Source organism: Amblyomma maculatum, chromosome 3 (genome assembly GCF_055883805.1).
Source record: "Amblyomma maculatum isolate TAMU_Amacu chromosome 3, ASM5588380v1, whole genome shotgun sequence".
In the NCBI taxonomy this organism is placed as follows: domain Eukaryota; kingdom Metazoa; phylum Arthropoda; class Arachnida; order Ixodida; family Ixodidae; genus Amblyomma; species Amblyomma maculatum.
This window is the reverse complement of record NC_139346.1, coordinates 26,753,620-26,897,798: the sequence shown is the minus strand read 5'-3', so window position 1 is coordinate 26,897,798 and position 144,179 is coordinate 26,753,620. Positions and strand designations below refer to the sequence as shown.

The window sequence follows — 144,179 nt, the reverse complement described above, 5'->3', positions numbered from 1 at the left end:
GCGCAAAGCTCCAGCGCAGAAGACGGGGGACGAGGAGGCGGTTGGACTAGGAGTGGTAGCATCGGTCATGACTGTTGTCGGGAGTGTGCGGCTTCGAAGCTCCAGGACGGCAGGAAATCCTGACCTCCACCAAGTGAAAGGGGGTGTTTACTGTCCTTTAAAACGGATAATAGCCCTCTACAAATTGCGCAGAGAACCACAAAAGAGCACAGCCAGTCTAGGCTTCCACAAGCGAGCTCAAGCAGCGCAGCGGCACTTCGCCGTTCTTCTCCTCGTCTTTGTGATATCCTCGTCTTCATAATATCTTTGCAGAGTTCACTACACTAGGTTTTCTTTTCGCTCGCTCCCTGAACATCCCATTATGTGCCTTTTACCTTACTTATCTGCCTCATGGAACACATGTGTCTTGTTGCAGCACTCAAAAGTAAAAAAGCGCCGCAAATTCCTGCACTCAACGCAATTGCGTACACCTATCGAGACGCCTTGTCTCCCTCTTGAGTTGTTGACCACCCACCCTGGTTGTTCTTTGCTCATTTGCCATTTGTTTTGCGCGCCAGTCCGCTCCCTCGTGGTGTTTGCTCTCTGTGTTTTAACGTGGCGCCAAATTTTTCCTCCCTTCTTGTTTCTTTTTCTACCCTTCTCACCAATTTTTCCCTTTTTCCAGCTCCTGTCGCTGTCATTGTCAAACCTTTAAGACGGCGCCTGAGCGCACTGTAAAGACGTTCTTTTAAAAGCCGAAACGTCGAAATAAATATTTTAAGGTTTTCCATGCGAGTCCCTGAACATACTACCTTTAATTATGGGGATTATGTTTTATGTCTTGTTTTTTTTTTCTAATTTTTACTTGGATAGTCACAGAATTGAGTAATGTAATCTGCTTAGGGGGAAGATATTTAAACACAAAGTAGAAGAAAAAACAACGTGCCGATGGTGGGGACTGAACCCACGACCTCCGAATATCGCGTCCGGTGCCCTTCCAACTGAGCTACATCGGCCGGTGTCCCCCCCTGCTACTTTCTCGGGTATTAATGTTGTCCGTATACTAACCTTGAGAGTGTTCACCAGCGCCACCCTCAACCATAGCGGCGGACGTGGAACGTCCTGTGTTACCCCCAGCGTCACGTAGAACGTGATCAAGAGCGAGGGCGAAAGCTGTGCTAGAACCCTCTTACGCTACCTATGGCTTCAAGACTGCCAGAACCGAGACCCCCGTAAGCTACAAGCAGATAAATGAAGGGGAAAATGAGGGTACTCGTTATAATACATGAAGGAAAGAAGCCGACAGTCGGCGAGGCCAAGGAAAGCATTGGGGAATATGTTTTATGTCTTTTTTTTTAATTTTTACTTGGATAGTCACAGAAATGAGTAATGTAATCTTCTTAGGAGAAAGATAATTAAGCACAAAGTAGAAGAAAAAACGACGTGCCGATGGTGGGAAGCAAACCCACGACCTCCGAATAACGCGTCCGGTGCTCTCCCAACTGAGCTACATCGGCCGCTGTCCCCCCTGCTACCTTCTTGGGTATTAATGTTGTCTGTATACGAACCTTGAGAGTGTTCACAAGCGCCACCCTCAACTATAGCGGTGGACGTGGAACGTCCTGTGTATACCGCCAGCGTCACGTAGAACGTGATCACGAGTGAGGGCGAAAGCTGTGCTAGAACCCTCTTACGCTACATATGGCTTCAAGACTGCCAGAACCGAGACCCCCGTAAGCTACAAGCAGATAAATGAAGGGGAAATGAGGGTACTCGTTATAATACATGAAGGAAAGAAGCCGACAGTCGCCAAGGCCAAGAAAAGCATTGGGGACTGTACTTTGTCTTTATTTTTTTTTAATTTTTACTTCATAATCGCGTAAATTAGTAATATAATGTGTTTAGGGGAAAGATAAACACAAAGTAAAAAGAAAAACAAAGTGCTGATGGTGGGAACCGAACCCACGACCTCCGAATAACGCGTCCGGTGCTCTTCCAACTCAGCTACATCGGCCGCTGTCCCCCCTGCTACTTTCTTGGGTATTAATGTTGTCTGTATACGAACCTTGAGAGTGTTCACCAGCGCCACCCTCAACTATAGCGGTGGACGTGGAACGTCCTGCGTTACCGCCAGCGTCACGTAGAACGTGATCCCGAGTGAGGGCGAAAGATGGGCTAGAACCCTCTTACGCTACCTATGGCTTCAAGACTGCCAGAACCGAGACCCCCGTAAGCTACAAGCATATAAATGAAGGAGAAATGAGGGTACTCGTTATAACACATGAAAGAAAGACGCCGACAGTCGGCGAGGCCAAGGAAAGCATTGGGGATTGTACTTTGTCTTTTTTTTAATTTTTACTTCATAATCACGTAAATTAGTAATGTAATTTGTTTACGGGAAAGATAAATAAACACAAAGTAGAAAGAAAAACAACGTGCCGATGGTGGGAACCGAACCCACCACCTCCGAATAACGCGTCCGGTGCTCTTCTAAATGAGCTACATCGGCCGCTGTCCCCCCTGCTACTTTCTTGGGTAAAAATGTTGTCTGTACACGAACATTGAGAGTGTTCACCAGCGCCACCCTCAACTATAGCGGTGGACGTGGAAAGTCCTGTGTTACCGTCAGCGTCACGTAGAACGTGATCACGAGTGAGGGCGAAAGCTGTGCTAGAACCCTCTTACGCTACCTATGGCTTCAAGACTGCCAGAACCGAGACCCCCGTAAGCTACAAGCAGATAAATGAAGGAGAAATGAGGGTACTCGTTATAATACATGAAAGAAAGACGCCGACAGTCGGAGAGGACAAGGAAAGCATTGGGGATTGTACTTCTTTTTTTTTTATTTTTACTTCATAATCACGTAAATTAGTAATGTAATGTGTTTAGGGGAAAGATAAATAAACACAAAGTAGAAAGAAAAACAACGTGCCGATGGTGGGAACCGAACCCACGACCTCCGAATAACGCGTCCGGTGCTCTTCCAACTGAGCTACATCGGCCGCTGTCCCCCCTGCTACTTTCTTGGGTATTAATGTTGTCTGTATACGAACCTTGAAAGTGTTCACCAGCGCCACCCTCAACTATAGCGGTATACGTGGAACGTCCTGTGTTACCGCCAGCGTCACGTAGAACGTGATCACGAGTGAGGGCGAAAGCTGTACTAGAACCCTCTTACGCCACCTATGGCTTCAAGACTGCCAGAACCGAGACCCCCGTAAGCTACAAGCAGATAAATGAAGTTTTTCCGAGGTGGGACTTTGTTTCCGATTTTTTCGGACTTTGTTCGGTGGACTACGTGCTGAAGCTAGGCTTAACGTGGCCTAGCGTCTCGCGGCGCCCTGGGATCGCGGCGGCCCCGTCGGGGACCCACCCCTAGCCTCGTGAAGCTGACTAAAGCTTAAAAAAAATGGAAATTGTCGAAGGAACACCGGTAGATCCGGAGGAAATTCAAGTGCCTGGCCAATGGTATACCACCAAGAAGAAATATGTGCCGCTCGAGAAGACCGTGCAACAAGTTGAGAAGCAGCGAGCTGCTGAGTAGCAGGCTGGAAGAAAAATGGCTGCGAAATCGGTGGAAAAGCAGCATGCTCGCCTACCCGATGGCGCTGAGAAGGCCACGTGGCGGCCTCGTGCGTCTGCTCAAGTTTGGCAACCCACCTCGTGTTCGAGGGGGAGAAGATGGAATTGACTGCCTACGTGGCGACGCCGGAAGATTGCGGCAAGAGCGTGGTACATGACGTGCCACTTACTTATACCGACGAGATCATCATGGAGAGGCTGAGAATCCACGGCAACCCGCCAGTTTTGGGTGTGCGGAGACTCGGCAAAAATTCCAGAACTGTACTAATTCTCTTTGAAGAGAGAGAAGTACCACGATGGGTTTGCCTGACTTCGATGGCGCAGCGGTGTCAACTTGACCGCAAAAAATATGAGGTATGCAATGCCTGCGGAAGACTCGGACCCGAGCAACCTCAAGTGCAGAGCTGCGGAATGGAGAGGCCACCGCAAGGTCACCAGTGCGAGGCAAAATGCCAGCTATGCGGCAAGGGCCACCTGCTTGGTGACCGAAAATGTAAGGAAATATTCAGGACTCCGTACGAGGTGAAGAAGAAGCAATGGGAGCGAAAAGTCAAGGATAAGCCAGCGCACGACGACAACAGAGGGCGACCGAAAGTCAAGCAAGAAGGAGGAGGAGACTTCCGCGTTAGAGAAGACTCCTTCCCAAGGTTGGAATCTACCGCCAACGAGACGCCACCGCAGCAGCGAGGGCGTTCCAGTTCTCGCTCCATGGGACGCTCCAGGTCTGGGTCCAGGAGACGCTCGAGTTCGAGGGACGCGGCCAACTCATGGACCAAGCGGAACGCCAGCGGAGACCGGAAAAATGTAAGCTTCAACAGCGGGGCCTCCCAGGCTAAACCTAGGAAAGATAAGAAAGACGAGGAAGTCGAAATCCTTAAAAAAGAAATTGAGGAGCTTAAGGGGGTGATTAAAAAGCTAACGCAAAATCAAAATTCGAAACAGCATACGGAAAAGCAAGGGTCTCCCACTCCCGCGAAGCAGCTGCCACCTGCTCAGCCAGTCGCCCCGCCACAAGCGGCGCCACCGGCGAAAGGGGATGAGCAAATGGCGACTGAGGCGTCTCGCCTGCCCCCGGTGAAGCGCGAAATTAATGAAACCGACCCGTTCCAAGCACTCGAAAATAGGCTTGACGAAAAATTGAATTCATTCATGAGCCAACTGACCCAATTCTTGAACCAAATTCAGAGCCAGGTACAGGCACTTGCAGGGGAAGTGCAAAGAGTTCGAACTGAACTCATAGCCGTCAACACGTGGCAGCAGAATGTCGAGCAAACCCTAACCCAGCTGCAAAATGGTCAGGCGCGTAAATGAAAACTAAATTTGGCAGTGGAACTGCCGCGGCTTCCAGCGCAAGAGAGCGCTACTGCAGCAATACCTTCCACTCATAACTGAGAACCCCCTCGCAATCGCCCTTCAGGAAACAGGGAAGGGAGCCAAACTAATGGGATACCAGGTGTTCAACAGCGATAGAGGCGTGAAATCGACGGTGGCGACCTTTGTCAAGCGCAATGTAGCGGTGATAGAACACGATTTGAATTCTAGAGATATCGAGAACGTATTCCTCGAGATAAGGGACAAGGCGATAAGGGACAAGGCGGGCAACGTCATCACTAATATGGACAAGATAGTCAAAGTAGCCGAGGAGTTCTATACAGATCTCTACAGTAGCCAAAGTAGTCAGGACCGTAATGAGATTGGCGGTAGGGAAAAACAGTCAGACGTTCCACCAGTGACGAAGGACGAGGTCAAGAAAGCACTAGAAACTATGAAAAGGGGGAAATCAGCTGGAGAGGATCAGATAACTACAGATTTGCTGAAGGACGGGGGGGATATCGTGCTAGAAAAACTGGCCACCCTGTATACGCAGTGCCTGGTGTCATCGACGGTACCGGAAGCATGGAAGAATGCAAACATTATCCTCAATCACAAGAAAGGGGACTCTAAGGACCTTAAAAATTACAGACCAATCAGCTTACTGTCTGTTACGTATAAGGTATTTACTAAGGTAATCGCTAATAGAATCAGGACAACCTTAGACTGCAATCAAGCAAAGGATCAAGCAGGGTTTCGGAAACGGTACTCTACTATCGATCATATCCATACCATCAATCAGGTGATAGAAAAATGCTCGGAATATAACCAGCCCTTATACATAGCATTCATTGATTACGAAAAAGCATTTGACTCAGTTGAAACCTCGGCGGTGATGCAGGCATTGCGAAATCAGGGGGTAGACGAGCCGTACGTGAAAGTGCTGGAAGATATATATAGTGGCTGCACAGCAACCATAGTTCTACATAAAGAAAGCAACAAAATTCCCATAAAGAAAGGTGTTAGGCAAGGAGACACAATCTCCCCAGTACTATTCACAGCTTGTTTAGAGGAAGTCTTCAGAGACTTGGAATGGGAGCAGTTAGGGATAAGGGTAGATGGAGAATACCTCAGTAATCTGCGATTTGCTGATGACATTGCCTTGCTAAGCAACTCGGGGGATGAACTGCAAGTAATGATTGATGACCTAGACAGGAAAAGTAGAAAGGTAGGCTTGAAAATCAATATGCAGAAGACTAAGGTAATGTTCAACAGCCTCGGGAAGGAACAGGAGTTTACATTAGGTAGCGAAATACTGGAAGTAGTAGGCGAATATATCTACTTAGGACAGGTAGTAACCGCAGATCCGGATCATGAAAAGGAAATAACAAGAAGAATAAGATTGGGATGGAGCGCATTTGGCAAGCACTCGCAGATTATGACTAGCAGCTTACCGGTATCGCTCAAGAGGAAAGTATACAACAGTTGCATCTTGCCTGTACTCACCTATGGGGCTGAAACGTGGAGGCTAACCAAGAGAGTTCTACTTAAGTTGAGGACAACCCAGAGGGCTATGGAACGAAAAATGGTAGGGGTAACATTAAGAGATAGAAAGCGTGCAGAGTGGGTCAGAGAAATAACTCAAGTTAACGACATTCTAGTGGAAATTAAGAAGAAGAAATGGACATGGGCAGGACATGTAGTGCGAAGAGAGGATAACCGATGGTCGCTGAGGGTAACAAACTGGATTCCAAGGGAAGGAAAGCGTAGCAGGGGGCGGCAGAAAGTTAGGTGGGCGGATGAGATTAAGAAGTTCGCAGGGGTCAAGTGGATGCAGCTAGCACAGAACCGGGTTAAGTGAAGAGATATGGGAGAGGCCTTCGCCCTGCAGTGGGTATAATCAGGCTGATGATGATGATGATGATGATTCCTCGAGATATTAACGGGACGAAAGAAGGATCCCAGTCTATTCCTTCTTAACATTTATAGCTCGCCCAAGCAAAAGAAAATTAGATTTAGGGCCCTTATGCGCAAAGCCATCAAGGCGGCCGGGAATAATCCCTTGCTGATCGTTGGTGACTTTAACGCCGGACATCAAGGATGGGGCTATGCTATACAGGACACCAAAGGTAGGCAGCTGTGGGAGGACACGCACGAGCTAGGCCTCACCCTCCATACGGATCCCGATCATCCAACGAGGACGGGTAACAGCGTATGCGCGGACACATCCCCAGACCTGACATTTTCAAAAAACTTACAGGGTTTAGACTGGCAAAATTCTGAGCAAAATTTTGGCAGTGACCATTTCATTATCGTTTCGGTTCTCAAAGAGGGCGTCAAGACGCACAGGGCGTGCCAACCGGCCGTTACAGAATGGGATCAATTTAGAGAAATCAGGGCAACCGCGCAATTAGAATCGAATTGAGAACATTGAGGAATGGACGGAGGCACTCAAACGCCACGTTGGTGAGGCGACAAAGACGCTGGTAGGAGACGACGCTCCTGGTATAGCAGATAGCCGACTGCTCCATATGTGGGACGCTAAACAAAGCATGGAACGCAGGCTGAAGAAACAAAAGTGGAACAAGAATCTTAGAAGACGAATCGCGAGGCATAACAAGGAAATTGAAAGCTACGCGATCAAATTGTGCGAACAAAACTGGCTCAGCAGATGCGACGAAATGGAGGGAGGCATGAATCTCTCCAAAACGTGGGGCATGCCCCGGCATCTGCTGGACCCAAAAAATTCAAAAACTCAATCGGGAACAAGATTGGCAAAAGTCAGGCACGCCTTTGAAGGAGACGATGCGGCGTTTATGAATAAGTTAGTAAAAACGTATGTTGCAGACAACCAGCGTTCCCCACTCCCGAGCTACTGTGGCACGCCGAATGAGGCGCTTGACGCCCCCATCACGGAGGCAGAGGTAAGGGCGGAAATTGTAAGACTAAAAACTAAATCAGCCCCGGGCCCCGATGGGATCACCAATAAAATGCTAAGGAATCTAGACGATGACTCTATTAGTCTACTAACGGAATTCATTGGAAAAGTTTGGGAAACGAGCCAGTTGCCAGATCAGTGGAAAACGGCAAACATAATACTAATACCCAAACCGGGAAAACCCCCGCAATTGGAAAATTTGAGACCGATTTCCCTAACCTCATGCGTAGGGAAGTTGCTGGAGCACATAATACAGACGAGATTAACGTGCTTCATGGAGCAAAACAACCTGTGGCCGCACGAAATGGTCGGTTTCCGACCACACTTGTGCACGCAGGACGTAATGCTCCGACTAAAGCATGATATCATAGACTCGCGATCGAGAGACGGCAAAGTGATCCTGGGCCTAGACCTCACCAAGGCCTTCGAAAATGTCAGGCACGAGGCTATTCTCGAAAGGCTCGAAGTGCTCGGAGTAGGGGAGAGAACGTACAGCTACATAAAAGACTTCTCATCGGGCAGAAAAGCCTGCATGATATTTCAAAATTTAGAATCTCCTACGATAGAGTTAGGAAGCAAAGGCACACCGCAGGGCTCAGTGCTATCGCCTTTTCTATTCAACGTGGCAATGAGAGGCCTCCCGGGTAAACTTAACCAAATCAAGGGGCTAAATTTTAGCATGTATGCGGACGATATTAACCTCTGGATTAACCATGGGAGCGATGCGAGTACGGAGGAACACCTGCAAGCAGCGACCGACATCATTGTCGATTACGCGGCTAAAGGGGGACTTTTGTGCTCTCCGCATAAATCTGAGTTGTTCGCTTACAACCCAAAGTACCTCCGCTGCAAGAATAGCGGGGAGTTTCATATTCAGGTGGAGAGCAAACCGGTGCCAAAAGTAGATCCCACGGCCATAACGGAGAGGTCCTGAAAAATTAGAAAGTTACGCGATGCAAACCCTCGGGCTCTTGAGGAGGGTCGCCACTTAAGGAAGAGGCCTCAAGGAGAGACATTTACTAAAACTAATCCAGGCATACGTAATAAGCAGAATCAGTTACGCCACGCCCTACCTGGACATCAAGGCCGGCGAAAAAGAGAAGTTAGGCTGCCTGATTCGAAGATGCGTTAAGAAGGCGCTAGGACTGCCCATGGTACCTCGAGCGAACAACTGCTCGAACTCGGGGTGCATAACACGTGGGCAGAATTGGCGGAGGCAGTGCGAGTCTCCCAATTAGAGAGTCTAAGCACGACCGAGACGGGCAGAGTAATCCTTGCAAAAGTAGGCCTCAACCCAGAGAGGGGAGTTCAAAAAAAAGTCACAATTAATAGTGAAATCAGGAATGCCTTGGTAGTCCCCCCCTTCCCTAGGAATATGCATCCAGAATTTAATGTCGAAAGAAGGGCCAAACGAGCCGAAGCTCTAGAGCGACGATTCAAGAACATGGGAGCAAAGGAAGTAGTCTATGTTGATGCGGCAAGTGGCAGAACAGGTGCCGCGGTAGCTTCGGTAGTCGATGGCCGAGGGGCACCGGTATCCGCGGCAGCCATCAGAGGCCGCAACATAGAGACTGCGGAGGAAGTTGCGATAGCGCTAGCTTGCGTAGGAACAGAAGCCAAGTTCATAATTAGCGACAACAAAACTGCCATTCAAAATTTTGAGAAGGGGAGGATATCGCTGGAGGCGGCCAAAATCCTCACCCAAAGAACGATAAATAGGAATATTCAGTTAATTTGGACACCGGCTCACGCTGCCGTCCCTGGTAACGAGGCGGCTCACGAACTAGCCCGAGCTCTCTGCTTCCGGGTAGCCGTCGAGCCCCCCGAACACTGGGCATACGACGAGCGTCTGCAAAATTACGGGGAAATCATAGACCATTATAAATTGGGACGTAGACTGGTACCCCCGCCAGATGTAGAACTAAATAATAGAGAAGCTGTCGCGTGGAAGCGGCTACAAACTAATACGTTCATGAACCCGGTCTGGGCGTTTCACGCGCTACCAGACTTTAGGGGCAATGATCTCTGCAAACACTGTGGGGCGAGAGGGACCCTCGACCACATAATTTGGGAGTGCCCACAATCTCCAGGGATAGGGCAAAATATTACAAGTAGAGAAGCCTGGGATACCCTGCTGCGAAGCGCGGACCCTGCGATCCAGCACCGCACCGTCCATCTGGCGGAAGAGGCCGCAACAAGCCAAGGGCTACCTGCCAGCCTCTAATCCGCAGGCGCACGACTCCCCGTTCCCGATGGAATTAAAAGTTGTACAACCAACCAACCATAAATGAAGGGGAAATGAGGGTACTCGTTATAATACATGAAGGAAAGAAGCCGACAGTCGGCGAGGCCAAGGAAAGCATTGGGGGTTGTACTTTGTCTTTTTTTTTTAATTTTTACTTCATAATCACGTAAATTAGTAATGTAATGTGTTTAGAGGAAAGATAAATAAACACAAAGTAGAAAGAAAAACAACGTGCCGGTGGTGGGAACCGAACCCACGACCTCCGAATAACGCGTCCGGTGCTCTTCCAACTGAGCTACATCGGCCGCTGTTCCCCCTGCTACTTTCTTGGGTATTAATGTTGTCTGTATACGAACCTTGAGAGTGTTCACCAGCGCCACCCTCAACTATAGCGGTGGACGTGGAACGTCCTGCGTTACCGCCAGCGTCACGTGGAACGTGATCAAGAGCGAGGGCGAAAGCTGTGCTAGAACCCTCTTACGCTACATATGGCTTCAAGACTGCCAGAACCGAGACCCCCGTAAGCTACAAGCAGATAAATGAAGGAGAAATGAGGGTACTCGTTATAACACATGAAAGAAAGACGCCGACAGTCGGCGAGGCCAAGGAAAGCATTGGGGATTGTACTTTGTCTTTTTTTTAGTTTTTACTTCATAATCACGTAAATTAGTAATGTAATGTGTTCAGGGGAAAGAAAAACAACGTGCCGATGGTGGGAACCGAACCCACCATATATATATATATATATATATATATATATATATATATTGTACGGGTGTGCTTATGTGCTTATTCGGTAAATCCAGATGGATCCAGCTGCTCAGGAGGAACTCGCAGCGGAGCGTCAGGCGTGGTGAATGAACAAGGCAGCGACCAACTTCTTCGTCCTTGAGAGCGGCAGCACGCGACGCATGTCAGTGGCTATAACGATGAAGATTACCACACTACAGTTTCCCCCCGGGCAGAGAAGGAGCCATCCTGGCGACTCGTGCAGCCGAAAGGACAGACGGATCGTAGTAGGGCTCGATTCGGACGGCATGAACTATTTCGCGTCCACGGCGACGCAAGTCCGCAGAGAGCGTAACGGGCTCAGCTACGTAGTTGGCAGGAGATGTTCTTTGAAGGACTCGGTATGAACCGTGATACCGAGCAAGAAGCTTCTTTGAAAGGCCGGCGGTCGTGGCAGGAACCCAGATCCACACCAGGGAGTTGGGTACATACGAAGGCGGCTCGCCAGTGTCACGATGGTGTTTTTGTTGCCACTGGTTTTCCTTTGTAAGCGAACGAGCGAGCTGACGGCATTCTTCTGAGTACTGGCGGCGTCCGAGAGTGGCGTCGATTCAGAAACATCAGGGCGGTAGGGAAAAAGCGCGTCCATTGTGCAGGTTGGCTCGCCCCCGTAAAGAAGAAAGAAGGGAGAGAATCCAGTGGTGGTCTGTATCGCAGTGTTGTGCGCGTAGGTTACGAAGGGAAGAACGTGGTCCCAGTTGGAATGAGCATCGTTGACTTACATGGCCAGCATGTCATTCAGAGTACGGTTGAGGCGTTCTGTCAGGACATTCGTCTGAGGGTGGTAAGAAGTAGCGGTGCGATTAATGATGCGACATTCTTTCAGTAGGGCCTCGAGAGCGCCGGACAAGAAAACGCGCCCGCGGTCACTGAGCAGTTCCTTCGGAGTGCCGTGGCGAAGAATCAAGTTGTTGAGAATGAACAAAACAACGTCTCTTGTGGAGGCAGAGGGTAACGGTGATGTTGCAGTGTAGCGAGTAAGATGATCTACTGCCACAATAATCCACCGGTTTCCAGCAGGAGTAGTAGGAAGAGGGCCATAGATATCTATGCCAACGCGGTCAAACGGACGAGCAGGGCAGGGTAACGGCTGCAACGAAACAGAGGACTTCTGAGGAGTTTTTCGGAGTTGACAAGATTCGCAAGCGCGCACGCAATGTCGTACGAAGCGGTACATTCCACGCCAGTTAAATCGCAGACGTAGGCGCGTGTAGGTTTTCAATACGCCACTGTGAGCACATTGTGGGTCACCATGGTACGCAGCACAAATGTCGGCACGGAGATGACGCGGGATGACTAAAAACCACTTCCGTCCATCAAGCAAATAATTGTGGCGATAGAGAAGACCGTCACGAATGGTGAAGTGGTGGGCTTGGCGGACGAGCGCTTTGGATGAATGACCGGGAGTAGGACTTGAGAGAAAATCCAAAAGTGCATTGATCCAGGGGTCATTCCGCTGCTCGGTAGCCATGTCGATAGTGGTAAGAGTCGACAAATCGTAGGCACAGACGTGGTCAGACGAAGTATCTTTAGGCAATGGCGAGCGGGAAAGAGCATCCGCGTCCGTATGCTTCAGGCCTGATCGATAAATTGCATGAATGTCAAACTCCTGGAGACGAAGAGCCCAGCGAGCAAGGCGACCGGATGGGTCTTTCAGAGAGGCAAGCCAGCACAAAGCGTGGTGATCGGTCACAACGTAAAACGGTCGACCATACACATAGGGACGAAATTTTCCGATGGCCCAAATAATGGCCAAACATTCCCTTTCTGTGACTGAATAATTAGATTCTGCCTTCGTCAATGTTCGGCTGGCGTATGCCACAACATACTCGCTGTAACCAGTCTTACGTTGGGTAAGGACGGCACCAAGCCCAATACCGCTGGCATCAGTGTGGATCTCCGTAGGCGCAGTCGGATCAAAGTGGCGTAGAATGGGAGGCGAAACCAAAAGGCGGCGTAAAGTGTCGAAGGCTTTATCGCAGGCTGGAGTCCAGGCGGAAAGGTCGGAGCTGCCGGCAAGGAGCTGGGTCAGAGGAGCGATGATAGAGGCGATGTTCAAGACGAAACGTGGAACGTAGGAGCAGAGGCCGATAAAGCTCCGGAGCTGCTTTAGGGAGGTTGGCTTCGGAAACTCTGCAACTGCGCGAAGTTTGGTATGGTCGGGAAGAATACCGTCCTTAGAGACTACGTGTCCTAAAATTGTGAGTTTTCGAGCGGCAAAGTGGCACTTCTTCAAATTCAACTGAAGCCCAGTATCGGCGAGACATGTGAGGACATGCTTTAGGCGGTGAAGGTGAGAAGAAAAGTCGGTAGAAAAAAACAACGATGTCATCCAGGTAACAAAGACAGGTCTGCCACTTGAGTCCACGAAGAACAGTGTTCATCAGGCACTCGAAAGTAGCTGGGGCATTGTAGAGGCCAAAGGGCATAACGTTGAACTCGTATAAGCCGTCCGGTGTTATAAAGGCAGTTTTCGAGCGGTCATCATCAGCCATCGGTACCTGCCAGTAGCCAGAGCGCAAATCCAAAGAGGAGAAATACTCGGCTCCCTGTAAACATTCCAAGGCGTCGTCGATTCGCGGCAGAGGATAGACATCTTTGCGCGCGATTTTGTTAAGCCTACGGTAATCGACGCAAAACCGGATGGAACCATCTTTCTTGGTGACCAAAACAACCGGAGAAGCCCATGGACTGTTAGATGGCTGTATGACGCCCCGGCGAAGCATGTCGTCCACGTTGTCAGCAATGACTTGGCGCTCAGAGGCCGACACGCGATAAGGACGCTGTCGTAAAGGTGCGTTTGTACCAGTGTCGATTGTGTGCGTAACGACAGACGTGCGACTCAGAGCAGTGTGAGGAAGGTCAAAGGCAGAAGTGAAGTTCTGTAGAAGAGGAGCGAAATGATCGCGTTGTGCGGGTGGAAGATCTGCGTCAATAGCTGGTTGAAGAACATCGGGTGGTGTCGAAGCGGTCGCTATATCGCTAGAGCTGAGCACATTAACGTCTAATGAAGTAGGCGGGGCATCAAGAGTATTTACAAGCGCGGGATCAAGTTCTTCAATACAACCGAGACACTCTCCGCGTAGCAGGACGGACGGGCACGAAAATGGATTTGAGACGTACTATACATTGCACTGAGGTCATCTTCGATTTTCAGGACAGCAAATGGGAGCGGCGTCGGAAGGTGTGAAGAAGACAGTCGAAGTAGTAACGCTTTCACGGGAGAGTGGAACGAGGGCAGCAGAAAATGGAGGAATGTCTGTGTCATTGGCGACAAGGAGTTTTGCAGACTGGGTAGGGACATCGCACAAGACGGTATCACAAACAGGTAAAAAGGAAACTTCAGCGCGGGCGCAGTCAATAACGGCACGATGAGTGGAAAGGAAATCGTAGCCCAGGATGATGTCGTGTGAGCAGCGAGACAGTACAATAAACTCGATGGTGTACAAGACGTCTTCGATGAGAACACGGGCTGTGCACGCCGCTGAGGGATGAATGCGCTGTGATGAGGCGGTGCGAAGCGAAAAGTCAGAAAGCGCGGTGGTCACCTTGCGAAGACGACGGCGAAGAGCTTCACTGATGACGGATACGGCAGCGCCTGTGTCGACAAGAGCGAGTATTGTGACGCCGTCGACAAATACTCGTATTACGTTAGCGGGAGAACACGGAGGACTTGAAGGGTTCGAACCAAGCGCAGTTCTTGCCCCGGGAACTGAGACTATTAGTTTCCCTCAACAGCGCCGGTAGAACGTCGGGGAAGCGGGGACGGGGAACGGCGACGAGGGGACGATGATCGGCGAGTTGTATACGTTTGAATGTGACGAGATACAAAGTCGGAACCGGGCGGAGTTCTCGGCGAGGGCTGGTCTGTATTGTAGGATTAGTTCCAGAGACCAGGTCGAGAAGGTGGAAGGCGTTGGCGGCAAAGGCGTGCGACATGGCCCGGCAGCCCGCAAGAGTAGCAGATTGGCCGGTTGTCCGCGGTACGCCAAGGGTTCGTAGGGCGTTGGCTTACCCTTGGAATAGGGACATGGAATGCAGACCCAGGCAAAGGCGAAGGAAGGTTGGAAGGAGCGGCCATGGTAGGAAAGAGATGCTGATGGCATTAGCGGCCTGGCCGCAACTTGGGCGTAAGTCAGTGGTGCCGTTACTTGCGCCGGCACGGGGCTGGGCGGCAGCACAGGGCTGGGCGGGAGCATGGAGCTGGGCGGAAGGATATCAGCGATGTGATCTTGCACGGCACGACGTATGGCAAGGGCCAAATACGGAGCCATGTCAGGAGCAAGGCGGCCAGTATCCTGTAACTGAGGGACCAGTGATAGCTGGCGGGCGAGCTCTTCTCGAACGTAGGCTTTGATTTGTTGAAGTAAAGGGCTGTCCTCTGATGGGGTAGAGCCGCCCAGCGCTAGTGTAGAGATGGCATCGTCTCTAACACCGGACCGCCGGGTAGAAGCGCGCTTCTTACGAAGCACGTCGTAGCTCTGGCAAATCTTGATCACGTCGCTCGCTCGCTTCCGAGCACGTGCAGGCGTCTCGCGCTGCTTTATCGCGCGGGCACACACTGGACGCCCGGCTCAGCTCGCTGCCTTCACGGCGTGCGCCGTGCGTGCGGTTTCTCTCGCATGAGCACGTGCCTTGACGCGCCCCCGCAGGCGCACCGCTACATGCCACCTATATTCCGTCTTGATTGGGCAACCTAACGCGTATTTCCATGCAGGATACTTAATTATAGACGGGAAACTTTTTATTCACATCTGCACTGTAGAGCGAACAACAGACGGGGATGAGTAAATGTTGATTGTAAATGCGTCCCACATTAGCAAAAAGGTAGGAACTGCATCTCGAGGTAAGTCCGCTATGTAAATATATTGTCGTATATAATGTTTAAAAACTGCTAAAGTATCATTAATACTGTGAAATAAAGTGGCCCGCTCGTTGACCATCACTTTGGCCTGTAGCATGCGATCTATATATAAAGATTTGTTTTTTATTATTGCGGCGTTACTAAAGGAAATCTTGCAGTAGAAGAATAAGTATATAGTCCGAAGGAGGTGGTTCTTCAAAGACAAGAACGCTAGCAATCTCATAAGCACATGCGTGCTCCGTGCGCTGCACGCGACATAACCGGCTCGCTGGCTCGGAAGGCAGGTGAAATCCAAGCTTGTATTACATAGTGTTTTATTTTGGTTCTTATTAAATGGTGATGCTTCATTTATGATATTTGGTTTGCACTCGCGAACCCTGTGACGCGAATGGGGTGCTCCGTGCGAGTAGTGTCAGTCGAGATAGCTAGGATAACTTTTCTACTGCACTTCCGACATATCTTCGTTAATAATAATAATAACAATAATTGGTTCACTTATTGGCGAATTTGCGAAAATCGGTAAAAGTGTCTCAGCAAGGCATGTTTTGCAACGCCACCCCCACCCCCGAAAAAAAAAAAAAGGCCTCGTTCCTGGATATTTTCTTGGTAAATCTAAAAATAAAAAGGCAGCTGTGGACACTTAGGGCACAATCACACATCAGTCTCGATCGCGGACGTCGCATCTGTTGATTTGGTTGCTTTCAGAGCACTCACAAAGCAGGGAGAGAGCACAGAAAATCAGCAAAACTAGACACGCAGGGAGCGAAGAGCAGGATAATCTTCCATCCTCTTCCCTTTTTATGCAAGGTGTTAAACCACTGTACTTTTTGATGCCTCTCCAAGCCTTCTTTGTCAACTGTCAACATTTCTGAATTTACGAAGAAAGGGGAAATTGGCTCTTTTCGTTTCAACAAAGAACGCGAGACTTCTCAAAACGCTGTCATGCGGTTAGAAAACGGGTCTTGCGGACACGTTTCCAAAGGAATCTGCTAAGTTTTACACGTGAGCCTCGTCTTTTGGTGCTTCGCCTACTATTGTGGCTTCCCATTACACAATGATACTTATAGTACATCCGTTTCGCATCAGCGGAAGCGTTTTTGTATCGCCAAATAACCGCCAGGCGCGCATGCACAGGAAGCTGGCGGAGCGTCTGCTCCGGCGAAGCCCCATCGTTTCACATTTCGCCACCACGCCAGGAATGCGGCGCTGCCGTCGCGCGGCGAAACTTGAGCTTTTGAAAGGAGCGCCGGCGTGTGATGGCTTGGAGCTGCCCTCGGCTATAGTGCTCTAGAATATTGGGCAGTGTGACGACCGGCGCCGGAGAGCGGGCCGCTTTTGCGATGACAAGAACCGACTCCCGCGAGAGGGCGCGACGTGCAACAGGGGTGCCACGTTCGCCGCTCGGCGCGTAGCGGCCGCGGGATAGCGGGGGTACAGAGGAGGGTTGCGGTTCTCTTTGAAGCGATTTTCAGACGCTACGCAATTAGTGTGATAATTAATAAAGAGGCGACTTATTCCAGGTGCTTAAACTGATCCCTGCCGTTCTTTTACGTCTATCTGGAGACATTGTGCACGCTTGGGTAGTCCTTCGGAGCAGCGCGCTATGTTTGAATCGCTATCTGAAACTCTCAACATTTCTTCCTGCGGACAGTTACAAATCGTCCAGATGAGCAATTTTTACTTAATGTTTGCAACGAAGCGTGGTGTTTTGCATTCGTTTTTCCCGTAAGGGAATAAAGGCTACTGCCCAGGAGCGCTATTAACACGCGGAGAAAAACAGTGTACATGCGAATCAAAGCTTGTGCTTCGTAAGGCCTCCTTAGGAACACTTATTTTTTACAAACCTTATTTACGAACACCTGCTTACATTTTGCAGCTTGCGCTTATTTATACATAACAACGTTTATCTTAAATCGTCAGTAATCTGTAATATATCTCTTTAATCGGTGTTCTTTATGTGCCCTAATCACCGCTTATATAAATTACAAATACAGTGTGCGAGCAAAACACATTTATTCACTACCGTACTAATTTAAAGCACTGTGGTATTTACCGGCAAAAAAAAAAAAATAAACTATAGGTATACGCGACTCAAGCATTTATTCTTTGTTCGTGATTAACATATACGTATATCACGGACATTTGTTTGCGTGCCACTAACCAAAGGGTGAACCAGCTGTTTAGATGAAAAAAAAAACAACAAACAAACAAAAAGTCAAGTACAGCTACGGCATTACTTCAAATAAAATGTCAAAAATTAAACCTGTCACATACGTAATACGTTCATAGTGGGCACTTGAGTGCGGACGCTTTACTGGCATCAAATGGTACAGAGCCAACAAACAAAAATAAAAGCACTGATAATTACGCGTCGATTTGGCAGGTATGATGCAGTTCTTGGCGCGCACCGAGAGAAAGCGGAAAAATGTGAAAAAGATGTCGAACACCTAATACGCAAGCAATTAAAATAATGCCGAAATAAAATGCGGACATAATACGTGTTTATTCTTTGAGTGTGTGGTATGAAATATATGAGTAATCGACTGGATATACTTGCAACTACTGCTTACCGGACTATATATGCTACTTGCCGCGGGTGCTCTTTGCAGTACTAACCAGACTATAATTGTTAACAAGGTTGATATTACACGTGAAATACTTCCAAGGGAATTTAATCATTTTCTCTTTGGGAGCTCTTGTAGTGATTCGCTTACTTCGCAAAGAGCGAAGCCGCAAAACACTATAAATTTCATTGCTTCAAGCGGGAGCTTTTCTGGTGCTCCAAGTAGGTAAACTTTTTGAACCTTCACATTTTACAGGAAGATTGCAAAATCTGAAGTGCAAAGCAGTCGAAAAGGACCGTGCATCGAGCCAAATTTTTGAGTAAATTGCGACCTAGCTTCGAACCTATAGCGCTATTTTTGTTCGTGGTGAGAAACCGTGCCGGCCTCTCTTTCGCAGAAGGATGATCTAGCGGAAGCGAATAAGCGTATACCCTATAGCCTCTGCGTCCTCTATTTTTCGTCGTTATATCTTTTTCAAAGCTATTCATTTTTTTTTTGTATGTACATAAAACAGGACTAGAGCGATCTTCTGGAGGCAATGACTTGCATATTACCGGTGGCTTGCGTACCCTATAATCGAAACATTTTCTTGAATAATTAGGTCATCTTTACCTCCATGCGGGGTAGTCCACATTTAATTCATTCCAACTGAATGCCGACTTCTCTTGGGGCTTCAGTGACGTACTGTAGTCGGCATAGTTGGCGTAGGAAACAACGGAATATACCATTTTGGACTGTTTTGATAATGGGATTACTGTGACCAGTTTTAGTCAGCGCTCGAACGCACGTGTTGGATGTTTCACTTCTTCATACATCCTGCCTCCAAACTGCCCTCTTTTCAAAATGACTACATTTCTGGACGTGAATTAGGTGCTTCAGGAATGCTAAAGCAAGCTGTACAGCGAGAGAAGCGTGCTGTGCGAGTCGTACGCCGGCCCTCTCCAAGCTGTTTTCTTCGGAGCCAACTCCTGTCATGTTACTTCCCCGAGGTGTTGCCGACGGCCAAAATGGAAAATAAATTAGGTGATTGCTAACAGTACTGTGCACCGTTAACCCGCATATTTGTAAAATCTTGTCGCGAACAGCTCGAGACGACGCACAAGCAAACAAGAACGTACAGTCCGTGCGGTATCCGCCCCGCCGCACAGCGCGCACACGCGGGCGCTCGGACGGCTGACACACCAGTTGCTGGTGGCGCCCTCTGCGCTGCGGCGCCTCCGTCATCGCAAAAGCGGCCCCTCGCTCCCATGCATTTCGCGGCGCGGTCGACACACTGCCCAATCTTCTAGAGCACTATACCTCGGCAAAGCAGTGTGCACGCTTGCTTCCTTTCTTCTTTTCCTAGCTCTGAGGTAGGGGTGGTTTGACCTGAGCGGCACCGGAGGGAGTGCTGAAGATTTGCTGTGCGCGTGTACTTGGCTTAATCGGCCGTTTTGCACCTTAAAATCAATTATATATATATATATATATATATATATATATATATATATATATATATATATATATATATATATATATATATATATATATATATATATAAGCAGATCAATTAAGGGGAAATGAGGGTGCTCGTTATAATACATGAAGGAAAGAAGCCAACAGTCGGCGAGGCCAAGGAAAGCGTAGGGGATGTCCTTTATGTCCTTCATGTATTATAATGAGCACCCTCATTTCCCCTTAATTGATCTGCTTGTAGCTTACGGGGGTCTCGGTTCTGGCAGTCTTGAGGCCATAGGTAGCGTAAGAGGGTTCTAGCACAGCTTTCGCCCTCGCTCTTGATCACGTTCTACGTGACGCTGGCGGTAACAAAGGACGTTCTACGTCCGCCGCTATGGTTGAGGGTGGCGCTGGTGAACACTCTCAAGGTGAACACTCTGAACTAGAAAAAGGCAGAAAAAAATATCCCTAAAAACACATCTACAGGAATAGATGGAATTCCGATCAAGCTGATTAATGAACTCGGCCCAAAAAGTAAGGAAACGTTGTTAAAAGCTCTGGAAACAGTCATAACGAATAAGCAAATTCCAGACAGCTGGCGGCAGAGTAAAATGAATTTGATTTATAAAGGGAAAGGAGACAGGATGCACGTAAAATCCTACAGGCCGATTACCATAACATCTGTTATGTACAGGTTAGCCATGCAGGAGGTGAAATTAAAGGTGCAAGCATGGGTTGAAAGTAACAAGATACTCGGAGAACTTCAGAACGGCTTTAGAAATGGTAGGCGCTTAGATGATAGCCTATTCGTGCTTACGCAATGCATCGAAATATCTAGAGTTGGAAAATAGACCTTTGTATTTGGCCTTCCTGGACATAAACGGGGCGTACGACAACGTAAGCAGGGAACTCCTGTGGAACATATTAAAAGAAGAAGGTATCGGTTATGAGTTAATAGAGTTCCTACAGGAAATATACCGGAATAACAAAGTAGAAATTACGTGGGAAGGGATAAGAAGTACGGAGGATGTCAAAGTATGCAAAGGATTAAGACAAGGCTGTCCACTATCGCCGGTGCTGTTCATGCTTTATATGGTAAACCTGGAACGGAGGATACAAGACAGTAACCTAGGTTTTAACCTGTCATATAGATTAGGTGGAAAGGCGGTAGTGCACGCCTCCCCGGTTTGATGCATGCAGACGATATTGTGCTGCTAGCTGAGAGTCTGGAAGAATTGCAAACTCTAGTTAAGTATTGCGGAGACGAAGGGGACGTTCTAGGCTTTAGTTTCAGCGCCGTTAAGTCGGATCTGATGATTTTCAACGGCTCAACTGATCAGGGTCTTAAAATGCAAGGCCTTGAAATACCTAGAGTAGCAGAATATAAATATCTGGGGGTATGGGTAAACGAAGGATTGGCATACATTGGAAAGCATGAGCAATCACTTAAGGCCAAAGGGCGAAGGAATGCCGGGATAATGAAGCATAAGGCATTGTGAGGATACAATAGGTATGAGGTTTTGAGGGGTATTTGGAAAGGAATTATGGTGCCCGGACTTACTTTCGGAAATGCGGTTTTGTGCCTAAAATCAGAGGTACAGTCGACATTAGAAACAAATCAGAAATCCGTTGGACGATTAGCACTAGGTGCCCACGGCAAAACTACAAATGAGGCGGTACAGGGAGATATGGGCTGGGCATCTTTCGAAGTACGGAAAGCTCAGAGTAAAATATTATATCAGGAACGCCTGAGGAAATTGGACAGTAACAGATGGGCAGCTAAAGTATTTAAATACCTGTACCTAAAAAGCGTTGACTCACAATGGAGGAAAAGAACTAGGAAACTAACTAGTAAGTATGCTAGTAACAAGGACGGAGAAATAAAGAGCATTAAGCAACAGGTGAAAAACACAGAAGGTAAAAATTGGATAAATTCGATGGAAAAGAAACAGAGTGTGGAATTATACCGAAAGTGGAAAATGCAGATCAGGAAGGAAGATTTCTTTGATAACCCAAGAGGCAGTGCCCTACTTTTTGAAGCTAGATCAGGGTGCCTTAGAACACGCAGCTACAAAAAGAAATTTAACAATGCAGATGACGCATGTGCTGTATGTGGAAACTCCAGTGAAACAATTTACCATATCATACTCGAATGTAATGGTATCCATCCGGAAGTTGGTGCAGGCGCAATCACTGTTCCTGAAGCTCTGGGCTTTAGAGCTAACAGTGGCCGGGTGAATAAACCGGCGGTGGAAACTAGCAAAAAACGACTGGAAGATTGGTGGCTTAAAAGCAGAGAAGTGACATAATGTTAGTAATGTAGGAACAAAATTTAATAAATAGAATGGTGGTTTTGTTAACCATTCTAAATCAATAATTAAGATATAGGGAGAAAAATGAGCATGATAGCTACTGCTACCACCCCGTTTCAAAGGGTACGCTCTTATATTCCATCCATTCATCCTTCCAAGGTTCGTCAACATAAATACCCATGCAAGTAGCAGGGGGGACAGCGGCCGATGTAGCTCAGTTGGAAGAGCACCGGACGCGATATTCGGAGGTCGTGGGTTCGGTTCCCACCATCGGCACGTTGTTTTTTCTGCTACTTTATGTTTAATTATCTTCCCCTAAACAAGATTACATTACTAATTTCTTTGATTCTACAAGTAAACATTAAAGAAAAGGACATAAAGTAACATCCCCTACGCTTTCCTTGGCCTCGCCGACTGTTGGCTTCTTTCCTTCATATATATATATATATATATATATATATATATATATATATATATATATATATATATATATATATATATATATATATATATATATATATATATATATATATATATATATATATATATAGCATAAGTAAATAGACGTACTTGGTTGCTAGAGGCTATACAAAAATGAAAAATTGCTTCATACTGTTCCCAAGCTTATTTGGAGCCGACGTTTCGGCAGGAGCCCTGCCTTTCTCAAGACTCGACTGTGTCACGGCCCCGCGTTGACGTCAATCACAGTTGTACAGATCACAGGCTAGCAGCGCGTTATCTTGGGCCGAGCAGAGAGAGCCACTTTTTATTCGAACCAAAGATGGCGCGCTTGCCATGTGTACAACTGTAAGTGACGTCAACACGGGGGTGTGACTTTGCGGCGCTCAGTTGCCGCGCGGAGCCCGTTGCGCGCGTCTGGCGAGCTGAGTTTCTGAGCGCTGCAGTTCTGCGCACAATAAAGTTTTCATAAAACTAAGCATGAATATCGGGTTGACTCTTGATTCTCTACAATTTTTAAATTACAATCATGCACCCAATTGCAATACTTAAAAAGTTAAGTAATGAATTTTAGTTAATTATTCCACTGAAGAGCACATCTAACCCTTTTTATAGAACCTGCTCATACCCTTGATAACTTCGTGCAACAAAAATAATTTTACCTCTGAAAGTCTACTTTTTTTAAATTACTTAGTCTTTCTTGTAACACCCTGTATATATAAATGTAGAAACGTAAAATTGTTTGTCATTAAGATAAGTACCATCTTTTAAATTTCGCAGCTTAATTTCAAACATCAACGTTTACACGCAACTTAAGATGTTCTCACGCAGTTAAAGTTATTTGCTTTTTGCCACTACAGAACTGCAAGTTTGTGGGCGCTCATGCGCAAGTACGCAATATATTTGCGGCATAAGGTCACTACTCTTGCATGTTTTCATTGTAGTGAGGAAGCAAACACAATCCTTGCAGCGCGAAACCTTTTCACCACCACCTGCGAAGAAGCAGACTCGCGACTCGAAGTCCCTACGTCGCTTCGAATACACCCCGCCAGACCACCGGAAGAAAGAGGACGAAAGCAAAAGACTGCGAACGCACAGAATCTGTGCTCACTCATTCCCCCGGGGGAGGAAAATTCTGTTTTCTGCTGCCCATATTCATGTTACACTGCTTGGAGCCATGGGGGAGGGGACAAGATGATGATGATAATAACAACTTTATTTTACCACCAGATAAGGAGGCCCCCAATTCCCGCCCCCGGCACGCAGGCGTAAGGGACGGGAGCAGAGACCTCCACGATCAGAAGCAGGCAAAGAGGTCTTGGCTCTTCGCGGCTTCTTCCGCCAGGCGGATGGTTTGTAGCTGTGGAGCAGGGACCTCGCTCCGCAGCAGAGCTTCCCAGGCTTCTCTACAATTTATATTTGTTTTAGCCCCTGGGGATCGAGCTAGTACATTCCCAGATTATATGGTCAAGGATCCCTCTCTCCCCACAGTGCTTGCATTTATCGTTTCTCCTATCGTCCATTTGGACATGTATGCCCAGACCGGGTTTACAAAGTTCCCAGCTTGCAGGTGCCGCCATGCGACTGCCTCCCTATTGTTTAGACTTTTATTCAGTGGCACCAGCATGGGCACCAGTCTCCTGCTTAACCTGTAATTTTGAAGAATCTCCGTATAATTTTGCAGACGCTAGTCCATGTTCCGGCAATCGGGTGGCTGCACAGTTACCCGGAAGTAGAGAGCTCAGGCTAACTCGTGGGCCGCTTCGTTGCCAGGAACGGAAGTGTGTGCAGGGGTCCAAATTAGGCGAATATTCCTGTTTAGTATGATGATGATGATTAAAACTTTAATTTCCACCGATTCAGGAGGCCCCCTACTCCCCGCTCCTGGCACGCAGGCCTGAGGAACGGGGGCTGGAACCTCCGCGACTAAGGTCTGGCGAATATACATTGGCTATTCGCGGCCTCAGCCGCCAGGCGGACGGCTTTCTGCTGGTCAGCGGGGACGTCGCTTCGCAGCAGGGTTTCCCAGGCTTCTCTACTTTTAATGTTGTCCCTAGCGCCCGGAGACTTAGGGCATTCCCAAAGTATATGGTCGAGGGTCCCCCTCGCTTCGCAGGCTTTACATTTATCGTTTTTTTTTTCTCTCATCTATCTGGGTGTGAAACAATCAGACAGGGTTCGAGAAATTTCCGGCTTGTAATCGCCGCCAGGCTATGGCCTCTTTATTATTTAAGCTAGGATCCGGTGGCGGCATCAGACGTCTTCCTAATCTATAATTTTCGATTATTTCTTTATAGGTTTGCAAACGTTCGTCCATCGCCTGGTAGTCGGGCGGCTCCGCGTTTGCCCGAAAGTAGAGATCTCGGGCTAAATCATGGGCCACCTCGTTGCCAGGGACGAACGTGTGTGCTGGGACCCAAATTAGGGTGATTTTGCGATCGATTTTAGTTGCAGCTTTTAGAATTCGGGCGGCTTCTTGCGAGACCCTGCCTTTTCCGATATTCCAGAGAGCAGTTTTACTGTCGCTAAAGATCAATCTAGCCTTCGTTCCGACGCAAGCGAGCGCTATTGCGACCTCTTCAGCTTCGGATGGTGGCGGAGACGACTGGTGCGCCGCTACCATCGACTACCGCGGCGACTGCCGCCCCTGACCGGCCGCTTGCAGCGTCTACGTAGGCAACTTCTTTTACTCTGAATTCTTTCGCACTTTTAACCAGTGCTTCTGCTCTCTTCTCCCGTCTCTCCTTGTGGTATTCTGAGTGCATGTTGCGGGGGAGAGGACGGACAATGATGTTCTCGCGACATTGTGGTGGTAGGGCAACCTTGTCGGCTGTGCCCCTATCTATTTTTCGACCCACCCATTCTAAGATGGTTCGACCCATGCTCGACCTACTTAATCTTTCATGTTGGGCGATTCTCACCGCTTCAGCAAGTTCCGTCCAGCTATTATGCACTCCCATTTCCATCAGGCGTTCCGTAGAAGAGGAGATGGGTAGACCTAGCGCCCTCGCTGACGCAACGCCTGATGAGTGCGTCTATCTTATCTTTTTCATTGGTCCTGATGTTGAGGAAAGGTGTGGCATAGCATATTCGACTTATTATGTACGCCTGCATCAGTCTCAAGAGGCTTCTCTCTTTGAGACCTCTGCCTTTGAATGCAATCCTCCTAAATATTCCTGTTACTTGCGTCGCGTAGGTAGTGAGTTTTTTTATCGTTCCGTCGTTATACCTGTCCTCTTGAATAAAAAGTCCGAGGATTCTGATTTGCTGGACTCTTGGTACGGTTTTGCCGTCGACCTTAATTTCTACGTTAAAGTCGCCCTTGCACCTCACTGATTTTGGATTATATATGAAAAGTTCGGATTTTTGCGGAGAGCATGAAAGACCCCTTTCGGCCGCGTAGGACACAATGGTGTCCGCCGCCGCCTGTAGGCGTTCCTCAATGCTGCCATCGCTGCAATTTTTCATCCAGAGATTAACGCCGCCCGCGTAAATGCTGAACTTCAGGTCTTTTATGGCTTTAAGAGCGGCAGGAAGGCCTCTCATCACCCCGTTAAAAAGGAAGGGGGAGAGCACGGAGCCTTGCGGAGTTCCTTTACTTCCCAGGTGGACAGTGGGGGATTCTAGGTCTTGAAACTTTAGTTTCAACGTCCTGTTTGTCAGGAAATCCATTACGTAATTATATGTCCTCTCGCCGACTCCTAATTCCTGTAGTCCCGCGAGAATTGCCTGGTGTTTTACGTTGTCAAATGCTTTTGTTAGATCCAGTGCTAGAATTACCTTCGCGTCTCTGGATTTCGAGTCAATTATGTCATGTTGTAATCGAAGCATTACATCCTATGTGCACAGGCCCGGTCGGAACCCGACAATCTCGTGCGGCCACAGGTCGTTTTTCTCCATGAAATTAGTTAGCCTTGTTTGGATTACGCGTTCCATAAGCTTTCCAATACATGAGGTTAGAGAAATAGGTCTGAGGTTTTCCAATTTCGGGGGCTTGCCAGGTTTTGGAATTAGCACAACGTTTGCAGTTTTCCCCTGCTGGGGAAGACGACCGCTACTCCATACTTCTTGCATGTAGTTGGTGAGTGCCGTTATGGAAGCGTCGTCTAGGTTTCGTAGCATTTTATCTGTTATTCCATCGGGGCCGGGAGCTGATCGCGTCTTTAAGCTCAGGATTTGGGCTCTAACTTCCGCTTCTGAGATGGGCGCGTCGAGGGCCTCGTTCGGTGGGCCCGCGTATTGCCTAAGAGGGAGGGATGTTGTATCGCCGACATATGTGTCTACGAGTTTAGTTACGAGTTCCGCGTCAGTCCCCTCGAACGCGTGTCCTGCCTTTGCTATTGTTGTGTTTGACTGTGTTTTCGAACTGTCGGGATTAAGAAGATATCGTAGCAGGCTCCACGTCTTTGAAAGCCTCATGTTGCCCTCCATTTCATCGCACCTGTTACACCAGTTTTGCTCGCAGAGTTTAATTGCATAATCCTCAATTTCCTTATTGTGCCTGGCTATTTTTCGCCTTAGGTTTCGGTTCCATCTCTGACACCGGAGGCCTCTTTCCATACTTTATTTTGCTTCCCACATGTGTAGGAGTTTCCTGTCGACTGTTTTCGGTGCATCGTCCCCCTCTAGGGTAATGGTAGCGGATTTAACGTGGTGCATGAGGGTTTCTGCCCAATCGTCGATATTTTCAATATTTTCGTCCATGTTTGCAGATTCCCTAATTTGTCTGAATTTCTCCCATTCGATTGCGCTGATGATCTTTTCTCGTCTTACTTTGACTCCCCGTTTAAGCGTTATTTCGAGGACGTAATGATCGCTTCCAAAGTTGAGCTCTGTGTTCTTCCACCTAAGCTCCTCTATGTTTTTGGTAAATGTTAAGTCTGGGGTTGTGTCTTTGCTCTGTTTCCCACCCTCTTCGGACAGCCAGAGTCTGTCTGCAGGGTGAGGTTTAATTCGTGAAAATCTTATAACTGCCTGCCCTTCGGATCTTGCCTATTATATCCCCACTCTTGGTGGCAGGCGTTGAAGTCTCCTACAATTAGCAGGGGGTTAGCTCCGGCTGCCTTCGATCAGTGCTTTGCGAAATAATGTCTTGAGCCTAACTTTGCGCTCCTGAGGAGAGCTATATATGTTTAGGACGAAAATACTGGGTTCCTTCTTCCTGCCCGTGATGATTTCAACGAAAACCGCCTCAATGTCGCGAGAACTAATTTCATGTTCGATCACCGCTACGTTCCTTTTGACGAATGTAGTGACCAGGGATTTTTCTCCCCGGCCACTAACAAACGCTTGATATCCTAATTTAATTACTCCTTTGTCAGTTTCCTGTAGGGCTACGGCTAGAGGTTTTTCAACTATTTGCTCGAGATGTTGTTGCACTAACGCTGCTTTCGCGGGAATCCTCGGCAGTTCCACTGCCATACCGTCGAATTAATCTTTGGTTGCGTTTTGCCCATGTTGGAATTGGTCAAGTATCCCTTCTCTCACTGTTTGCCTTTCTGCCATAGCAGCAAGAGCCGCGTTTGTTTGTTTAGATTGTTCCTGAATTCGGTTTAGGGCGCCTATGATGTTGGTCATGCCTGTCTCGAGCCGCTCGAGTCTCGCCCCGTATTTGGCGTCTACGCTCTATTGCCGCCAGCGATCCGTTTCCCCGCCTCTTCGTTTCTGCGGGGGAGGTGGCCTGCACTGTTCAGTGATCATTGCGTCCTCCTCCGTGTCTGACGCCGCGGGTGGTGTTAGCACCTTTGGCGTCGCAGGTGGAGGTGTCGGTTTGGCTACATATGTTTTGCGGTGGGAGCCTGTGGAGGCGGTGGAGCCCCGGAATTTGGCTGTGATTTGGATTGGTATTGGTCCTGGGTGAGTTTCTTAATTATCTCCCTCAGTTCCTCAACTTCCTTAACTTTTCTATTTCTTGATCTTTTTCTTTGTTTTCCTCATCTTTAGCCTGGGGAACCCCACTGCTGAAATTCACGGTTTTACTGTCCCCGCTCGGGCTTCGCTTTTGGGTGGCCGACGGGTTCCTTGGGTCCCTGGAGTTAGCCGTGACTCTGGATTTGGACCCCCTTGGATCTGGACCGCTCCCTGCTGCTGCGGGAGCTTGAACGGTGACGTCGGTTGGCGTCCTCCAACTGCGGGAAGTCCCCGCTCCCCCGCTCTGCGCCCGGAAGCCTCCGTCCCTGTCTTGAGAATATCCGCGTTGGTCACGGTGGTCTCTTCTGAATTCGAGCGTCCTCTGCGGCCGCTCTCAGGTGTGGTGCTGGGATATTGGTGCTGCTCGTTGTGCTGCTGCTGCTGTTGCTGCTGCTATTCGGCAATTTTCTGCACCCATTGACGTTTTTTGGTCTGGTAGGGAGTCCTGTAGAGTTCTCTGCACTTCTTGTCGCCAAGCGGATGGTCTTTACCGCACAGCTGACATTTTATTTCGCAGGTGTGTCCCTGATATCTGGGCGCTCTTCTCCGCATCCTCTGTGTTATTCCGAGACGCCGAGAAGACAAGACTTTATTCGGACAGCAACACGAACATATACAAGCAACAAGGATTCAGTGACTTCGATTTATAAAGGAAGCCTGGGTGCAACCGAGGCATGCTATTGGCTAGCGCTACGGTGGCACACGCGAACCATGACTGCGTACATCAGATAGCGGCACACAGTAACCAAGCGGCACACAGTAGCAAGACAGCAGCAAGCTTGATAAGCGTTGCGCCGATATAACACTTCCCCTCCAACAAAATCAGAATCTATCATACGTCAGACGATCCGGCTTCCGCTTGTCACGAGCGCTGCGCCTTGGTAGCACACGTAACCCAGCATCAGTTTGTTCCGACGTTGAGGCACTTTGGGCGTGACTTGCGAGTGGAACACAATCACTCTGATCCAACACTGGCTGGCTCGAGGCAGCTGTAGGAGACCGTTCACTTTCGAGCAAGTCACTTGCAAGGGGCAAATCTGTATCACTTTCGTTCACAACAGCTGGCTTCACAAAAGAACGTCGCAAATGATCAGCATGCACAAATCGCGTCTGTCCGTCTACAACCACAAGGTATGTCATTGCCGATTTCACATCCACGACCCTGCCTGGACGCCACTTCACCTGTTCCCCACGCACTGAACGCACAAACACACTATCACCAACAACAAATGATCGAGGTGAACTCCTTCGCTTATTTGCACTGCGAACATTCCTCTCAGATCTGGCATTTATTGCATCTTGCAGATTCGGTTTCAACAAAGATAACCTTGTGCGCAACTTCCTCCTCAAGAACAGTTCATCTGGCGATTGGCCGGTGAATGTGTGCGGCGTTGTTCTGTAAGCGAACAGAAAGTTATCTATCCTGTGCTGCAGTGATCTGGAACTTTTGTTCTTCTGGTCTTCCAGCAATTGCTTCAACAGCGACTGTTTTACTGTTTGGACAGCACGTTCTGCCGAGCCGTTCGACTGAGGATGATATGGCGGAGTAAGCGTGTGCTTGACCCCGTTTGTCAAAAGAAACTCCTCGAATTCTTTTGCACGAAACTGCGGCCCGTTATCTGTGACTACCTCTATCGGCAGGCCATGACTTGCGAACAACGAGCGCACCGTTTCGATCGTGCTTTGCGCCGTCGTTGACGTCATGATTTTTATTTCCAACCATTTGGAATAGGAATCTACAGCTAGAAGAAACATCTTTCTTTCCTTTTCAGCAAAGTCTAGATGTACCCTCTCCCAACTGCTTGTGCACCACTTCCAAGATGAAAGCGGCGCTAGTGGCCCCACGGATTTGGTGCTTTGACAAATTTCACACTGCTTCACTGCTCGTTCGAGGCAGTTGTCTATCTGTGGCCACCAAACCATTGACCTCGCAAGTGCTTTCATCTTTGTGATACCGATGTGTTGTTCATGTAACAAGCACATAACTTCACTTTGAAGCGACTGTGGTACAACGACTCTGTTGTTCCACACCAAACAGCCGCAATCGACTGAAAGCTCAAACCGCCTAACGAAGAAAGGCTGATAAAGTGTGTCCACAGCACGCGGCCATCCGTGCCATACCATTTCACGAACAGTACTAAGAACTGGATCTTTCACAGTTTCCCGCTCGATATCTTTCGCCGTTAAGGGGAGTTTACTAACGGGCGAAAAATAAAATATTTCTTCTGCCTCGTCACCGGCTTCAGGCAGTGGAAGGCGTGATAAGCCATCTGCATTGGCTATTTTTGTTCCTGCTCTGTGCAAAATGCGAAAGTTGTAGTTTGCAAGGAAAATTCCCCAGCGATGAACGCGAGCTGCAGCGACTGCATTTGTGTGGTGCTTTGCCTCAAAAATAGCGGTGAGCGACTGGTGATCTGTGATCACGTTGAACTTACGCCCATACAGGTATTTATGAAATTTCTTTACTGCAAAAACAACAGCAAGAGCTTCTTTTTCCACCTGCGCGTAATTACGCTCGGCAGGAGTCATTGATCGAGATGCGAACGCAATCGGTCGCTCTACGCCCTCAATCACGTGCGACAGCACCGCGCCTAAGCCGTAAGCAGACGCATCACATGTCAGCTGTATTTCTTTCTTTACATCACACAGTTCCAAAACCATGTCTTCACTGATCAAATTTTTACACCGTCTGAAACATGCGTCACACTGGCTCGACCACTTCCATGTGCTGCCTTTGCGCAACAGTTGATGAAGAGGTTCTAGCAAGTTTGCTAGGTCAGGCAAAAATTTGGCGTAGTAGTTTACTAGACCCAAAAATGCCTTCAGTTGAGTCATGTTAGTTGGTTGAGGCGCTTCTCGAATCGCCTTTACTTTTTCTGGTGTTGGGTGTACGCCATGCTTGTCTAGCTCATGTCCCAAGTAACAAACATTTCCTTGGAAAAATCTGCATTTCCCTGGGTTTACCCGGATGCCGTGTTTACTCAGCGTTTGTAGCACTTGCTCGGAACGGTGATAGCACTCCGTCAGGTCTTTACCTGCTATTAACATATCGTCCAGGTAACAGGCAGTTCCAGGTATGTTTCGTAACACCTGGTCCATCACGGCCTGAAACATTGCAGGGGCGCTTGCCACTCCGTATGGCAGTCGCCGGAACCTGAACAGTCCCATGTGCGTGTTCACCGTCAGCAATTCTTGTGCCTGCTCATCCAGCTCAAGCTGCAGGTAAGCCTTAGACAAATCCAGTAAAGTGAACACGGTCCCTCCAACCAATGACGCGAATATGTCCTATGGCAGAGGCAGTGGATAGTGGTCGAGTTTAATACCCCGATTTACAGTCACTCTGTAATCCCCACATATCCTAATCTGCTTTTTCTGCTTTCTTTGGGACGATCACTAGCGGTGTAGCCCACGCACTGTGCCTCACTCTCCTTGTGCCTCACTCACACACCAGCCTTCTCAAGTTCAAGCAATTCATTCTCCACCTGTTCGCGCAATGCATATGGTACTGGTCTCGCCTTACAAAAAACTGGCTGCGCATCGTTTTTCATTTTGATGCTACCAGTGAATCCCTGAATAGAACCATAACCTGGCTCAAACACATCACTGTACAGCCGTTTTAACCTGTTCTCGGCTTCCGCTGCTACCATCTGCCTGCCATCCTGCACGTTATCAACGTCACGTTGCAACTGCTGAACAGCATTGTGCAAGTCAACTTTTAGTGCCGTTATCCAATCGCGACCTAAAAGCGTCGGCATGCGAGCTCCATTTTCTTGCTTTGCTATTATCAGAGGCAGATCGTAGCTTCGGTTTTGATAAGACACCTTGACGTTTGCTACGCCTTTCACTTTGAGTGAAGTACCGTTATATACGCCTAGACGTATGTCGTCTTTCGAACATGGACAATTTGGAAAATTTTCATCAAAGTCTCTTTCAGACATTATTGTCACAGCGGCTCCCGTGTCTAATTCCATCGGTATCTTCTTGCCATTTACTTTTACTTTAAAGTTCACGGCGGTGAGCCGTGAACTTCGTTCGTCGTACACACTGTAAGCAAGTCAGCTTCCGCCAAGGGCTCCTCAACTTTGTGCACCACCTTTGTTTTGCACATTTTTGCTACATGACCCGGCTTCGAGCATTTGAAACACATACTTTTGAGGAAAGGACAACTCACAGGCGTATGCAGTCCGCCGCATCTATGACAGACGCGAACAGTGCCTTTCCCACGTTGCTTCCTTGGGCCGTTTTGCGGGGCACGCTGCTCGTTGCTAGGGGCCTCCTCCTTTGTCGCGTGTCGCTGGCCTTGCGGGGTGGAATCCCGATGCCAGCAGATGTCCGCCGGACTGGTGGTTGACCCCTCCGGTAGCATTTCTCTGGTGTCTTTCTGAGCAGTCTCCAAGGCGGTAGCAATTTTGCAAACTCGCTCCCAGGTGACTTCATCATCAGACAGGGCAAGAAGACGGCATCGGATAGAATCCGCTCGCATTCCAGAAATCAGTCGATCCCGGAGCGCTTCTTCCAAAAAACTTCCAAACGAGCACGTGGCAGCCAGTCTCTTCAGCTCGACAATGAACTGTGCCAGGCTTTCGTGCGACTCTTGCTTTCGCTGGTAGAAGTGATACCGTTCGGTAACCACTGACCGCTTTGGTGCATAGTGCTGTCGGAGAACATCTGTAGCTTCTTCGTACTTGACTTCCGTGGGCTTCTTCGGCAGCAGAAGGCTACGCAGAGTCACATAAGCTTTTTCACCAAGGACAGTTAAGAAGACTTGCAGCTTCTTACTTGTGTCTATTCCGTTGGCTGTTGCGTACAGGTCAAACCTTTCCACGTAGATGTCGAAATTGCCAGAGTCCGGGCAAAACTCGCCCAACGATCCCAGAGTGGTGTTCATCACTGATGTCCCCGCTTGCCGTGGCGTCGTCGTCGTTTCTTCAGGAGGCTTGGTCACTGCCTATTCCTGAACGATCCCATCCTCGTCGCCATGTTATTCCGAGACGCCGAGAAGGCAAGACTTTATTCGGACAGCAACACGAACATATACAAGCAACAAGGATTCAGTGACTTCGGTTTATAAAGGAAGCCTGGGTGCAACCGAGGCATGCTATTGGCTAGCGCTACGGTCGCACACGCGAACCATGACTGCGTACATCAGATAGCGGCACACAGTAACCAAGCGGCACACAGTAGCAAGACAGCAGCAAGCTTGATAAGCGTTGCGCCGATATAACACTCTGCACTCGTTATTCGAATCTGGGCAGACATCTTTGCCCTAGGCACCCGCATGCGTTGCAAACCTCGTATTTCTTTCTATATCATACACATATTTGCCATGTAAGTGAGAGTTTCACCCACCTCGAGGCACCTCTGGTTTTTCAAACAGTATGAGCACGGTGGTTGAGCTCCTGCCCAGGCGCCTGGCTCCTAGCCCGGGGGGGTTGCCTTTGATCGTGCGTAGCCGTTGCACTATTTCTTCCTCGGTGATGCGAAGGGGAATGTCGTGTACCACCCCCTTACCGCAGTCTTCGGGCATAGCGACGTACGCCATGATTTCAATTTTCTGGCCCTCGAATTCGAGGACGCGTAGTGCGACGTATTTTCTTTTCCGTTCTTCGCTGTCTGTTGCGATGAGGATAGACTGCTGTTTTGTGTTGACCGAGAATGTGTCTTCCGCGGCCTCTCTGATGTTTATATTCGCGGTGCGAGCGATCAACTCCGCAAATTCAATGTTGCCATACTTAAGTAGGCGGCTGACTCCTCCCCGTGGGCGGAGAATTATTTTGTCAGTTCCGTTCTCCCGTTGCACGGGAACGCTTGCTTGGGAGTAGGAGTGAGGGAGAAGGAAACCTACCTCTCCGCTGCGAAGCCCCGCTGGCCCCGCCGCCCCGCCGGCATCGCGCTCGGCAGCTCGAGCAATAGGAGGTATGCACGTGACGTCATCCGCTAGGGGCGCTAGCAGCCAGCGCAGAGTAAAGCCCCTCAATAAACTAAAAGTAGCGCCAACATGTGAAGTTTGCCGCCCGCCTCCTCTCCTGCGCTCTCCTTCGTCGTTCGACCCTCTCATTGGCCGAGCGCCGTCACGTGCGCGCGCGCGTTTTTTTTTTTTGCTGGGCGTGCAGCTTCCTCCTTTCCAGCGGGGCGGGCGGCGCGCGCGCGGCACATATCGCCGTGTGTTTTGCTGCCACGCGGACTGCTACTAAATCGTTCCCGCTGGCTATTTAATTTTTTTTTCAAGCATGTTGCGCTGTTTGGCCGGCGGCTGATAGAAGCACGGTGGTGAAGGCGAGTTCAACCAACGCAGACATCGCGTACAAATGATGTCACGCACTGACAGTTGAAAACGGAACCGTTTCAGCGCAAAATATAAAAAAGAAAACTGCTACCACGCTTCTCAAGTTTCACGGTAGCTTACAATTCAGTCCAACCTGCAAAGAAACCACACAGACTGTAGCTTCCGCAGCCTAGTTAACTTTTTTATTCAAGCACGTTGCGCTTTTTTGTCAACGGCTGACGGACTCAAGGAGGTGAAGGCGAGTTGAATCGACGCCAAAATCGTGTACGTATGGTGACACACAATGGCAGCTGAACACGGCACCGTCTCAACGCCAAATATAAAAAAAATAACTGCTACCTCCCTCCCCAAGTTTACCGGTAGCTCACAAGTCAATCAAAGCTGCAAAGACTCCACACAGACTGCAGCTTCCGCCGCCTATAGTTAATTTGATCTGCAGCTGAAGTTGAAAAAATACGTGGAAGACAGCTGCTGCCACACTTCTCAAGTTTACCGGCAGCTCGCAATCCAGTCAACGCTGCGAAGAAACCATACACAGACTGCTCCAAAATTGTTCCTGTCCGCCGCCTAGTTACAAATTTTATAAAGCATGCCGCTGAGTGGCCAAATGTGACGAACTACGGACACACGGAGATGACAGCGAGTTGAACCAACGCCGAAATCGCGTACATCTGGTGTAACACGCTCACAGCTGAAACTATTCTGGCGGGAAATCCCTGTCAACATTCGGTAATTATGTTTCAGCAGTGAGTAATATTTTAACCTGAACACATTGCGACAAAATGCAAGGCTCTGGTGAGACCCGGCGCACGGCCGCCTCGATCGGCGCGCGCGCGGCGCTGATCGAGACGGCTGTGAAGGGCGCCTGCTCCGGAGAGCGCGCGCTAGTCGCGCACCCCGTAGGTGGAGCCACGGTCGAAATGCGAGAGGAGGAGCGGCCCCGCCGGAGGAGGAGAGAGGAGATGGCGCTACTTTTAGTTTATTGAGGGGCTTTAGCGCAGAGTTCGCCATACGCGTGGTCGTGTGTGTAGGCGCCGCACCCAGCCGCAGTATTCAACTCGTTCTGATCCGTGGGGTAAGCCTTTCGCGCCTTTACAGAATTTCTCCGTGTGCCAGCGAAAACCATGCGAGCGAGTGGATACACCCGTGGACTTCGTGGAACAAGAAAAACGACTGTCTGGACAAAATGTTTGACTGTAAAAACACCGGCCCGTACGACCGCGGTAACTTCGTCGAGGAGTGTCGTGTACTACAAGACCACTGCTTCGCGTTGAATTCCCTGACATCGGTGCCTGTGAAGTGCGGTCTTAAGTTTTGCGACAGGTGAAGAAATTAAAACGTACTAGTAATTAAAACGTACTAAGCCATGAATCTGTTTTAAGTTTTGGCAAAAAGCGGCCAAGAGCCACACGTGCGTGAGAGTGTCAATGACCGGCGTGCCGTTTTTAGAGGTGAGCACTTTGCGACGTGTCTGTTCGCTTAGCTAACGCTGTCACCTCCTCCGACTTGCAAGTGACATGTTACAACTTTATCAAGTGTTATCGCTGCACATTGTGTTGTTCTGAACCTAGGTTCCATGGGTTATGTGCATCTCAAGCAGAGCTACGTAGCCGATACTAAATTTGTAAAACATGCTCTCTGGGTGTGTGCCGTTTATCCTGCGAGTGTGTGACAGTGCTTTTTTTCTCGACCTTCTGTCACTCAAATTAAGCAACTGCATTGATTCGCTTTACTGCTGGAACAGCGCCTGTGGAAGTTTCGGCAGTTTGCCAACTAGCGCCACTAGAAGTGTACGTTTCGCCGCCATGCCAGCTTTGGAATTGGGGAATTTAATGCGCTCGCTGTCTTTTCAAGATGTGTTCTTCCTCAGTGGCAGCTAACAACGAGTTTAACGAGCTGCAAGTCGTTTTTCGCGAAATGGGTAACCGGCCACTTTTGCTGTCGAGCTGTTGCACGGGTGATGCCTAGGTGCAACACTGAACAGCGTGTTATGCCCCGGAGCATCAAAATATCGCTGCAGACTCCATGCGCATAAAGGGCTCAACAAAGAAAAGTGGATGTGGACGTATTTACCAGCTTGATAAGACTTTACGGATCACTTCCAATATACGGCGGGCACCTGACAGCGAACCTGAAACTGCGCGAGCCGACGTGCGCCGATGCCACCGGCGACCTCCGACATGGCGGACGAGGCGGGACGATGCTCGCGCCATCTAGTAGTACGACCTCAGTGACGTCGACTCTTCTCGCTTCGGCAACATGGTGCAGTTGCATGGACTCGCACCACTCAATCCATTTCAATGCCCTCTGCACATGTAGGTGATTGTGACTTAGCTGGGCCCCGACAGAACCGTGCTATAACAGTGCTTTCCCCACTTCATTCAGTGATTCAGTCGCAACAGCAGCAGCGTCGCGCGTCTTGCGGCACCAACCGTACGTAGTTTGTTGAGACCACGCGCAGAATTAAGAATATTTTCCGTGTCGCGGCGTTAATTCTCAATTGTTATTCCGGTTAACATTGCACGTTACGGCAACGTTTAAAAAACGGGATTTTTGCGTGTTTTGAAGATGTGTCTGAGATGGAAAAGTAAGCAATGAAAAAGACCTAAAATCTCCAACTGACTGATCCTGTATGTGAGACCCATAAACAAAGACATACTGATGTATCAGGCACATGATACTGGTCTACAAGACAAGCATGTATCAGCCTATGAGATGTACGTATGGACTTCTGTACTCGTCTGATACTTTTCTTATACAACCAACAGATAAACCTATGAAACCAATGCTATTGCCTATAGGAAAAATATGTATCAGCCTATAAGATTTATGAGTTTCATAAGTCCCATAGAAATGCAGATACAACACATAGAATACCTACAGAACCAATACAGATTTTTATACAACCAATAACGCTCCCTATTGGTCTTTTTTTGCTAGTGATATCCTGCTCGGCCACCAAGTCTGAATATTATTGTCCCAACCCAGGGTAGACCTCCGGCATCCTTCAATCCCCCATACCCCGTACCGACCGAATCCGTATCCTGGGCCTTCATCTACAAGATAATGGAGGAAACGCCACTACTCTTCAGCGAAGAGATAAATCTGTAATCCAGATCAGCCGCCTGCTCAAAAGAGTCGCCAGTAAGCATAAGGGCATGCGCGAATCCAATCTTTTGCGCCTCGTACAAGCCTTCATTTGTACGCGCATTACCTACGCTGCCACTTACCTTCGCCTAACGCAAACAGATCGGGAGCTGTAGTGTTTGTAATCGGCATCTAGCCGAATGTTACCACTCTGCTGGCCACGATACCCTCCCTAACAAACAGGCTCGCTAAAGTGGGCTCGCTTCATGTGTCTCGCCCAATCTAATCAATCGGATCCCATCACAGTCTCCGGGAACACTAAGATGGTGTCAAAAGTGCTCTTTTATCTCATGTGAGTACCACTACATCAAGAGTCAGTCCGTCCAATCACCCATCAGCAACAAGCGGCTACCGGCAATCATAGCCACGGTACATGTGCTCCCTGCCTCAACATCTGCCTTGCCTGCCTTCCCAAGTTTTGACCTGCGCGCTACCGACGACAACAATATTGGTCACGAATGGACGAAGTGAATAGAAAGGTTCGAAAACTTTCTTTTAGCTAGCGATATTTTGGCAGATGCACGCAAAAAAGCGCTCCTTCTGCACTATGTCGGTGAAGAAGTCTACGACATATATCGCTCGCTCCCCGAGAGTGCTGCGCAAGGTGCGACGGCTACAAGCACGACCCAAGCCACGCAGAGTACATCGACGCCAGAATAAGATGCCGCTCGAGCGAAACTGAATGCATATTTTGCGCCGCGAATGAACTCAACACTTGCTATCTATAAATTTCGTCAAGCTCAGCAAAACATTGGTGAGTCACTGGACGCCTTCTACGCGCACCTCCGGCAGCTTTCTCGCCACTGTAACTTCGAAAACGTCGACTCTGAAGTCAAGAACCAAATTCTCGCCACAACGTCATCTCACCTCCGAAAGTATGCCATGCTTCATTCCCTCACGTTACCGGACTTAAGCAAGAAAGAATGCTCGAGGATGTCGAACGGGATGTGTCCGAAATTGAACAGCACGTCGATAACAATGCGGCGGTGTTCGCAGTATGCAAGGAAGGACAACACCATGGCCAACGCCCAAGAAATGAACGACAGATGCCACGGCAGGCCTACACACCGCAGATTGTCGCAACTGTGGCGGCAAGTGGCCTCACCAAGGCGGTCGATCCAGTTGCTCTGCATGGGGAAAGACTTGCAAGGCATGTAACAAGGTTGGTCATTTTGCACAATTCTGTCGCTCAACCAGAAAAACAGTACACGCAGCGGACTGTGACAATGACTCAGACACGCAATTAGCCTGCAGTGACCAAGCAGCGACGAGTACGTTTTTGTTGCCATGACTTCCCCTCAAGCAAGTTCATCTCCAAAGGCTATTGTCACTGTCAAAAATGTGCCAGTCACTTTCGTAATCGATACGGGTGCTACAGTGTCAATTGTTGGCGAAAATGACTTCATGAGCTGTCGCCTAAATGTGAATCTTCAAGAAACATCCATCAGAGTGTTCCCATACAAATCAACGTCTCCACTTGAACTTTTGGGCAAAGTCTCTGTTACAATGAGGTACAAAGATAAGTGCATTGAAGAAGACATTTTTGTCATTCCAGGAAACTGTGCACCACTCTTAATCTTCACAGCAGCAACCAACCTGGGGCTTGTCCAGATTACGTACCAAGTTTCTGACAACCCAGGTGACAAGTCAGTCGTCGAAGCATTCCCCAAATTGTTTAGTGGAGTTGGAAAACTCAAAAACCAGCACATCCACCTTTTTGTGAACGACTCAGTCCCACCTGTTGCACAACCACACAGACGTATTCCATTTGCCTTACGTGATGCCACAAAAAAAGTACTGAGCGCCTCCTGTCAGAAGACATCATAGAGCCAGCCATCGGACCTACACCGTGGGTGTCCCCTGTGGTTATTGTGCCCAAACCACATCAGCCCGATGAAATTCGAATCTGCATTGACATGTGTGTTGTGAACAGTGCCATTCAACGTGAACGACATTTGTGTCCGACAGTGGATGACATCATTGTTGCCTTAAATGGAGCAACAGTATTCTCCAACCTTGACCTGAAGAATGGATGTCACCAGTTGGAACTTGACACTTCTTCAAGGCAGCTCACAACTTTCTCGACACATGTTGGCTTGTTTCGCTACAAACGTCTCAACTTTGGCATCAGCAGTGCGGCTGAAATCTTTTTCAAAACACCATCCGCCAGGTGCTCAATGGCATCCCCAATGTCCTGAATGTTAGTGACGACATCCTTGTTATTGGACAAACAAAACCGGAGCATGACACCTCATTGAAAGCAGTTCTGCAGCGACTCCAAGAAGCTGGACTGACACTTAACGGAAAAAGTGTCACTTTCATCAACGAGAACTGAACTTTTTTGGACTTATTTTCTCAGCTGACGGCGTTCATCCCGATTCCAAGATAGCAGCCTTCCTACAAATCAAAACACTAGAGTCACCGCAAGAAGTAAAGAGCCTGCTAGGCATGATCAACTATTCAGGCAGATTCCTGAGAAATCTAGCCAACCTCACACAGCCATTACGTGAACTGACATTGAAGAATTTTGCGTGGGAGTGGACAGAACGACAGCAGAATGCTATTGAGAGCTTAAAGCAAGTCATATCTGATGCATTCAACCTTGCTTGCTTTGATCCATCCAAGCTGACAGAACTGGTAGTAGATGCAAGTTCACATGGACTGGGTGCTATCCTCACACAACGTGTCAGTGAACACATTGCAGTGATAATCTATGCAAGTACAGCGCCCACACCTATTGAAAGCCGCTATTCCCAAATAGAATGTGAAATGCTTGCAGCTGTATGGGCAGTGAAATACTTTTGCCTTTATCTTTGTGGAATTCACTTTCTTTTGCTGACTGATCACAAGCCTTTAAGTGAGCATACTGGAAAACCCAAGATCATCACCATCTGCCCGAATTGAGTGCCTCGCTCTACGCATTCAACAGTACAAGTTTGATGTACAGCACACCACAGGAAGTAGCAGCCCTTCCGATTACCTTTCCAGCCATCCGGTTCACGAGATGAAAATACATGCCCGCATCGACAAAGTACCCAACGAGTATGTTAACTTCATCCAGTACCACAGCAGCCCAAATGCCTTCGCAGTTCAAGAAGTTGCTGAAGAAACTAAAGCAGACCAGCATCTACAATTACTTGTCAGTGCTATCCAGCACCCCACACCTAGCAGCTGGGCCTCAGTTGAACTGAAGCCATTTGCCTCCATAAAGACTGAACTAACAACATCAACTGAGGGCATCGTCCTTCGAGGAATGCGCCTAGTTCTTTCCATTAGCCTGTAGAAGCAAGCAGTGCTGGTCGCCCACAAGGGTCATCAAGAGACTGTCAAACAAAACAGATGCTGAGAGAAAAAGTTTGGTTTCCAAGCATGGACAAACTAGTACATACTTTGATTAAAAGCTGCCTACCATGTCAAGCAGTCGTTCCCCAAGCAAAGCAAGAACCACTTGCCATCACCCTGGGAGGAAGTTTCGGTTGACTTTTGTGGTCCGTTCCCAGATGGAAGTACGTTATGGTGGTAATAGATGACTTCTCGCAATACCCAGTAGTACAAGTCACACATTCCACAAGTGCGAACAATGTGCTCCCCTTGCTGCGATGAGTGTTTTGCCCGTTCGGAATCCCTGCACAGGTAAAAACTGACAATGGACCACCATTTCAAGACAGAGAGATTGCTGCACTCTCGAAAGAGTTAGGATTTCGACACCATCGGATCACATCTTTGTGGCCTCAAGCTAATGGTGAAGCTGAATGGTTCATGAGAACATTGAAAAAGCATGTTCGCACAAGTCAGCTTGAGAACACAGATTGGAAAGTAGAGCTTGACACTTTGCTGATGTCATACAGATCTTCCAAGCACCTTACAACAGGAAGATCACCATATGAACTGCTATTTGGCAGAGCAATGAGGAATCTTCTGCCGTGCTACCCTGAAGCTCCTTCGCACAATGAAGACTTAACAAGGTTGAAAACAACCGCGCTCGAGAAAAAGGCATACAACAAACATCATGCTGACGCACGAAGGCGTACTCAACCACATCGCTTCTCTATCGGTCAACGAGTCCTGTGCAAGCAAGAGAGACGCGACAACTTCACTCCATACTATGACCCAGACCCTTATATCATTGCAAGCATTCATGGATCACAAATCAAGGCATCGAGAGATAAAAGAGTAATAAAGCACAACTCAAGTTTTTTCAAGGATGCCTGCCTCTGGCCTCAAACAAGCATCAGCCCCAACACCACTCGACCGCGATGACATCATATATCCACCACCTGTAGTGAACCAGCCTGCACCTCCTGCATTGCACCCGCCTACACCACCTGCATTGCACTAGAGTTCTTCAATACAGCGCTATCCACAGAGAAACAGAAAACCTCCACGTCATCTGTCTGACTTTGAGACCTGACTTTGTGACTGTTTGCCAGTGAGAGACCTTTCTACTGTGGTCTGTGTGACAGTGTGTGCACGTCTATTTAACTTTCCCCAAGGAGGGTAGTGTAGTGTTTGTAATCAGCATCTAGCCGAATGTTACCACTCTGTTGGCCACGATGGAATAAAACATGGCGGATTAACTAACAGGCTCGCTTCATCACTGTCTTACCCAATCTAATCAATCGGACCCCATCACAGTCTCCGGGAACACTAAGGGAGCGACTGGATGCATCACTACGCAAGGCATACAAGACAGCATTGGGTTTACCCATGGCCACTTCCACCAAAAAACTGATGATCCTCGGGATCTCCAACAAAATCGACGAGCTGATTGAAGTGACTCTAACTTCCCAATATGAGCGCCTCTCGCTGATACATGCGGGACGTGCAGTACTGAGCCAGGTAGGAATCACCCCTCTGAGGGCGACTTCTACGTATATGGACCTCACGCCTGAGCAGAGACACAGTCTTCGTATACCTCCGCTTCCCAAATGTATGCATCCAGAGTATCATACAGAGCGCAGAGCCGACCGAGCCCGGCAACTCCACGAACGTTTTACAGGTCACCCCGACATTACATACACAGATGCCTCCCACCACCCCCTTCGCCCCGCTATGGCTGCGGTTGCATTGGACCGCACCGAAACTGGCACAACGCTGCAGCGTCTTCAACGCCGCAACTGTTACCACCGCGGAAGAGGTTGCCATCGCGTTAGCTCTGACCAACCCCTCCACCAAAGTAGTCGTTAGCGATTCCCAACAGGCAATTCGTAACTTCAATGCAGGTCATATATCCCGACAGACGCACACTATCCTCCGATCTCTCCCCTTACCGTCTACACCTCGTCTTCTCATATGGGCCCCAGCCCATGAGGCGCTCAGTGGGAACACACAGGCGCATGCTCTAGCCCGAGAACTCTGCTACCGGGCAGAGCACCCTCCTCAGCCTGCCGCTTCCTCTGAAACTCCCCAAGGCACTCATTTACACCTTGTTACATATACGGACATCCTCCAGCATTATCGTCTCGAACGGTGTCTATACCCCCCTGCACACCGGGAACTATCCCAGTGCGAGGCCGTCCACTGGTGCAAAATACAAACAGGAACCTTTCCAAACCCCATCGCTATATAGCAAAATTTTCCCATATCTTACTGCACCTAGTTGCAAACACTGCTCACAACCGGCTACATTCATTCTCATGATATGGACATGTACACTACACAACGCAGACAATACAGCTACAGTGGATGCGTGGGAGTCCCTCCTGTGTACCACCAAGCTCGCCCAACAGCGCCAGCTCATTTTGCGCGCATTGGAGGCCACAGAGTCCCAAGGGATCCCTGCTGACCTTTTCTAAGCAGTGCAACCAGTCTTTCGGCTGGTTCCCCTTCTTTGGGAGTAAATAAAGAGCTTATCATCACATAAAGCCCGATCGACCAACCATTTCTGGCCGGCGGGCTGAGCGGTCCGCAAAGCAGCCTCCCAGGAAGAATATAAGCGGTATGGGGGATGACACAAGACAAGGTTGCACGTTGCGACTTGTGGGATGTTATTGTTGAGAGGTGTTATCACCAGAAGTTTGTACCTGCTTTGCAGTGGTATATGATACCACTCCCTTACAGTGTGGCATACATGTGGATCAGACCAGCAAGTGCATGTACGAGAAGTTGTAATAGCATATTAACTTGCAAAACACAACTGCAACATTGCTCTAGAAAATAAGTCTTAACAGAACATTTATGCTGGTTTAATCAAGAAACCAGGTCATACGAGAGTTATGGGATGTCCTTTCAGTGGCTTTGATCACAGATAAAGGTGGTTATACAAGTGTTCCTTCAGTTCCATTGACTGGGAAAGAAATGGGGGTTTTGTCAAAACAAAGGCAGGGTAGCGCGACTCCTGTCATATGCTCAAGATGTTTCTTGCTTTTGTTTCCTCGTTTTTTCATCCTCATTGCTGTTGGTGAAGAAAATACGTTCAATTTAAGTTTGCACTTGTGTCCTCCCTTCTGCATTTTGTTAGTGCACCTCTGAGTTATGAAGAAACATCAAGGTGCATGTAAATAATCTTGCAATGAATACAAGAAAAACTAGCACAGAACACCAAGTGAAATACATCTACAACTCTCACCATGTCAAGAGGACGCATGCCTGTTCGACATTCATGGTACAAAGCACGTGCTGCAATAGGACAGTAATGCTATTTATGGGTGTAGAATGCGAAGTTTAGCGTTGCTATCTAAGGTAGGATGGCTGAGGTAGGTCAAGTTGCACATGAGCTATTACTTGAGTGGTTAAACATTAAACGTAGAATACTAACATTCTGACTTATGCACTACACACGACAGTGCTCTTTGAAGGATCCCCAGGTGGTTTAAATTATTCTGCAGCCCTCCATTAAGAAACCTTCCTCCTTTTCCTTATGGTGTGGTTCATGTGTCCACCGAGAATGTTGGGGATACTGTGCTCTTCCTTTCCTCAAACACCAACAGACTATGCCCACCGCTTGACAAATGCTTCACCATATACATTGAAATTAAACTGGTGCTGTGCTACATGCTCAGAATTACCTCACTGCTAGTTTTGCGATGATGCATCCTCCGATTACTTAACCACGGGTTTGGAAATGCGCTTTTAGACCATACGAAGTACTGCACTAGCAAAGGATCATCGGGCTGTCTGCCAGTACTATGGCAACGCAAACAATATGCTAAGGATGTTTATTAACTGCCTGACTGCCGCAAGATAGGTTACGAGATGTGAGAAGTGCATTAGGTGTTCAGAACATTCATTGTACTTCTCTCAAAAACATTATAGCATACGATTTCTTCCGTTACGACGACACAAGACAGACATTTAAAGAATGCATGATACAAATACACACCATAAGCACTAACTTCTGACTGAAAGAAATCCAAAACGATGATGGCAAACAGGACCGAGCAAATTAACAAGTGCATGCGCTAAACCAAAAGCCAGGAAAATTAACAGTAAAATATAAGTTAAAAAAAGCCATGAACCTTTGAGCAGTTGGTGCCTTCACTTTTCTTTTTGTTGGTTGTCGCCCTTGCTTTGGATTCTTTTCAGACGCAAGCTAGTGCTCGTGGTGTGTTTCTTCCCTCGTCTTCGTTTAGCGGTCTTTTACATCATTGATCAATACCGACTAGTCCAAACAAGGATGTCAGTTTTACTGAATGGCATGACGTAACATTGTGTGCTTTTTACTCGCACAAATAAGATGCTGCTACCATCTCCAAAATGAAATAAAATCAGCCGCCTCCAGCAAAAATGGGACTGCAACAAAGGCCACATTCTCGATTTTCAGAGCTGTGCAAGAGTAGTTAAATGCGCAAATTATGCTGCCCAAAAATTCTTTCAGACACACGTAAGAGGCAAAACTCTCCACAACATTGCGAGGCTCTGTGAAAGAGCAAACTGCTTCGACATCACAGCAGTTATTGGCTACTGAAAGGCAACTTAAAATTCGCAAAGGTATATCGAAACAGCACCTAAAATAAAATGTACAAAATTCTGTGTATCCCTTCACAGTTCAACAGAAGAAAGTGATTTTTACATTACAATGAACAGTATAAGCTGCAATAACTGCATCCATGGCAGAGACAAACTGTACGAGTTGCATCTGCGAGACTTATACATCACAAAGTGACTCCCGCTACAGGGATATTCATAGCAGCGGGCTACTTCAACGTGCACAGCTATCTTTTAGTGCATAGGCGCCTCAATCAAAAAGGGGATCAAGCCTACCTTCTTGGGTTCAGTAGTCGAGTGCCCTAACCACTGCAGCAAGGCAACAGATGCAGAGTTACTGCCCAACATGAAAGAACATGGCTGCGTGGTCTAATACTCAGCTTTAGTATGAAAGCATCGGTACTGAGACTAGCATTGCAAGGCAGGAATAAGACAAAAGTCTTCCGTATATACAGGAATGTTTTGAGCAAGTGAGCAAAGGTAAATTGCCATGAACCTTCCAAAAGCTTTCCGAATAGCCAGTTCAAGGATAGCAGTGACCAAGTGAAGCTAAAACTGGAACGAGAGATTCTGTCAGGTGTCAAACACCAGATCCGCATTTCTTGATTTGTTGCCCAGAAATATGTCACTAAAAGGGGGCACTAGGCAAAAACCAATGGCAAACGAAAGCTCTCTCCTAGGTACGAAACTATGGCTTAGGTAAAAAAAAGGTTAAGAATACTGCAAATGTGTGAAATGTGCACTGGCCATCAAGATAAGTTGACACGAGACCTCAGGTTATCCATATTTTATTTCAATAACATATTGCAACCTAAACGCGCACATCAGCATTCCTGTAACAATGCAAAGGAAGGAGAATAGAAAACTGACAAAAAATCAAGACCATATAGAAATAACTGTAAAAACAAAAGAGCTATATCAAAAATGCTTCAGAAGCTGATCTTCATACAAACGTAAAAATGAACAAAAAATCTGAGTAATACCTATACTACAACAAATCAACATGCACTGAAAATATATTAAAAACTGGAGCACACAAAAGAGAAAAAAAAAATAGCCGCACACACACATCTCGCATTGTATGCATTTTTCCAAGAGAAGCCTTCTACTCGCAGCTGTTTGCGAACAAAGAACTGTTCAGGCAAGAACTCTAATTTGGGGCAGTTTGGCTCATTCAATTTGTGCAGTGCCATCTATGCCACCACTACAGGTGATGAGATCTCAAGGCAATCCAGGGCCAGGCAAGCATGAGTCACCTTGCTGTACAAGGGGGTGCATGTGTACGATATAAGCGGCCAAGTTCACATGGGACTTCACACACACACACACTCTCTCTCTCACACACACGTTTTGGCAGTTTCCACAAGACAAAAAACTAAAAAGCTATCGTGCAGCAAAATGAGCAATCATCTCCAAAATAGAAAAATATGTACTGCAGCAAACTTTACCTTTTCTGTTGATGAATTAGGTTCAGTATAACACTGTACCAGACCTGTCCTGTGCAACAGGAATTTGTGGCTTAATGCTGACACCGAGGAATCAGAACTGGATATTGCCAGCTTCTGCATAAAGTGTGTGTTGCTGCTTGCTTGCCACAGTAGACTACAAAAGTGCCAGGAGCAAGATGTCGAACCAATTAGAGTGCTCCTTAGAAGAGCTTACAGAAGCAGCAAATTTGGCCGAAAACATTGGCAAATTGTTAACTGATACAACCCGCATGCAGCAAGGACGCGCATTTCTTGACATTTAGAGTATGGCTGAAGGCCACAGGTTGGGATTATACACCCTGCCAAGATTCTGGCATTTTTAATCCCTCCACACTTGCCGTCACAATGTGCAACACCACTGTAAGCACAATTCATGAGCATTTTCTTCGTGCATATTGCAATATATACTTAGTAACAATGCCTGCAGGTCTGGTGGATAATGTAGAGCCATGCCTGTGTCCCAATAGTGCACAAATCTTGTTACAAAGACAGCTGCCTAGGTTAAATTATGCTGCACACCTGACAGGTGTAAACAAATGTAGGCTGCCCTGCAGTGTACCAAGCTAGGGTGGGGAATCGCATCACGCAAGGTCGACTGCCGCATTTAAATATCGCCTGCCCTTCTTAAACCTCTTGCTTGCAGTCGCGACGGTTGTGCACAGTGCCAAAACCGGCCACCCAGCATCAAATCCAGCCTCAAAGCATCGCTTGCTCCGACATCACCTCATCCGGCCCCAAGAATGTGGTGCCTTTGTAGACAGTGTGCATGTCCAGCATGATATGAATGCATCACGATCCCCACTGCTTGACAGGTGAGGCACGCCTGTAACGAGGCACTTCTTACCTCACACATGCCTGCCTATGCAGTACCACAAATAGCATAGTCATCATCACGTCTAACGCAAGTTCATGCCACATAGCTTTGCTAGTCTACTTTCCACAATTTAAGCAAATGCCAACTTTACCATCAGCTGCACAGCTGCTTTCAGCCAAACCCAATATCTCACAAAACCAGAGGTATACATATGAAGCTATTGCTCACTACTAGTTTCTACACACCAACTACCCTGTGCAAAGATCACACATGGCCACTTCTCCCAACTGGAATTATACAGGACCAAGGCAGTAGTTGTGCTCATTCAATCAGAAACCAGCCCAATCTGTCAATCAGAAAAAAACTGGCAAGCTCAAGGGTTTCAGCAGACAAAAAAAAAAAAGAAAAGAGTGCTTTTCAAGTGCAAGAGCAGACCAAGGCATTCCTGGCATTCTAGCACCACAGCTACCTGCTATGGATGGGTTGCACGTGAAGTCACAGGTATCACTCAAGGCATAGCATCTATAGTGCATGCTAGACATGCAGCGACAAGTGGATCTCAAACATGGTGGCCGCTATGATAACATTGGCAACCATCTGTAGCTAGAACCACACTCTAAATGGCAGCCCTACCACACCAAAGCAATGCCTGCTGCGTGAGGAGTATACTGCTTTCACACAAACCACTATAAAAAAATAAAAGAGCTGTATCAGCTTTCAGTATTCACAGCCAATATTAACGTGACCCAGCAAATGTTTGCTCTCAGTTATAATGCAAGACACCACTGATTCGGCATGCTCCAAACAAGGTTCTATGCTTTTTCGTGTCCAAAGGTGTGTTGTAGAAGTCTTAATAAGCAGTCCATAGGCTGCAGCAACAAAGGTGCAGTTTCCTTGACCCTGAGGCATGGTGACACTCATTCAAGCCACCACAACGTGCTACTACCATTGAAATGTGCGCGCAATTACGCACTGATGCCAGCAATAAAGTGTGCACGCATGCAAAAAAAATAAATAAGAACACTTAGACTGAGCTCAACAATGTGTGCCGGAAATTCCAATTTCGAAAAGCAGTTCGAACACTGCCTCTTATACCTTGGTCAGTACACCATACTCAAAAAACACACTGCGCCGATGCACTTGCAGTCTGCCTCTCTCGTCAGAAAGAAAAATACACACCTTTCCTGTTCACACGACTAGTGACATGACAGAGAGGCAGCACAGCAAGCCCAGACGCCCCCCTTAAGTGAAACTCACACTACACATATTGGCACTAGAAGGCAGCCTCACTGCTAGAATGTGCCTCTCCTTGCAGACAACGTGCACGACAGCCTGCCCACATGGTAGCCTGTAGTCATACCAAACCCTTACCGGGCACACTTTCAAGGCATGCTTGCATAAAACCCCTCAAGCAACCAAAGTGCAAACAAAACATCATTTCGTGGCAACTTCTAGAGCTGGATATCCAAGTTCCCCTATTGAATCTGACAAAATGGCAGCAGCTTCAGTTCCACTGAGGCAGTCATCACTCCACTTTAGTGCAGGCTGCACATTTTGGCCACATTTCTTGGCACTACACAGAGCACTTCAATCTACGGTGCTTTTCGTATAGCTGCATGCAATACTGCGGAAGCCAGCACTAAGTATGCAAAAGCACCCATGAGAAAATAAAACAGATGCCAATTACCACTGGCACACAGCAGACAAATCCAGGAACTATGGGCTTCTGAGCATTCCAGTCAGGAGCATGGAACACCTTCGACCAGGAGTTCAGCCCGCAGAGGGGTTTAGGAGCGGGACATGTCTCTGCATGCTGGAAGAATTTAACTCTTGAACATGCTTTCACAGAAGTATATCAAGCTGCTGATGCACGTTTTGCCAAATGAGCCACGAGTAAGCCTCAGACAAGCAAGTATGAAACCACAGTCTCAAAGTGTGTGTACAGGGAAGTGGGGCACCACACACACATCTCATGGCACTATTGAACTGTCCTGAGAAAGTTGCCTGCAATGGCCATCCAGCAAGCCAGCATGATAGCAGCTTGAGAAATATCCGCTGCAGCAGAACTCAAGAGTGACTTCAGAACACGACAGCTGCCTTTTTTTTTGAGCACGCATACCAAGTCCTCGGCATAGTGAAGCGAGATGACTGAAGGCTCCCTGCCAACAACGTAGTCAGCAGATTGAAATTCTACAGCAGCAAGTTTGCAGGTGGAGCTGCTGCCTCTCTGCTGTCATAAAACGGTGCTAGATTCACGGAAAGGTAAGGCACTGTGTTCTCTCTCTTCTTTCCCAGAAGAAGGCTGCACCCCAAAAAGTGGCTCTGCAGGAACTGTGCCATTTTAACACTGGTAGTGGAAGGAGACTGATATACACACCCTGTGGTGCCCCAGGCACCATACAACGACCGTGCCCGTCCACATTTCCTACAATTTGACGGAAGTGCCATGGTGGAAGTACGAGAACACTAGAACATACAGCACAAGCATAACCTAGGCTCATAGGAGGTCTACTGTTGAAAGTTCTTCCGCTAAAAGCCACTGAAGAAAGGGCAGAGACACCAAATCAGAGCAATGTACAGTTGAATAGACAAAATGCCTCAGTGGAATAAATGAGCCACCCTGTCTGCTTCACTCTGCCTCTATCATTCTGTGGTATCAGCAGCACCACACAGTGAAGTGCAACACAGGACACATGCGGGGGTGTTCAGACAGACTACTCACAAGCACAAACAGATCCAAAGAAGCACTTGTAATGCGTGTAAGCAGGCGCTGCACAGCAGCTAGCAAATGGGCTGGCAAGAAACAGGAACTAACTGTCCTGCTTATCCAGTGACTGAAACTCTGTTATAAAGAGATGGAGAAACCAAACTTTCAACAGCATATTAAGAAAAGGTCAAGGAGAATTGAATGTCAGCACAATGTCTTTGGTACACAAACAACAACTGTTCTGCTAATCTGTACTGATGCCGAGACAGCACATTTTTGGGGGTCACCGACCTTTAGTTTGCGACTGATTTTAGGTGACAGTCAGTTCGCAGTAAGGCACCTTCATTTGATGAAGCTTTCTCCCTCTCTTTTTTTAATCTCGATGTTGCCTGCACATCAACTACCATGGTCGAGGCTACTGCATTCAGCTCACTAGGGACAATGTGAATGCCAGCTGCTGTGCAACTTGTCTGGCTTGCCTGGCTGCCCTGCTCGGACTTGAGGCAAGAGTGTGACCACAGAGCACCATACTCAAAAGGCGCCAGCATGTGCCCTTGCAATGTCCGCGCTAGTGCAGGAAGTGTCATTATTGTGGGAGGCGCATAAAAAAATAACAGTTGAGGCATGTCGCACTTTTCCGCATGTTTCCAGAAGTGACTGCTAGATGATCCCCAAAGTTCGACAGCACCATTGTAATTATCGTTTCTCGTCTGCAAACGCGCTGCGCGTTGAAGGCTGCACCGAGGGGGCACTGTTGAAGGTGGTGCCGGCACGGTTCCCTCACTTGTTCGGCAATGGTCCAGGATGGTCCAGAGAAAAAGCTGTACTATCCACCAATGGTAGCCAACACCAATGTTGTGATGAAGCGCAGCGAACAAGCGGCCAATAAGTTTTAACGTGTTATAGGACTGCACGCACAAGATATCTGGAGCCACACGCATGCTGTTTCTGCAAGATGACTTAAACAGCCAGCACAGCAGAGAAGTTCAGGCTTTCCACTGATCCCCTCTGCAATGATCATCTCGCTCACAGATGCTAGTGTACAAACACAAACATGCACCTGCCTGCTATGTACATACCAGAGACTAAATAAGGGCAAAACCAAATGCTGGCCCATACATACGCATATACAAACACACAGAAAAGCTTGCAGTGGGACAGTAAAAACAAAAAGCATAAATCGAGATGCTCCCTGTCAAAACTTCACAACTGAACAGGGTTGGGAGAATCGGAATGGGCATCCCGTGCCGCAGGCATCTGTGCCCCCCCCTTCCCTCTTTCCTCTAACAGGTGGTGTGGGGATTCATCACATCAATACTTGTTCGATTGCCAAAATATACAACACTGCCGTCACGAGAGCAACAAAGTGGTGCAAAATACGAGCAGCTTCGCGTGCCTTCGCATCGCCTCCCATTGAGCAAAGCAGGCTGCCTTTGCCTGCACGCACGCAGCCAACGGTGTGGGTAGAGTTTGACGGTGCACCCGCCCCAACCAGTGCGGTCGAACATGCACACGCTGAAGGCCAGCTGATCACTGCTGATTTTTAGGTTGGGGCCACCAAAACAGCTGGCTTTGGCCCCCTAAAGATGGCTTGGCACGTGACACTACTAGAGGACGACTGGAAGCCAGGAGAAGCCGGCTGGCATGATGACTTTTACGGCTGCAAGGAAGAAAGAAAGGGACACCAGGTCCAAGCGAGGCAAGACTATCCACTGTAGCACAATCTGTTTTTGGCATGGGGAGAAAGGGAATTACTTGGCACTAACGTGGACGCACAATAATAACCTTCAAAGGTTCCCCAACACGTAAGAGGTGCAGGCTGTGAAGAGGCTAACTCCATTTCAGGCTGAACACAGAGCATAGTTGAAGTGGTGAAGTAGTAATGTTCAGTAGATATGTAAAGGTACACATGTCATGGCAGCAGCCAGGTATTTTAAACCAGCTAGTTATTTTATCCTTAATGGCCACAGTATGCTCATGCTTGGCCATTCTGTGTCACAAGGAAATGAAACCTGCCGATGCAGCTCAGATTCCAGCGAAAAAATATGGCAGCATGCACAACAAATCCGGAAAAGATTTCTCCCCGTAAAAACAAAAACCAGCAACTAGCCACTATAATCACCAATACAATGCAAAGAGGGCATCACCTTTTCCCACTAAATATGTCCCTACAAACCTGGGGTCGCATCGGTGGCAGGGGCACACAAAGTGCTAGTGTTAGAGTCAGTGGTGGCGAATTCTCTCACCCTGAACACTGAATGTCCAAACGCAAACATACATACCATTCAATTGCAGGCTCTTACTAGCAACACAAACCATTTGTCTTGAGCTACAAAAAAAAACAAACTGCTCAACTGCACCTGAAATTCGCGCTTGTTTAGTATTGCCTGCTTAATTACCGCCAATTAAAAGCAATCACGCCAGCTACATGGTGCAAATTTTATGCACAGTAACCGCACCACACATACAAAGTGCATGTGCAGTCTTTGTCAAAAGTGTACAACCCAAGAGGGTCGCTTCTAAGCACTTTAAACGCAGCTGCTGGCAGCAGTGCTGGAATATGAATGTAAGGTAGAGGAGAATGAGGACGAGATTTGTCATCTACGAGATTTCAAATGCTAGAATTGGTTTACGAGCCTCGTTTCTAGGCTTAGAACAAAAATCCTTGGGCCGTATACTTTTGATAAAAACTGTACATATGCACATACATGTACGTACACAGTGCTTGTTGCTTTGAAGTGTGCGGTCACAGCAAACATCAACATCTGCTTCATCTTCCTCCTGTTTTAACAAGCACCGAAAAAAACTATCACATTGTACAACACCCACTATGTAAATACAGTAGAATCTCTGATTTGAATCTCATGGGGTCACGAAAAGATTTGTGTAACTAAAATGAACAAAAATCAGCAAGCATGGGAAAGGTATTTACGCAGATGTGTTTACGGTCAAGATTTATTTACGGGCACGCCACCCCAGCTTGCCACTCGCAGCACATACTGCGCGACAAACCATTGTGGCGCATGAAAGTTGTGCACCTCCATTAAGTTTCCCCTGCACATACAGCATGACAGGATATTGTGCTGTCGGCGATGTGCGGGCTGCAAACCACTTCCTGTACATACCGCGTGAGTAGCGGTAGCAGAGAAAACCATGTGATGGCCATGCACGCCTGCTCCTTCCATGCATAGCATGACAGGCAACTACGATGTACAGGCCATGCACTGACACACGTCCCTCGCAAGGCGTAGCTGATGATCGTGGAATCAATGATGTGCAAGCAGTGCATAGTGTTCAAAAGGTGCGTTTACAGTTTGCCCCTTCATATCATCTGTTGTAGTAAGAAAGTGTCCAGAACATCTGAAGTTCTGCACATTGTACACAATGCACTCTGTAGAGGGAATTTCACGAATTATCCCGAAAATCATATCACTGAGATTTTACTGTAGTTGCAAAACTGATAAGATCTGCACATCTTCATTGAAACAGTCAGCCTTTAGTTTCTCAGAAGGTTTGGTTTGTTTAGCTTGTAAGGTTTAACGTCCCAAAGCAACTCTGGCTATGAGAAGGTCAAACAACAGCAAAGATACCTCTGTGTACTTAAATGTGAGGCAGCATGAATCTGAGGAAAAAAGAATTGGAACAAGCCATGCTAACTGCAGCCTCACAAACCAGTTTTACTTGGATGAGGCCTAATCAATAAACCTGGACTAGCTAAACCTTCACCACAGTTTTTGTCTAGTGGTGGTGCTTCCAAAAGTAACACAATTGTGTACGAAAGAAGGAGATCGTAATCTTTATGCCAGCCTAAAGAGCAGAGGGGAGATAAGTTTGATTGCATGCTTGTCTACAATGCACCATAGTGTAAGTGATGATAAGAATTATCATATTGTGCTTTCAATAGACTGACTGCTCATGCCGACTAGGTTTGGTTTGGGTTTAACGTCTCAAAGTGACCCAGGCTGTAAGAGACGCCGCAGTGAAAGGCTACGGGGTAATTTCGGCCATCTAGGGTTCTTTAATATGCTCTGACATCACACAGAATACGGCCACATTGCTTTCCGCCTCCCTCCGACAAGGGAAGCCAAGTGCTCTAACAACACGGGAGAAATGTCCTCAGAAACGAGGAGCATAGCAGCTGCATGTGCCAGAAAATAAGGCATCAGTAGATGAACTTATTTCCACACGTCAGTTATATTCTCGCAATCTCCACAACTGCACTGCCACGACATTGATCCTTATCCAGTCGGCCCCGCCGGGGTGGTGCAGTGATTAGGACGCTCGACTACTGTGCCGAAGTGATGTGTGATGTCAGTGCACGATAAAGAATCCCAGATGGTCGAAATTTCTGGAGCCCTCGGCTACAGTCTCCCCCATAACCCGAATCGCTTTGGGACATTAAATGCCATAAATCAACCTTCTCTAGTCCGCTGCTGAGATGAGCAATGTTTTGTGCGCATGTTTTAGCCGAAGACTGTTTCTAGGTGGACAGCTTTCAAGATGACTAGCTGACTAGTGGAGCGAATCATTTCTTACTGGCATTTCTGAAGCCTATCTGAACCCTTTCTTGGACCTTTGGGCTTAAAACTCTAGTGTTTTTTTAAGGGGGGAGAAGTAAGGTTCGACCAAATTCTTGCTACACAAATAACTTTACGAGGCAAATGTACGTAGATGAAATAATGGACGAGTGAAGTTATTTGTCGAGGTCAGCTCCTACCCAAGTCACAGTTACAGCTTTCAAGTGCACACTGCTCACAATTCTTCAGCGCTCGCTGGAATAGTGCATTCACTCAATTTTAATTAAAAGCATACATCTTCATGAAAAACTGAGTCTCGCTATGAGGTCCATAAAACTGGACAAAGCTAAAACCAGACTATGAACAGCACCAGCAACATTATCATCCAAACATATTGGTTGGGCATTTTTGTGTCAAAAGTTAGCATCTTGTACAAAATAGGTCCAATTTTGGGCTGTGGTATTCACTGTTTCCCGCTGCTGCCACTAACTGAAACCTACTCGACTTCCCTCCTGTGGTTCAAGAATGAAGACTGCTTCACAGACTGATCGCTACAGCTGTGAAGATTAACATGAAAGCATACATCGACATCACTCCAGGCTTCTGCACTATCTGTGCCTTTTCAACTTTGTGACATTAACGAGCAACACCTAAGTAATGGGTGCATGCTAGAATTGCGGCGATGATAACAGTTTTGTTGAAACGGCAACCATTTCTGTCACACCACCCAGAAACTGATCTGTTCTGACACCAAAAAATATGCTGCTGGCTTTTCCCGAAATATTCAAGTACGTTTACAAAGCAATGAAGAAAATAGCACTTAAATGCTCACCAACAACACTGCTTCTCTTTTCAGTTGATACCAATGGCAAGTGCTAGTCTGAATCATGAAAAACTAACGTGAGCTCATTGTCAAGCCCAGGAAGATATGCCAAGAAAAGCATTCAAGGCACCATAGTCTGTGCAAAACTGTGCAGTTTACCCCGTGCAAGCAACATGTTGAGACGGCACGGTGTGGTTGACAACAGTAGCGAAACCGGCATGCACAAAATGGAGGAAAGTTGTAGGCACAAAAACTGCACGCAATACCGCATACAAAGATCAGATGACAACCTGGCGTCATTGATGCCTCAACACATTTCTTACCTTTCAGGCTAAATGAAAGCAAAACAACAGTCAGACTCAAAGTCACTAAATGATTGGAATCATTCGATTTGCCTAGTTGCAGACTGTGGTGCAACCGGATTACTCAGCAAGCAACAACCTCGTCAAAAGCCAAAAATATATTTTTTATTTACAGCCTGCCAATGGTACACAAACATATTCATTTCTCGGACGTTCAATGCAAAACTGACCAAATGGAACCCTCAAAGAAAACTGCTTGCATATGTCAGTTTGCGTTTGTCCTCTTAACTTTTTTTTTATTTACCTGAACAATGACATGAGGCCGACATGCAGCTGGATCAGAACAGATGCACCAGGCATTTGTAAAAAATGGTGACCTAGTGTTTCTACTTGACGACTGAGGTTAACCATTAGTTTCAACAAAGTGCAGCGCTAACAATCTGCAGTTCCCTATCACAAATTGTTTGAATTGTCCATTCCTAAGATGGGAAAATATTGCACTAAAGAAGCTGCAATGAGAATAAATATTACTGCTAATCACCAACTAGCCCGCCTTTCTCTGAGAGGATAAAGCAAGACCACTTCTGGCTCAATCCTTGCCATCGACCATATCACACAATCTATCCTGCACTAAAAAAGTGACAATTGCCATTTGAAGCTAGTGTTCATGGCTTGCCCATAGCACATGGCACAACCACAAGACACAAGAGACTTCCAACATATGCTTTAAGAAAATCCTTGTCAGAAAATTGCTATCACAACAACAATGGTTTTTGAACCTGCAAGAGAGAGGCATTAGGACCAGCCTGTTCTGTACAAGCATCGGAAAGGAAGAAGACTGAAGTTTCTATTGGCTGTCAGACAAATGCATGCATGAAAGTCACACGTGTCAGGAAGAAAGCTGGACCACTGCGATGGCTGCGCACAAGCTAGCAGCCTCAACACCCCCAAATGAACGTTGAGTGTCCGGCTCCGGAAATGGGTAATGGCGATTGGAGAGACAAGCAGCTGGAAGTGTGTAACAGTGCATATTCCAAAATATTGGTGCCAGCAGCCACACAAATACAGATCAGGTATAAAAGTCTATGTAAATGAGGAACAAAATTAAAAACTGCTGCTGGAGAGCCGTCTTTCTGAAGGAACATACTCTAGCTAGATGAAGCACCATCCAAAGATGTCTATGCACCATCACTAGAAGATGGGGTTGATGTGACCAGGTGCCTACCTTGCTCTCAAAGCCAGGCAAATCAAGACACCGCCGGTGGCCTGTACTCTGTTCAGCAAACATACATCCCGTTGTTAAAGAAAACTAAAAACATTTATAACAGTTATGGCCGGAGAAGACTGGACATAATATATTGCTTACAACAATCAAATTCTATGAATTTATTAATTTTCCCATTGCGTCACACAAAAATTCACTATACACAATTATCAATTAGAATTATCAGCGACTTTACCGGATATGATTGAATTTTGGTTGTTCGAAAGATGTTTAGCATGAAAGTTTGAATGTTTAATAAAAATAAAATATATTGTGAAGTGAAAACTTGACATAAATATGACAAACGTACCGGCAAAAAGAAATGGAGAAATCCGCGAGATTGCGTTGCATGCGGAAATCACTCGAAGGAAGAGAGGAAGCGCTTGCTAGGCTGCTGCCGAACAAAGGATGTGGCTGGATTACAATCAATTCTGCATTTGTGAAAGACTGTGTATAAACTAAGTGCGAGATGATTTCTTATGAATCAAAACAGCAGACTGGTCTGAATTTCTGATGATGGCAACAGTACCGTGAATCGTGGAGACACCACTACTCCGGAAACGTGTCTCCACAAGGTGCTCTGCTGCCCCCTAGTCACTGATCAGGCTTGTGCACATAAAAGGGCCAAATACGAGCTAAAAATGGTAGCGATGCACAGTGATTGTCAAGCTTCAGCTTCTGCTCAAGCAAGTGCAAATATCCTATTTTTTAAGCATGCTAAAGTCATTTTATCACTTTGTCTCTTAAAGAAGTGTTCATTGTTTTTTTTTACAATGAAAAGTATGAAAAGAATTCTTTTACCAGATTCACTTGTGCTCACAAGCAAGCCTACACGAGTTTTTTTTTTTAATATAAATTATGTCTGCCGGACCAGATATAACGTAGTAGTTATAAAGTTTCTATTTTCCCATTTTCTCAACATCCTTATAAGTGGGTTGCATTGTATTCAATACTTCACATGTGGGAAAACAAGCCTAGTATAAATGAGAGACCCTGGACGAAACTAGCCGTACACTTTGAATAAGGGCCCGTGCAAGCTTCACTGAGGAAGCCACAGGTGGTTGGCTTAAAGTCGCCAAGCCATTTTGGCATCTTTATAGAGCCAGTCTGGAGACAGACCACCACAAATGTAAAAGAAATGATAGCCACGATTCATAAAACACGAGGAATTACCACCAGCCACTCGACCATTGTGCTGGAGATGTGCCGTCCATCTACAGCAGGATGATGCCAGCACTAAAATCATGGAAACAACTATGAAAACACAATGTGCAAGCTGGCTGTCAGTGAACAAAGATCTCTATAGAGAAAAAAGCCTAGTACAGTTATGTGCACCAAGTAACCCATAGCTGGCCTTGAAAGGATTTCATGGTGAAATTTCAGAAAAGATCTGGCCTGTGAAAACCAGAAAAGCAAGGCCATTGAGCTAATGTGGAATAGGGACTGAAATGTCCAAGTGAGCACTCGCTGGAAGACGATAATAGAAACAAGACCACGAACACAAAACAAAACCTGCACACGGTTGCCCAATATTTCTTTTCCTTCCACAGAAGCTATTGCCAGTCTTCTCACAATGAAAAGCTACAGGCGAGTGACTGAGATAGAGTTTTCCAGCTCGAAAAGTGACCTAAAACTCAGACCAGAGCAATGAAAGATCCTCATCCTCACATTGTGCGATGGAAAAGTGAAGGCATGAGTGTGGTTTGACAGAAAAGAAGGCACACCGTGAGTGACACCTGGTAAGGCAGGGTTCTCACTTTTCCCCCGATCCAAGCCGGCAATTATGGTATGGCTTTACCGAGCGGAGCAAGTAAAGAAGGACGCTGGCAGTTAAGAGCTCTAGAAGCTTTTAGGGAAGCCTTCATCCTGCGCCACCCTGGCAAATCTGTTTTGGCCGTGTTGAAAAGAAACTATTAGAATCGAAAGGGTAGAGAACGGTACAACCAGGCATGCTGGGAAGGATGAGACAAGGCAAGCACCGCACCCACACAAACAACATGCTTTGTCGACAGACTCCCCCAAGCCTCTCAGGAGGAAACCATTGGTGCAAGAGATGGGAGAGGGGAAGAGAGTGAAGACTGTGCATGTGCCCGGTGCTCAGCGGAAGGGTGCACCCAAGTACGCGAGTAGGCGGCGCGACCGGGAGCGGGGATGCTCGTCGTCGTCACGTGCCTTGGGTCGGGGTGGCGGGGCTGCCTTGCTCCTTGTCGGGATGGCTGGTGAACGTGGAGGAGGTGCCGCAACCACAGCAGGAGCCGCAGGCGGAGGAGGGAGGGGTCCACTGGTCGTGTCCATCTGCTCGTCCAGTGGCGAGGGCGGCAGGCCACCATTTGTCCGGCTACCTCCACTGCATGTCACCAGAGGAGACTGGGCAAAGCCAAAGTGGGGCTGGGGCCGCTTGGACACTGGGCTGAAGGGAAAAAAGGTAGACCCAGCCAATATTAAAAAACTCATTCTCGGTCCACCCCATACACAAACGGTGCATTTACATGAGCAACTGCCAAGTTACCAGTGATCAGACTGGTAACAAATGGTCACAGACAGTGCGTTACCAGAAGCCAGTTCCCCTTACCAGTTCCTAAACCTGCACTAATTTCCTCTTATTTCCATCTCCAGCAAACTCAAGTGCAACATGAATTCCGCAGAGGAAATGCCAAAGGTTTGCCATGGTGAAGTTACATCAAATTTTGAATCTTTTATATAGGAAAACAAAAGCATTCACAACCTTTAATAACGGTAGGTAGAGCATCATCACAAAAGTCGAAAGCCATAATATGCCATTTGCAACAAAATGTGCACTATACCGATCAAGCAGAATGCACACCAAAGAATGTCAACAAAAAGCATAAAACAAAACATGGGGCAGCCCAATGAATTAGCGTTTGTCTTGCCCTTTATTAATGAGCAGATTGTCAGAAAGATGCTAAGCTTAAAGGGACACTAAAGACACCCAAATATGCTATCAAAATCTAATAAATGGCATTTGGTGACACTGCCGCTGCATATCCGGCAGCAAAAAATCGAATTATTGCTGAGATATTGTGATAAGAAGTTGAGGTTTTTCTGTTCCCGCCGATTGAATTCAAACTGTTTCCTCCTACTACGTAGTAGGGTAGGATGACGCACATACTGACGAAAGAGGAGCCTCTGTGATTGCTGGCGCGCGATACGCACTTAAAGGCGCATCTGCTGCTCTGACCTCGTATTTCAGGCGCCACAGGCCCAAACCAAACTATCAGTTCTGAGCACGCACGAAGTGCGTGAGCCAGAACATAACCGAAACTGAAGTGGACGCCTGTAGGGCCTGCTAGCTGAGACACTAGTGGCATCTACCGACAAGCGGACGAAATGAGTATATTTTTATATTTGCCTTGCAACATTTACGTTGTACTTTAGTCTCTTCGCCGTCATTTATGTGTGATAAAAGCATGTTATCATATTCGAGTCAAAACCAATTACCGCATTCAAACGGCCAACGCAATTTGCATTTGTCAGCCTCCGGAATCCCTTGCGCGTCACGTGATTTGTAGCTGTGAGCCTCGGCCGTTTCGGCTGTGGCGGCAATACCTGTATTACAGCTCTTCCTCATTACTACCTTATAACAGCTCTGTTTTCAGTAAGAGTGGTTTTTTTTGTAACCAAGAACTGGCATTCTATCGATGCAAGCCCACTTCATTTTTCTCTTTAGTGTCCCTTTAATCCCACTGATCCCCTTTTGTAGGGGATGCTACACTACGCTACCTTTTGCTTATCTCGCAGTGCCTGAAAAAGAGCGGCAGTGCACATGCGCCAAGACTGGTTTTCGCCACAGTTCCGGCCTTTCCAGGAATCAGGTGACTCGAGGGTGAGGGTGAAAACAACATTTCTGAAAACAATGAAGACTCTTAATACGGGCCCCGCTAGCTATCATCATCATCACCAGCCTGATTATACCCACTGCACGGCGAAGGCCTCTCCCATATGTCTCCACTTAACCATGTTCTGTGCTAGCTGCATCCACTTGACCCCTGCGAACTTCTTAATCTCATCCGCCCACCTAACTTTCTGCCGTCCCCTGCTACGCTTTCCTTCCCTTGGAATCCAGTTTGTTACCCTCAGCGACCATCGGTTATCCTCTCTTCGCACTACATGTCCTGCCCATGTCCATTTCTTCTGCTTAATTTCTACTAGAATGTCTGTAACTTGAGTTATTTTTCTGACCCACTCTGCACGCCTTCTATCTCTTAATGTTACCCCTACCATTTTTCGTTCTATAGCGCTCTGGGTTGTCCTCAACTTAAGTGAACTCTTTTGGTTAGCCTCCATGTTTCAGCCCCATAGGTGAGTACAGGCAAGATGCAACTGTTGTATACTTTCCTCTTGAGCGATACCGGTAAGCTGTTAGACATAATCTGCGAGTGCTTGCCAAATGCATTCCATCCCAATCTTATTCTTCTTGTTATTTCCTTTTCATGGTCGGGATCTGCGGTTACTACCTGTCCTAAGTAGACATATTCGCCTACTACTTCCAGTACTTCGCTACCTAATGTAAACTGCAGTTCGTTCCCGAGGCTGTTGAACATTACCTTAGTCTTCTGCATATTGATTTTCAAGCCTACCTTTCTACTTTTCCTGTCTAGGTCATCAATCATTACTTGCAGTTCATCCCCCGAGTTGCTTAGCAAGGCAATGTCATCAGCAAATCGCAGATTACTGAGGTATTCTCCATCTACCCTTATCCCTAACTGCTCCCATTCCAAGTCTCTGAAGACTTCCTCTAAACAAGCTGTGAATAGTACTGGGGAGATTGTGTCTCCTTGCCTAACACCTTTCTTTATGGGAATTTTGTTACTTTCTTTATGCAGAACTATGGTTGCTGTGCAGCCACTATATATATGTTCCAGCACTTTCAGGTACGGCTCGTCTACCCCCTGATTTCGCAATGCCTGCATCACCGCCGAGGTTTCAACTGAGTCAAATGCTTTTTCGTAATCAATGAATGCTATGTATAAGGGCTGGTTATATTCCGAGCATTTTTCTATCACCTGATTGATGGTATGGATATGATCGATAGTAGAGTACCGTTTCCGAAACCCTGCTTGATCCTTTGCTTGATTGCAGTCTAAGGTTGTCCCGATTCTATTAGCGATTACCTTAGTAAATACCTTATACGTAACAGACAGTAAGCTGATTGGTCTGTAATTTTTAAGATCCTTAGAGTCCCCTCTTGTGAATGAGGATAATGTTTGCCTTCTTCCATGGTTCCGGTACCATCGATGACACCAGGCACTGCGTATACAGGGTGGCCAGTTTTTCTAGCACGATATCCCCCCCGTCCTTCAGCAAATCTGTAGTTATCTGATCCTCTCCAGCTGATTTCCCCCTTTTCATAGTTTCTAGTGCTTTCTTGACCTCGTCCTTCGTCACTGGTGGAACGTCTGACTGTTTTTCCCTACCGCCAATCTCATTACGGTCCTGACTACTTTGGCTACTGTAGAGATCTGTATAGAACTCCTCGGCTACTTTGACTATCTTTTCCATATTAGTGATGACGTTGCCCGCCTTGTCCCTTATCGCATACATCTGGTTTTTGCCTATGCCCAATTTCTTCTTTACCGCTTTAAGGCTTCCCCCGTTCTTTACAGCATGCTCAATTTTCTCCATGTTATACTTCCTTATATCGGCCACCTTGCGCTTATTGATTAGCTTTGATATCTCAGCCAATTCGATCTGGTCTGTTGGATTGGAAGCTTTCATACTCTGGCGTTTCTTAATCAAATCTTTCGTCTCCTTAGACAGCTTGCCGGTATCCTCTCTAACTATCCTACCGCCTACTTCTACCGCGCACTCAGTAATGATATCTCTGAAATTATTGTTCCTTCCCTCTAGGGTAATGTCGCCATCCTCAGTTAGAGCTGAAAACCTATTCTGTAGCGAGATCCTGAACTCTTCTGCCCTCCCCCTCACCGCTAATTCGTTGATGGGTTTCTTTCTTACTAATCTGTTGCGTTCCTTCTTCAGATTTAAGCAAATTCGGGACCTCACCATCCTGTGGTCACTGCATCGCACTTTCCCGATTACCTCTACATCTTGCATAATGGCGGGGGTTGAACACATTATGAAGTCGATTTCATTTTTAGTCTCTCCGTTAGGACTTTTCCATGTCCATTTCCGGTTCTTCCGTTTGCTGAAGAAGGTATTCATGATTCGTAAGTTATTGCGCTCTGCAAACTCAACTAGTAACCCCCCCCTGCTATTCCTAGAACCAATGCCATAGTCACCTACTGCCTTGTCTCCTGCCTGTTTTTTCCCTACCCTGGCATAGAAGTCGCCCATTAGTACAGTATACTGCGTCTTTACTTTTCGCATTGCCGATTCTACATCTTCATAGAAGCTTTCAACTGCCTGGTCATCATAACTACATGTAGGTGCATAGGCCTGTACAACCTTCAGTTTATACCGCTTATTAAGCCTAATTACGATGCCTGCAACCCTCTCATTAATACTATAGAATTCATCTATATTACCCGCTATATACTTATTGACAAGGAAACCTACTCCTAGTTGTCGCCTCTCTGGTAAGCCTCGATAACACAGTACATGCCCATCCTTCAGTACAGTATATGCCTCATTTGGCCTCCTAACCTCACTAAGCCCTATGACATCCCATTTCATGCCCTCTAGTTCCTCTAACAGCACTGCTAAGCTAGCTTCACTAGTTAGGGTTCTAGCATTAAACGTTGCCAGGGTCAGTTTCCAATGGCGGCCTGTCCAGCGGAGCCAGGCTTTCTTAGCACCCCCTGCTGCGTCACAGGTCTGACCACCGCCGTGGTCAGTTGTTCCGCAGCCGCTAGCTATACCCTGCCTTTTTTAACATGAACTGCTGTCCTACTTGGTAAAGTGACACCAAAGTAGGGGTGTGTAATATTCAAAATTTTGAATATGAGTCGAATGTGTTTGTTACTCAATTCCAAATCAAATTCAAAACAACTGATATCCAGAATTTCCGAACTTTTTGCAGTTTCATTGCACTGTGCACATCACCGCAATGCTTGATTGCATGGACAGTGCAGTGAAGCATCCTCAAAATGCCATTTTGTGAAGAGGGCCTTCCCGACAGTGAGTACAAAGCAAAGCACCTGACAAAACCAGGAAAATACATCATCCTCACTTTGGCACCATCTCAAATGCAGATAACCATCATGCAGGGTTCATCAGAAAATATTGCTGTGATGCAAATAATTTTTGACAGTTTCTTCAGGCCCATTCAATAATTGGAGCTTTCGGTTAATTTGGACATTTTTTCTGGTCCCTCAAAAAATGTCCAAATGTCCAAAAGCCAAGTGAACGATAGTTTGTAACATCGCAGCTCCACACTGTTTCATGCAGATCCTACCCGCACAAGAAACTGGTATATACAAAACTCTGTTGTACTGGATTTTTCACTAGGGTATACATTTCTGAGCAATTCCAGTTTAATTTTATTTGAGATCCCCATGTGAATCCTGCAATAAACAAGACGAAGAGTGCTTGCCATTCTTTTATTTTTTTTTTCCCTGATTACATACAATAAAAGCTCTTTAATTTGAACTTCACATGAGCGGTAAAAAGTTTCAATTATTCGATGTTCAAGTTATCGAATGGCCTCGAAAAAAACTGACAAGAACCATTTGCAGTAAGGTAAAAGTGCATTTACTCGCGTAACGAACTCGCTCGCATAATGAGCTCACCCACACTCAATTTCACCCAAGAATTTGAAAAAAAAGAAAAAGGCGTCAGTTATTGGCACTTCCCTTGTTTCCCGCCTTCCACAACGCATTTCTTGGCAATGCGCCACGATGGAGCGCAGCGATAACATCACGATGTGATGTGTTTACGTTACCTCTAGCAAGTGGGGGAAGCAAACTTGGCAGAGTGCCATGCTTGTCTGGTTGTGCAAGCCTCGTTTTCAGTATGTTCGCCTTATTATACCATGGGCGATTGGGGCGGGGGCCGTCTACTGCCACTCAAGAACGCAAAGTAACAGCAGACACCGTTTGAAGCAAACGATGTAAAGCAAAGAAGAACCGAGGTGCGTTGTGGAGTGTATGGATGCCTTGAAGGGGACTGAAGGGGGGTCCGCAAAAAGGTCAGGTTTCGCACCCTTGGTCAATTGACATCTGAACAATTGCGTGTCCTCATTTCGGATAAAGAAGGATATTTTGTTATTTTACCAGAGAAACTTTTCAGCAAAAAGGCATACAATTCCATTGTGAAGAACTTTAAACCTGTGCGCGCTAATGCGCTAAAGCAGAAGCGCGAAGCGTTAAAGATGGCGGAAGATATGAATTCGGAAGGCCTACGACGGAAGACATCGATGGCTACACAAGACCCTTGGTTCATTTGGATTTAGAGCAAGGTGCATCCAGTGCCCCTTGCTTATCAAAAGCCAATGGATGAAGAGCTCAACAGTCTTCAACAACAAGGCATTCTGGAACCAACGCAGCATGCCGAAATGGCTACACCTTTAGTGTGGGTGCGCAAAAAGGACAGAACATTTCGTGTTTGCGGCGACTACAGGAGCACAGTTGACGCAGTGGCCAAGAAGACGGCGTACCTGCTACCGACAATCGCGGAGGTATTCGCACAGTTGCGTGGTGGAACCATCTTCTCAACGCTAGACCTATACCAGGCTTATCAGCAGCTCAAGGTCGACGACGAGACGGCCGCAGTGCTCACCGCCAACACTACAAAAGGACTGTTCCGAGTGAAAAAGTTTCCTTTTGGAATATCCGCTGCGCTGCGCCAGCGTATGATGGAGACAACACTGGCAGGAATTCCTGGGGTGAGTGTTTACCTTGACGACATTATTGCCAGTGGGAAGGACGCTAGAGAGCACGAGCAACGTCTAGACAAAGTCCTGTCGAGGCTAAGCGAGAAAGGCCTACGCCTCAAGCAAAAAAAATGCTGCTTCGGCATCAAGTCAGTCGAATTTCTCAGACATGAGATTGGCGCACAAGGCGTTCATACAACTGAGGAAAAAGTCCAGGCTATCCTTCAGGCTCCAAAGCAGACGGATAAGACTTCTCTGCAGGCTTTCCTAGGGCTTCTGGCATTTTATGACCGGTTTTTAGAAAACAGAGCTACGGTTGCCGGAGAGCTGTACAAGCCTCTGGAGAAAAACACCCTGGACGTGGGAGAAAAGGCACCAGATTGCTTTTGACAAGCTCAAGCGTTTGATTTGCTGCTCCACAGTGCTTGCGCATTACGATGAGACAAAGCCTCCACTTTTGTCAGTGGATGCATCACCATATGGCGTTAGCGTGATTCTAGCCCAGAAAGATGCATTCGGCAGAGAGGCCCCAATTGCGTTCGCGTCACGAGCTTTGGGAGCCGCAGAAAAAAACTACCTAGACAAGGAAGGTCTGGCAGTAGTTTTCGGCGTGAGCCATTTTCACCAGTACATCGCTGGCAGGCACGTGACCATATTAACGGATCACCAACCGCTCCTCGGCATCATGGCAGAAAAACAGTTACTGCTGATACTCTCGCCTAGGATGACCCGATGGTGTCTGAAGTTGGCCACGTACGATTATGATTTGGTGTGCAGGCCTGGACGCCTGCACCAAAATGCTGACGCACTCAGCAGGCTGCCACTGCCCACTCAAGTAGATGAGCCACACCCTTCGGCAGATATGCTCATGCTGGCTTCCACGCCGAGCATAAAACTGTCTCCAAATCAACTCTCAAAACTGAGCCGGGAGGATCTATTGCTGTCCCGCGTAATGAGAGCTGCGTCAAGCGGAGATCTGCACAGATTGCCTGGGCAGGAATTTTCTGCGTTCTCAAGGCTGGGACCTGAGCTCTTGCTACAGCAAGGTTCCCTTATTCGAGGTACCAAGATATTGGTTGTTCCGGCAGAAGCGAGAAAAGATGTACTGGACTTGGCACATGCAGGTCACAGGGGCGTAGTAGCCACGAAAGCGTGCGCACCGACGCACTGCCACACCGCCTCTTAGCAAACGGACGCACGACCGCTCCAATTGCAATGCCTCCTTGCACCTCCGGCTGGCGGCTTCGGAGAGACCAGCGGGGGTCCCCTCTGCCTGTGCCAACGATGACGCGTGGACGTAACCCGAGCCGTGCGTTGCCTCGGAACTGGACCGTTCTCGACCATGTGCGTGACCAGGGCACGAGAAGCAATGCCTTCTTTACAGGTGCTCGCGCTTCTCTCTTCTCTTTCTCTTCCCCTCTCTCCCAAAGCACAGTAAAGTAGTCTCTACCCAGCAATCGAATCGAGAGGTTCCTCGCGCACGGGGCTCCGACGCCCCGAACATAACAGGTTATATATCAAACTCACGGAATATCCCCTTGAAAATCCCATGTAAAAGTACAGGAAAGCTGCGTCGTATAGCGAACTCAATTTCACCGGTCCTTCGATATATCGAACTCCGCACCACGCATTGGACGGTGCACCTCCCCCAAAGACTACCGCATCCCCTCGGCCGTTTGCCGCGTGAAGTTTTCAAGCCACGCGCGGGAAGGAATGAGAGGGCACAGCTCGGCAACGGCTGGTCTAGGGCAGCGCTGCGCCCGTCCCCCGAAGGCGTGCGCATCTGCGCTGATCGCTGCCGCGCTAGCACGTGACGTCTGCAAGTCATGTGGGTGAAGGAACGAAAGGGCACCAATGCAGCAGTGGCTCTCGGGAGCGAAGCGCAAGGGTGCGCCCACTCTTCTGCTGAGCTTTATCTCTCCCCTTCCTCTCCCTTCCCCGGTCTTTGTTCGCAGCAGCATGCACTATGCATGCGCGGACAAGCCAGCTCAGCCGACTCAAGAAAACTAACTTCCTGAGCAGGATTGAAGAGCTTTATTTAGAACTTATCAACGGGAATACTTTCTCAATCATTAAAGTCAGGATACCGCAAAGGAGTTATAAGCATTTCTTATTTCACTTCGTGCATTGTGCATGGGAAGCATATGTTTAACCTAAAATTATGCTTGTGCATTACAGCAGTGGGTTACCCCAAGCAAAGAGAGCAGAATACACAGAGCAAGAACATCCAGACATTGGCAGTTCAAATTATCCAAAGAATTAGCCATGGAAGTTTGAATTAACAAGCTTTCACTGTACCACAGGAAAATGTCATACACAGCATTTTCTCTTTTACTTCATCATGCATCACTTCAGAAAAGGAGGATCTGCAAGGCATACCAGAAGGTTGGGTTAAGGGTGGACATGGGCATTATTATGTTAATGTAGTCAGAATCCCTAAACCTTCAGTTATATGTATTTTTGGTTGCAGATTCTATATCTTATTTGAAACAATGCCTTCAGCCCTTGTGTCATACCGTATTTACTCGAATCTAACGCGCCCTCGATTGTAACGCGCACCCATTTTTCGTGACCCCCACCCCCGTAAAAAAAAAAGCTCCGATTGTAACGCGCACCCGTTCTCCGCGAAAAAGAGTACCGCGCACCTAACGCTTTCATACAGCAATACAACTTTGTCTCGTTTGGAAAAGCAAAGATTTAATCTCGGTGCACTAAAAAACACACACACAAAAGGAAACGGCTTATCTTGCCAAGATTGTCACTATGCCGGCACAAGGTTCACTCGTCGTCGCTGTCAGACAACTCCTTGTCACTGCTGACGGACCAAAGCATCTCATCCTCGGTGCTGTGCATGGCATTCGATATGCCACATTTTTTAAAGGCCTTGATGACCATGGCAGACGGTATCGTGCACCACGCATCTTTCGCCCATCCAGTGAACTCTTGCAGCGAGGCACGCTTCATTCTGTTGCTGGGAGTGAATTCATGGCAGGCACTCACAAGCCATTCGGTGTACAGCGCGCGAATCCTATCTTTCACTGGCTTGTTCAAGCAAACATCGAGCGGCTGGAGCTGCGATGTCACGCCACCTGGTATCACGACAAGGTCGGTGTTGCACGCAGCGAGCTTGTCCTTGATGCGTTGGTCGAGATGGCACTTGAAAGCGTCGAGCACAAGCATCGCACGCAGGCCCAAACTGCCGCCGGGTCTCTTGCGCCAGACGTTATCGATCCAGTCGGCGACCAAGTCCGTTGTCATCCAACCTTTTTCATTGGCGCGCACAATCACGTCACTCGGAAACACGATTCCTTTCGGGAGCGTCTTGCGCCTGAATATGAGATACGGGGGCAGCTTGTGTCCATCCGCGGTGCAACAAAGCATTGCGGTGACGCGTGTTTTTTCGTGGCCGGAAGACAACACGCGCACTTGCTTCGCCCCCTTCTTTTCAACGGTTGTGGTGGCAGGCATGTCAAAGTACAGCGGTTTCTGATCGGCATTTCCAATCTGGCCGAGGTGGTAGCCGTACTTGCGGCGCAAACTTAGAACGAACCGCTGAAAACTGTGCAGCTTTTCTTCGTACTCTTCAGGCAACTTCTGGCATATCCCTGTCCGCCTTCGAAGAGAAAAGCCTTTCCTCTTCATAAAATTAGACAGCCAGCACCTGCTCGCTTTAAAGTCGCTCTGCGTTAGCCCTGTTTGTAGGGCTAGCTGCATCGCCCGGACTTTGAGCAGGTCCGTCGTCACTGGCCGCTGCGCCGCTCGCTGCTCTAGAACATATTCTGCGAGCCGCTCTTCTATTTTGGTGAACCGGCCCTGCTTCAGTCCACTGAAACCTTTTCGTGTAGCCTTGCTGCCGAAAATCTTTTCCTTCTGCTTGCGCCAGTCCCGCACGCATGTTTCCGGAACTCCGAATGCGCGTGATGCGGCCCGATTTCCGTCCGTCTCTGCACACACGATGACTTTCCGTTTAAATGCGGCATCATGATGAACTCGACGAATCTTCGGCACGTCCATACTGGTCGGTCAATCGCAGAAAACGGGTAGGCTAACCAAAGCACATGTACCAGAGCACACGAAGGACGCTACTGCAGCTAGGCATAGACAGCTAGACCAGCTAGTAGGCTCGAAGTGCATACCAGGCGGCCATTTTGAAATGCCGATGGCGATATGATATCGGAGATTTAGGGTCGTACTCGATTCTAGCGCGCACCCAATTTTTGGACACGATATATCGGAAAAAAGGTGCGCGTTAGATTCGAGTAAATACGGTATATCGGAAAAAAAGTGCGCGTTAGATTCGAGTAAATATGGTATGTTATGGAAGTTTTATCATGAATTCTAGGAAATTTATAAAATGCAACCAGCAAAAGACATGCCGTTTGGTTTTTCTTTTTTCCACATCAAGAAATGCAATAAGGGTAAAATTACTAGCCTGCCTGTCATAGGCCTCGCCATTCCAGAAAGATGCCAAAAATGTTTTTTTCTTTGTTTTTGAAGTGGCAATTTCAAAACCCTGTAACTCATGTTGACTTGGCAATGGGGGCACGAACCACTGGTGGTGCCATCTTGCTTAGCCTGATCAGTTTAAACGAACATCAATCTGGGCTAAACAGTGCATAATACTTAAGACAGGAAGCAACGGCACCAACAAAGACGTCCTGGTTTCTTACCTACTTGCTTCCTCTTCGCCAAATAAAGTTAGATGAAGTTAGTTCTACCTCATTTTTACAATGTTCACCCTTCCTGCCTCAAGCTTAGTCTGTGCCTCAGCTCAAGTTCGGAGACATGTCCCCAACCAACACCCCCATCAAACTGTAGCATTTTTTTATGACATCCTGCAAGCTCCCCAGGCAGCATCTACTGTGCAGCACACCAGCAAAGCTGTGGGGGTGGAGAGCCACTGCCCATACCTGAAGGGAGCCCTGGGACTGTTGGTCACCTTGCGAGGAGAGCGGGCCTTGATCACCATTGGCCGATGAAGCTCCTCCAGTACGGAGGGGGCCACATACGTGAAACCCTGCACAAAATAGGGATACGCACATTAACCCCCCGGCTGACCGCTCCCCACTGAAGCAAGGCAAATGTGCATCAACAACCAAAATTCAGTCTCAGAACCAGACATTATTCCAAGCAACATTTTCAGCCTGTTCATTTTTGACACACTCTTGCCCTTTCATGATTTACAGGTATGGTAAACGTATCTTTTTTTGCCACCCTAAAGAACTGGATCTGCACACGTGGTTTCCATGCACAAATTGCGAACGAACTGTTATATTTCTGACCCTGATCACCAACGTTCTTAGACAGACACAGTTGGAAAACTGCACTGGCTCGCAGCACTGTAGAGCCTGCCCAAACGATCGCCTATATGACGTCAGCTAATCACAGAATGCTGAGATTAGCCCCTCCACTGCAGTGGATGGGTAAGGCGGAAATTTTAAATGCTACTTACTCTCTTCTTTCAGCAACGCAATGAAAAATAAAACTGCATTTTTAAACACTTTTGTATGCCTATGAAAGACACCACATCATCTGACACATCTAAAGCAAGGAGTTGCAGACGCGGCTCATGTGTGTTGCCTGCTGAGTCCATGTTAGAGATGCGTCGGCAAACGCGGTGGCTAAAAGTTTGCTGGCATCATTATACCCCTTCACATATACCATATTTGCACGATTCCAACGTGCATTCCCCCCCCCCCCCCCCCCCCGAAAATGAGTGTTTAAAACTACATGCATTTACAAATCGTACTCAAAACTGAAACCAAAATAATAATAATAATAATAATAATAATTGGTTAACAGGAAGGGAAAGGCGCAGTATCTGTCACACTTGCTCTGTGGACACCTGAACCATGACATATGGGAAGGGAGGAAGGTAAGAGTGAAAGCGGAAAAAGAGAAAGAGGAGTTGTATTGGACGGCTACGGAGTAATTTCGACCACCTGGGGATCTTTAACGTGCGCCGACATGGCACAGCACGAAATCTTCAATAAACTATGGCCAGCCCCATTGCCATTGGTATCAGCAAGCTTTCGGCATGGATGCTTCCGATAAGCTGCCTCTGTTTTTTGGTTGATTTGTGTTTGACCAATCGTGTTCGATCTGTGCTTAAATCCATGGCTGCAAAAGATCGTAGACAGCGACTGGCTCCGTGAGCAAGCCCTCACACGATTAGACACCTTTAGCTGAGCATACACAGTTGAGCTTGCACCTGGTATGAAGCAGTGCTGTTGCTACCTCATAAACTACAACTTTAGTCTAGCATGGCAAGCACAGTGCAGAGGTGCAACACACTGCAGTGTCATGTAGCAGCAGTAGGTAAAGGTCATTGGCTCATTGGGCAAGGAAACCTTTCTTCTGCACTGAATCATAGTAGCAACAACTACAGTCAAACCTCAATATAACGAACACGCATATTACAAATTATTGAATATATCGAACTCTTCCGAAATTATTTTGTCAAACGTATTTTTAACTTCCCATAGCGAACGCGGTTCGGCACAAAACGGATATTACGAACTTCGCGACGCTAAGCACTACCTCACTTTAATAGCAGGAGGCAGGCTTCGTTGCACTACATGTGTGTTGTGCGGCGCAGCAAATGTTCAGGACTACCTCCGCGCGCCTGTTTGTGCGCACGGAGGTGATCTCGGAGGCCATAAGAAATCGTTCACATCTCACAATCGCTGACAGCGCCGCTTCAGCAGCAGCGGCAGTGGCGCGATCGAAGGTTGCTTTTGCCTTTTTGGTTTTTGCGTCTTTCGTGTTTTTAGTGTTAGCAGCGGCGTCGCGGCGTGGCCGTCGTAGCGTTCGGCGGAGGCTGCGTCGGTTGTCGTGTCGAGTGTGGTGCGCGGGTGTGCGTAGTGCTGTGATGGCAGTGAACGTGAAAGAGAGAGCATCACTGGCTTTAAGGACCAAGCTCAAGATAAAATCAGGGCCTTCAAGGCAGTTTACAGTTTACTGATTGACACTCTTCTCGTGAAGCTTCATGAAGAAGGACTTGAAGATCGACTTGCTGGGAGCATTAAAGCGGCATCGGACAGCGTGAAAGGTGAAACGATTGCCAACTACTTTCGGCACGCAGGTTTTGTTCCAGCAGAGGCCCGTGCATCAAGTGACGATGAGGATGATCCCGATGAAGCAGAAGCAGAGCTCCGCGAGCTCGATGAGCCTGGAACGATTTTTCGCGTTTTGTTGGTGACATGACCGCAACAATGACTGAGAGGACTTTGTAGGCGGCGACGACATCGTGGCGACCACAGCTGTACTGACGGACGCCGAAATCACTGTGGAAGTTTCTGAACATCCCGCAGACGAAGCTCAGGCTGACCCTGCAGACGATGAGAACATTCCGACTTCACAAGAAGCGCTTGCTGCATTGGATTTACTGCGCCGTCACTGCAGTGCTATTGAGAGATGTGGGTTTACCCTTGTTGAGTGTTTGCAAACTGTGAACAGGGCGTGATACGGAACACGATCAACACAAAAAAGCAGGCCGCTATAACGCAGTTCTCTGCGCGTAAATAAATGGACGTGACCCAAGTAGGCACCCTCCGAGTCGCTGTGCCTTCTCTGATTGAATTTCGCCACTCTTGCGTATATTTTCTACGAAATTTCATATTACGAATTATGGATAGAGCGAACTATTTTCCGATTTTTTAACTGTTCGTTATAATGAGGTTTCACTGTACCATGATAGTAGTAATACCCCGGTCAAACGAGCAAGTTTAGTGTCACTTTCAACGAGCGCACTCGCCTTTAGTATCATTCGGATCGTGTGACACTATGAACTTTAATGACACTCACAGCCGAACACACTCGGCGTGAAGTGAGTTTGGCGAACTCGCTACACTTTGTCCGGCAGGCGAGTGTGTAGTCTCGACAACAGGGCACTACATATTCAGTTCAGTTCAGGCGTTCAGTCGTGTCCGACTCTTCGTGACCCTATGGACCATGTCACGCCACGCTTTCCGGTCTCTCACTATCTTCCTAACATCACATAACTTCATCTGCAGTGCCTCGAGGATGCCATCTAACCATCGCGTTCGCTGCCTACCCCTTCTCCGGCAACCCTCAACCTTTCCCAACATCAAATCTTTCTCCAGCGCCTCCTCTCTTCTAATCAGATGACCAAAGTAGCTGAGCTTTAACTTTAGAATTTGACCCTCCAAAGAGCAGTCAGGGTTTATGGTCGACAATATCGACTGATTTGATCTTCTGGCAGTCCAAGGAACGCTCAAGAGTCTTCGCCAGCACCACAATTCAAACGCGTCAATTCTTCGGCGGTCAGCCTTTTTCAAAGTCCAACTCTCGCATCCATACATCACAACTGGAAAGACAATAGCACGAGTTATACGGATCTTGGTTGGCAGACTAATGTCTCTGCTCTTTACTAGGCGGTCAAGGCTAACCATTGCTCTCTTTACCAGAAGCAGGCGTCTCCTAATTTCATGGCTGCAGTCTCCTTCCGAGGTAAACTTGGAGCCCAAGAAGAGAAAATCCGTCACAGCTTCCACTTCTTCGTCCATTGATGCTCCAGGACTTGATAGGGCAAGATGCCATGATCTTTGTCTTTTTAATGTTCAGTTTAAGCCCAATCTTCTCACTCTCTTCTTGTACGCGCATCAGAAGTCTCTTGAGTTCCACTTCACTTTCTGCCATTAAAGTGGCATCATCCGCATATCTAAGGTTGTTGATACGTTTTCCAGCAATTTTCACTCCAGCTGAAGACTCGTCCAGACCGGCCTTCCTCATGATGCACTCTGCATATAGGTTAAATAGACAGGGAGACAGTATGCAGCCTTGCCTCACTACTTTCTCAATCGGAAACCAATCAGTAAGACCATGCCCAGTTCTGACTGTGGCCTTTTGCCCTTCATACAGGTTCCTGAGGAGACAGATGAGGTGAATTGGAACTCCCATCTCTTGGAGAGCTTGCCACAATCTGCCATGATCTATGCAGTCAAACGCTTTCGCATAATCAATAAAGCAGAAGTAGATGGGTTTCTGGAACTCTCTTGCTTTTTCCATGATCCAGCGAAGGTTGCCAATCTGGTCTCTAGTTCCTGTGCCCTTGCGAAACCCAGCTTGCACGTCCGGAAGCTCCCGATCCACATACTGCTGCAGCCTACCTTGGAGGATACTACATATTACTCATACATGTTTTGAGAATTACAATGTTTTGAAATGTGTATCATAATTTTATGGGCATTTCTATTAATAGGCAAGGGATTTAAGCTGTCACCAACTAAAAACGATGCGTACACTTGAATAGCTACCCTTGCTCTCAGTGCTTGCGCTAAGGCGAAGGCATTCGTCTGCTGCTGCAATTCGATGGTATGCGGTATCTCAAGCTGCATTAACGAAGTTGGAGTTATTTGTAACCCAATCTCTAGAAAGTCGTCACTTGACACGGCAGCATTTCGCTCAAGCGTCGGCCGAAGATAGCACCGTTTTTGCTTCCGCAAGCCGCCAGCTCCAAGCCAGCACCTTTACGGCGCATCCGGCCCCGCTGTCACCAGCGTCAGAAGAGTGTGCAAGAATTCGTTTTTCCTGTAAATAATAATCCCTGGAGTAAAGGAATGTCAGAAATTAATCCTTCTTGGGGATCGCTGACCTGTACCGAGTCGCTAGCAGGAGTAATTGCTGCGATACAAGCAAATTTCTGCTCACAACTTCATAGCTATCATTGCCGGCGGCGCGGCGCAGCTCACCCTTGTAGTACACGTATATGCTAGCTATGCTCCTAAGGCGTCGTCGATTTGAATTGCACATTTCTTTCATTATTTGCATTTTTCTCAAGGCAATGCCACAAGTGACCCATATATCCTATTAAGCTGGTCATACGAGAGCGCTGCCCACTGATACTTCGAAACAAACTATAGGCCTAGCAGCAACCACGGAGGAGCGCACGGCCAAGCACTACTTGCCCCGCGCGCTCTGCCGTTCACGGGTGCTCACAGGCGGCATTACAGCGGAAAGCTAGTAGCATCCGGTGCTGTGAACGCTGCGAACTTCTCACCTACTTTCGTGATGCTGTGGAAACTGGACATTTTTCGACGCTGTGTACAACTACATGCCAAGCAAACGCTGTGAAGACGTGACGATGCTGTCGTGCATGGGTGCTGCGCCACTGGACATTTCAGGCTGCATAAAAGCGCCGCCGGGCATGATTTCGTGTGGAAAATGCAAGCTGCTCTGAATAATACAACTCCTGCACTTTTCGCGCTCCAACACCGGTGACTCCGTTCCATACGTAAGCGCTACCGGCATTTTCTCAGTTAATGATGCAAATCAAAGTCGCAAAGCTACGTTCACGATAACCGCAGTTAGTAGCGTAACTATATATCATAAACGAGGTCGGTTTTGCATGTAAACAGCAGTAACCATGCATGTTTGAGAAAAGCGTGTGCGACATCACGATGCTTTTTTAGTGAAAACCATGTACGTACATACTCAAATGCACAAATAAACTGAACATTAGCTTGGGGTAATTGTGCTTGCAATAAAATTGAAGTTTAGGGTATTTTCCTGAAAACTAACTAATTTCCACATAGGGCTGCAGCATCCGCATCGGCACTACAGTCATTTTAAAATGATACTTGAGTTTGCCGTGCGACAGCGAGCACCGAAAGTGTCACTCTTCCTATGTAAGTGCACTTCGTGAAAGTGTCACTAAACTTGCCCGTGTGACTGGGGTATAAGAAAGTATGAACACAGAGAAAAATAAACAAGCTGACACAAAGCTCAAGACATGCTTCAGTCTGTACCACAGGTGTCATGAGAATGAACTATTTATAGCTAGGCTCATAGGGACCAAATAGTGACCAAAATGTGCCACAAGATTATGGTGGAAATTATGGTGAACAGTGGTGGTGGCACTTAAAATTGCACAATGCAAACTGAAGTGCATTTTGTAGTGAAACGCCACCATTACAGCCCACCATTTGACTACGCCTTGGGAAAGTATCTGTGATCTCCTGACGTATACAGTACTCTTTTCTCTTTCAGGAGAGCTCATCATGTTTCATTATAAATTACGTACCCTCCCAGTGCGCCCTCCAATTACAAGCAACGCTCCTCACTAATCATGTATAGACGATAGCGCAGCGTTTTGAATTTCCTAGATCAAGTAGTAACCACGCGGTTAACTGAACCTTTTGTCAACAAAGTGTACATCCCCGAGCCATTACACCCTCAAGTGTGGAAGCTGAAATGAATGCTACTCTAGATTAAAACTGAAATTACTGCTGGGTGAGTTAGACTTGCATCAATTTTAGGTACATCATTCTAGTCCACGTGCAATCACCATGGTTTTCAGCTTCGGCCTAAATAAAAACTGGCTCACGGATTGACACAGAAACTATCTACAAATCATCTGTAAAGACTGTACCTAACATCCACTTCTTTAGTTTTCCCCAAACTATTGCAGCAAGAGAGCAAACAAGAACAAAAGAAAAGCACGCAAAAAGAGGAGAGATTGGGGCCACTCACCACGAACACCTGGTTGACGCTGTCACTAAGCATGCCATCATCAGGACTGTCGATGGGAGTCTGCTTGGTGAACTTGGTGTCAAACTGAGACACGTCCTCATCGCTCAGCTGGGCAGAGAAGACCACAGGGAATTACTGAACACGTCCCGGATTGTTTTTTTTTGCACACTGCCTCTAGATGAAGCAGGAGGCCGTTTGAACCGTGGGCAGCATTCCCACTAAGAAAACACTAGCCATAGCTGTGAGAGGCAGAAATGAGTGAAACCTCAAAAGCAGGGCACATAAGCCCACCTGCTCTAGGAATGGCATGCTCAGGACTGGCACCTTCCCCAACAACACACAGCACCACCCAGTGAGAGAGATGGCCTTAGCAAGTAGTAACGACTCTCTCCTCTCTTACATGGTAGAGCATGGCCTGCATTTCCTTGTGCGAGAAGACATGGAGACCGACAGCCAAAGGCTTTCCACCCACAACTGGCAAAGGTGGCAATCTGGCAAACATAGTAGCCCTCCAAATGAAATGAAATGAAACTACATGCATAGCAAGGTCTTCTGGGGAGGGGAGTATAGTTGGCTGATTGGCTTTGTTAACCAATGCAATTCCTGCCATTTTGCACCACTCACCACCCTTCCTTATGCCCACACCTCAATGAACTGCACCCCCAAATTATGTGAAGATCACCATAATCACCACATTGTGATAAAACTGCCCGACATAGATATAAAGCCCCGCTTTGTTCGTTGCACAAACATGCCTACATGAGCTTTCTAAAAGGGATCCAAAGGGTCGACTGCCATCTCAACGGAGCTCGCCAATTTTACGGCTCCTGCCAATCGGACATGCCATGTGGTCTCTTGACATCCCACCAGCCAAGTGGTGCCTGGCCACGTCACCTGGCAATTAACTCCACCTACCAGGGACATGATCATAATTTTTTGCCTAAAGTGCCAGTGTCTAGTACCATGCGAGCGTTGGTTTTTGTGGAGAATGCAACTTTCAGTATTATCCAAGTTGCCTTGATGATGGTGCAGGCAACTTTTCTAGAAGCGGTGAACTTCTGAGACTGCCAACCAACACAGTTTTGTTTTCTCTGCTAAATGTAATGCAGCCCGAAATTAAAGGCTGCCAGATGAAGTAAGTAAGTCACAAGCATGTCGCAAACTGGTCCAATGAGACCACATTTCCACCCAGCGCCCTGGCCACTTCACGTTATTTGATCACTGTCGAGAACCGATTCCTTCCTGGAGGGGATCACAGTTAGAATAAGAGTGCCATTCCACCTTAGTCCTCTCTATCGCAATGACTGAAAAAACACTGAGGTATCATACCAGGACAATGACAAAAAGTGCCCTGTCGAGAATTCATTGCCACAGGTAACATCCCCCCCAAGTGAAATTGAAAACAATTCAGTTCTCGAGTACCACTGGCGCCTGATGACACAGTTCTCACCTGCCTGCACTTGTGTCCAACTGAGCACGAAAAACAGTGACTGCAAACAGTACAGTCTAGGCCAGAACAATATGGAGCCCGCTTCAGCGACCGTACTTCTCCCACAAATCACCAAAAACAACTTTGGTTTCAAAAGCTGATATTTATGCAAATCGATACTGCCTGCGAGCATGTGCGCAAATGCAGCTGACCTTCCTACATCTCCCTCACGACAAATGGGAGGAGCAATAATGCTGCTGTGGCCCATGACTGCATGCATTAAGGAGACCAGTGGCACTGCAAACATCCAAACTGACCAGCTGGGGCTTGATGGGGGGGTCCACGCGCCGGGCCAGTACGTCCTCCCAGTTGACATGCCGGAAGAAGGGGTGCACCTTGATGTCCTGTGCATCCCTCGGGCCACTGCCCAGCCGCTGGAGGACGTTGCGCCTCAGCAGCTGAGGAGAGGTGGGGGGGGGCACGTGTCAGGCTTGCAGCCATGAGAAGCACTGACAGGTGCAAAGCTCGAAGCTACCGAGCACACCTCTCGACATCGAAAAAAGGTACAAAAAAAAGTATAAAAGAGGGAGAGAAAACAAGCAGCAACAGCGCACACATACTCGTGCCAAATGGTCATGCAATGGCGACCAGAAACACATGAAACTAAAAAGCAGGCAAAGTTAAGGTGCACAAACAGCCAAGCACCTGATTTAAATTGAATTTTTCTTAATGTAAAGATACGAGACTCAGCTGTCCCAAAGTCAGCTTTACAGTACAGGTATGAACAGAAGTAAATTCAGCACGGTATTGCACTTTAAAATCTTTCACAGATTGCCTAAGTAAACCCAGCAGCTGTGGTAGGTGCAGGCACAACACACTGACTACCCCTGTCCCTAACTCACCTTCCTTAGAAGATCCCGTGCATCAGGTGTTAGGTAAGGAGGGAGGTTTAGCCGACAGCGTAGGATCTGAAATGACCAATGGGTAATACATGTGCACTGTTATTCGGAGTGCCAGAATGTGCAATTAACAGTGCCCGCCCGGGCCTTTTGGGTATTTGAATAAATAAATAAATAAATAAATAAACAACAGCCTCAAACAGCCAGCAAGAGAGCATGACTTCCCAAAAATCACTATCACGAAAGGTTGACTGAAGTTCTATGAGAAGTGAAACAAAAGACTAGAATGTCTTGGTACAAGACTTCTACACAGCATTACACTTCTTTCCTCTTTAGTTTTCTGTTTACCTTCCATTAAGTGTTGAAGCAGCTATGGCTATGGCATCACAATTCTGAAAAACTCTAGAGAACCACATTCTAACAAGTCACAGATGAAACCTTTTTTTCCATCTATGCTGCGAAGCATATCGATGGGTTCTACCTAGTCTACAACCCTCTGTTCTGGAAGCAAACACTAGCCTACACAGCAGGAATTTATTACCTTCTTTTTAAAAGCACACTTAAGCATTGCCTCAGCATCATCACCTAAGTGCTCCAGAACTGCGTATAGTGAGTGGAACACAAAGCATACAAAAATATAATGCTCACCTTTTCTATTGTTTTTTTTCTATTCTCAGCGGTGTATGGAGGCTGAAAAAAAGATGAAAAAAGTTATACCAATTAAAACACTAGTCACAAGTTTGGTGAAAAAGAGAGAGAGCCTGATAATTCAAATTTGTTTTGTTGTGTGCAAGAAGGAAGCAGCCACAAAAACTACTGGTCGCGGTAGCTTGACGAGGTGACTGCCCCTACAAGTGATGACAGCGGATGCACGTACAATTCAATTTAAAACAACATTCACAGATATATCTTGCATACAAAAAACTTAAATAATGATTGCTATCCATACTTAAAATAATATATATGCAATACAGTCGAGCCCGGATATATCGAATTTCGGTTCGAACTCACGGAATATCCCTTTGAAAATCCCATGTAAAAGTATAGGAAAGCCGCGTCATATATCGAACTCAATTTCACCGGTCGTTCGATATATCGAACTCCGCACCACGCACTGGAAAGTGTGCCTTTCCAAAAGACCATCGCATCACCCTCGGCCGTTTGCCGCGTGACGTTTTCAAGCCACGCGCGGAAGTAATGAGAGGGGACAGTTCGGCTAGGGCAGCGCCGCGTCCATTCCCTAAAGGCTCGCGCATTTGCGGTTATCGTTTCCCGCCGGCGCGCCAGCACGTGACTGACGTTTGCAAGCCATGTGCGTGAATGAACCAGAGAGAACCGGTGGGAACAAGTGGGGGAAAACGCGACAGAGCGAAGCGCAAGGGTGTGCCCATTCTTTTGCCGAGCTATCTCTCTCCTTTCTCTTTCCCAGCCTTTGTTCGCAGTAGCACGCGCTATGCATGCACCAAGCCAGCTCAGCCCGTTTTCAGACAGAACGTCGGACACTTTCCCCAGCGTGTGTTGCGAACCCTCTGCGCGCAGACGTTCCAACAAGTTGGAAATTTTTTGCTCTGTCGCTGCGGCTCGTTGCTTGCATGTGAGCGAGCTGGCCTTAACGTTTTTTTTTTTTTTTCCAAATTCTCGAGTGCAAAAGTGAAGGATGGGTTCATTATGCGAGTGAGTTGATTACGCGTCAAATGCGGTATCGTTTTTTCGCATCGTAAGTGCTGTTCCAAGCCGATTTCTGTATATCGAATTATCGATATATCGAACTATTTCGCGATCCCCTTCGAGTTCGATACAGTCGAACCCGGTTATATCGAACCCGGATATATCGAATTTTGGTTATATCGAACTCACGGAATATCCCCTTGAAAATCCCATGTAAAAGTATAGGAAAGCCGCGTCATATATCGAACTCAATTTCACCGATCGTTCGATATATCGAACTCCGCACCACGCACTGGAAAGTGTGCCTTCCCCAAAGACGATCGCATCACCCTTGGCCGTTTGCCGCGTGACTTCTTCAAGCCACGTGCGGAAGGAATGAGAGGGGACAGCTCTGGACAGCGCCGCGCCCATTGCCCAAAGGCGCGCGCATCTGCAGTTATCGTTTCCCGCGCGCCAACACATGACGTTTGTAAGCCATGTGCATGGGTGTGCCCATTCTTTTGCCGAGCTACCTCTTTCAGCACGCGCTGCGCATGCGCCAAGCCAGCTCAGCCCGTTTTCAGACAGACGTCGGATGCTTTCTCCAGCGTGTATTGCGAACCCTCTGCGGGCGGCGGCTGATGTGGCTATGGCGCCTGCCGACGTTAAGAAGCAGCAGCTCTCTGTTTTTCTTTTTTTTTGTTTTTTTTTTTTTGCGAGAGTCATCCTTTTTTACTGTTGTGCTGTACGCGCGACGTAGCGTAAGATAGCGGCAGGCCTTTTTTTTTTTTTTTGGCGGGAGCCGTTTATCTTTGCATGTATGAATCAACAGAAGCACGCGGTCTGCTGCTGCGATCATGACGCCCGCCCCATGCACGGCGTGATAAATCGAACCAGGCTTGTGCAATCAAGCCATCACAGGCACTCTGCCAAGTTCGTTCCCCGCCACCAGAGGAGCTATAAAAAGATAAACATGCCCTGACGTTATCGCTTTTGCTTTATCGCTGCGCAGCATCTTGGCACGCTGCCAAGAAATGAGCTGTGGATGCGACGACCCAAACGGAGTGACGCGCGCCATCCACATGCAAGCGAAAACACGCGCGATTTCTGCCAGCAACACAGAACCCTTGTATTGAGCTGTCGCGGCGGCTCGAGCGGCAAGAGGGACGCAGTTCCAACAAGTTTGTAATTTTTCGCTCTGACACTGAGATCGCTCAATCGCTTGCATGTGAGCGAGCTGGTCTTAACGCATTTTTTTTTTTTTCAAATTCTCGGGTGCAAAAGTGGAGGGTGGGTTCATTATGCGAGTGGGTTGATTACGCGACACATGCGGTATCGTTTTTTGGCATCGTAAGTGCCGTCACAAGCCGATTTTTGTGTATCGAATCATCGATATATCGAACTATTTCGCGATCCCCTTCGAGTTCGATATATCCGGGTTCGACTGTATACTAAAAAAAAAATAACACAAGGTCAACAGTTACTAACAAAAGTAAATTAGATGTAGCAATCAGAAACAACGAACAGACAATACAACATGATCACGTTCGAACAAAAATATTTCGAAAGGCCTCTTTTTTTAGTATGCAGGTGATATGAATTTTACTATGTTCAAAATCATTTATGGGGGGGACATATAGATCGAAGTGAAATTCTTTAATTTTTGTAGTAGAGCAATGAAACTTGGCATGCTTATTGGAAAGTGTACTGAATGGCTAATTACAAAGCTTCATTAAGATATTTCCAGTAGTTTTGACTTAAAAAATTTATACTTGCCTCGCTGTTTACCAAACTTTCAGAAAGCCTGGCGTGACAAAAACATGGTAGAAGCCCATAGCTGGTCTTATATTTTAACCATATGAATGATTCATACAGTGACATTTTTCAAATATTTTTATCAACCTTATTTTTTTTACACAGAACTTTACATCCATGCTTGCATAACACTCATTTTCACCTTTTCCAAATACAGCAGAACCTCGGTGATACAAATCTCACAGGGTCGCGAAAAAAAATCATATCATCCAAGCATTCGTATCATCAAAACGAATGAAAATAAGAATGCAGAAGCATAGGAAAGGCAGTCGAGCATATCTGTGTACATCTGGGGAAGGTTTATTACGGTCGCGCGGTCATAGCTCGCCACTCGCGGTGCACACAGCGGGACAGGCGATCACTACGTCGGCGATGCACGGGCAGCGTGCCTCCGCGAACTTTTCGTGACGCGTACAGCACAAGAGGCACGCCGCGGGGCCGCAGACTGCTCGCGATGCCGCCGCATGCACTGCCGACTACTACTCACGGCCGCGCGCCGCAGCAAACTTTTCGCGGCATGGAAAATGATTGCGATGCCGGCGATGCACGGTCCGCCCGCCTCCGCATAATTTTTGCGGCACATACAGCATGACTGGAGATGGCGACATGCGGGCCACACGGCACTGCAAACTGCTCCCAGATCGCGATCAGGGAGTCAGCGATGTCCGGTCCGTGCGCCCTCACCGAATATGTCGCCGCCAGCTACGACAAATGTGCCGTCTGCAGTTTGTGGGCCACGCGCCGCTTAAAGCTTTTTGCGGCGTGAGCCCGACAGAAAATCACAACGTCGGCGAGGTGCGGACCACGCGTCACCGCGAACTGCTCGTGATTCGTACATACAGCGCGGCTACCGATCGCAGAGTCAATGACGTGCGGGCAAGCCGCAGTGCTCAAGGTTGCGGTCGCAGTTCGCGCATTCGTAAGAGACTGCCGGTCACACGTACTTCGAGAGTTGCAAGTGTGAATAGACCTGTGGGAGTGTTCAGACCATCCAAAATTTTGCATATTGTACACAATGCACTCTGGTCGGAGAATTTCGCGAATTGGTATCACTGAGATTTTACTCTAGCTAAAAAGTAAAAAAAAAACGATAGCATATTTTAAACATACGGGAATGTCACTGCATAAAGAATTTATCAAGGAATATAATGCAGCAAACCTCATTAAAATCAAGCAAGCGCTTGTGTCCTCTCCTGTTCCTTTTAGTCTTGTGTTTTCGTGCTGCTTTAAGATGAATCAAGCCATTGCCGTGCTACGCTTTCTGCAAGCAGGCCAGTCGGATCAAAAAGCACTTTTGAGAAAACTGACATTCGAGAAGCGTTGATTTCGACTCAGTCCTCGCTTCGTCCGATTTATTTGCTGCTGACCGCTTCTCTTCCTGGATAGGAGGCTTGAGTTCACGCTTCCCGCATGCATACTTCGTTCTATACTTCTGCACTGCGCACCGCTGCATCACTGCCACACAAAGCCTCGCGCAACAGTGGGGGTGACGAAAAATATAGAACGGCAGCCGCGGACTCAAACTACCGAGCAGTTGACAAAAGCATGTGCGAATGAGGCGGGAGCAGACGCCGCAAGCAATGGAGAGCTTTTCAGCAGCCACTCAGAGCACGCTGAGCGCAACGTGACTAGCGCGACCAATCAGCGCCTAGGAGTGGCTCAGAGAGCATGGAGGAAGAAAAAACTAGGAGGGAGCGTGCGCAGCCTCCACAAGCCAACTTCGTGACGCCGCTCCCTTCTCTCTCTTGCGCGCAACGATTCTTGGGAATTTAGCCAACATAGTTGCCAGACTGAAAAGGAGCAGCGTACATGGTATTCTTTAGTGACTTTAAATGCCCCAGCGAAAGCCTACCGGAGTAAACTACAGAAAGTTGACGAGACTTCGGAGTGAACTACCGAAGTCTCATCGTAACACATAAGTTACTTTGTTTACAAATGTTTATAGGCACACTGGTGAGAACTGGAGGTGGGCTTTTCATCCTCGGTTTCGTCAGGGAGACTATGACTTCGACATAATGTTGCATGCCGAGAGAACTGCTCCAGCATAATGTGTATTTGAGGTGAAACAAACAAGTTTCATCTCGAACAATACAGTCAAACCCGAATATAACGAACTCGGATAGAGCGAATTATGTTTTATATCGAACACTCGAATTTCCACTAGCATTATGCATATAAAATGTATTTTTTATAACGAACTACACACCGGATATAGCGAACTCAGCGCGCGCGACCGGTCGCCAAACACCTGTCAACGGGCGGGCCTTTGTGCCGGCTCCGAGTTCTCTCCGGGCAGCCCACGCTGCCGGGCCGCAATACTTCTAGCGCATGCCGTTGTCAGATGGGAGGGGGATTGGCAACGGCTCCGTTCCCCAAGGTCTCACACAGCGCATACGTCATCACGCGTCCGCTAGGGTGCTTCTGCTGCTTCTACGCCGATGCCACGCTTCCGTAAAACGCAGGAGGGGCTCTCTACAGCAGCTTCCACGAGGGACCCTCCTGTACGCATGCGCGGCCGTCGCCCGGAGTAGCTTGAGTAGCCTTTAAAATCCGCGCCATCGGCCAGCCTCTCTTTGCAGCGCTCCTATTTGGCAGCTGCCTACCATGTCACCAAAGACGTTCGAGCAGCTCCGGACCTATTGCGCTTCGAGAAAGAAGCAACACCGGCCAGAATTGGTTTCAAGTTTGGGCGAAGGGAAGGCAGCCTCCGAACAACGAACGCGTCAGTGGCGAACTTTCCCGCATCCTCGGAGCTTTCTTTGTTCGCGTTTGCAAGTCGTGCTGCTGCTATCCTCACGATTCCGGACGTGCCTACGTTGCTGCTGGCTTGCATTCCGGCGCTACATCCTGCAAGATGACGACGAAGCAGCGGCGTGCCCTACCGCTTTCCGACAAGCTGGAGATAATTCGCCGCGTTGAAAAAAAGTCTGACGTTGCCGCGCATTTCAAGATTCCGCGGAGCACGTTAAGCACCATTTTGAAAAACCAGTCGGCCATCAGAGGCAATGCACAGGAACGACCAAATGGTGACGGCTTTCGCCACCGCAAGCCGGCTTACGACCAAGTAGAGAAAGCGCTGTACCAATGGTTCTTGGACGTTCGCGCGCGAAATCTGCCGGTCTCTGGCCCCATGCTACAACAGAAGGCAAAAGATTTTGCCTTCGTCCTGGACGTCGAGGGGTTTACAGCGGGCAGTGGTTGGCTCCAACGATTTAAAGACCGCTACTCCATCCCCGGGAAGGTGGTTGCAGGTGAAAGCCAAGCAGTGGACGCTGAGAGTGCTGAAAAGTGGGTGCAAGACGTGTGGCGTGCTGTCACGGAGAGATACGAACCGTGCAATATTTTTAACACCGACGAGACTGCCTTGTTTTGGCAACTGCTGCCGAGCAGAACCTTGGCGCTAAAGAATGAGAAGTGCCAAGGCGGCAAATTGAATAAGGCCCGAGTCACCGTTCTTCTCACGACAAACATGGACGGTTCATCAAAGCTGCGGCCGCTTGTCATAGGCAAGTTCAAGTCTCCTATGTGCCTATGTGAGGAACTTGCAACGAGCGGGCGAAAGATTTGCCTCCTCCTCGATAACTGTTCTGCGCACCACTGCGGCGTCACGCTCAAGAACATCAAGCTTTGTTTCCTGCCACCGAACGCAACAGCGGTTTTGCAGCCCCTCGATCAGGGGATCATCCGCGCTTTCAAGCTGGGCTACAGGAAACGCGTCGTTGAGCGGCTGTTGGTGAAATTGCGGGTTAACGACGAGCTCAAGATTAATTTGCTGGCCGCAATAGAAATGGTTAACTGTGCCTGGCAAGACGCAATCCACAATCCGCAACTGCTTCCACCATGCTGGACTATGTCGAGAGGATGCAGAAGCTGCTAGTGAAGCGCGCACTGTGCAAGATGACAGCGATGTTGCCACGCTGTGGGAAGAACTCGCTGATGTTCCGGACGCTGTGCCCGAAGAAGTTGCCCTGGAGGATTTTCTCACTGTTGACGACAACGTAGCCGTGACAGCGAGCCCGCTGGACTCTGAAATTGTTGCCGACATGCTGGCATCTGGTGCGAACGAGGAGACCGAGGAGCCGCCGCCGGAGGACGATCGCCCTCGCCCGACGTTGCACGAAGCCCTCGCTGCTACCGATCTGCTGCGCCGATACTGCTCCGGAATACGGGGAAGCGGACTGGAGTTTGTGGAAATGATGTCGCGTGTGGAAAGTGCGATTCTCGCTGATGGAGTTAAATGCAGTGTTCAGGCGAAGATCACTGCCTACTGCAAATAAGTGAGCATTTATCTGCAATAAATTTCTTTTGTAGATTCATGGTGAGCGGCACGGTTTTTCCTTAGTTAGTGCGTTTTCGCTGCGCTGTCTGGACATCGTGTATAACGAATTTGGTACTGAAGTTCGTTATAAACGGGTTTGGTTATAGCGAAATACTTTATATAGAGAACAAATTGCGTTGAATTACGCAGTTCGTTATAACCGGGTTTGACTGTACATGCACATGCCCTAGATGACAAGCAAACATTTCGTTTCTCGAGGAGTGCGCATAACAGGATACTCACTGTTGGAGCGACAGCCCCGGGCGGTATATCCATGTAGTTTTAGCATACCGGCACGCAGCATATGGCTCTACTTGTTGGGTTAGTTGATTTGATTCCATGCTTGTGGGACTCAGCTGTCAGCGCACAAAGACTAAGCAATGATCAGCGCTTCCTCTCGTCCTTCATGTTCTTGTGCTTCGTCTTTGTGCGCCGAGCCCACAAGCCTTTCATATGACGCAGTTGAGGGGACCCAGCCGAACGTAGTGAAAAAACACAGGTGCACAGTGTGGCGGCGGCAGCCCATACGGCATCAGTCCGTCTAAAAGTCCAAAGTTCCATCCATCGTCTTCTCGCAGCACGCCCCTCAGGTTTCTAGCGCAGGCATTGCAGAAGGCATTCCGTCAGTGCAGAGCGAGCGAAATGATAGAGGAAACTCAACATGTGAAACCGCACAAACCAGCTACTGGCTACCGCTTGCCGTGTCACGTGACTGCCAATTTCCCATGACGCTTTCCACTATATTTTATGACTAGGCTGCACTTTTCCGCCGTGACACTCCCTCCTAGTTTTTTTTTCTTCCTCCATGTCTGCGAGGCCTTTGCATTTTTGGTGTTTGTGCATTTATTTTTATCCTAGACAAGTAGCTCCGATGGAAAAAGTTGTGCATTTATTTTTATCCTAGACAAGTAGCTCCGATGGAAGAAGTACTGCGGTGAAACAAGCTTTCCAGTGGTACAAAAATTTTCGCGATCAGTGTTATGGATGCGGAGTTATTGCGCTCGGAAATCGACCATTTTTGCGGACATTTCGGCCTGTGTTTTGCTACAAGTGGTCGCAAAAATAAGTTTTTTCAGAACTTGTTTTGCAATGTGATTGAACAGGACGTGTCGTCCTTCCGTCCTTCGTGTACTTTTTGCACTATTTTCCATCATGAACAGGACTTGTAGATTCCGAATGTGATTTTTTATCAAATCTGATGTTTCGCGAAATTTTCACCATTTGATCCCCACGTCCCCATTAACATTGATCGATGTGTATCTGTTAAAGACTGCAGGGAATAGTTATTACGGTGTGTAGGAACGTGCCAGTGCTGGGGATGACTGGTGTTGTACTGAAATGTATTTGGTGCAAGTTTGGATAGATTAGCAAAGAAGGCATAATTTCTTTTAGTGGCAGTACGATATGCAAGTAAACCCTCGTAAACACGAACTCGCAAATCTAGAAAAATCGGTTCAGTCGAAAATTTTCCACGCCGTGTCTTCACCTCCCACAGGTGCTATGCATTAGCTCCCGTTTATCTCGAAGCAGTTTTCGGGCATAACGCGGATATCTCGAAACTTTGACCAGAAAGACCTAAGGCAAAGGTCTTTACCGATAGGTGATAGGGGCTCCGAGCGAGCACTTTGTTCTTATACTAAGTGCCGAATGTGGTCACGTTCGAAGAGCGAATGTAAAAATTCCCGTGGACATGTTTTTGCAGTGTTTACTTGCAAGCAGTTTTCATTCATCCCGTCTAAAACAAATTTTAAGATTCTGTTATAGGTCTTTTCAAATTCTTTGACATTTTTGCCAATGATAAGGAGCGCGGGATCATCAGTGTAGCATAGGAGGGTAATACAGTGAAACCTCGTTATAACGAACAGTTAAAAAATCGGAAAATTGTTCGCTCTATCCATAATCCGTAATATAAAATTTCGTAGAAGATCCATGCAAGAGCAGCAAAATTCAATCAGAGAAGGCACAGCAACTTGGAGGGTGCCTTCTTGGATCACGTCCATTTATTTACGCGCAAAGAACTGCATTATCGCGGCCTGCTTTTTTGTGTTGATCGCATTCCGTATCACGCCTGTTCCACAGTTTGCAAACGCTCAACAAGGGCAAACCCACTGCTCTCAATAGCACTGTAGTGGCGGCGCAGTAAATCCAATGCAGCAAGCACTTCTTGTGAAGTCTGAATGTTCTCAACGTTTGCACGGTCAGCCTGAGCTTCGTCTGCGGGATGTTCAGAAACGTCCACAGCGATTTCGGGGTCCGTCAGTACAGCCGTGGTCGCCGCAATGTCGTCACCGCCTACAAAGTCTTCTACAGTCATTGTTGCGGGCATGTCACCTCATGTCAGAAGCTCGCGGAGCTCTGCTTCTGCTTCGTCCCCATCGTCACTTGATGCGGGCCTCTGCTGGAACAAAAGCTGCGTGCCGAAAGCAGTTGGCAATCGTTTCGCCTTTCACGCTGTCCCATGCCACTTTAATGCTCCCAGAAAGTAGATCTTCAAGTCCTGCTTCATAAGAAGAGTGTCAATCAGTCTCCTCTTGTAAACTGCCTTTATCTTGAGCTTGGTCTTTAACGTCAGTTTTGCTCTTTTTTTCACGTTCACCGCCATCGCAGCACTACGCACACCCGCGCACCACACTCGACACGACGACCTACGCAGCCTCCGCCGAACGCTACGACGGCCACGCCTCTGCTAATACTAAAACCAAAAAACGCGAATGGCGCAAAAACCAAAAGAGCAAGTTGTTTCCTTCCTCCATCCAAAAAGGCAAAAAAACAACATTCGATCGTGCCGCTGCCACCGCTGCTGAAGCGACGCTGTCGGCGATTGTGAGATACAAACGATTTCTTATGGCCTCCGAGATCACCTCGTGCGCACAAACAGGTGCGCGTGTATGGTGGCTAGAAAAGCCCCTTGATACTTTGAAAGTTATGCCAACGATTGAACTTTGCCGCCGCCGCGCTACCTCCTCGCCTCCTCCTCGCCCCTTGGGCGCCCCTTCGCTGAAGGCCGGCTCTCCGCCAGATTTTCTGAGTGACGATTGGTCTCCCTGCCGTTGCCCTTGGAAACCAATGCACTTCCGGCGTTTTCCTCGTGTTTTCTTTTTCCTTCGCGCCATTTTTCTCCTATTCTCGGCGAGCGAATATTGCGCGCTGTGCTTTTATTGCAGCGTGCAAGCTCTATGCCGTGCTTTTGCGTGTACAATTGCAGCAAGTGGTCTGAAGATGGTTATGCAGTATTCATGATACCTCAAGGCAAGCGTGACGGCTTGCGCAAGAGTCGATGTATTCACAAGATTAGTCGAAAGAAGTTTATTCCTAGAAAGAACAGGGTTGTTTGCGACGTAATGCGCCTTTCTCACTCCCCGTAATAACGCGTCACCTGAGGCTGCGTTTTCTATTCCTGCTTGCTCCTCAATATTTTTGCGGCGGCAACATGTTCATTGTATAAAAATAAGGTCGTCCTCTGCAGCATGCTGAATATTCTGCGAGGCTCCAAGGCTCCATCATTTCACACGCTGTCGACTTCTGTAGTCAGAAATACGGCAATATAATCTGCTTTTTGCTGTCAGTGATAACTGGAAAAGTACAGTCTCTCGATTGCATTTGTCGCGATTATGCTAGGATCCCTGGCCTCCTTCATTAAAAATCAAAATTAGGGCTTGTAGAGGAGCTAGTCTTTAAAGCTTGTACTTGTAGTGCGCGTTGGTTACTCAGAAGCAATGAATGCTGGCCCTGAAAAACTCTTTGGCAAGTAAACCCGAGGTATTGCGGGTAATCTGCACTAGTTAGGTCGTACGGCATTTTCTTTTTTCAATTCTTGAAAGTGTCTTGCCATGCTTCAAAGCATGCGTGGGTTAAAAAGTATGCGTTTGTTTTATCAGGGATACGGCCAATGTGCAGGGGGTGTTCACATAATCGCACACGCTCCACTTTTACCATGACTACTAGGCGTTGGCAGGTTACCTTCGCTTTGAAAGCTGGAGCTCTAAAACCGCGATTCCGCGTATTCATTCACTGCGAGAAACGTTTTCCCATCGATGTCAAATCAGCCAGAATCATTGCATCAATTTTCTGTATTTACGAAACTTAAACAATCAATAATGATTATAGTTATGATGTAAAGATAGGGGACCATTTTGCGAGCAACAATTCTTTGCACTGTAACATATTACTCATTTCAATTGTATGCAAGATTTTTTTTTTTTCACCTAGCCTGAGTGATTAACTCATCGCTCTATGTTCTAGCTACATTTCACTGAAGACCGGTTTGAGCCGCCAATATTATACGAACTCTAAAAAAAAACTGAGGCTCAACGCAGTTCCATTAATTTTCTCTCACCGACCTGTCCTGAAGCAAAGGAAGCCTCCTCGACAGAGACATGAGCCTCGAGCTGACAGCAGTCAGTTATTTCTGTGGCTTGCTCTTTTCCCACCTCCATTTATGAGAAAATAAGAAAGTATAAGAATTAAAAGTCAATGTATAGTTGTCTCGTCAGATATGAGGTAATAGAGATATGACTGACAACGTAAGTCAATGAAAATTGAAGTATATCAATGGGTCATGGGACAGCATCAGATTAAATAGTGATGGTTATGAATAGTGATGGCTAATGATGGTGACTGTTACGGATATTAATAGTAAATGAGAGTAATAGGCCCGGATAGTGAGGTGATAGTGTTTGTTGCGAATAGTGACAGTTATGATAGGTCATTTGACGGCATTAGTAGATATAGTGATAGATAATATAGCGATAGTTAATGAATTGGCAGTTATATGCTTTCTCATTTCCGCACGTTGAAGGCTTATGTGCCCCGTTTTTTTATTTGATTTTTGCGTTCAATGAAATTACGCTCTTTTACATAGCGCATGAGGCCACAGTATGCTTGCCCCAGAATTTCAGTGTGTCGGCAATAGGGCCCACCACTTCTCCCAGTGTACCCTGCTGTCTCTTAACCACACGCGAAGACAGTGAGTGGCCGCGTATTCATAAAATTATTTAATTCCTCCATCAGCATCATATCAAGACAGCCGTGGAAAACCTGTTCCTTGCCTCGAAGCGGCAAGGAACAGCTCAAAGTTTGGTTTTATACAAAATTAACTAATTAACGCAGATTACTGCGGATCGCTGACTAGCACAGTGCCATTACACCTGGCCTAAGCTTTCCAACGGTATACGGTTTGATGTTGCAGCTAAAATTTAGATTTTAATTGCAATTTACTAAATTAAATTAATATGGCCCAGTAAATGATCAAATACATGTGCAATTAACCAATAATCCAATCTCATGGTTGATCACGTGACATATACTATGCTTAGACAGATAGCTTGACAGCAGCGAAATCAAGGCTGGTGAAGTTCAAAGCACCAGCCTGGATCGTTTTCCGAAGTTTTACCGCGGTGACAGATTTCACGCCCTAAAAAAACAAACACAAAGTCAGAGGCAGTACTAGATTAGGTGTACAAAGTAAAACACCTTATCATGTCTGCAGCACAGAACTAGTCTGAAAGCTTTGTTTATCAGTATTCCCCATTCAAACAGTTCTAAGAAGAAACCAATCAATTCATGAACATTACTTTCGGCATTCTCAATGCTTTTCTCGCAATTTTTCAAAACTTTCGTGCACTCCTGGAGCGCAGACCTGGCCCAAAAGCTCGCGCTTCACTCATTGCTGCGGCCGGCCGGCAGGCGCAAAGGAGAAAAAGCGGGTCGTGCGCAGCACTCGCCGCCGTCGCGCGAGGAGAATCGAGGAGGAAAGCGCGGCGCGGAGGAAAGTGTCGCTACTTTCAAATTATCAAGGGACTTTAGTAGCTAGATGGGGGAGGTGGCGCCAGCGCCGGCGTATCCGCCGAGAAAGAGTGATCCTCTGGTTTATGTGCTGCCGCGAAGGCCGCGGTGGCGCTGCGGTCAGCTTGGCGATGCAGTCACGTGATCGCGCGCGTGTGCAGGTTTGCACGGTGTATGGACGGTGCGGCAGCTTTCCTGTTTGTTCGCGGCTGCCAGCGTGATCTCTCGTTTATGGCAAGATGTGTTTCGCATGCTGACATGTTGATGTGAGTGTCTAACTTCGTCGAACAGACGAACTCCAGCGAAAAAAAAAAATCACAGTATGTTCCTTACTACCAAAATTATCAAGTTTCATGTTCTTACTAGGCAGCACTTCTATGTTAAGGCCCACAACTGTAATCGCAATGCTAAGCAGGAAGGAATGAAAATGCTGAAGCTTAGGAGGGTGCTCTAAGTTGCATATTTAAGGGGGGACCCGGGTCTTTACAGCCGAAAATCGGTCAGAAAATCGGATTTTCAATTTTCTCGTTTTCGCAGCTATCTCCGAAGTTTCGTTGAAAAATATCACCTAATTCGCGTGTTACAGCGTTCCAAAGACGAGAATCTGCGCGTGTGGCCCTTTAAACTGAGGTCAAATCGCTCCGAATTTCGATCTCCCGCAGTTCGAGAAATACGCGATCTTCGGGCATAATCTTGGTGTCGTTCGAAAGATCGCGATTCAGGCCATTCCTGTATCTCGGTTGGTGACCATGAGCGAGCCCACCGAAACGGAAAACAAAGGAACAATATTGCGTGAAACACGCCCTGCTGTTGGACTCCCACCGCAGGTGAGCAAAAGGCGAGCTTTGGTTGGCTGGCGGCGTCGACTGCTTGCAGTACGGCGCCATTTTGAAAAGGTCTCTCCTTTAGGCCTAGTCGGCCTAGCGCCGTTCCCTCATCGTAACCACAACGCGAAATGCGCAATACTGAGATTCACGCTTCGTTATTAGCCTAAAAAAAATAGCGAGAGGAGATAAACGCGCCGGGGACGCTGCATCGCCGCATCTGGTTATCTGTAATCAATGACGAAGCGCCGACGCTCCGCGTCGAGTCCGCGATGGCCTGATAACGACGTAGCATAGCCGGTCATGCTCAGTGCGATAGAGAGGAGCGGCACGATCTGCCGCGTACGGAATCGTGAGGGCGCAGATGAGCAAATGCAGCTTTCAACGCTGGGATAGATCGTCCTATGAGGCAGTGCCGCGACCAGCCGCAGCGGCAGTCGCGAAGCAGCGTCCCGCGACTCGCGGAACATAGAGAAGATTGCGCGGAATCCCAAATCTTGTCGAAATAAACTTTCTTTTGAATGCTACGCGGTGCAAGACGAGCAACGGTCGCTTATCACTAGTTGCAGGCCAACTGCGTTTACAGCATGAACGTGAGAATGGTGATCGCGCGCCAGAACTTGGCACCAACTTTTGCGGAGGTCACGACGCAAACGCACTAGTCTTGGTGGCGGCCTCTGGACCATGCGTTCCGTTCGCCAGAAATTTCATTCTTTGATGTAAATGATGCACTGACATCAGAAGCTAGTCAGAACCCACTTTAATGAGTTACTGTTAGCTTTGGTGCTTCAAAAATTTATCAACACGTTTTTCCTCAATTTCTCAAAATCAAAATATTGAGGATGATACATGTTTGGAGGTGCGATATCTCTGGTTCTACTTATGATATTGCTATAATTCCTTTTGCAACAGAAAGGTAAACTCATGTACAGTGCAAAAATATAAATGAATTTGTAGTATTAATAAGGAAAGGTTTTAAAAATTTCATGTTTTCTGAAGTGTCAAGGTGGGTTTTTGGTCTCTGAACTTTGACAAGCTGTAACTTTGGTTAAAATGGAACCAGGACATTAAATCTTGATTTCTGCATTCTCTGTGTGTTCTAAATTGATTTTATTTTATCAGTTTTTGTCAGTTTTTATTATAACTCTTGTAGTTTTACTGACAGCTCACCTCCAAACAGAGAACATAAAATGCTCAATATCTTCAGAACTAAATGGCTTACATAAAATTAATGTACATATTTGAAATCAGCACAAAAAGCTGCATAAATGGTACAATTTTCATCAAAATCTACCAGTAAATAAAAAATAGTCTTAAGACCAGGGTCCCCCCTTAATCAAGGTTGAATGTAATATTTTTTTTTATTTAGCGGAAAGTGATTGCCTCCCCATTTCTTAGTGCCAAGCGATGGATGCAGTGTTGGTATCCAATGTTTTATGTTTTTTCTTTCTAATTACATAAAAGCATGTGAAGATATATCTGTTATTTTGAATGACCCAAAATGTTATGATGCAGTACATTGCTATTACTATGATGTGCAATAAATTTTTGCTATGCTTTGTTTTGCTTGCTTGGATCCCCAATCACATTTTTTTAGGAGTAACTTTTTTAGGAGTATTCTTGAAACTGAAGGAGGTGGAAAACATCTACCAAAGAACAGCGAACCTTTTTTCTTTCATTTAATACCCCTTTTAATTTTCTTCTTACATAATATTTTATGCCCTGGGGCAATAAACAACGTTGTGGAAATAAAATGCGACCGCACGGAGCCGAAACATCCTTCCAGCCTCATTCTTTTGGTCTGTCTCCTACTTTCGACATTCCCTATCTCGACCAGATGGGACTCATTCAAGAGCCTTCAATTGCTGAAACTGAAAGGATAGATACGCCAATATTCTACGCACCAGAAGTATTGGAGTACCAACCAATCGAATTTAATTGTTTTGTTTGTCGAGTTTCACGTGCCAAAATTACTCGGGCTATGAGAGACACTGTAGTGGAGGACTCCAGAATTTCGACCACCTGGAGTTCTTTAACTTGTACTAACATCGCACAGCCCACGGGCGCCTTGAAGAGGTCGCCGCGGCTGGGTTATGAGATCCCTCATCCTTGGGCACAACAGTCGAACGCTCTAACCACTGCACCACCACGGCTTAAAATTGCATTCTGTCAGCCGTAATCAAGTTCGTCTAGCGTTTAATGAGCTAAACCATTACCTGCAACAACATCACTGAAAGGCCGACGCGTTGCACGCATGGCAGGCATACGTATACCGTGGCTCAAGGCGAGCGGCATGTACTATGCATTGCACTACGACCAACAGCGCCACCTACACCCGGCTTGAAATGGAGGAGCGGCTTCCATCCGCCGTTGGCGTCACCTCCCCCTTCTAGCCACCATAGCATGGGGGTAATCTCAGAGGCCATAGATTTCTTCGGCTGTCAACTCCTAAAGCCGTCGTGGCATCTGTGGTGCTGTCAGCGCCTGTGAGGTAATCCTGAACGTTTGCTGCGCCGCATAACACACATGTAGTGCAATGAAGCCTGCCTCCTGCTATTAAAGTGAGGTAGTACTTGGCGTCGCGAAGTTCGTAATATTCGTTTTGTGCCGAACCGCGTTCGCTACGGGAAGTTAAAAATACATGTTTTTGACAGAAATATTTCGAAAGAGTTCGTTATATTCAATAATTCGTTAGATGCGTGTTCATTATATCAAGGTTTGACTGTATTAGGATCAGAGATAATATCTTGCACATCATTAACACACAAGGAAACAACAGAGGTCCCAATACTCTCTGCGGTACTCCTCTTTGAATGTATTTTAGTTGCGAAGAGTGTGCACCCAGTGAAACATACTGTTTGAGATTGTTTAAATATGAAGCATGGATGTAGAGTAAAGACTCATTAATTCAACCCCGCTTGATCTGAGATAGACTCATCACCGTCAAATGCCCATGTATAAATCTAAGGCGATGAAAGCTTGATGAAGCGTCGTTTACCCAAGTTGAACGTCCTTTCATGGCATATGTAAATTTGGCTGTGCTACCAAAGGGGCACTGTGTCGTGGTATGACCTGCTCGAGTGATCATCTGAATACTTTCTCTTCGGCTTGAAATGCATATCATGCTGTTTCCTGTGCCCCTGCAACGCTTCAACAACAGCAGGCAAACTGACGATCAACAAGCCCCCGTTTGTTGCACTGTTTCATTTTCAGAGCTTCGCCACCAGCCAGCAGCACAGTGGTTACTGGCCCCAAATATCAGCCAAGCCCACAGCAGCATACTGTTTGAAATGGGAACTGCCTTGTCACTATTTTTGTTGAGAGGCCATTCGATAATTCAACATTCGGGCAATTCGGACTATTTTTCTGCACTCCCTTGAAGTCCGACTCAGCAAGGTTTCCTCCTTTCCAACAATGCACTGTTTCCATGCTGTACCAGCTTACCTTTTGCCCAAACAATGCCTTCACATGCATTCTCTAGGGCATCACTACGGGCTGGCATTTCATCCTGGCCAAGAGCAATTCACTAATGGCGCCACTGGTGGGTCGCTTCTGAGCGAGAGGACAGCCTATTCTGCTCTTTGAAATCGAGCCCCTCTGACTACATTCGGTTGTTCCCCAACCTTCTCTCAAAGCAGATGGGGCATTTCGGGGTCAAGTGGATGATTCCCATCCCCCTCAGTGTGTCATGATGGCGGCATTGAGCAACACTTTTGCACAGGCTTAAAGCCACCAGAATTCAACCGGCATGTGTCACAGTCTCAGCGAGTTTCCTTGCTGTGATTAGCAGCAGTGATCATCGTATCGCGTGGATCACAAGAAGGCTACAACTGTCCCACACGGCAACCATAATGCAGCTGCAAATCACAGCTGCGGTAACCAGACATTACACACACTGACACTGAAACACTGCGCAGACAACTGCAGCAGCCATGTTTGTAGGTACGGAACAGGCTAAACACAAGTCTCCTTCTGCGGTGTGTTTGATACTTCTTTGCAGCTCCATTTTCGTGCCTGTGCAAATTCAGCGAAGTGTTTGTAGGTGTGTAGAGGGCAAAGAATCATTATGCACCAATGTCAAATATGCAGACAAACACGCACACCAAATACAATACAGTCGAACCCGGATATATTGAACTCTGAGGGGATCGCGAAATGTTAAATCTCGTTACAAAAGACACTCTGTTATAAAAGGCACTTGAAAATGGTTTGGTTGGTTTCCCTATGTCTGCCATGTTAACAACACAGCATACAAGAGACTATTTAGAAGAGACACAATCCAGGTGTGCTCATGCATGTAGCTGAAACATACCAACTCTTAAATGATGCACTTCAGATTCCTTTAGTTAAATTCTGTTCCATATCAGCATCTTTTTCGTTGTATATGTACGGAACTGAGAAAGAGTGCTTCCCCATTAGTATTGGGAAGTCAAAGCAACCCCGTGGTTTCAGCCACTGGCATCGCATTACTGTCACCTTCAAAGCAAATCAAAAAGCATGAATGACATCCAGCATATTTAACTCCTCGCTGTTAAAATTTTATCACAAGATGAAAGCTCAGAATCCCGATGCCTTTCTCTTTGTGGACAATGCTTTTTGCAGCACCAAAGTTCTCATACTCAGAGCCACCTAAGTTATTTTTTCCCTCCAAACTCCACACCCTACTTGTGCACTCTGTCAAGTTGCTGTACAAAATAAGATTGGTAGAACGCCTGTTGCTCGACGGGCAGCAAGACTGTACAATAATAATTGATGCGAAGTTTGCTGTTCAGGCAATTTCAGATGTCTGGAATGGCCTGAGAAGTGAAGCTGTGAAAAATTATTTCATACAAGCAGGCTTTAAATGTGATGATATGATGTAAGGGGGTCCATATATGGATATGTGAAGCTGAAGCTTCGGCAAGCATCCAAGAGACTGCTGAGGTATCAGAATATATTGAGGAATTCGTATCTGCAGATGCGGATCTTATGTGCTTCCAAAGAGCTTACAGACTGTGCAATTCTCGCGCAAGTAAATGGCACATGTGCCATAGAGGATGACTATGAGGACATTTCAGAGGAAAAGTGTCAACATCTGAAGGTGACGAGCATGTAAGAGTGCTTCAAAAGTATTAGAGCAACAGCTAGGCTTGCAAAGTGAAGTGCTTTACTACCAAAATTTGGGAAGAAATACATTCTGCACTCACAAAAATACATAGCACAAATAACTTCTTTAAGCTTTCCTGAGCAATTCCCTATTAATTTATATGCTGATGTGCAATAAACTGATCAACACAGTGCTTTTAGAATTTTTGATTACAAAAGACCTTGCTTACAAGAAACATCTTTTTCGGGTCTCTTGGGTGTCTCTTGTAACAAGGTTTTACTTCGATATATCAATAATTCGATATACAGAAATCGGCTTGAGACGCCACTTGTAATCGTGAAAAATGATACTGTATTTGTCGTGTAGTCAACCTACTCACATAATGACCGGGAGTATGTTCCTTGTTGTCAGGGGGTGGTCTATAAAATTCCCTTTGCCTGTGGTCAAGTGTATGTTGGCCAAACGGGACGTTGCATTAACACACGTCTCTGTGAACATAACCGCTCCCTGGTATCTGCCCGTTCCTCGAACTTAACAGACCATTGCCATGAATGCCAATCATGTTCACCTTTATTCCATTATAGCGACATTTTGTGCAAACACCCGGTGCAGCTGACACGTGAAATCGTTGAAGCCTTTGAGATGAGGAAAAGAACCAGGTTGTGCGTCAGCAAACCTTCGCTGTTACTGCGCGATAGTGAAGTGGCATATCTTGACAACACGTAGCCACATGTGCTCTCTTTGTATTTGTTGTGTTCCCCTATATATAGTGTTTCCGATGATTAAAAATCAGTTGAGAGTCAGCGCTTGTGGTGTCTCTTTCTATTCTTTCGTCTGTGTTTTGCGCTGTTTTATTTTTAAATCACATAATGAATCCACCTCCCACTTTTTCGTCCCGCAATTTAAAAAAAAAACGTTCGGTGGCACGTCCCTCCGTTTCGACCGTCGCATCCACAGCTTATTTGCTGGTAGCGCGCCAAGAGTGATAACGTTGGGGCGCGTTTATCTTCCGACTATACTTTTGATAGATCCTGCAGTGGCAAGGAGAGAATTTGGCACAGTGCCCGTGGGGGCTTGATTGCACAAGCCTGGTTCGAAGAAGCTTAGTACATGTTGAAAACCTCATTTGAAAACACTTTACTTGAAGGACAACAATGCTTCAACATTCAAGCAGACTTAAGTGTCTCTCAAATTTTCTTATCAAGTGACCACTCTCGGAGCTCCTAGCAGTCGCTCAAGGACACTTCCTCGGAGCCACGGTTCAAAAGTTCAATGCAACCAGTTAAAGATATCATAGGAATGTGCAGGGGTAAGTGAAATGATGGCTGTTACTCACTGCGCCAGTCAGCATGTCGTACATGAGTGCCCCCAGACTCCACCAGTCGACTGCCTTGGCATGGCCCGTCCTGGTGAGGATCTCTGGAGCCCTGCACAGTCCATTGTGGGCAGAAGTGAGCACAATGGTCGACTACTCAGTCACACAGAGTAAAAGTTTAACTCTGTTAATCCACAACCCCAGATATTCTTTAGTTTCTACAGCCCTGTAATCTGCAATGCAAATTTCAACAGTTAATACAACCAGCAGCTTGAGCTAGCTTAGGTAGTTGGAAGAGCCCAGGTGCAGTGTGCAACTGAGAACAGGCTCCTTGTAGCAGCATTTGCAGCAAACAAAACTGCAATACAGTCAAACCCGGATATATCGAACTTGAACAGGATCGCGCAATAGTTCGATACACAGAAATCGGCTTGAGACGTCGCTTGCGATCATGAAAAATGGTACCATATTTGTCGCATAATCAAGCCACCCGCATAATGAACTCCCCCTCACCTTTTGCCGCAAAGAATTTGAAAAAACAAAAAGCGTTTTTTTTTTTTTTTTTTCCCCCGAAAAGTTTGCCACAAGGCATAAGTTGAGAGGGGAATGGGGAGCAGGAGATAGTTAAAAGAAGGAGTGAAGTCCAGTTGCGCTTATGTATTCACAGAGGTTGGCATTAGTTGGTGGTGTGTCCCTCCTTTTTGGCAGTCGCATCCACAACTCATTTATTGGCAGCACGCCAAGATGCTGCGAAGCGACAACGTCTTGGTGTGTTTATCTTTTGACTATTTTTGATGTTAGTTGGTGGCGGGGAGCGAACTTTGCAGAGTGCCCATCATGGCTTGATTGCGCAAGCAAGCCTGGTTCGATTTGTATCATGCCGTGCTTGGGGAGGGCGGAGTCCACTGCCACAAAATCATTGGAAAGCGTGGAAGCTGCAAATCCCTTTTGAAGCGAGCAATGCTAGAAGCCGGTGTCATGATCGCAGGCGACGGCGTGCTTTTGTTGATTCATAGATGCGACAACGCTAGACTCTCGCAAAAAGAAAAGTATGCCGCTTTTTAACAGCCGCAGCCACTATAGCATATGCAACGCCACACGTTAGCATGGCAACACAAGCTGCGTATCGCACAGAGAGTTCACAACACACACTGGAGTAAGCGTCCAACATTCTGTCTGCCACGGGCTGAGCTGGCATATCAGCGCATGTGTAGTGTGTGCTGCTGCAAAGACCGGGAAAGAGAGAGGAAGTCGTGAGCTCTGATGTGTAGGGCCACCCAAGACAGACAGGTCCCGGCAGAGAGTTCTGACAAAATGTGATCCACTGGAGAAGGTACAGTAAAATCTCGATAAACGGAAATCGGTTAAACGGAACAGACGCTTAAACAGAACAAACTGATCAGAGTTGGTTGGTTTTCTATCAACGCAATGTAAAAAAAATCTCGTTAATCGGAACTTAAGTTTTTCGACCATCGCACAAGCAGAACCAAAAGCAAACTCGAAACCAAAACTAGTTGGGCAAATGCAGCGCCATCGCGGTGCGCATCACTGTCCCCCTCAACATCCCCGACCTCCTGGCCGTTTCGGCAGTTTCGGGTTTTCTCACACAGTGCGCTGCGTCGCTGCTTGTTGTCGCGGTGTGCGTGCTGTTCCGTATTCAGTTAGGCGTAAGCCTCAGAACCTTTGTTCGGTGTCGTAGCAACATTTTGCCGCGAGGTCAGGATCCGATGGCTGCGCAGAAACGACAGCATGATGCACTTGCACTGGAAAAGAAGATGGATATCATCAATGACTTCGAGAGTGGTCGCTTTACTAAAACGGTGCTTGCGACGAAGTACGGCGTCCCGAAGAGCAGCCTGACGAGAATCCTCCAAGACAAGGACAAGCTGCGGGCGGCATTCGAAACGTCACGCTTTGGTCCCCAGCGAAAAAGACTACGAGTGGCTGACCACGAGGATCTGGAGAAGTGCCTCGTGCTTTGGCTGCGAAGGGCCTGCAGCGAAAACATCCCCATCAGCGGACCACTCATTCGTGTCGAAGGAGAAGAATCCGCTCTCCAGCTCGGCATTGAAGGCTTTTCGTGCAGCGACGGGTGACTAACTAGGTTTAAAGACCGGAATGGTGTAGTGTTCCGTGCCATTTCAGGGGAAGCTGCCACTGCCGATACGACGGCATGCGGAGAGAGGAAAGCAAGACGGCTGGCCGAAATTCTGAAGGAGTACGACCCTGAAAACGTCTACAACGTGGAGCATAAAATCATTTTTCAGCAGCCATTAAATTAAATCGCAGTTCCCACTACCCTACCAGCAGAAGAGTAAGCGGTCTGTTCTTTCTTTTTTTTTTTTAATATTCCTGTACTCTGAGAAAAAAAACAATGTTCGCTGTGTACTTTGTGCAGTAAAGTTCTTGCCCATTGTATATTGTTCTCCTTATTACCGAAATTTTGCATTTCGGGATTCACTTCCACGGAAATCACAAACTGCACGCCTGCCTGTCGTGTCGGGACCGTGGAAGCTGACTGCGCAATGCTGAACCCATTCTCTCGGTAAACGGAACATATTTTCCCGGTCCCTTAAGGTTCCGTTTAACGAGAGTATAATGGCAACCCACTCCAGTATTTCCTGCCAAGAAAACCCTATGGCCAGTCACAATAGCATTAATGACAGGGCGCCGGAAGATGAGCCCCCTAGGTTGGAAGGCGTCCCACATGTTACTGGGGATGACCAAAGGGAGATTCCTAGTAGCTCCAGGACGCCAAGCTGTGGATGTGTCGGGAAGAGACCGGAAAGTCCGATGTTGCAAGGAGATATACCACATAGCAACATGGAATGTAAAATCTATGACGCAAGATAAACTGAATGTCGTCATAGATATCTTGGGTATCATCGAGCTCAAGTGGACCGAAATGGGAGAATTTAATTCCGGCGACCATTATGTCTTTTATTGTGGGCACAAATAAGAGGAGAAGGAATGGGGTCGCTCTCATAGTAAACAGAAGAATCGGCAAAGCAGTGCTAGGGTACAACCCCAAAAACAACCGAATGATTTCACTTCGGATCCAAGGTCACCCTTTCAACATAACAGTTATCAAAGTCTATGCACCAACCACTACTGCTGAAGAAGCTGATGTTGAGGGATTTTATGCTGACCTGCAATGCCTTTTAGACCACACTCCATCATCAGACGTCCTTCTTCTCATAGCAGACTGGAATACTAAGGTGGGGAGTGAAGAAATATCCGGAATTACAGGCAAGCTCGGTCTTGGTGAGCCAAATGAAGCTGGGCAGAGGCTAGTAGAGTTTTGTCAAGAAAGTAACCCGACTATAGCGAATACTCATTTTCAAGCGCACAAGAGGCGCCTGTACACATGGACTTCACCGGACGGTCTGTACAGGAATCAGATTGATTATATTCTTTGCCGGCAGAGATAGAGAAGCACTATACAAGCAGTAAAAACAAGGCCTGGGGCCAATTATGGCACCGATCATCAGGTTCCAGTTGCCAAATTTAAGCTTTGATTGAGGAAAACACAGAAAACTAGAAGGCCTTTCAGGTATAATCTGGATCAAATTCCATCAGAATATGCTGTGGAAGTGAGGAATCGATTTCAAGAATTAGATATAGAAGACAGAGAGCCTGAAGAGATGTGGACTGATGTTCGTGATATAATACAAGAAGTTGCTACTAAGGCAGTTCCAAAGCAAAAGAAATGCAAGGAAGCAAACTGATTATCTAAAGAGGCTTTGCAAATAGCTGAGGAAAGAAGGATGGCAAAAGTTATGGGGGAAAGCGAAAGATACAAGGTTCTCAATGCGGATTTTCAGAAAATAGCAAGGAGAGATAAGAATGTCTTCCTGAACATATTGTGCCATGCAGTTGAGGGCAACAGCCAATTGGGGAACATGTATAAAACAATGAAAAATATCAAAGGAAGCTTCTGTGCTAAGGTGGGCGTGATAAAGGACAAACAAGGCAGGGACCTCAATGAAGCCTCAGAGATGAAGAGGTGGCGGGAATACACAGAAGAACTGTACAAGGAGAACCCGGATGCGCAAACCCAAAATAAGATGGCTGTGATTACTGATCTCGAGCCGGGCATCCTAAAGAGTGAAGTTGAATGGGCCTTAGCCAGCCTTGCTAAGAACAAAGCTAGCGGAATTGATGGCATTCCAGCTGAGCTGCTTCAAAACCTCAACCATGACGCTGTTAACGTTCTGTATACATTATGTCAGCAACTGTGGACAACCCTGCAGTGGCCACAGGATTGCAGGAGGTCAGTTTACATCCCCATTCAATAGAAAGGCAGTGGCAAAGATTGTTCCAACTACCGCACATCGCGCTTATTTCGTATGCTAGCAAGGCAATGTTGAAAATCCTCCAAGGCAGGCTGGAGCAGTATGTGGATCAGGAGCTTCCGGGCGTGCAAACTGGGTTTCGCAAGGGAAGAGGAACTAGAGACCAGATTGCCAACCTTCGCTGGATCATGGAAAAAGCAAGAGAGTTCCAGAAACCCGTCTACTTCTGCTTTATTGATTATGTGAAAGCGTTTGACTGCGTAGATCACAACAGATTGTGGCAAGCACTAAAAGAGATGGCAGTTCCAATTCACCTCATCTGTCTCCTTAGGAACTGGTATGAAAGACAAGAAGCTACAGTCAGAACTGGGCATGGTCTTACTGATTGGTTCCCGATTGAGAAAGGTGTGAGACAAGGCTGCATACTGTCGCCCTGCCTATTTAACCTATATGCCGTGTGCATCATGAGGAAGGCCGATCTGGACGAGTCTTCAGCTGGAGTGAAGATTGCTGGAAAACATAACAACCTTAGATATGCGGATGATACCACTTTAATGGCAGAAATTGGAGTGGAACTCAAGAGACTTCTGATGCGCGTACAAGAAGAGAGTGAGGAGTTTGGGCTTAAACTGAATATTAAAATGACAAAGATCATGGTGTCTTGCCCTATCAAGTCCTAGAGCATTAAGGGACAAGAAGTGGAAGCTGCGACAGATTTTCTCTTCTTGGGCTCCAAGATTACCCCGGAAGGAGACTGCAGCCATGAAATTAGGAGACGCCTGCTTCTGAGAAAGAAAGCCATGGCTAGCCTTGACCGCCTAGTAAAGAGCAGAGACATTAGACTGCCAACCAAGATCCGTATAACTCGTGCTATGGTTTTTCCAGTTGTGATGTATGAATGAAAGAGTTGGACTGTGAAGAAGGCTGACCGCTGTAGAATTGACGCGTTTTAATTGTGGTGCTGGTGGAGACTCTTGAGAGCTCCTTGGACTGCCAGAAGATGAAATCAGTTGATATTGTCGACCATAAACCCTGACTGCTCATCGGAGGGTCAAATTCTAACGTTAAAGCTGAGCTACATTGGTCATCTGATGAGAAGAGAGGAGTCGCTGGAGAAAGCTTTGATGTTGGGAAAGGTTGAGGGTCACCAGAGAAGGGGTAGGCAGTGAACGCGATGGTTGGATGGCATCCTCGAGGCGCTGCAGATGAAGTTATGTGATGTTAGGAAGATAGTGAGAAACCGGAAAGCGTGGCGTGATATGGTCCATAGGGTCACGAAAAGTCGGACACAACTGAACGACTGAACTGAACTTAAGTAGTAAAAAGTTACAAAAAGTGCAAGAATGACATCCGTGGAGCTAAAGCGTCAAAGTACTATTTCTTGCCTTTATTTTTTGCGCATCATCCAGGCTTTCCCGTTATGACGGTAGAAAACGGCGAAGATTCTTGGATTTTCCTATGACGAAGGCGAGGCACTTGTCGCTACCGTCCATGTTGGCACACAAGAAAACAGTCACGCGCAATTTGCTTTGCTTGCCGCCCTTACATGGATCGCCTTTGAAAAAGTGTGTCTTTCAATGGCCCAGTCTTGTCCCCATTGTACAAGTCGGGCGTATGCTTTTCGGATGTAAGGAAGTGTTTATTCAAGCCACTTTTGCCTAGCGTCGACATCGAGTAATCCTGCCTCGCCCACGACTGCCTTTCAGACAATTCCATATCTCTCTTTGAACCAACGAATCCAATCTTCACCACCAGGCTGGAAATAGGTGTTGCGCAAGAGGTAATAAGTGCCTCCGCTAAAATCGGGCCACTAACAGGCAGGCTCGCTGCACGGGCATTCAAGAATCACTGGTAGAGCACCTGTTCCATGTTCTTGACGGCCACATGTCGAACCCTTTTCCGGCAGTCGTCCATCGCATGGGCAACACTGGCATCGCTTTTGTTCTCAATCTTCAGCGCATCGCGGATGATTGTCGATACTGTCAGATGCGTCAGGCCCTACTAGCACACCAAGTTGCACTTTTGCACCGTCCTTGTGCTCATGTACAGTGTTCCGCTTAACTTCTAGCGGTGTTACCATTCCCTTCCTCTTCTGTGCCAGTTGTGTCGCGCTTTCTGAAGGACGACCCTCCATTGCTCTTCATGGAAAATTCAGAGCCAGCAAGATTGTGGCAACGATGATGGCACACTAGGAGAACCACGCTAGAAAGACATGTGTACGAACGCTGCTGCATGCCTGCCACAAAACATGTGAACTGCAAAGCGGGGGCCTGGGCAAAGCAAATAGGGGAGGACAGTGCAGCACACCACGGTCAGAGCACCCTAAGAATAAACTCCTCCATCGTGCAGAGGCGGAGAGGAGGCGAGTTCCCTAGGCCACAGGCAGTCTCGAGGGGAGCGCTCAAAGCTCTCCCTCAGATAGCAGCGCCTTACGCCTTCCCTCCTTCACCTGAGGAAGCGCTGCGTCCTCTCCCAAGTCTCTGCGCCATGCAAACTTTCCCGGCGTACCCGACCAATTCATTGGCTCAACATGCTTTGTCCAGATTTTTTTTTTTATCGCCGCTGCACTGGTGTTGTTAGCGTCTTGTGGTCACCGCGTTTCCACGTTTTTGTTGACTTTCAGTGACCCTATTTGATTGCTATAATGACTATAATATGACAGCACTGTAATAAGTGGTTCATTTTTCAATAGAACAAATGGCAAACCCGACGGTGTAGCAGCTGCCCATTGTTATATCTGATATATTGTTAAAACCAGTATTGTTATAAGTGGGTTTGACTGTGTACGCTATGCCAAACCTAGACTAGTTAGATGAAACTCATGTACATCACACCTGAGTTACTCCACTAACCTGATTAATCCAAGCTGCCACCCTAAAGCGTGACAAAAATGAGAGTTACACCTCGAGAGATGTGCAACCACATTATGCAGACGTCAGAACCGGTGTAACAATTCGGGCCACCAGAAGTGACGCGGTGCGACCACAAACAGTTCAAATGAGCTCCCGCTGCAGGAGAAGTTAATCGTGAAGCACTGAGAACACAGCGTTGTTGAGTACAATGGCAGCGACACAAATGTGATGCAAGCAGTTGAACAGTATTTCACAATGGTTTTTTTTCATTCCAGTTTAGATCATTTGAAAACCTGCTTCATTCAAATACCCCACGTTGCCCAGTAGACTTGGCACTAAGCAATTTCTACTCTGGTTTCATTAATAAGACACCTCTCTTTCTACATGCAACTCCACTATCCTGGTAAACAGGCAGCCTGTTCATAAGCAGTGCTCTGCTCTGCAGGGCAAAGTAGATCAGTTGTTTTTGTGCAGAGTGCTTCTTTGTGCATGTTCCTAGCTTTATCAGACTCTCATGAATGTGCACTAAAAAGAGAGGCCACCATAGTTCTCAACGATCAATTCATTATTAGTAACTTGAACACTGCTCTAAATGAAGCGCTTAGATCTACAATTTTAATCTCGAAGATGAGATAATCTGACCGTGTGGTATCTCCCGGCAAAACAGATCACGAAAGCTGTCCACTCTCACAAATTCACATACAAAAGCACTTAGATCAGCCTCAGCTCCTTGCATACAGTTTGGAGATGGCAGTTTGACATGCAGTGGACTACCTGATGTACGCAAGAGAACAGAATGAAGAAGACACACCAGCAAAGTGTGGAAGGGCCAAGAAAAATCAATCAATACCAGGCAGGTATATCAGCTACAGCTTCTGCTGATCAATGGATGGGACCCCAAGAATGGTTTGCACCTGCCTAGTGCAGTGCATGCCCCACCACTGGTTGTATTAAAAGGACCCCGTTGTGCACCACTATTGCACTTTCAACGCACGCCACTCCTGACTAACCACAACGAACTCTAGCTCCTCAGATATCTGATTCAGAGAGGAAGGGGTTAATAATGTGTCTCAGATCTAAACAGAAAAGTAAAGTACGTATGTGGAAACAATGGCAACCAGCTTTGCCAACCCTGACAGTTGTCACAAGAAATGTGAATGTAACAAGAGACTTTAAGCAATCGAAAATTCTCTATTCACGCTTTCATTCCTACCAATTTCTGATTCCACGAGAAGGCCAAGGTAACAGCTACCGACTGCACCACAGCAAAATAGCATTTGCAAATACAGGCAGTGCAGAAAAAGTGCACTGCTTCTGTCAGTGTGGTAGTATTGTGATCAGTGGCAGTGGCCACTGAGCCACAGCAGCGGGTCCACTAGTAAGGGGGTCTTCTGTCATCAGCCAGTTCACAGGTGCAATGCCACTAGAAGTATATAAACATTCCCTCCGCAAGTGATCCACACCAGGGAGAGAAGGCGACTCACATGTACTCTATTGTGCCACAAAATGTGTGCGTCATGGCCCCATCCTGTATGGACTCCTTGCATAGTCCAAAGTCCGTCAGCTTCACATGGCCTGCAACAGGAAAGGAAACAGCAGCAGGCACTAATAGTCTTTATAGAGTACACATTTCTCGCTCTGCACAAATGGAGACCATTTGACAATTTGTACTAATACCATGTCTTGCACAGTCTAGCCATGCAAATCGGGTGCATTCTTCCACAGCAATCGCGGACAGCTGCCGTGATGAGCCCTGACAGCCCCAACAAGTACTCAAGCTGCCTTCCAGCCAACTCAAGAGCGACAGGAAGCAATTAGTAAACAAGCCATGTTGTCGCACACACAGCTAATCATGCAAAGCTGTTACATATTCAGAGCACCCAGACTATTATCAAGAATCCTACACTGATCATGTGGGGTGCACCATGAGCTCTACGCAGTCCCCTGCTGACCGCGCACTCACCCTGGGCGTCAAGCAGCACATTTTCTGGCTTGAGGTCCCGGTAGATGATGCCTTCCGTGTGCAGGTGCTCCAGTGCCAGCACTATTTCAGACAGGTAGAAGCTGTGCAAAGGACCATGCGATCAATCAGAGAACTGCATAAAACAGCATATCGACCATGTCTAACATGCTTCAAAGGAGTGCAGACACTACATTTCAGTTGCATGTGTCCTGCTTTTTAACCATGCGCAAGGCATCACTGTATTTGGACCACCACAAAGTATTAGCTTATGGCTACTAAATAATTTTTTTATTCCTTTTCTTTGCTCATCTGTTACAGTTTCAACACCTGAGAGTTGGCTATGATGCCACAGACCGGCACAGGTCATCTGAAGCATGAAGAAAACTGCAACGTAATCGCTGCTTGCTCACTCATCACATTCCACCTCTTGAAGAATACCAATATTAAGACTGAATATTCCTCACACGACGTACTGACCATTGATATAATGACCACTGCTAAGCTGTTCAAATCGAAATGGATTACATAGTATTCGGCAGTTATGATGTACATGAAAGAAAACATGCAACCAAAAATTTAGTGCTTGTACTCTTTTAACCCTTTGACTGTCGAATATTCCGAAAAACATTCACCCCCAGCGGCAAATGTTTTGGCACGCTAGCGCAGTATCCAAACGGCAAAAACAGTCATAGGGTTAAAGAACACTTTCTTCCATCTAGTCATCACTTTCCATGCTGCAATGCAGACTACAAGCTTGACTTACTTCGGCAACAATGCCACAACTCACAAACAACAAAGTGCACAGCTACCTAACAAATGCCTGGCCAAGGCCAGACCACATTTACAGGCCCGTATCAGCAGCTCAAAAGCAGCATCCACCTGCTTCAGCACAGAAGGTGGTCTTTTAACAATCAAGCATCCATGTGTACAGGCCTGCAACATGCCCGAGCTCTTTCTCTGTAACAGTGAACACAGTGGCCCCCTTTTGCATCGTTACTCAGTCAAGTGCTGTTCAACACTAGATGATCGGTGCAGAACTCGCTCAGGACAACAATCCCTCTGGGCTAGCACAAACATTCCAAGGGACACAGAGGGAAGCTGGTTCATAACCAGCTGATGGCTGCCCTCAAGGCCATTGCTTTCAGTGAAAACTAAGCTTTCGCTCAACAAGAGGAGGTCATGTCACCATCACAAGCTGTTTTACCTTTTTGTTACGAGAAAATCGCCATTTTTCATAGGTTTTGAAAAATATTTTTTTCCCAGCACAAACAATACTGCAGCACACGTTGCAGCATACAATATTGCACATAACAGAATGCTTTTTCCAAAAATGTTACTTACAAAGCAAAGAGTTTATTAAGGAACATGCAAAAAAAAAATCTGAAGATTGCCATTTTTGTGGAGAGTTGATAAAAATAAGATAGAAAAGGCACAACATCTACAGATGTATTATAAACAAAGAAAATCTAGAATATACAGTTTGAAGATCAATGACCAAGTAACGCAGTGTAAAAAAAGAAAAAAGAACGTCTGTACCGCGCCATTCTTGAGCTAGTTAGAAAAAACTACGCGTGGAAACAGCCTCATTTCTCGTGCCACGAGTTTTTGGTTTTCGTGAGGCAACAAACCAAAACTGCTACAAAGTGGCTGTAAAGGCCGAATCTACATGATGGACATGCAGCAGACCTTCAGGAATGAGTTTTTGTGGAATCAAACCAACCGGACTCTGAGTCAAAGCTCACTAGTGAATACGTAGCGCCATTTTCGGGTTATTATCACCTGTCAACACTGTCAGATAACAAAGCCGGCAATGAGATTCGATATTTGACTTGCTGGAAGTCTTTAGTTCACAAAAATTTCATATTAATGCTGCATTACCATGAGTGGTAATTTTGTTTTTGTTTTTTTCAAGTGCGGCCGCCATTCCCTTTTTTGCAACAGCATATGCACATTAGTTCTCAAAAAGGTCCATCAAAATCAAAACATAGCAAGGGTGGCAAGATTTAAACTGGTTCTACAAGTGCAGTGCCTAGACTAACCACTGGGTGGCACTAGGTGCACGAGAAACGATTCAAATATGTTGAAATCGGCGATATAAAGCATCGATCAGCAGTTGAATAGGCGTAGTAATGAAAGAGTTAAGAAGCAAACAGTGGTGCGTCTAAACATTCTTTAGTGCAGATCACAGAGGGCAGCCACTGACTTCAAAGCAGTGATCAGGGAGATATTTTCAGCCTTGGAGTGCCAAGCTTGAGTCAAGCAGTACGATGGTTTGTGAACCCAATTTCTTCAGCTACACACGTGCATTTCTGCCACCTAAGCAGCAACATAACTGGAGTACATTTACTGAGAATAAAAATCAGATGTTATTGCCAGCATTCGTCCCACCATGCAAAGCTCGTTACAAATTGAGACAAACTGGCTGCTTCTGGTAGATGCACACGAGCAGTGGAAGTAGTGAAATCAGTTCATTGGCTGTCTTCTGACCGAATTTTCCAGCGTTTATGACTTTGAAATAGCAGTCAAAACATTTTTTTACGGTGACACATGCCAACCTTCAGCTGTGCAACCCGCAATAATAGACTTTCCCGATTCCCCCGCAGCAGCCCGGTGGCGTCTGGCCGGAGGCAAAGGAGACTGGCAACGTGGCGAGGAGAGCAATGCCAAAACGGGGGAAAAAAAAAAAAGAAAAACGAAAAACGCTAGCTCAGCCTAGCCAGACCCACATGCACTGCCTAGCACGCATGAGCCAAGTGAACACACAGGCACACAGGTTGAGGGGAAGCCCAGAAGTGACACCTCATTTGCCATGGGACCCCATTTGCCACTGTCATCAATGCAGCGGTCTTGCCTAGTCCCCTTAAGTAATGTGGCAAAGTTAGGCTTGGACAGCTCCCAAGACTTAAGTGCAAAATGAACATGTCATATCACGAGGAGGAGGCCCCACCTGGCAGTGTCCTCGAGGAAGATGCCCTCCCGCTCGAGGTGCATGAACAGCTCTCCACCACTGAGGTAGTCCAGGATCAGGTAGAGCTTGCCACCCGTTTGGAACGCATAGATGAGGTCCACAATGAAGGGGTGCTGGGTACAGTGCAAACACCATGCGTCAGCATGCTCAAGTCACAAAACCTCAACCGTGCTGCTAGGCAGAAAAAGAGCCCTTTTCTCTCATGCACACTTGCATACAAGAGGGTGCGAATAGCACAGCTATATTAAAACCCTTCTAGTCTGACTGGCAGAAACCTTCACCACATCAGTGTTTTCACTATATCAGTTGATAGCAGCATTGCATTGCTCAGAGCACGCTTTCCGGTAATTGACTCTTTATTAAATGTCTAATGTTAGTTCCTAAAAAATTAAAAAATAAATTTCATTTCCCTTTCATTTCTTCATGAGGTGCAGTACAATCTCGTTAATTCAAACTTCGTGGGACAAAAATTTGTTTGAATTACCCAAATTAAATTATTTAATGGACCCAGAAAAAAAAATTACCTGTGGTTTAGATTGTGGTTAAACCTGGAGTTACGCGAGAGCAGCCAGCATGGCTACGCTTAGGTTCGGCTTGAAAGTAATGACATGGCTTTTGCATATAGTTTACTCTATGGTTTCGGCTTTATTTATGCCATAGGGGAATCACTTCCCGTATGAGCACCCGTTGCCTCTCGTTGTTGACCATTCTCATTCGGGAGTAGACTTCTAGCGGTATTACATTGCCTCTACGTCGAACCAACTCCGGGGCACACTGCCGTCACAACATTCGAACGAACCTTCTGTCCTGGCAACTCGCTGTTGTCGGTCGCCTCTACCAACTGCCGAGTTAACTGTCTTCTTTTTACTTCTTTCCTTGCTCTTCAGACGGGCACCGGACAGGCACGGACAGGCGTGGCAAAATTAGCTCTCGCTATAAAACAAAAAACTGACAAGAACCCGCTGTATTACGGTAAATTTATCTGGCTATAAATTGAGCAGTGGCTTTTTGATGGCATGCTTGATGGCTGCCATCAAATGGCATGCATCAATGCCATCAAATGGCATTGATGGCATGCAGTGGCTTAATGGCATGCATACTGTCAAAAACTGTGAAAGCAGAACTGCTCGATAATGCTAAGGGCCTTCCTGGTGTGACACAGTAGCAGTGGTGCCCCCTCACAAGCAGCCAGCATTGAGTGTCAGGCTTCACTGCACCATGCGCTTAACAGTACTTGACGGGCCCAACAATGCGAATTAATGCGCGGAATATGCCTAGTACTGCCAACGACTGTCCGAAACAATGCACAAGAACGATCGATTAACCAACAGGCGCATTTGTCAACGGCTGGAGTGAATAGCACGAAGCTCATGAAAGCAAAACCGAAAGTAGTCTTACTCATTAAAGCGAAACTGCAACTAATACTGTATTTACTCTCATAATGCTCGCACTCGCCTGGGCGTCAAAAATTTGATTTTTTTTAATCTCATAATCACCGCACCACCAATATTGCCACCATGAGAGTCGTCTGCTAGCAATAACAAGCACCATCTTTGGTGCGCTAGAAAACCTAGCTGGCCTCGTGTGCATGCGCTACCAGGCGGCGATAGCGTGCTCGGGTAGATCATCATCATCATAAGTTATTGTCGGCTTTTTTTTTTTTTTTACCTCCATGACGTTCATAGTCGTCGCCATTTTGCAAGATGTCTCCGCGTCTTGTCCTCTCGTTCCGTCCGTCCGTGTTACTTGCTTTGTTCCACCATCTATCGTGTTCTTGGTGCCGCATCGCAATGGGGTGGTATGCAACTTATACAGCTGCTTTAAGGCTGAAAGCTTTCGACTAAGCGCTACAGCATAGCAACTGCGCTGCCAGCAGTAGTATGTGTGGTACGCTACTGAAAACAGCGATTGCAGTGTCGACATGGACTCGGGTCAAGTCTCTGATCAAGGGTAGAACTGTATGGTCTAACGCGGGGAGTGATGATGAGGCTGCGCACAGCAAATAAAGTGCTTTAGTAATTTGTGCTTTTGGCAACACTGTACTTCTATAACAAGGTTAATTTATGCTTGAAAGTAATGTTTTGGTTATATTTACAATAGCTGGCCTAAGAGCTCAGATTCACACCTATTTAAATTTGCTTTTAGCGCTCCAAAACATTTCCTTGAAAATTTCCCCCGCATAATTATTGCACACCCCAACTTAGCATCAATTTTCCACAAAAAAAAAAAAGTGTGAGCATTATGCGAGTAAATACGGTAGTCACCCTATTACCAGACACAAGGCCATCCGTGCTTCATTACGCTGTCACGCACGTTAGAGATGCACAGTCAACTCTGCAACAGATTTGAAGTGAGCTACTATATTGATGGTATCCTCCAGTGCCAATCATACTTGAATGCGGCGTAACCGGTAGAAAACCCACAGCCACCCAGATGCAATAATGCGCAGTTCGGATAATCCGTGGCGGGACCGACTCACGTGCAAATTAGCAGGCTCAGACCGCTATGCAGCTTGGTCACACTGAGTGATGCGATCCGAAAATTCGAATTATCGAGGGCTAAAATTAGCAAGCTTTCACTGTAATAACTTATTTCCTGTTATCAATTTTGCATAATTCCAGCCTTGTGAAAGTATGGCATTTACATGAGTACAAAGTGGCTGCAAATATAATGAAAGTTTGGTTCCATGTGAAAACCAAAGCTTAGCATGAACATGACATCTTCCTCTGTCTTAATGTCATTAGGGAGTTGCAGCATAGTGCAATCCATAGTCCACCAACACGAGGCGTGCTACTGCGCATGCATAGGTTGTTCTAAGGGTACCAGATGGTGCCACATACCGGGCAGTGGCGTACACTGACCGCACGTGGTAGCTGGTCACAGTAGCGGACCACAGTAAGCCATAACTCTTCCAAGAGGAAACAGTCAAGAAAAGAGAAAAAAAATACTGAGAGCAGTGCAGATGCCTCTGCACACAATGATTCTGCTTCCTCGTGCTTTGCACTCCCTAGCATTGCGCATATTTGTCCTTTCTGCTTCTCATCGCTGCTCATATGCTGGTGGTTAAATCATCTCAACGAGCACCATTTCACAGCCTTTAGTATCCATTTGCCTCTCAATGTTGACCTTGCAATCCTAAGCTGTCCACATGCTATGATATCTTTCTGCTGATAGTACATTGCCACGGTCAGTTGCTCTTTACTATAAAAATAAAATTTTATTTAAATGTGTCATTACTTTAAATACACACACACACACACACACACACACACACAAAAAAAAAAACCAGTCATCTATAGAAGTCAAAATGGGACCACAGTTTCACTTTACGATCTCCAAGTTTACTACAGTAGAGTTCAACTGCGTACTGTAATGGTATCCTGCAAGCAGGCACTAAGGGCACTCTTGAAAAAAATTCATGCACTAACTACTCTTGCTCAACATATATGCCATGGTACAGCTTGCCCTACTCACCTTGACCACCTCCAGGATATTTCGTTCAGCCTTTGTGTGTGCAGTGTCCTTCTGGTTTCGCACTATGGTGGCCTGGCAACAGAAGAACTTGCTTAGTACACAATTCTACCGCAGGGTATGACTGTGCATAGCAGTGCAGCCACTTTCTGCTCTCCGGCGTGCACGTGTCGTTCACACACTGCATTGCGGTGCGCTGCACTTCAAATGCAAATATGAAGACTGCCGGGCAGGTGCAAGGTAGCACCCATGTGGCAGACAGTGCCATGATGCACTAAAAGGATGACACGAAGACAGGACAAGCGCAATCCTGTTGTGCCATTATTTTTTAGCATAACCTTTTATGACCTCACGATTCAGGCCAACTAGCCCAACAACAGCTCTTGCTGGTAAGCGGTGCATCCGCAACCAAAGAGGGGCAGGACATACTGAGGCATAAAAGGACTAAAGCAGGAAACTACAGCAGAACCTCGATACAGTCAGAGGTGTGAATTTCACAATACAAATGCATCAAATTTACCGTCACAGGTTTGTTTTGTACAATGTGGAGAAGTGCTCTCTAGCGCTACTACACATGGGTGACAGACATGGGAGCCAATCTGCGGGCACTAAGCACTGACCTTTTTAGCAAAATAGCATAAGCACAGTTGCATTACTGTAATTTTGGTCCAAATGAACATTTTTTTGTGACCCCAGCAAGGTTATAATGTTGACGTTCCAGAGAATAATGTTTTTCCTTCCCCACAAAAACAAACTACACAACGAAGAAGAGCGGGAAAATATTGTGGGGTTTTAAGCATGGCTTGAACCTAGTGATAGAGCGAAAGCTGCGAGTGTTGCAGCGATAGCCTTTTTAACACCCGCTTTTCAATCCGCACTTTCCATAATTTTTATTTAAATTAGGTTTTGGGGAAAAGAAAGACCCTTATACTTTTCAGTGGACACCACAGAATTGTGGACACGTACACCTAACCAGGCCAAAATCATGACTTCATATTTTTTTCTTGTATATTGCACATTGGTTTATAAGAAAGGAAAGACACAGTATCTGTATGACCTTCATGGTTGTTTAAGGTGACATCACACAAACCAGGGCTGCCTCTCCGTTGCCTGGATGTCCGTCTGCACCGCGGCCTGAATCCAACCTTATGAGTTGGTCGAACTGAGGTGGTAGGGCTGGGGTTCCCAGAGCGGGGTTGTTGAAGTCAAGGAGTTAGTGGGAGTTGCGACCTGCTTCTTTGCCGGCGGTTCGAGAGTAGAGGTGGCAGTGGGAGAGTAGCGTTAGGAGCGACCGTGGCTGCTGGTGCCAGGAGAGGGGGGGGGAGGAAAGCTTAGGTTTTGGGTAAGGGAAGGCACAGTATACATTAACCTGAACACCATGAAATCGTGGACACCCACACTTAATTATGTCAAGATCATTTGAAGGGCAAATTTAGAGTGACATGAAGACCTGCTACTATACCTAGCATATTGAACGTTTTGCTTCCATTGTAAACTGGTTTATAAGAAAGGAAAGGCGCAGTATCTGTCAAGGTCACTTGAATGTAAAAACCGTGCATACCTGACGGCTCGAACTACCCAGCATAGTGATGCTTCGGCTTCAAAAGTAACAGATAAGGGTGAAAAGACATAAGCCATCCTTCAACAGGGAATCAGAAAAAAAGAACCAAATACTTAGCAGCTGCGCTGTCCCACCTCATCCTTTGATGCCAGCACAGTAGAGGAAGAGACTGGCTTTGCCAAGAAAGCACACTCACGGCATTTTATGAGTCATTTTCGAAGCGAGCGGCGTATCACCGCGGACGTGGCAGGATGTGGTTGCGCGTGCCACAAGTGCGATGTCGGAGGCCGCCCACTTTGCACTTTCCGTACAGACAAAAGTCGCGGTCGTAAAGACTAAGGCGTACGCTTACCATTTTTCGCAGCCTTCAAAAGTAAGCATAAATTTAATATTTTATAGACAACAAGAAGGCCCCGACCTATGCACTGAGCCCATGTACTGAAGAAGTCAACCTTGTCTGGGACTCTAAGAAAACTGTTGGATACAAATTTTAATATTGTGCCTCCTCTGAAAACGAACCAGTATGACCGGCAGTTTACCGACAAAGAAATGGCAAGCACACACCTTCTTCAGGACCTTCATGGCAAAAATGCGGCCACCATCCTTGCCGGTGAGCTTGCGGACCTGGAACACCTGAAACAAGGTAGGATAGACATCACGGTCAGCATGGGCAAGAAAATTGAAAAAAAAAAAATAAATAATAATAATAATAAATAAATAAATAAACAAGGAAAAGGAATAGGCAAGACAGGTGGCCGTCATTAGTTCTTGCACCAGCAAGGAAGCCCACATGGGCACAGCGACATCAGTGAAAACGACTGACAGAAAATCGCCTTCTGAAAAATCACTACTTTCTAAGATGAAACCTTACTACTCTAAGCTCACTGCACAATTTTTGCAAAAAACTGCAGGTCTCACAATTTTTTAGTGTTCAAAACAGAAACAACCATGCTTCCCCCTGCCAATCACCAAGGACCACTTGGGAGACAGTGTTGTCTAGATAATGTCTTCTCAATAGTCTATGCACTCTTTACGTTCACACCGTCTCTCAGGCATATGACTGATGCGGTCTATCGCACGAGGTTTTTGAATGAAGTCGCCAAACACTGCAGGCCGTGGTCACGCCAACCCATAACAGGCACATGGCAAGCCCTCTTGCCATTCAACAGAATGGCAAAGCGGGCGAGTTGGTGATACATGGTTTAAAAATAAAACAGCGCAGGTTGTGCGTCAGCAAACCTTCGCTGTTACTGCGCGATAGTGAAGTGGCGTATCTTGACAACACGTAGCCACACGTGCTCTTCTTTGTATTTGTTGTGTTCTCCTATATATAGTGTTTCCGATGATTAAAAATCAGTTGAGAGTCAGCGCTTGTGGTGTCTGTTTCTATTCTTTCGTCTGTGTGTTTTGCGCTGTTTATTTTTAAACCTCTTGCCATCTTTACCAGCATTTAAGCCAGGCTACAGGCGTCGATTTCAACGCATGTGATGAGGCTTGTGATGTGATTATGGTGCATATACAAACCATGATTACCTGAGACTTTGGAGACTGTTGATGTCTGCACCTATGAACTTAATAGTGGCACCCTCTAAGCTGAAGCACAGCGAGGGGGGACTGTAATAAATCAGTTTGTGTTTGGTTTTGAAGCAGCGTGGTTGCCTAGCTCTCTCTCTCAGCCTCTCAGCACGACAGCACGGGAACGCACACACAACATGGTGTCAGAAGTGGGATCAGCATGACGAACTCGTCTTAAAGCAGCTCTCAACAACCGTCAACTGCAAAAAGATGCTCCCGAATGAAAGCGCCCAGCAGGTCCAGTGGCTAGGCCTCAGTCTGTAACCACCAGACGCGTTCGACTTATGCGAGGCATCAAGCCAGACCCAGGCAAAATCGATGCAGTGTATGCAATGCCACCTCCCACAGACGTTGCAGGTGTCAGACGTTCACTCGGGATGATAAATCACCTTGCCAGGTTCTTGCCTATTTCGGAAATCACTGTTCCGATACACACCCTTCTCAACAAGAATGCTAGATGGAATTGACAGCATGAACAGGAAGCTGCATTCAAAAAAGTCAAGGAACTTCCGACGTCAGAGCGCTGTCTGGAAAAGTACCACCCATCGTATGCCACAACAGTCTCTGCTGACATCAACTCTTTTGGACTGAGCAGTCCTGCTACAAGCACAACCGACTGGTGAGCGCAGGCCAGTAGCCTTTGCCTGAAGGGCAAAGGCCCTTAGCTACAGCATGGGTCATCCAGAAGTTCAACGAGTTCATCAGAGGCATCACCTTTATCGTAAAAACTGATCACCTTCCTCTCTGTCATTGTTTGACAAAATGGAATTTGACGTGCTTCCTCCGAGGGTGCAAAGACTCAGGCTTAAGCAATGCCTTACCAGTTTCAGATCATGTACATGCCCGGAAAATTGTTGGCTACTACAACGAATGCATTGTCTCGCATCTCTCCCAAACTGCATCCAGTAGACACAGTGGAACTTTTTGCTACCGAAGTCATGGCTTCTGACCAGATGTGCTTCCTGTGAACATGCAGGATAACAGGTATGCCCAAAGTTGTGATGGAGAATGCACCACGCTCATCTCTTTCTGCCAGCACAGCTGGCCAAAGAAGTCAAAGATACCTCTTCGCTCAAAGTATGAATCAGTGAAGGATGAACTTTCTGTTTGTGATGGTCTTCTCCTCAAAGACACTCGCCTCTTGATCCCCGCAGCAATGAGGCCAGCAGTCTTGACACCTCAGCATGAAGGACATAAGGGCATCGGTCACACCAAGGCCCTCGCTCGTGAATCTGTGATGGCCTGGCATAATAGCGGAGATAACCTCCCTCGTGACCAGCTGTGAAAGGTGCGCCCTTACTCGAGTGAATTCAGCGGAACCACTCCTTCCTACAAACCTGCCTGGTCGTCCCTGGGAAGTTCCGGGCATGGACCTTTTTCACTACAATTCTCAAACTTTCTTGATGGTAGTGGGCTACTACTTCCGGTTCCCAGAGATTTTGACACTGAAACGTACAACACCTCCAGTGGTCGAGGTGCTCAAAAGCCTGTTCGCCCGTCATGGGATACAGCAACAGGTTAATTCAGACAACAGACCGCCATTTTCTTCAGGCCAATTCGCCGCATTTGTTGCATCTTATGGTTTCGAACACATCACCAGTTGCCCCCATTACTCACAGTCTAACAGAGAGGCAGAGTGAATGATTCAAACTGTGAAAGACATCTCCCGTAAGGCAAAAAAAGATCCTCACTTGGCCCTTTTCAGCTATAGTGATACACCAGGTTCGAGTGGCTTCAGCCCGGCTCAGCTCGTAATGGGAAGGCAACTGAGAATTAGAGTCCCAAAACCGAATGAAAAGCTTCGTCCACACTGGCCCGAAAGAGAGGAGGTAGCCCTCAGAGATGATCCTTACAAGAAAGGACTGCAAAGGACTTCAAACGACGTCATCGCGTCGGGGATCTGCCATCACTTCAGTCCGGTGAACAGGTCTGGGTTCGACCCGACCAGGTGCGTGCTACAGTTCTGAGCAAGGCACAGCGTCCAAGGTCCTTCGTCATCGAAACGGAGCGAGGAACGATTCTGAAACAGAATTGTCGGCACCTTGTTCCCTTTGTGCAGAGGACAGCAGATCCCACACTTCTCCTGCCCCACCTCCTAACTCAAGAGGCAGCAGCACCTGATCCGCCGCCTGTTACAGCGGGACCTTCACGTCCTGATGATGGTGGTGTGTTTACCCATAGCGGCTGCCGTGTAGTATTATCGGACCGCTTGAACTTGTGACTGAGGGGGGGAGATGTTGGGGTCGCCACCTATGAATTTAATAGTGGCGCCCTCCAAGCAGAAGCGCAGCCAAGGGGGACTGTAATAAATCAGTTTGTGTTACTGAGGGGGGGAGATGTTGGGGTCGCCACCTATGAATTTAATAGTGGCGCCCTCCAAGCAGAAGCGCAGCCAAGGGGGACTGTAATAAATCAGTTTGTGTTTGGTTCTGGAGCGGCGTGGTTGCCTGGCTCTCTGTCGACACGACAGCACGGGAACGCACACACAACAGAGACAAAGTGTATTCATTGCATGTGAAGCCTTGTGGGAATGCAAGGTTCAAGACATATACGCCAAATAAGAGGAACACTCAAGTTTCACCTGAAGAGTAGATGCAAATTTTTAAAAAAGATTTTTTGTTTAAGTTGGCTTTCAGGGAGAGGAAGGCGCAGTATGTCTCATTTTTCAGTGCACACTAAAATTGCCAGAGGGTGTCGTTGGTTCGAATCCTCATGGCAGACTAGCCTCACAAGCAGATGGATACTCCAAGACGTGAATGCTTCACAAGGAACGATTACGCCACAAGTATGATACGAAACAGCGTGCATATGTTCTCAATATGGGCTAACACAATGGCGGTGGCTTTTTGCCTGAACAACCTGTATACGCTTCAAGAAAAATATATATGGTTGTGTTCAGACAAGAACGGTAATCGAGGTCCCATGCATTTTTTGTTTGCAATAAAATTTTTTACATTTGGTGGGCAAAGATCTTGACACAAAGGAACAAACTTTATTTTTGCAAGGTACCATTTAGTTTTCTCGGAAAATGCCTTTTTTGCCATTTCAAAAAGTTCATGGGCTGCTTCTGCACTAAGATCTTGTCATCTATTTCCTTTTACTCACTAAATCTACACAGCTTTTACTTCTACAAAAACTATTAGAAACAAGCCTTGTTGTTGCAGCTGATTTAGTAAAGAATTGTAAACTTTGCTTCATGAGCCACGCGGTACAAAAACGCTCACTTTCAACCCTACATACTGGCATGATGACTGAACTTGTTGCACAAAAAATTTTATGTGCCACACATTCTTTATGTGTGGCAGCACCACAAATCAAACGCGTCAATTCTTCGGCGCTCAGCCTTCTTCACAGTCCAACTCTCGCATCCATACATCACAACTGGAAAGACCATAGCATGAGTTATACGGATCATAGTTGGCAGTCTAATGTCCCTGCTCTTTACTAGACGGTCAAGGCTAGCCATGGCTCTCTTTACCAGAAGCAGGCGTCTCCTAATTTCATGACTGAAGTCTCCTTCCGGGGTAATCTTGGAGCCCAAGAAGAGAAAATCTGTCACAGTTTCCACTTGTCCCTTGATGCTCCAGGACTTGATAGGGCAAGACGCCATGATCTTTGTCTTTTTAATATTCAGTTTAAGCCCAAACTTCTCACTCTCTTCTTGTACGCGTATCAGAAGTCTCTTGAGTTCCACTTCACTTTCTGCCATTATTAAAGTGGTATCATCCGAATATCTAAGGTTGTTGACACGTTTTCCAGCAATCTTCACTCCAGCTGAAGACTCGTCCAGACCGACCTTCATGATGCACTCAGCATATAGGTCAAATAGGCAGGGCGACAGTATGCAGTCTTGTCTCACTCCTTTCACAATTGAAAACCAATCAGTAAGACCATGCCCAGTTCTGACTGTGGCCTCTTGCCCTTCATACAGGTTCCTGAGGAGACAGATGAGGTGAATTGGAACTCCCATCTCTTGGAGAGCTTGCCACAATCTGCTATGATCTACGCAGTCAAACGCTTTCATATAATCAATAAAGCAGAAGTAGATGGGTTTCTGGAACTCTGATGATTTTTCCATGATCCAGCAAAGGTTGGCAATCTGGTCTCTAGTTCCTCTTCCCTTGCGAAACCCAGTTTGCACGTCCGGAAGCTCCCGATCCACATACTGCTGCAGCCTACCTTGGAGGATTTTCAACATCACCTTGCTAGCATGCGAAATAAGCGCGATCGTGCGGTAGTTGGAACAATCTTTGGCACTGCGTTTCTTTGGAATGGGGATGTAAACTGACCTCCTCCAATCTTGTGGCCACTGCAGGGTTGTCCAACTTTGCTGACATAATGTATACAGAACGTTAACAGTGTCATGGTTGAGGTTTTGAAGCAACTCAGCTGGAATGCCATCAATTCCGCTAGCTTTGTTCTTAGCAAGGCTGGCTAAGACCCATTCAAATTCACTCTTCAGGATGCCCGACTCGAAATCAGTAATCATAACCATCTTATGTTGGGTTTGCACATCCGGGTCCTTCTTGTACAGTTCTGCGTATTCCTGCCACCTCTTCTTTATCTCTGAGGCTTCAGTGAGGTCCCTGCCTCGTTTGTCCTTTATCACGCCCAGCTTAGCACAGAAGCTTCATTTGATATCTTTGATTGTCTTATACAAAGCTCAATCGGCTATTGTCCTCAACTGCTTGGCACTGTGTATTCAGGAAGGAATTCTCATCTCTCCTTGCTATTTTCTGAAAATCCGCATTGAGAACCTTGTATCTTTCGTTTTCCCCCATAACTTTTGCCATCCTCCTTTCCTCAGCTATTTGCATAGCCTCTTTAGATAACCAGTTTGCTTCCTTGCATTTCTTTAGCTTTGGAGCTGCCTTAGTAGCAACTTGTATTATATCACGAACATCAGTCCACATCTCTTCAGGCTCTCTGTCTTCTAGATCTAATTCTTGAAATCGATTCCTCACTTCCACAGCATATTCTGATGGAAATTGATCCAGATCATACCTGAAAGTCCTTTTAGTTTCCTGCGTTTTCCTCAATCGAAGCTTAAATTTGGCAACTGGAACCTGATGATCGGTGCCACAATCGGCCCCAGCCCTTTTTTTAATGCTTGTATAGCGCTTCTCTATCTCTGCCGGCAAAGAATATAATCAATCTGATTCCTGTACAGACCGTCCGGTGAAGTCCATGAGTACAGGCGCCTCTTGTGTGGTTGAAAATGAGTATTCGCTTTGGTCAGGTCGTTTTCTTGACAAAACTCTACTAGCCTCTGCCCAGCTTAATTTGGCTCACCAAGACCGAACTTGCCTGTAATTCCAGATGTTTCTTCACTCCCCAACTTAGCATTCCAGTCTCCTATGAGAAAAAGGACGTCTGATGATGGAGTGCGGTCTAAAAGGCATTGCAAGTCAGTATAAAATCTGTCAACGTCAGCTTCTTCAGCAGTAGTGGTTGGTGCATAGACTTTGATAACTTATGTTGAAAGGGTGACCTTGGATCCGAAGTGAAATCATTCTGTTGATTTCGGGGTTGCGCCCTAGCACTGCTTTGCCCATTTATTTGTTTACTATGAGAGCGACCCCATTCCTTCTCCTGGATTCGTGCCCACAATAAAAGACATAATGGTCACCGGAGTTAAATTCTCCCATTCCGGTCCACTTGAGTTCGCTGATACCTGAAATATCAGTGTTCAATCTATCCATTTCTCGCTTGACGGCATTCAGTTTACCTTTTCGTCGTAGATCTTACATTCCATGTTGCTATGTGATATATCTTCTTGCAACATCGAAATTTCCGGTCGCTTCCCGACACATCCACAACTGACCATCCTTTTGGCTTTAACCCAGCCGCTTCATTCGTCCTGGAGCTACGAAGAATCGCCCTTTGTTCATCCCCAGTAACACGTGGGATGCCTTCCAACCTGGGGGGCTCATCTTCCGGTGCCCTATCATTAATGCTATTGTGACTGGCCATAGGGTTTTCTTGGCAGGAAATACTGGAGTGGGTTGCCATTACCTTCTCCAGTGAATCACATTTTGTCAGAACTCTTTGCCGTGACCTGTCTATCTTGGGTGGCCCTACACAATAGAGCTCACGACTTCATCGAGTTTCGCAAGCTCCTCCGCCACGACAAGGCAGTGATCCATGAAGGAGATCACTGCCCTGTCGTGGCGGGTCCAGGATGCCTGGAGTTCAGTTTCAGAGGGAACGATAACTGCAGGCTTCCACATGGCTGGCCTGCTAGCTTCAGCGGCGCTTGAGCAAGACGACAATCAGAGCAGCAATTCTGAGCCCGAAGAAGATGCCCCAGCAACACTGCCGCCAGAAATCGATGAACTTTTTATAGGGCCTCCGAAGATGGAACCTTTGAAGACTGAGTGAAAATAGTGTTGCTGCTGTGCCGATGAGAGCTTTTTTGGGGTGTGAGTATTGACTTCTTTTTATCTTTTCGTGCAGTGTAAGGAGTGTTCTCACGGGCACGGAGCATTTAGCAATGATCACGCAAGCACATACAGTAGAGTCCTGTTGCCCTAAATAGGTAAATTAAGGTGAGTCTTATATACCAACCTTTTCATTGAAAGCCTGTACATATGGGGGGTGCGTCTTATACAAAAGTCAGTCTTATACATCGGAAAATACGGTACACCTACCATTTTCCGTTCCAATATGCAAGTCAGGCAAAAGGCCAAGTTTGCAATTTACTTTTCAGAATGTGAATACAGTCAAACCTCGATATAATGAACACGTATATAACGAATTATTGAATACATTGAACTCTTCCGAAATATTTTTGTCAAGTGCATGTATTTTTAACTTACCATAGCGAATGTGGTTCGGCATAAAACAGATATAACGAACTTCACGACGCCAAGCGCTACCTCATTTTAATAGCAGGAAGTAGGCTTCGTTGCACTACAAGTGTGTTGTGCGGCACAGCAAACGTTCAGGACTTCCTCGCAGGCGCTGACAGTGCCACTTCAGCAGCGGCGGCAGCGGCACGATCGAATGTTGCTTTTACCTTTTTGCGTCATTTGCGTTTTAGTGTTAGCAGCAGAGTCACGACGTGGCCATCGTAGCGTGCGTTCGGTGAAGGCTGCGTCGGTGGTCGTGTCGAGTGTGATGCGCAGGTGTGCATAGTGCTGCGATAGCAATGAACGTGAAAAAAAGAGCAGCACTGACATTGAAAACTAAGCTGAGATAAAATCAGGGCCTTCACGGCAGTTTACAAGAGGGGACTGACACTCTTCTCATGAAGCCGGAGTTAAAGATCGGCCTGCTGGGAGCATTAAAGCGGCATGGGACAGCGTGAAAGGCGAAACGATTGCCAACTGCTTCCGGCACTCAGGTTTTGTTCCAGAAGAGGCCCATGCATCGACCGACAATGGGGACGATTCCTATGAAGCAGAAGCAGAGCTCCGCGAGCTCGATGAGGCCTGGAACGATTTTTCGCGTCTTGTTGGTGACATGCCCGCAACAATGACTGTAGAAAACATTGGAGGCGGCGACAACATCGCAGCGACCACGGCTGTACTGACGGACGCTGAAATCGCTGCGGAAGATTCTGAACATCCCGCAGACAAAGCTCAGGCTGACCCTGCAGACGATGTGAACATTCCGACTTCACAAGAAGCGCTTGCTGCATTAGATTTACTGCGCCGCCACTGTAGTGCTACTGAGGGCAATTGGTTTGCCCTTGTTGAGTGTTTGCAAACTGTAGAACAGGGCGTGATACGGAACGCAATCAACACAAAAAAAGCAGGCCGCGATAACGCAGTTCTTTGCGCGTAAATAAATGGACATGACCCAAGTAAGCACCCTCCGAGTTGCTGTGCCTTCTCCAATTGAATTTTGCTGCTTTGCATGTATTTTCTATGAAATTTTATGCTATGAAATATGGATATAGCGAGCTATTTTCAGATTTTTTAACTGTTCATTATAACGAGGTTTCACTGTATCTAATTCCTTGACTACTATATGCTAAAATCTTCCACTACATCGTCGTTCCGAAGCGGACACAGACAATGCCATAAACCGAGATGCTTCCCATTTGAATTGGTGCCCTTTTGTTATTAGTGCTAGCACAAAGCCTTATCAACCTTTTGTAAGAGCCCCATTATCTAGCACAGCTTCGCAAGACGCAGTTAGATTGTTCTCAAAGGATTGTGCCCAGAGGCAGGTTAATCTCATTCCGAGTGCTAAGTGTACACAGCGCTATCACCCTATGCTGCAAAATAAAAATTGCCAAGTTGCTTTCTTTTCAGTGTGGACTTCAGTTTGCCCGCATAAATTTTTTCCTTCCGTAGTTGCTGTCTGCCCGCCTGCATCTTCCTTATCTTCGCTAGATGGCCACATCATTTACGTTTTGCAAATCCCCAGGGAAGCACTCTGCTCTTCAATAATGAAGGCTAATGAAATAATTAAGGAGGATACTTAAGCTGTGCCTTCAACAGTAAGATGCGATAGCATTAAGTGTAGACTTTGCTCTGTTAACTTACCAATTCCCTAATTTGTGCCTCTAATATATCACACATTCTTATTAGCACACAATATTAAGCTACCACGTTATCTGGCTATACCAGTTGTATAGGTGAGTACCTGATATATAAAGCTCCGCATTAACCAAATAAGCCACACGAGTGTGCCTGCATAGCCGAGGCTATGCAGGCATGAGCAACTGCATTCCGGCATTCAAGAGCAACTGGAAGGTTCATGCTTATTCCACCTTCCCACCTTGTAGGAGATGGCAGTTCCTCCCAACTATCCAATATCATGCGAACTCCTTAATTGGCCCAAACTATAGAAGAACCAGCGCTCAGCCATGTCGGCTGACAGCTACCACCTGCAAACGCCGTGCCTGCGATTTTTCACCTAGCCAACAACAATGCCGACGCTGGATATTTTGGGTACCGAGGCCTTCAATGTTATTGCGTGAATAGAGGTTCCCAATTGCACTAGGCAATTCTCTCTATTTCAGTGAAAATTTCCTTCTATTCAGAGGCCCCATGCTTGTGTACATAAAGTCCTATCATTATCCAATGACAATTAGTCCCCAAAATGGCTGCAGTATTTTTGGTCAGCAGTTTTGGAGTGCTCGGCACGAATGCGGCAAACACTGCCTCAGAATCTGAACTGGTGTTCACCTTTCCGTAGCCACCCTTGCCCAACACCTTGAGTAGCTCAAAGTCCTTGGGGCCAGTCTTCTCCTGGTCCGGGTTGACTGTGTGCTCTGACAGCTGGATCTTCTCCACATCTTGCAGCCTGCAATGCATCAACCGCAAGATGCGAGCCAGTCGTAAGGTAAGCGAACACACATACAAGCCATGTGCGAGCAAGCCATGTGCGAGGCATCAGAAGAGGAAAGAAATCAGCTCAAAGATATTGCGCCCGGCTATATGCATGTTTAACTGTATATGCACCAGATGTTTCAACTAAATGAGTAATTATTCCCAAATTACAAATCTACTCCGCCTTGGGGGATTCCCCTAAATATTTGACCAACACCATTCCAGCTTCGAGTTATTGATCAATTCGCTCTCGCCCTACCATCTGTCCTGCTGACCGTCCTGGTTAGCTCAGTTGGTAGAGCGACTGCCCCGGAAAGGTGGTGGTTCCGGGTTTGATATCCGGACCAGGACTAATTTTTCTTTAACTACAAAGTTTCTGAGAAAGCTGTATAGCTCTCCTTTGTAGCCATATGGCTGCGCTTGTGTGGATGTCAATGAGTAATTAATCCCTTATTATAAGTGTAGCCAAGATTTTAAGAAAGACAGGGTACTAGAGCAATCAAGCCAAGAGCAAGAGCAAGAGTGAGGGTCGTGTGGCTTAGTCCGCAGCATTTTCTTCCATTCTGCAAAGCTTAATGAATGCATAAATACAAATTAGATAACCTTTTTAATTATTGGCTTCAGGAAAAGTATAAATTGATATGAGTAGAGTGCCATGAAGAACAGCTCACTTAAATGTGTGTCAATGTGCAATTTATCCAGTTTCCAACCTTCGCAAGAAGCCACCCTGTAACACTTCCTGGAATATTTTCCTCGCACTGTGCACACGCAAGGCCCCATCAGGGACAGCACGCCAGAGAAAAGTGGACCATGCTCTTGGAGATGTGTTGGGATGCTCAGAAGTGCCACTGTCATCAAGTGTAAGCGTTCGTACTGTGCCAGTTACCTTTTAAAAGAGTATAGACACCAAATTTTGGTGGCTTTCCTTTTCTTGTTGATGATACGTAAGGCATTCCTGTAGTATATGAATCCCTATTCGGTATTTGCCTATGACCACTGAATAATTTTTAATTAACATTTCTTTTCTAGCCAGTTTCAGCAGCCGAGACATGGCTGCGACGTCACAACCAAGTCTAGGTCGCGCGCGGCATGAAAAAACAGCAGCTGACTCTTCACATTTTGTAATTCTTAGCTGGCTTTAGTGTTCTGGTGAATAAAAATGGAGCAGGATTGATTATATCTAGGGGCTGGACTTCTCGGTTTAAACCGAAAAACACCGTAAAAGTTACGCCGAAAGCGTTTAAAGAAGTTCGGTTTAAAATGAAAAAAGTCAGTACCTTTTCATGCACACCGCAAACTCTCGGTGACGGGAGAAAATTACAGCAGTATTCAATCCAGTGGTATGATGCGAGACAGTGGCATCATTGGTTTAAGTACAGTGGTTGAGGGTTTTGACGCATTATTCATGTTACCACGAATGGGAAAAAAATGCCAGCTGTTCTTCCCGACCCTCATAGACATGTCAAGCGTTTGAGAAGGGCGCAAGGCAGGCACTTCGAGGGGTGAAGCGGAGACGTGAGAATTTGCAGCGCAAGTGTATCTAGGAAATTGCGTAGACCAAAGCCCGCCAGTTTCTTTCCATGTGACACTTCTTAGACACAAGCTGAGAGAAGCGTATTTCTTTTTTAAGTAATTTGATTTATGCAAAAATTTGATCGTAATAAATAATATTTCAGTTACTCGTTTGTCAAGCGTATGAATTTATCGTTTACATATGCGTTTTGTCTTACCGCTAATTTTCATCATGACAATAGCATTTTCTTCCATGTTCTTAGCTGTATATATAAGAAACAGTACATTAAATAAAAGTGGATTAAACAACGTACAAGAAAAAAAAAGCCAAAATGTACACTACGTCACTTTAACTGTACACGAATGCCTTTATCTCACCGAAAAAAACAAAAAAACTATTTATTCAGCAGAAAATAACAGAAAAACAAACAGGAAGTTGTGTTTGCAAATAAACATCGAAAAAAGTCAGCAGAGTTATCAGAAAATAAAACCCGAACACTCCAACCCTTAATTATATCACTGTTTTATTCATCCCTCACATGACCTAGACATCACTGACATCACAGCCATTGCTCAGCTGTTGAAACCGAAACTGGCGAGGAAAGATATTAGATTTTAAATTATTCAGCAGCCATAGGCGAATATTACGAGGTGGTCCATGTACAGTAATGTCTTATGCAACACTGCAGAAGATAAAACACGAACTGAAAAATGAAGTGTCTATAGTCCTTCAAGGTCGGCAAGGAGAGCTGTTTTATGTGAACACTACCTTGGTGCCACCTGCTTTTCAAGTCAGCCTACAAGTTCTGTATTAACACTTTATACTTGAATCAATAATCAAAATACCAGCCTTTCTTTATCAAACGGGGCACCACCCAATAACAAACACTGTAATAAAAGATAAATATGCGGTTTAATCTTTGTTTTCTTCGATTTGTCTAGAGAGCAAAAAAGTTAGCATATAACACAAATTATGCAATATTACTTTCACCGTACGGAGTGTGAATAGAAATGGAATGAAATGTCGGCAGCCTGTTTTCTCTCCAGCTTTCTTACACACTCAACATATCCCAACATGTACGAGGTGTAAATCAAGTGTTGACAAGCAACATGCATGCCCCCAACTGCACTCAATTCACCAACTGCTTCCAGCTGTGAAGCCTCCAACACTGCAGATGCAGCTCGAACTGTTGCTTGTGTAATCGCAGCAATCTGAACTTTAGGAGAGCCATACTACCAGAAGTAGACTATTAAAAGACACTTATATTATCACACAATCTAATTATGTCTTGCGCTTTATTAGCGCGAATAAATGTCACTTAGGACCGCGGCGTACCTCAGGTTTTCTGTAACAGCTGTGAAAATGAAGGGACAGCACCGCTAACTCAGCACTACAGCCATTGCTGTTGCTTCATTGATTCCCCAGGTAAATTGAGATCAGTATATAAGCACGGTACAATGAAAGAGACTAGACCAGTTGGCTTACAGAGCACATCTTTTGTACTTCAGTGGACAGCACCACAATATACTATTCCGCACCTGAGCCACTTTTTAACCGAGGCCACCTATGCATATATTGCTTCGCTTTAAGGCACAAAAAGGCCTACACACATAGTAAAGGTGGAATCCCAGTCAATACCACTTCCCCAGTCAGCCTACATTGTCTAGTCACCACTTTTATGTACCCCCTTGAAACATTGTCTGAAGGATTATAATCTACACCACATACCCAGCCAGCTCTTCATACAACTGCCATGATACACAATCACGATGTCATAGTCTGTCATATATCACAATGTGTTAATTTTGGCGGTGTTCAACTCCCCTGTATGCAACTTAGACCAACCCTGACCGTTACAACATTTCTGGGCATTTTACTTCTCAACGACTTAGCCCAGGAAAGCAGAAGTATGTCACCTATTCCAAAGGTTACCTCCATCTGACACTGCATATCACGTTTTAGGGATGAAAGGAACATGCTGCTAGCAACAAAATGAGTGGCACAACAAACACAGCAACCCACGCATTACGCCAAAAAAGTATCTGACTGTACAGTTGGATACAACTCAAGGGTGCAGCAGCCGCTGCACCGTTGAAGCTTTTTCAGTTGCCTCAAAAAAAAAAAGCTGATCAGCCAAACTCTAAGGTCTAGAATTTCAATGCATCTGATATGTTTGGTATGGTCAAATATTAACTGATTTCATGTAGTGTTCAGCAGAGTAACACACATGCTGTGTACCACGGCCCTCAGTCAGCAACTACTGCTTTCTTAAGTTCTATCCTAAGAACAGTAATGTGACAGCTTGCCACCAGCTGCATCCCCCATGATTACTGCCCATCAAATGCGTACTCTCCGAACCACATAGCCCTGCCCTGAAAGGTGTTGAGGGACTTCGATGAAAGAGGAATTGTCGTGCACCAGTCACAAGGAACCTTTTGCGCATGCTACTAAAGGGCCCCCCAATTATGCGCTGGCCGCTCCAAGTTGACATGAATGAAAATTTCCAGGGAGGAGGGGGGAGGGGGTTCGGTGTCAGAACCCACAAAAATTTCACAAGTGTTGCATCCCTCCTTTCCTTTTGTCATTTTTTGAGCATTTTTTCGACCGGTGGCGTACAACACCCCTCGGAAAATACTTCTGGCTATGCCATTGTTCTAAGCTGGAACCGTCCGCAAATTTTAGCATAACAAAGACAAGAAAAAAATGGAAGGCAACAAGAGTACTTATGTGCAACAGGTCGTTGATTCGAAAGCATGCTGATATTGTCATCAACACACGTAGCAAGCAGCACAACAACCGAGCTGGACCTTTTTTAATCAAGCGAAGCTCGAGAGAGACGAGGATGATGCTTAGCCACGTGCCAAGAGATTCGGCCACTTGGTGGCGCCAGAAGATGGTCAGCAGTGTGACATTGCCCCCCTTCCAAGAGGCATCGACCCGATGCCGCAAGCGTAGGGGAATAATAGAAAAGCGGGGCAAGTTATATGGGACCGTCTCTGGCTCTGGTTTGGACCCTAAAATGGTTTAACGATTGTAATATGGCTTCATTCTGGCAACGTGAACTATTTCAGATTTCGGCTGCCGAGAGGAGCGGACAATGCCTTGTGGTAGCACCTCGTAGTTCACCGCGCTGAGGCAGCGGAGCACCTCGTAAGGTCCAAAGTAACGCCACAGAAGCTTTTCAGAGCGCCCTCACAACCGTATTGGGTTCCATACCCAGACTTGGTCGCCGGGCGTGTAAGTCACCTCTCGGTGTCGCAGGTTGTAGCGCTGGGCGTTATGCACTTGTTGGTGCCAAATTCGCTGTCGGGCAAGCTGCGTCACAAATAAATTGGTCAGCCCCTACGACAGTGGAGGGAGCAGAATCTGGAAGAAGCATGGCATCCAGCATAGTCAAGGGTTCGCATCCATGAACCAAATGAAATGGAGTGAAGCGTGTTGTTTCCTGGAGTGCAGTGTTGTATGCGAACGTGATGTACCGCAGAATTCGGTCCAAGTTCCCATGATTGTCGTCTACATACATAAAAATCATATCAGCAATTGTCTTGTTTAGCCGCTGAGTCAGTCCATTAGTTTGAGGATGATAGGCTGTTGTCTTGCGGTGGGTGGTGCCACTGAGTCGAAGTACCTCACTCGTGAGTGCCGACGTAAACAGGTTCCTCTGTTAGTTAAGACTGTTGGTGCACCATGACGGAGTACAATGTTGTGAATGAAGAAATGCGCAACTTCCTCTGCGGTACCATGGGCAATGGCCTTGGTCTCACAGTAGCAGCTGAGGTAGTCAGTAGCAACCGCTGTATACCTGTTACCCATGGAGGACTTCGGAAATGGGCTCAGTAAGTGCATGCCGACCTGTTGAAATGGGAATTTCGGGGAATCGATAGGCTGCAGGAGCCCAGCTGGTTTAAGGGGTGGTGTCTTCCGCCGCTAGCACTCACGGCAGGTACGGACATAGCGGTACACAACGGCAGCTAGCCTGGGCCAGTAGTACTTTTGGCGTATCCGTGCCAATGTGCGAGAAAACCCAAGATGGCCGCAAGAAAGGTCATCGTGGCACGCACGAAGAACTTAGTCATGTAGCGTTGTGGGTACTACAAGAAGATAAGCAGTTTCTGTTGGACCGTAGTTCTTGTAGAGCACACCATCGCACAGGCAAAATGACGACAGTCCGCGCTTGAAGAGCTGAGGAGGAGATGACACGGTTCCTTCAAGGTATTCAATGAGGGGCAAAAGTTCAGAGTCAGCCTGCTGCTTTCGGGATAAGGTGGATGTCGCGATAACACCGAGGAAAGCGGAATCGTCATCGGAGCCGTCCGCGTGGCAGGGAGTAGGGGCGCAGGACAGACAGTCAGCATCACTGCGTTTCTTGCCGGACTTGTGCACAATAGTAACGTCAAATTCTTGCAACCGAAGGCTCCATTGAGTAAGCAGACCCTATGGATCTTTCAGGTTTGCCAGCCAACACAGAGAGTGATGGTCGCTCACGACACGAAACGGACGGTCGTACAAGTACGGGCAAAATTTCATGACTGCTCACACAACAGTGAGGCACTGCTTTACGGTAGTTGAATAATTAACTTCGGAAAGGGACAAAGTGCGACTGGCGTAAGCAACGACACTTTCTGCACCGTTCTGCCAATGAACAAGGACCGCACTGAGGCCAACATTACTGGCATCCGTGTGCAGTTCCGTGTCAGCCTCTTCGTCGAAGTGGCCAAGTATAGGCGTACATTCGAGACGGGACTTGAGTTCCGTGAAAGTTTTAAGTTTTTTCCTGGTCGGGGCCGCAAAAGAACGGCTCGGCGTCTTTTGTCAGGCAGGTCAGAGGCTCAGCGATCTTGAAGAAATTGTTAACAAAGTGGCGATAGTACGCGCAGAGGCAGAGAAATCGACGCAAGCTTCATTTATCCACTGGTTTGGGAAATGAAGCGACAGCGGCCGTCTTCTCTGGGTCTGGGCTAACACCTCGAGCGCTGACAATGTGGCCGAGAAATTTCAGCTCGTTAAAAGCAAAGTGGCATTTTTCGGGTTTTAGAGAGACTGGCAGATCGGATGGCTTCGAAGACAGCGCACAAACGTTTCAGGCGCTCATCGAACGTGTCCGAGAAAACCACAACGTCGTCGAGATATACGAGGCATGACTGCCACTTCAGACCAGAGAGTACAGAGTCCATCATTCGTTGAAATGTGGCAGGAGCCGAACAAAATCCAAACGGGAGCACTTTAAACTCATACAAACCATCTGGCGTAATAAAAGCGGTCTTCTCAAGGTCTCACTCGTCAACCTCTATTTGCCAATATCCACTGCAGAGGTCAAGTGATGAAAATTAAGTGGCATGGCGAAGGCGATCGAGGGAATCGTCTATGCGCGGCAGGGGGTACACATCCTTTTTCATGACATTGTTGAGGCGTCTGTAATCCACGCAGAACCTCAAGGTTCCATCCATCTTCGCGACGAGGACAACAGGCGAAGACCAGGGGCTCGTCGACGGTTGAATAACGTCCTCCTGGAGCATTTCTGTAACTTGGCGGCGGATGGCATCACATTCTTTTGAAGACACCCGGTAAGGACACTGACATAGTGGACGTTGGTCATTGGCAACTATTATTCGGTGCTTCGTTAGTGGCATCTGTCGGACCTTGGAGGTTGATGCAAAACAACTGCGGAACGAATCAACAAGATTCTCTATGCAGCGTTTCTGACTGGGCAAGAGGTGCGGGTTCACATCAGTCTGAATGGCTGTAGGCGTCGCATTGTCGAGGTCGGACGTGTTGGATAAAGCGTACTGGCCTGTACATTCTCCAAGTTCTTCAAAATAAGCGACCGTCGTGTTCGCCGTCAAATGCTGGGGTTCACATGTGAAGTTTGTCACTAGCACTTCGGCTTGGCCACGGACAAGTTCGACAAACCCCCGAGCTACACAAACTTGTCGAGTTAGAAGCAGTGACATGTTAGCTTCAGCAATGCCACGCGTGCCAGTGCTGTGATCACATTCGACTGTGACGAACTTGCTCGCACGCGGAGGGATCGTTATGTGGTCGTCACAGACGCGCAACATCGTTTTTCGGAAGTCCATGTTGCTATCAACGGCTCGCTTGGTTGAAAACGACACCACGAGCTGCTCCCGAAGGTCTATAGCAGCACCATACTCTTGAAGAAACTCCCTGCCGAGAATCAGATTTTTGCAGCACTCTTGTAATACGGCAAATGTGCCAGTGAAAGTAAAACCGCAGATCTCTATGCGGCAAGTGCACATGCCAATCGGCGTCATTACATGACCACCGGCGGTACGCATCATTAGCCCAGACCAAGGCGTCAGAACCTTAAGGAGGGCCGTGGCTAGCTGGCTGCTCATGACGGAGAAATCGGCGCCGGTATCCACTAGTGCGGCCACATCACAACTGTCGGCGGTTACAAAAATTTCCCCGGAAACAATGCATTCGCAGCACGTTGGTAAGCTTATCGGATCGGGTCGTCGCCGCTCGGGCCGCCACGTCAAATAGTCGGGTGGAGGCTGTTTAACCTGAAACGTAGGGGCGGCCTCACCCCCGGAGGTTGCAGTGTTTAGTTTTCCCAGTGAGGGGACGTGCCTCTGAATTGCACAGAGGAGGAGTACCGACTGGGCAAGCAAAACGCCTCGGAGATGACGATCGCGACTGCCGTTGTAGTGACGTTGGGTGCATCTCGTTAGAAGCCAGGTACTCCTCAATCTCCTGTGGTCTTTCGCCATAGCGGGGTCGAGGCGCATTTGGTGGAAATCCTTTCAAGCCTATTCTCCGGTATGGGCAACTGCGAAGAATGTGACCAGGTTCGCCGCAGTGATAACAGAGCGGCCATCTGTTGGGTGTGCGCCACAAGTGCGCCTTGCTGATAGCGGGACGCTGGTACTGCTGTGGCTCAACGGGGCGCATGTAGCGAGGTGGTGGTCCGAAAACGGGGCGGAATGGATCTGGCTCAGGGGCAGGTCGACGTAGGACATCACTATAAGTCATGATGCATGGCTCCGGTTGTAGTGCTGGTGGTGGCTGCACCACTCGCCGGATTTCATCACAGATGACGTCCCCGGTAGAATAATTCTTTGCAGAGGGAGCATTCAAGTGGAGGTTTTGCAGCTCTTCACGGACAATGCTCCTCACAAGCTCCCGCAATGCCTCGTCCTTTGCTACTGGCACGGACGCACAGCAGGGTGTGGCCGCTACGCTTGCCTGGCAGCCGTATTGAGTACTTCGTTCCTGCAGGGAACGTTCCATGCTGGTAGCTTCTCTCGCGAAATCTGCAACAGTTCTTGGGGGGTCGCAAATGATGCCTGCGAACAGCTGCTCCTTCATCCCGCGCATGAGGTGCCGTACCTTCGTTGCCTCGGGCATGGTAGGGTCAGCCCGATTGAAATGTCGTGTAATGTCCTCGGCAAACATGGCCACACTCTCATTTGACTGTTGAGACCTTGAACGGAATGCAATCTCTGCGTTCTCTTTGCGTGCACTCGAGCCGAATGTTGTGAGCAACCTCACGGCGAAAGGCTGCCCAGTTGACAAAGGATGACTCGTGGTTCTCAAACCACGTCTTGGCCGAGTCTTGCAGCGCGAAGTACACTTTCATTAGCTTCCGCTCGTCGTCCCACTGGTTAAATGCAGCCACACGGTCAAAACTGGCCAACCAGTCTTCCACATCCTCTAATCGGTCACCATGAAATGATGGCGGTGATCGCGGTGCGCGAAGGACGAACGATGGGGTGTTGCTGGAAGGCTGACTTGTCTGGCTGCTCGTCGTGGATGTCATGGTTCGTAGCGGGATGGACAGTGGTCCGAACTCAGGTTGTAGGCCTCGGAGGCGACGGCTGGCTTTATGGACAGAAGTCACGTCCACGCGTTGATGAGCAGCGTCACTGACGTCTTCGGGGGCAACGTACATGGGATCATATCCTGCACAATCCACCAAATGTCACCAACACACGTAGCAAGCAGCACAACAACCGAGCTGGCCCTTTTTTAATCAAGCGAAGCTCAAGAGAGACGAGGATGACGCTTAGCCACGTGCCAAGACATTCTGCCACTTGGTGGCGCCAGAAGATGGTCAGCAGTGTGGCAATATGAACAAGAAAAAGCCTGTGAAAAAAGGCTGAAACAACCAGAACATCATAGGTTACTTCACAATGACAGGCGCTTATCCAGGCATGCTACCTGTCTTGTAGTAAGCCAGAGAAGGTTTGACCAAACAAGAGTCTCCAGTCCCATAGCCTCGGAGGTTTTCCTGCAAATCCAGTTGCTGCGACTGTATTGAAATGTACCATCCAGAATGCAGGTGCATTTCTCATGTTTTCTGTATTCTCAGCAGTGCAGCATAAGAAGAGAGCAGTTTATTACCTTTCTTTTTTTCATCCAATGAATTATGAAGTACTTATAGCCACACATTCCAGAGACTAGCCAAACCTTCTTTAGCACTGCGGGCCAGAGAGAACACCTATACTCCGTTTCATACATCAAGCGCAACACTGCCAAAGCTACAGCTTTTGTTTGCGCTCTCTGCATCCGCGATGAAAAATAATGCCTGCTCTTGACGAGAGGAAATAATAGTTATTTTGTCTGGAAGCTTAATACATCTTACATTTGCCATCAACTTCATAAAGAGCACCTTTTTCAGGGAGAAAGGATCGGATTGGGTGAATTTGTATGTTTTTTGTATGTTTTTTATGCCGTTTTCATTCGTGTCGCGTTTTCGCTGCCCCGCAACCTTGCCAGCTGTGCCACTAGATGGCGCTGGCTATGCCCTCCGCACTGCGCATCTCTTTTTGAGAAAATGGTTCTTCGGTGCGCATTTTTGCTATAAGATCCGCACTGCGAAGATGTCTAGGCATGCGAAGCAAGTTATTGCAAACGTGTATGCTCGGAATAGAGCCCGTTTCCGCAGCAACCACTCGGCCACAAAACGAGCACGTAGTGATACGCTTCCTTTTTTTTCCTGCGGACTACTTGCGTAGCTTTCGCTGCGTTGCACCTGATGTATGAAACGGAGTATCGGTAAGTGCTTGTCAATATAAGGTAACCTTTAATATTTTCATTGTGAAAGCCTGTTTTTCATGCTTTTTCTTTCGAACACTCCCATGTTTTCCAATAAACAATCAGGTGTTAGCCAGCGCTCCTGTCAATTTTCAATCCTGTCTCTAGGGTTGATGTAACCCAACTATTCAGACAAAACTCAAGAAGCAGTGGTAGATTTACCTCAAAGATTTCCGTCCTTCAGCCAATTTCATCTACAGATCCTTGTGAACCTAAACCATGGCGGCCCCCAAAGTGAATGTCTACCATGGTGTCATTGGAGCAGCAAAAATTGATTTCTTTTTCTTGCGTTAGTTGGTTTGTGGGGTTTAACGTCGTATTCACCTATAGCCCTATATGGCATACTGTTGTGACTAGCTGGACCGATCACACCAACTGTAAAAGAGACTGAACTAGGGTGTGCATGTTCGTGCATTTGACCTTGAGCAACAAGTCCCTGGTCAGGTGACACCGAGCGAGATTGCCTTAGCAACGTCAGCGGTTTATTCAGCAAAAATTATCACTCTTTGCTCCTCTTGACTCATCCTCCCCAAGCTAACTTTTTTACCTAAGGTTCACTGGAGCCTTACGTGTGCTTTTCCAACAGGCAAGCTGGCACCCATCAAGAGGTGCACAAAATGCTTGGTTTGTAAAGGCACCTATCCAGGCCACGTTTCACGTATGGGCTTATACACTGAACAGCAATGCAGCGAACACAAGGAAAGACTGCTAATGTAAATCAATAAGCCAACAGGCAACAAACTACAAGAAAGCAGCCAACAAGCAGGCACAGATGCTAAAGAATAGCAATTACAAAAATGACAGCTATGCGGTGGGGAATTTATGCGGAAGCCGTGCATACAAATATTTTCCAAGCCAAGCACCAATGGTAATTGAATGAAACAAGTTTATTTCTGCTGTGAACCAAAGTCAAGTTCAAGAGTCAAAGTGGGTCATTCACTTTACAATGTTAGGGACCCATTGTGGGCCCATTACAAAATTCAACTTCAAGGAAGACTAGTGGTGTGCCCGTGCTGTGAACTCTTGAAAACAAAAAAAGAATACAGGAATCGTTGGGCAACACCACAAGGATCTTCCTTAGGATAAAGAGACTGCTATTTTTATGCCACTCAGAATTTCATATTCATTTAACCTCCTCAAGGGATTATGCGTCTTGGTGTTTACAATACACCAACGGTCACTGACACCCTTTAGAAATTGTTAACACTCCATGAAAAGCTCTCTGTGAACACAAAGCATTTTAATGAAGAAGCCATTATCTAACCCACTACAATGGGAGGCTGCGGTGACCAGCTGCAAACCTGTGGTACAACTGCAGGCGGTGAGAGCTGGGCTTTGGATGTCGTCGAAATGAACAGTCTGACGGCTATATCACGAAGCCAATGAAAAGCCCATTGATCGACTGACAACTGATTTCTTTTTTTGTTTTTTTACGGAAATAAAGTTTCCACCACCACCACCACCACTCAGCGACCAGTTGTGATGACACATGAGCTAACCGAAACACAACTGTGCCAATATCATACACAGAAAATTGACAGGAGCATTGTGCCAGTTTTTGTAGCGTAAGGGCAATGCACCTTCTGAAGAGCAAGGTGTGCCCAAGTAAGTTGTGACAAGTGACGTGATGGCAGCAGTTGTCATGAATGTTACAGCATAATAGTGACTTTTTTGGCAGTCTGCTGTGCTTGGAAAAGAGGCTCCAACCTGCTCATGGCTACAAGTTTAAAAATTCATTTTGGCTTAGGAATATTAGCTCTTGGAATCAGAGTTTTGGGGGCACCTGTTGCACGAGATTCAACACAATGAAAAAAAAAGAACATGGCAAAAGAAAGAAAAAGCTGGGTGTGCTTACTCTAGTATGGAGTTTATATTAGGCTCCACCGACAGGCTCTGCAAAGAGAGAAAGGATAAACATCAAACATAATTCAGTTTCGGTTTCGTGGGCCGCCGGCCTCCCAACCGCCTGTCAACCGCAGTCAGCGAGCGATTCCGACGTTAAAGCGCGGCCTCATCAACGCAGTTATGCACGTGGCGAGGAGAGCAGCACAGATGTTGTACACGCACCGTGGCGGCTAGTACTACGTCACGACGCGCGTCTACGCCCCTCCCGCGGCGACCTTGCGAGGGCGAAAGGCTAGCGGCGCTTTGCAAGTCTGCATTTCGAGGTCAAGTTTATTCGAGAGTATTGCGCATCGCGCTCCACGCCGGCCAACCGCAAGCGGCGTTCTGTTTTTGTTTTCCTCCGCCGGGCGTCGGTTTCTTTCCGTTGCCGCGGCTTTCCATGCGATCGAAACGCATAACACGAAACTGCGTCGTCAAACGTCAAACCATCTGAATCAGCGACACCTCAGCTCCTTCTGCCTGCATACGATATGTCACCAATAGTGCGCAACGTCGGCGCGACAATCCCAGCTGATGACACACCGCCGTGACGCTTGGAAGCGGCGAGGTCGCGCAGTTTCCGCGTCTTTTGTATCACTTTCGGCGGGCACCCACCAGGACACTGGCATCCGCGCACGCGAAATCATGGACGGCGTGCCCAGACTTGGAGTGGCATCGTGCACTAGGCTCGGGTGCAAGCATTCCCACGAGGGGAGAAAGCGGCTTGGGACGGCGGATGGGGGGGGGAGGGGGGGGGTGACGGCCGATAGCATGGGGGAGAGACGGGTGAGGAGAGCCTACGCAAGCCGAAGTCCGCACACCTGCGGCTCGCGCAATTACGCTTCCTAGGAAGGCGCGCCGGCGGTGCCGGCACTCGGCGAACGTGCGTGGTGAAACCCAAGATACCAGGCTTTCGCCGCAGACTGAGAGCACGTGTCAAAATAAACAAAAGATGACGACGACGCACCAGTCCCCTACGGACAATTGATACCTCCCCCGGCGCGCGGGGCGGCGGCAAATTCCTCGCAGCAATTGCCGCCGGAATGCGGCTGAACTGGGCTAGTGGAGCAGCAAGCAAGGGCGCCAGCGCGCGCTGGGCCGCCATACGGTACGCTTCTCCGTGCACGCCGCGCGCTGAACGCGCAAAGGGACACGCAGGGAGTCCGGTAGGATTGCGCGAGCACACCGCTAGACGCGGCCGCATTGCAAGCGCTGGGCGGCATGTGGTGCCATGCCGTGCCATGTGCCAGCTGCAGGGCCCAACCGCTGCTTGCCTACCTGCTCGTCCACTTCGATGGCGTCGTCACTGGACTCGTCGTTCCTGTCATTTTCGGCGTCGTGTAGCTCCAGGTCGAACACTCCTGCCATCATAGTGGCGTCGGCGTACCCAGCCTGCGCTGTTCACTACGACAGGCCCATGACGAGACCACCACGTCCAAGCTGCACACGCGTGCAAGCCACCGAAATTCACTCCGCCGCGCAGATGATGCGAGCGATGGCAAAGTGCAACCACGTTGGACGCACACTCACGTCTTCGGCCCACAAGGAACACGCGGAGAAGAAATTAAACACGACACTCGCTCAGATTGCCGCTGATAGACGCAGATAGCCTCGATAACGGGTGAAGTTTCAGGGTGAAAAGGAAAAAAAGAAAACGTGAGCGAAAGGGCTTTTTCTCTTAAGGCTTGTCAAAGATAACGAGAATTGTCATACTCGACAACGCTTGGCCATGCACTGTTTAAACGCCGCTCGTGGCGCCACTATCAAGCAGGTTTTTATTTGAACGGTCACTCCCCAGACACAGTCGAAGGCCGCGAAATTCAAATCAGAAGCAACGATGATAGTTTGTCCATTGACTTCAACGTGAACAATTTTCGCATTACTACCTGCTCCAATTAAATCATGAAGCAGAATTTTCTTTTTCTCTCTTTGGTGTCAGCGGCCCGTGTAAAAATCGCATGCTATAAGTTTATCTTAATCAGGCAGTAAATGTGGCTGCCGCTTCCATCCACTGAATGTCCGACCGAAGGAACAATTACTCACGGGGAAAGGCAATAAACAAAAGATAAGCGAGAAAGAAGAGAAGTGACCGGAAGCTAGTTTAGCAGATCCTTTCCTGTGATTTCTGTAAAGGTGCTGCGCATTGGTTAAACATGAATGCTGGTGCATATTTGAACGAGCCTGTAAAACAGTGCGGTACTTTGTTGGGCGAGTTGGTAAACATCCATTGTTAATCTTGTCCTGTGTCTTCCTGTTCGGGCTGTGTAAAACACTGCGAAAACTTTTCAGAAAAGCATGAGGTGCCACCACTCGAGGGAAGACAATAAATGCTTGTTCATTCATTTTAATGTGAATATTGTTTTCAAGCGCTTTCACCGACGTAGCAGGGTAATATACCAAGTAAGGTAAGGGCATATTAATTGCGCTTGTTTTACATGTGACTGGGTGAAATCGCACTATGCAAGCATGCAATCGTTGTTGGTTGCTGTCCTGGTTATGTCGCCTCGATTCGCACTGCCAACTCTAAGTGAGCGAATTAGGGAAGCAGAACAAAAATGCCGAAAAGGTTCGTTAAACATTTCTCCCGAAATGGATAGAGTATTCCTAACGAAACCTTGCATAGGCATGGACAGGTCACGTAGTGCGAAGAGAGGATAACCGATGGTCGCTAAGAGTAAGAAATTGGATTCCC

The 144,179-nt window shown here is 47.1% G+C and overlaps 2 protein-coding genes and 1 pseudogene across 3 annotated transcripts; 1 reads left to right on the top strand and 2 right to left on the bottom strand.

Annotated features, from left to right (window-relative positions):
* Positions 1-28,983: 28,983 nt before the first annotated feature.
* Positions 28,984-33,631, bottom strand: LOC146194393 (uncharacterized). The gene is made up of 2 exons (XM_084597394.1): positions 32,562-33,631; positions 28,984-29,379 (listed from the first exon to the last, which is right to left on the bottom strand). The coding sequence occupies exons 1-2, from the start codon at positions 33,276-33,278 to the stop codon at positions 29,230-29,232; spliced, it is 867 nt and encodes a 288-aa protein (XP_084453520.1). The 5' UTR covers positions 33,279-33,631; the 3' UTR covers positions 28,984-29,229.
* A 12,890-nt stretch (positions 33,632-46,521) lies between these two features.
* S6k (Ribosomal protein S6 kinase) lies at positions 46,522-143,216 on the bottom strand. 2 transcript variants are annotated; one of them, XM_084597393.1, is made up of 16 exons: positions 142,766-143,215; positions 141,459-141,496; positions 128,890-129,007; positions 118,739-118,807; positions 116,617-116,688; positions 113,122-113,255; positions 110,175-110,275; positions 109,696-109,786; positions 101,086-101,176; positions 80,924-80,965; positions 80,279-80,344; positions 79,694-79,834; positions 77,948-78,055; positions 71,365-71,471; positions 59,836-60,073; positions 46,522-52,417 (listed from the first exon to the last, which is right to left on the bottom strand). In XM_084597393.1, the coding sequence occupies exons 1-16, from the start codon at positions 142,856-142,858 to the stop codon at positions 52,412-52,414; spliced, it is 1,515 nt and encodes a 504-aa protein (XP_084453519.1). In that variant the 5' UTR covers positions 142,859-143,215; the 3' UTR covers positions 46,522-52,411. The 2 variants fall into 2 exon arrangements, with proteins under 2 accessions (XP_084453519.1, XP_084453518.1); XM_084597392.1 differs by lacking the exon at positions 46,522-52,417 and having other exon boundaries at positions 56,530-60,073; positions 142,766-143,216.
* Positions 118,841-121,970, top strand: LOC146194392 (uncharacterized; annotated as a pseudogene).
* Positions 143,217-144,179: the final 963 nt, after the last annotated feature.

Excerpts from the sequence above, each read along its gene's own strand:
- LOC146194393 (XM_084597394.1), bottom strand. The coding sequence starts at position 33,278 with ATGAACACCACTCTGGGATCGTTGGGCGAGTTTTGCCCGGACTCTGGC. Across the intron at positions 29,380-32,561 it reads GCGGCGGACTGCATACGCCT|CTGCCTCGAGCCAGCCAGTG; the intron begins GTGAGTTGTCCT and ends GGTCTCCTACAG.
- S6k (XM_084597392.1), bottom strand. The coding sequence starts at position 142,858 with ATGATGGCAGGAGTGTTCGACCTGGAGCTACACGACGCCGAAAATGAC. Across the intron at positions 113,256-116,616 it reads ATATCCTGGAGGTGGTCAAG|CACCCCTTCATTGTGGACCT; the intron begins GTGAGTAGGGCA and ends CACTGTACCCAG. Across the intron at positions 60,074-71,364 it reads AGTCCCAGGGCTCCCTTCAG|CCCAGTGTCCAAGCGGCCCC; the intron begins GTATGGGCAGTG and ends TTTTCCCTTCAG.